This window comes from Xyrauchen texanus, chromosome 13, assembly GCF_025860055.1.
Source record: "Xyrauchen texanus isolate HMW12.3.18 chromosome 13, RBS_HiC_50CHRs, whole genome shotgun sequence".
In the NCBI taxonomy this organism is placed as follows: Eukaryota; Metazoa; Chordata; class Actinopteri; order Cypriniformes; family Catostomidae; genus Xyrauchen; species Xyrauchen texanus.
The window spans coordinates 11,894,570-12,016,465 of NC_068288.1; the positions used below are offsets into that span (position 1 = coordinate 11,894,570).

The 121,896-nt window shown below is 41.0% G+C and overlaps 2 protein-coding genes across 2 annotated transcripts; both read left to right on the plus strand.

Moving 5' to 3' along the window:
- Positions 1-9,762: 9,762 nt before the first annotated feature.
- Positions 9,763-121,049, plus strand: LOC127653525 (bromodomain adjacent to zinc finger domain protein 2B-like). The gene is given in 39 exon segments (XM_052140215.1): positions 9,763-9,971; positions 24,631-24,674; positions 65,691-65,858; positions 76,153-76,353; positions 76,721-76,876; positions 77,507-77,706; positions 77,874-78,083; positions 84,315-84,657; positions 84,660-84,907; positions 87,595-88,195; positions 88,739-89,029; positions 90,807-90,867; positions 91,645-91,753; positions 91,997-92,098; positions 93,158-93,374; positions 94,462-94,554; positions 94,640-94,701; positions 94,924-94,989; positions 95,881-95,946; positions 97,952-97,996; positions 98,336-98,368; positions 101,371-101,436; positions 101,723-101,863; positions 102,156-102,407; positions 104,452-104,675; positions 105,082-105,156; positions 105,431-105,647; positions 105,748-105,810; positions 105,938-106,082; positions 107,707-108,488; positions 108,723-108,990; positions 111,155-111,310; positions 112,930-113,090; positions 113,196-113,497; positions 114,093-114,228; positions 115,493-115,639; positions 118,280-118,566; positions 118,656-118,799; positions 119,628-121,049. Coding segments are annotated over 37 exon segments (6,993 nt in total). The 5' UTR covers positions 9,763-9,971; positions 24,631-24,674; positions 65,691-65,692; the 3' UTR covers positions 119,785-121,049.
- Positions 32,358-36,531, plus strand: LOC127654328 (keratin-associated protein 10-11-like). Its single transcript, XM_052141457.1, has 5 exons — positions 32,358-34,665; positions 34,737-35,366; positions 35,453-35,470; positions 36,326-36,427; positions 36,524-36,531. Exons 1-5 carry the CDS (start codon positions 34,314-34,316, stop codon positions 36,529-36,531), a joined length of 1,110 nt encoding a protein of 369 aa, XP_051997417.1. The 5' UTR covers positions 32,358-34,313.
- Positions 121,050-121,896: the final 847 nt, after the last annotated feature.

Below are 121,896 nucleotides of genomic sequence, written 5' to 3' on the forward strand. Positions count from 1 at the left end.
AACTCTTTTTCAAATTGTAATAGTAATTTTTCACGTTATTAATGTCCTGAATATACATTGAGATCAGTTGAATTCCACTTTGGTGAATTAAAGTACCAATTTCTTTCCATAAGAGCCAAATCTGTACATTATTCCAAAACTTTGGCTGCCAGTGTATATATACATATACATACAATACATATATGCAGAATGGCTAACTACACATCGTTTAAGCCACTTCACTTCGATTTGTTGGACAAAAGTTTTTCAGATATTAACAATATTTTAAAACTAAATTATTTTACAATAAGGTTCCATTTGTAAACATGAATTAACAATGAACAATACTTTTACATCATTTGTTGTAACAATTTCAACAAATACTAATACATTCAAAAGTTGTATTTACTAACATTAGTTATGCATTATGAACTAACATGAAGAATTGTATTTTTATTAAGTACATGAACTAAGATTCATTAATGCTGTTATAAATAGATTATTCCCAACGACTTATGCCAATATTAATTTTTTCAAGGATTTCTGCTTTACACCATTTTCACACTTTTGACTTTAAGCCCCAGAATAAATACAAACTTTGAACACAGTAATTGAATGATTATTTTTAATAATTGTATATATCCGGACACAAAATGAACATCACGTCATTGACCCATATACAGGCCTATACAGACTGCACAACTTGAAGAAAGCATTTATTGTGGTTTTCATTTAGTTTTGTGTAGTTGTCTCTTTGGCCGGTAGAGGGAGGTATAATGTATCTGATACAGTAATGATTGCTCATTCAGTTGTGTTTGCTCAGAGCCACATGGTATTTATCTTGTCACTGTGGTAATTAAAAATACAGTTAACTGTGCTAATAAGACAATAATGAGAACTGCAAACAAAAATGTTACAAGTCAAGTTACAATATCTGTAAATACACAAAATATATTCATCCATTTGATTAACTGAGAAAAATAATTTATCATAAGCAAACAAGATTAGAAAAATTCAATTTCATCTTCTAGGAAGACTGATAGGGTCTCGTTGGTTATACAAAACATGGGTCATTTTTAATAGCATAGATGTATTGATCAAACAGTTAATAAACAGCAGGTTTTGACTAGGCTATTTATTTAAATATTACATTATACCTTTTTAATAGGATCATTTTTGTGGTCAGTGATGAGTAATATTCTATTTTATTTAGGATTTCTTTTTTTACCGGTTTAAATTTTTTATAGTAGTCACCCTATAAGTACTTATATGCATGACATAATATAAAAACTGCAAATATTACATTGCTCAGAATTTTGTCACACTGCCAAATTGCTTGGATGTATACTCAAATGGATGAACATTTTATTAGGAGCCAGATTTTTTGCTATGACTAACAGAGGGAGAGCTCTCTTTCACTCCTAATCCTTACATGGTGACAAAGGCCCTATAATGAAGAGGTCACATCAGAACAAAGATGGAACACAAGCACCACCCCCACTAGTGTTTGCCCTCTCCGTCTGCTGTCATGTTTTGGCTCCCACCAATGGATGACTGGATTAAGGAGGGTACTGAAGCTTTATGCTTGTAAAAGAGGAAGGAAACTCCAAACATGGATGCCCCACTGTTTCAAAATCATTTCAAGAGAAGTTTGATAAACAGTTTCTACACTAAACAGTTATTTTCTTTTTAGCACATTTCAGGATCTAAAGACATTAAAACAAAGTGTAAAGTTAAAGGAATAGTTCAACCAAAATTACAATTGTTTTATCATTTACTCAACCTCAGGCCGTTCCAGATGTGTATGACTTTCTTTCTTCTGCTGAACACAAACAAGTTTGTTTTGAAGAATATCTTAGCTCTGTACATTCATACAATGCAAGTGAATGGTGTCCAGAAGCAATATGATACATAAGTGAGAAACAGATCAATATTTAAGTCCTTTTTCTTACTCTAAATCTCCACTTTAACTTTCACTTTCAAATGTTAACGTGAAACTAAACAGGCACCATATGTGCCTTTCAGATGTAAAAGTAAAAGTAAAAGTGGAGATTTAGAGTAATCTCCACATTCTCTTCCACATTCCTTTTTTGGCAATTCACAATCTGCGTGTAGATCGCCACCTACTGATCGGGGCTAGTCAAAGGTGGAGATTTATAGTCAAAAAGGACTTAAAAATGTATCTGTTCCTCACCCACACCTATCATATCACTTTGGAAGACATGGATTTAACCACTGGAGGTTTTATGGATTACTTTCATGCTGCCTTTGTGTGCTTTTTGGAGCTTCAAAGTTCTGGCCACAATTCACTCGCATTGTATGGACCTATAAAGCTGAGATATTCTTCAAAAAAATCTTCATTTGTGTTTGGCAGAAAAAAGAAAGTCATTCACATCTGGGATGGCATGAGGGCGAGTAAACGATGAGAGAATTTTCATTTTTAGGTGAACTGTCCCTTTAAATGTGTGGGCACTGATTCAGATTATGTTGTACTTCTATATAAGGAAACAGTCTCCACTCACCAAATAATACAATCACAGCTGAGTTTCTTTTTTTACAGAAAAAAAAAAAAAAAAACAACAATGTAGGGATCAAGGGTAGAAGTCAGCAACTTCAGACATGGCTGAAAGAATGCCTGGCCTCCTTCTGCACAGATGTGTAATCACAAAGGAATGCCTGGAGACCGCTCTGCTTTTCCACCGTCCTTCTTTCCCTCGTTCACAAGTGCTTTCCCACGCCTTCCCCTGGTCTCCAGCCTCCTGCTTTTTCCCCCGGCCGAGGTTCACGGCACATGAACACACCTCAGAGGGTCATGCTTTCACAAAGGCCACAATACCACTTCAGGCAGCCAAACAGCACACAGAACTTAAAATAGAATTCTTGGTGAGAATGTTTCTCTGTCCACCCATTCACGTGATTGTTGTTCCTCACACGCACTTCCCCAACATCTGACAAATGGCCAGAGAAGAAGCTCTCTTCTAAGCATCTGTTTGTCGAGTTTTCCATCTGAAATGGCAGTTGATGTGTGTTTCGAACACTTATGTTTGCTCAATGTGATTGCGACTGATAACCGAGGAGTGCTGCAATTCAAACAAGCCAAAACACATGGTTTAGTTTACTTTCGCTTTGAAGATCTCTGCTGCTAATCCACAAACGACTGCACAAGTGCATATTTGTACATGGAACTGCTACGTTCTAACCAGTTGTCTTGTAATGAATGCAATATTGCAGTGTAAACACTGAATGTTGCTTTCTTCTCTGTATCTCTCTCCCCCTCTCAAGTTCCTGAAAATCACAGATATCTGCTGGGAAACACTACCTGTTAGTTGTTTATTATTTTCCAGTCCTCCAGGTGTATAGTGACTGCTGTGATTATCCGTCCTCCACCCAAAACCACCCTGCTGAGTGGAGATGGATGGCTCATGGGGGATAAATACCCACTTGAACACACACAAGACATGGCTATTATCACGGTGTTGCTGATGGCCTAGTTTTGATCATACAACATGGAGTCTCCTCTGAATGCCTGACCCTGCTTGCTGCCTAAAGCACAGGCAGCATTGAGCTGAAATGACTAATTAAAGCAGACGTTGTTTTTGCATATATCAAGGTTCGATGAGGGCTGACAGTTGGCGTGCAAATTCAAATAGATTCCCTGAGATGGGCAAGGGAGAACAAATGTGAACGTTCCGTTGACGTTGTGCAATTTAGCGTTTCGCTACACAGGAAGGGGAAGTCCGCAGTAAGGTGTTCTGGATCAGTGTTGTGAAATGAGATTGTTACTTGTGAATAAATGTTGCACGTAGAAAGCGTGAGAACTCGGAAGAATTGAATGCCTTCGTCTTTCTCTCACACTCTTTCTTTGTCTTTGTAGCCAAACGTGAAGTGTCCATTTCACATTTTCGGATGTCTATCCTCAAAGCGGAATAACAAAAGCCAAGCTATCATTTTCAGGCAGAGAATCCTCTTGCAGCTACCCTTACTTTTACTTTGATCTATAATTGTACTATTCCTTTGCACATTTTGAAGCGATTCACTAACAACCTTATTTGTCTATGCCCTTGGGACTGATGCTAGAGACCATAAATAGCATCTATATGTGACATTTGGTAACAGTGCATATACATGCACGATAAAGCATCGCACTAGCATTGTTCCACTTGAGCAGAATGTAATTGAGAACAGCATGCCAAGGCCAGGGAGAACCATTTATGCACACTCCTTTTAATTCCACAATAATTCATACAACTGTTGTTTAAAGCGTCATTTTTTTAAAGGGAAATGTATGTTAAATATTTCCATTAGTGCCTTGCACTGTAGGCAGTGTGGTAATATAAATAGTCATTCAAAAGGGTTATTAAATGATATTATCTTTACAAATGGAAGCAGGCACAGCAGCTGAAAGCTAACCTCTGGGAATTGATCTGCTGCACAGCCTGTCCTCTGTTTTTCCTTCCTTCCACCCATGAAAATGTACCTCTGTCTTTTTTTTTTTTACTCTAAAGGATGAATGTTGCAGGGTTGCTTGACAGATCCTATTTTACTGATCTTGGTGAACGCTCAATCTATTTTCTTCAATCCCCAACCCCCTCTCTTTATTAATCCTCCTAATGTTTTCTCTCCTCCTCCGGCGGCTGATGCACTCTTTGATATATCATTGCTGAAGGGAGCGAGGGAAAATGTCAATTACTACAGTTAAACGTGAACATTTAACTACTGTACTGGTGTTTTATACCAGTGCATATATGTCGTAGACAGTGAGGAGAGGAAGGTTTGATCAGTTTAGTGGTCAGGTGAATATGAAATCTGACATCACTTAAAGGGATAGTCACTCAAAAATGAAAATTCTCTCATCATGTACTCACCCTCATGCCATCTCAGATGTGTGTGACTTTCTTTCTTCTGCAGAACACATGTGAAGATTTTTAGAAGAGTATGTCTGCTCATATAGCCCATATAACGCAAGTCAACAGGGTCCGAAACATTGAAGCTCTAAAAAGCACATAAATGCAGCATTAACGTAATCCAGGGGTTAAAGAGAAGTCTAGAGAAGTGATATGATAGGTGTGGGTGAGAAAGTCACTTTAGCATTCTTCTTCATGTGTTTTTGGTGATTCACATTCTTAATGCATACTGCCCCCTACTTTGCAGAGAGAAGATTTTCTAGCAAAAAAGGACTTAAATATTGATCTGTTTCGCACCCACACCTATCATATCACATCTGAAGACATGGATTAAACCACTGGAGTCTTATGGATTACTTTTACAATGCCTTTAAGTGCTTTTTGGAATGTCAATATTTTGGCACCCATTCACTTGCATGGTATGGACCTACAGAGCGGAGATATTCTTCTAAAAATCTTAATTTGTGTTTAGCAGAAGAAAGAAAGTCATGCACGTCTGGGATGGCATGAGGGTGAGTAAATGAGAGCATTTTCATATTTGGGTGAACTATCCCTTTAAGAGAGAAGAGCACTAAGTAGGGCTGTTTGAAAGTAAAGATTTACAGCAATAAAAAAAAAGCTCAAATATTCATCTGTTTTTCACCTACACCTATCATATCTCTTCTGAAGACATGGATTAAACCACTCAGTTGTTTAAATTACTCTTATGCTGACTTTATGTGCTTTTTGAGCATCAAAGTTTATACCCATGTTGACATGCAATACAGAGCTGAGATATTCCTCTAAAAATCTTCATTTGTGTAACCCAGAAGAAAGAAAGGCATGCACATCTGGGATGGCACGAGGGTGAGAAAATGATGAGAGAATTTTTGGGTGAACTATTCCTCCTATTCCTGAGGAAGCTGCTCTGATAGCGTGCCAATAAAATCTAAAACATGCTTTGTTCCAAACTGTGCAGCAAGGGATAACATAATTTAAAAGAGAAAATACATCAAAGAATTAAAAGCACAAGCATGCGTGTATTCTGTGCGATGTGCAGTCTGACTCAGAACCGTTGGCAATGATTGTATCTCTATGAGAAGATACTCCATTTTAAAGCTTTGACTGGATTCCTTTTTCCCCCTCACATTAATGACCCCTTCCTGGAAATGAGTGGGTGTGGTGGAGAGAGAATGAGAGAGACTGAGAGAGAGCGAGCGAGCACAAGAAAGAGAACAGGGGCTGATGTCAGTGGCCTGTCACACCTCATGTGGATATCCCGTGGGTCTGCCACTCCATCACTTCCTATCTGTTTATCTCATCGCCGCCATGTTACAACTTTCCTCACATCTAAGGATGATTAAATGCACCTACAGTAAACAGAAGGACAAAAATTAGTTTAGCATGCGCTCTCACGCCTCTCTGTAAACATTACATGCACAGGTCAAAGGTCAGCTTATGTGCAGTCATCATGATCATTATGACTACACACTCTGATGTCATGATGATGTAATAATGTGTACGCTTCCTGCTTAGCTACACTAAAATATACATAATAGAATTGGTAGAGGAGACAGCCCCCGCCCCAGTCAAATGTAAAAATGGTTTTCATTGCTAACTCACACACAGGTGAGTCTATCACACCAGACAGCCTGTATTTTAACTCGACTATGCACCATAATCAAGCGGCTCGCTCGCTCATTTGCAGTCAGATATATTAACAATTTATGGCTGTATAAATTATGTAAACATTTAAAGGTCATCTTTTATTTATGGATACAAACAGAAGCGCTGACAGAGGAACAAACAGCTTGAATACCTAACAGAAACATTTCTTGTCATATCTGTGTTTGGAGTGGGTCTTCTCCTATCGTCCGTCAGGTGCAATCGTTTGCTCAGCTCGGAAGAACGGTTTCCGATTAGAGTATCATTGCTCTAAAGTCAGTCAAGAGAAAAACGCTTTTCCCTCTTTTAAAATAGGCTAATAAGGCAAACTGGGGAAACTATTGTCTCCTTTACACTGATTAGCACTTTGCCTAGTGATTTTATGCAAGACTAAGTAAGAGGCTCGCAATTCAATTATTCCTTAAGGCCAGCGAATTGCGTAAAAGACACTATTTTAGTCTCTTGGAGAGAAATTTGTGTCATTGGAAATTAAACGCTTTTGTGGCACGGGGAGGTTAGTGTTGTTAATGGTATTAGGGAATGTGGAGTTCTGAGATTATTAAAATCTGTGTAAGAGAGAGAGAGAGAGAGAGGGGTGAGAAAGAAAAGAGGAAAAAAAAATCAATAGCTGCAAGCACAGCTCCCGCTCTAGATGGACATCTCCTCTGTCTTTATGCACACTAATAGAAAAATAACAATTAAATCCAAATCGGCACATTAATTTGATTTCCATCAGTCTCGAGGGAGATCATCTTTCCCAGTTATTATTCAGAGGGTTATTATATCTTCTAATCAAGTCTCTTTAAAACAACAACAACAACAATCCGACAGAAGAGACAGGCTGTGTTCCCTCCACTCACCCCCTCCCCCAGCAGGCTTGCATTGCATTCATTGTACTTGTGCTTATTATGTTTCAAATGACCGAGGTACGGCTGACATTCAGGCTGCATGCGGAGAGGCCCAGCCTCCGTTAATGACGCAGCTCATAGTCCTAAGAGCCTGAGCTCCTCACTCACCCACCCACCCATGCCCCAACCCCCAACACACACACATACATAAGCTCTAATGAAGAACCACCAACACAATTAAAAACCCCTGTGTGTCCCTGCTGGAAGAGGGGAGGAGGTTACACACATAGTCACTCAGAGGGAGGAATATTACCATCATGTGCACACACACACACAAACGATGTATACACACTATTACGGCTTTCCTATGTGGTTAGGTTGGTCTGATGATCACAGATAAACATAAGCACATGTAACATACACACATGCACATGTTCAGACACAAGAGTGCACACGTGTGCAGTTCCAATCATCCTATCTATTCCTCCCGTTCTCCGGTGCACTGATCCCTGGTGGTCTGCCTGCCTCACAGTATCCCCCCAAAAGCATCCTGTTTTTCAACAGGTGGGGGTGGGGTGGGGGTGGGGGGTGGATTTAAAGAGGATCAGTGAACAAATGCATACATTGGTGAAGAAGTCAGTCTGCCTGCCATCTATGCGTTCTGATTACTCCGTATCTCCAGTTCTCCGATTATCAGTTTTCAAATAAATATTTAGTTTCATTATATGCATATTAACGATAGCATCACAAATTCTCTCCGATTACAATCGGAAATGGCTCACCGGATGAAAATAACATGTCACATGACAATAACACTAGCATTTTGAAACTTTAAATAGATGTAAATAGACCTTGTTGTTAGTGATGCACACTGTAAAGTGAAATAAAAAGGACCACAATAAAATAAATCACAGTGTGGCCCAATCAAGTGCTTTCTGCTCATCACACAAGAGCAAAAACTCAATGCACGCAAGTGTCTATAGTTGCGTCATATGAAGCTGAGTTGCCCCACTCTATTTTTCCTTCCTCTTGCTACCCCTCCTTCTCACTTAGGAGTGGCAGCGTGTACTCAAATACTCAAACCAGCCCGTCTGACACCAACAATCATCCATGTGATTATCTAATCAGCTAATCATGTGGCAGCAGTGCAGTGTATAAAATCATGCATATACGGGTCAGGAGCTTCAGTTAATGTTCACATCAACCATCAGAATGGGGAAAAATGTGATCTCAGTGATTTTGGAGCGTGGCATGTTTGTTGGTGCCAGATGGGCTGGTTTGAGTATTTCTAGGATTTTCACACACAACAGTCTCTAGAATTTACTCAGAATGGTGCCAAAAACAAAAAAACATCCAGTGAGCGGCAGTTCTGTGGATCGAAACGCCTTGTTGATTAGAGAGGTCAACAGAGAATGGACAGAATATGTACAATCGTGGTGAGAATAATATCTGTTAGCACTGTTTTGGCAGCACGAGGGGGACCTACACAGTATTAGGCAGGTGGTTTTAATGTTGTGGCTGATCAGTGTATATGCACTACCTAATGTCTTTACATTCACCTGAAAGCACAATCTCATTAACGTGTACTGCCAAATGTTAATTTGAATAACTGAACCAAAATTAATTAATTATAATATATATTTTTTATTTTTCAGGCAGTTTGGTGTCATGCAATTACTGTCATTTAAAAATACCTAAAATGATTCCACATAAAAAAAAAAAAAACAACATTTTTGTTTAACAAATTGAAACAAATAACCAAAAGCAGACCCACAAGTCTTTGTAAAAAGTAAACGATGCTTAAAATAAAGCGTGCAATTGACATAATTCGCAAAATAAAATATGGAGTTATAATTGTGCCACAATTCTGCGCACACAAAATTATATTTTGGGAGCACAAAAAATGCTCTGCGTGCGCAAGATGATATTTTGAGCATGCAACAATGTATTTTGTACGGAGAGTGGGTAGGTACATTTGCGAATTCTGAGCAAATTCACATTCAAGTACAAAATTGATTTTCTTTTGCTCAAAATGAATTTATCTTTGCAAGAAGATACATTGCTTCACAAAACTGAGTTAAAGTGCATTCAAAATTACTTTTGTGCGCTCAGTATCATCTTGCGCATACAAAATAACTTTGTGAGCTCACAATTTCATTTGTAATATACAATTATAAAAATATAATCTCGCGCATGCAGAACATTTTTTTTTGCAATCAAAATATAATTTTGCGCGTACAGAATTGTGGCACACATATAATTCCATACATACAACCTTTCACCTATTCACGGCGAATAAAAGTTTTATCGTTTAAAGTATTGTCCGCTGACGTCACTTTGATTCCTTGAAGAGAGGCAGAATGAACCTTGAAAGGACTCTCCTTCAATCTGCTGTTCGTAACTAACACACACACAGTCACTCACTCACACACACACACTGAGACTCAATTACTGCCCAATTCCCTTCTTCATCATCTCCTGCTACACCGGCCTCTTACAAAACCAAATCGGAGAAGGAAAACAAAGAGCAACGTTTACCTGAAGTGATACTTCGAACCCGACCGAAGCGGAATTACAGCAAGTGTCAAAACTAAGGGTAAGTTTTGAATTTATCGAGAGCTGGCTCGGTTATTTCATTGGAGAATCAATGTTTTGTCGCTGGTCGGCTTGATGTCTTAGCGAGGGCAGCTAATCCGACAGTTTCTTTCGGTTGGCTTCGCGTGTCCCTCGAGCGTTTAAAAAAAGCTCAAAACTTGTCAAACCCGTTTAAAAGGGTTTTATCCGGGAGACCCGATAGAGAGACATTTTCCAAATGCGACAGCGATTATCGCCAAACTTTACGAGCGGACACAATGTTGCGCGCGGGGGTGGGATCTGCCTTTGTGCCCTCTCGCGTGCGCTTTAACTGTTACGTTTTTATATGTAAACTGTTTGTAAACATTCCCGAATGCATCCAAACATGTTTGAAAAGAGGAAGCGCTTCCCTGCCGTTGATTTGGGTATGTAAAAACATGTCAGTAGTGCTTTTTAAAGGGGTTATTTTGACGAGGCGATGCGGGAGTCACTTGGAGGTAGAGGAGCAGAAGCTACCTTTGGTCTGTTTAATGTCCGTCTCTCAGATGATGGCAAACGCTAACAGCGCTTCATTGAAAAAACAAGATAAACACATTTACTGTACAATTCCTTTTAGTAGAAACATGAGAATAGTTTAAAGCTCTCAGGCTTGTCTATTCGACGGGAAATCGTCTGGTTTGTCGGTGCGGGTCGCTGGTGTTGAGTTCGAGCGTCGCGTCTCTCTTATCTTTGTTGCTTCCTTAAAGCGCAGCAGCTGCCGCCTGGCCGAGTTGTTGAAATTTATCCCTTTGTGTATATTACAATATCCTCCATTTTTCTGCCCTCTACACAACAAGCCTCACGCCATCTTGGTTCATTTTAACTGGCGGAACCGTGTACTCTCAGGACTCGACCTGCACACGTCGTTTCAGGCAGAAAGTTCAGAAATGTGTTATGTGGGAGCGGTGACGTCATGTGAAGTTTAAGTCAAATGTGATGTTTTCCCAAGAAAGCGTCGATTTTGTTATCTGGCTCGGCATGGCTGTGAAACTCTGTTTTCCGAGTTGTTTTGGCTACAGAATGACATTATGAATAAAAACAAGCATTTTAAACGAACTTGAGAATTTTTTTCGATGTTTGGTGATTCCTTGTTTACAGGTGGAGTGGATGACATCAGCACGCGCTTTGGGCTGCTAATGTCACATAGTGACGAGATGTTTAATCGGGTTTCAAATTGGGACTTTTTACAAACAGATCTAATAGTTTTGAAATGTCATCATTGCCATTAAGGGTTACTTAAGAATATGTTGTAATGACGAATCAGTGATCCGAGGTTTCACACCCTATATATATATATATATAAATATATATATCAGCATTTTGTGATCAAATTAATATTTTGATTAATGCTGAATTTAGGAAATTAGACTTCGAGTTGTCACGTTTATAGCTTCTAAGCAGTCGGTAAGTTACTCTAAAAACAAGTGATTCATTACTAACTACTAATTACATTTTTTACAGTTTATTTAGATTACTCTGAAAAGTAATTGCGTTACTAATTACTTTCTAAAACCCTTATCAACCTCGACCAGATGAAAAATATAGTCTAAGAGTAAACATGAAACTGTTCTTTTAATTCTTTCAAATAAAAAAATAATTAATTATTCATGAGCTGGCCAAAAAATTTAAGGGGGCAGCGTTAAATTAGAAAACGTACATTTTAACATTAGACATTACATTTCGATTTTAAATTCACTTTTGTTTTATACAGAATTGTTCTATAGTCCATACAGTATTTATCGCAGTTACATCAGAAGTAACTGTAATTAAATGACTGAAAAATGAACGGAAATCCCTTACTTTACTTTTTATTTCTTCTATGAAAAAGTAAATTAATTACAGTAATTAATTACTTAGTAATGCATTACACCCAACGCTGCTTCAAAGTCATGGGGTTAGTAGATTTGGTCTGTTTGAACATTAATTTCCTTATTTAGACAACCAGATGACCATACATATTAGTGATTTGGCACCCATATGTTTTTATGCACTTCTATATATAGCCTCCCATATCTTGTATGTGTGTATTCACAGAGAAGGGGAGAGATGGATGTTACATAATTTTGTTTTGCTCTCCAGTTAACCTCCTAACCTGTAAGGAGTTACTAAAAATAGTTTTGTCCCAAAAAATAAAATAAATAAATAATAAATTGTGGTGGGTTGTAAAGTCCACTTTCACCTCTAAAAAAGCAAGTGTTGCATATTTGAAAGTTTCCGCTGCGCATGTCATGAACTTTTTACTATTAGTGCCCAGCGATGCAAACATCCGAGGATCACCGTGGGCTGGTTAAATGGTCGGACTGTGTCTGTCTTGTATCAGCAGGGCTCTGTCTCATCTAGCCCAGTGGCCTAGTCATTATGCATGGAGCAGGCTGTTGTTTTTACAGAATGCCTCAGATGGAGAAGTCAGTGTTTCCACCTCCCATCTCTTTGTCTGGGTATGTGCTGCTGCTCAAGCCATGAGAGCAGGGGAGCAGATGTTTAGCCAAACATCCTGACGTGATGCTTTTCTCTTGTGGGAATGCCGCCTCTTACTCCCTGTTCCCGACGCATCGCCTTGACAGCTGCTTGATTTCATGGAACCGCTAAGAAGCCATTAGCGGTATCAGTGAATTGAAACGGAACAGTCTCACCCACTCTCTTCTTCCATTAGAAATGACTATTGTTGGGTGTTTTTTTCCCTCTCTTTGTGCAAGTGTGCTTGCGTGCTTTCTCCGAGCACACAGAAGATCTCTTATATACTTGTGCTGTTTTTCTTACCACGAATTAGGAGAGCAAATCTGTCAGGGCCTGTTTGTGCGTTTGGGGTTTGAAGGGATCTCACACTGTGCTCTCTCAAGCACACCCAGACCCCTGAATGTCTGTTGCTGCGAAGAAGGAAAAAAAAGGAAAGAAAAGAACTTAGCTCAGGGTTAGAGTGCCAGCCACACGTTTCTGCTCAGTGTGTTTGTTGTTTTCCCGGCAGGATATGGGTTAGGCCTGCGAGAAGATGTTGGCATCCAGGAATTAGCTTTAATTTGGGACGTTTAGATGGATCTCATTTAAGCCTCATTTGCATGTCTTAGTTGTTTGCACATCCTTCATCAAAACAAATGATTTCAGTGTAATAAGCTGATTAGGAGACATTTAGGTCTCAAGATGCAGAAACTGACGAATCTTGCACAAGTTATCTTGTAGCACCCACGATCCCACATGCGCGCGCTCGGGTTTATAATCACACTTCCTCCAAAACAGGGCAATGTTCAGCGCGGTTCATTTAAAGATGATTTGAATTTATTGGATGTTCCTCTCGCGCTGATCCGTGTGACTGGAGAGCCGTTAACTCGCACAGCCCTGCCCGCGTCTTATAGCCTAAATGGCTCTATGGGGCTTCATTCTACATCTTATTGGATTAGACGATATTATTGTCAACTGCGCCGTATAACATGGTGCCTTTCACTTTAACAACTTACTTTACACCCTTTTAGGGAATTATTAGCGCTTGGGTTCTGTTTGGTAAATGAACACCTTTTTTCGTCGTTTTTTCACGCTTTCAGGGTAGCTCCTCTTTCAGATGAATTATTTTAAACATGTACTATGTGTAAAGTAAGTGGAGACGATTGTTGAAGCGTAAAGAAGAAGGTGGATGAACAGAAAGGTACTCCCTCAGCATCAGTCTGGATAATGACACATTAGTAGCAGCATCGTAAGCCAGAGCCTCTTGTTTTGCTTATTTGTTTACATTGATTTTGGCGTTTAAATGCGCATTGAGCATTGCACTGGTGACATTGATATTATTAATGAACTTGGGAAAGCTCAGCCTAGAGTTTCCTGGTGTGTGGTTGTTTGATTTAACCGTCCTATAAAAGTCCAAGGTAACTGGAAGTTCTCACCTGATCATAACAGCTGCCATTTAAAGAGCTCAAATGCAAGCACAGACTTGATTATACAAGCTGGGGTGTGCCACGTGTGTGGCCGCTATCTGCCAAACGAATCAGCCCCAAATAGATGCTGGAAGGTCAGTGGTGCGTTTGTTTTCCGAGCAGGTTGCGTCCTTGTACTCATAACGACTTGGCAAATCACCTTGTAAATACTGACATGTACTTTTCCCTGTGCTGCTTCCTAGGACGACTGTTGGCATGACGCTAAGTGGTATCATGGTTAAGTATATTTCTATCTTGCCTTTCTTGGCTAATGATTTATTTTGTCATTAACAAACAGCTTTGATTGTAGAATTTCCTCTCGACAGTTGGCTCTTACATAATAACGGGTTATGTGGGTTGCAATTTAGCATGAACATTAGCGCTCTTGCGACAACTGTTTGTGTCTGCAGAAGCGCAAGTTGTGATAATTGTGTCGCAGACATGATCTTCTGCACCTCCGTGGTAACAAGGCAGCGGAGCTGGAGATTCGCATTTCTGCGGACAGTTAAATGAATGGGCTTGTCTACCAGCAGCTCAAGCAGGTCACACCAAACTGACTTTGTTTTCAGATAAACACAGGGAGGACACAGGGGCCGAATTTCAGAAGCAGGCAATTAGCTGCATTTTGGTTCAGCATCCCTCGGGCCTCTGTTTATCATTCAATGTGAGAATATCCCTGATGAAACTCAAGGTTATTTTTCTTGGGCTGTCTGATCGCTTGTTTTTCACAGGCAAGGTGAAGGGGTTGATTTTTCCCTGTAGAAACACTTCATATAAGTCTTAAAGAAAAATCACTTTTGCTGTAACTTCACAATAAGGCATTGAGCATTGGGAAGTGTATTTTAAAAGAACTTTATGATGATACTAAAACAACTGAAACCTCTATGACATTGTTTCGATTGTGGAACACAAAATGAGATGTTTAGCAGAATGTTAGCCTCAGTCACCATTCATTTTCATTTCATTTTTCTCTATCCATACAATGACAGTGATTTGTGACTGAGGCTGTGTGTTCCTAACATTCTACTTAAAGGGACAGTTCACCCAAAAATGAAAATTCCCTTATGATTTACTCACTCTTATGCCATCCCAGATGTGTATGACTTTCTTTCTTCTGCAGAACTCAAGTTAATATTTTTAGAAGAATATCTAAGCTCAGTAGGTCCTCACAGTGCAAGTGAATAATGGTCAGAACTTTGATGCTCTAAAAAGCACATAAAGGCAGTGTAAAAGTAATCCATATGATAACAGTGGTTCAGTTGATGTATACAGAAGTGATATGACAGATGTGGGTGAGAAACAGATCAATATTTAAGTCCTTTTTTACTATAAATCTCCACCTTTGACCAGTTCCGACCAGTAGGTGGCGATATGCACGAAGAATGCGAATTGCCAAAAAACAAAAGAAGAAGAATGCTGAAGTGAAAGTGGACATTTATAATTAAATGGGACTTAAATTTTGATCTGTTTCTCACCCACACTTATATCACTTCTGAAGATATGGATTTAAAGGGACAGTTCACCCAAAAATGAATTTGACTATTCGCAACGATTAATCATTAGCTCTTAACCGATTATTCAGCTTGTGCTCAGACTTGTACAATAGGTTGTATTAATCATGCTTACTAACAATAAATTTAACCAAATCATCTTTTAAAAATACCTCTAAATGACATTCACTGAATTAAAAATACTTTTTATTAAGTTTAATTCTGTAAATAAATTCACTGCAAAAAAATCCTGCAGTTATCAAGTGTTTTTTTGTCTTGTTTTCCATTTATAATTGACTAAAAATACTTAAAACAAGATACATTTACTTGAGGTGAAAAATATAAGATATTTAGATTTGCTTTAAGAGGATGTATCTTAAATATAAGTGTATTTTATATAGGTGTATTTTCCACTTGGTTATACTTCTGCAAGTGCAGTAAAGATAAAATATACTAATATTCAAGATCTATTCTATAAAAGCAAGTCTAAATATCTTCTATGCTGCTTTACTGGTGAATGCATCTTTTTTTAAAGGATTTTTAGAGATTTTAAAATATTTGTTTTTTTATATTATATTCAACATTCTCAGATAAAAATTTTTTTCTTCTGCAGTATAGCTGCTAAAGTAAATGTACATTGTTTTAAAGGAGTTTTAGATATTTATATTGGAAAACAAGCCAAAACAAATCAACATATTTTGTTGCAGTGTATAATGGGGTGAAGACTTCCTGTTCACTTCAATCCATCTTTAACTCACAAAAAAACAAACTCTCTCTTATTAATAAAGCTGTGTTTTGCCAATTTTCTTCAAAATAAGAAATGCACAGTGACACGTATATTATGATTCAATAAGTCGTGAGCAATCTTTAATAAAGCTATAATGCATTAAAAATGTAACGCCGGGTGTTTCCTTTAAAGAGCTCCGCTCTGCTTATTCCACATGAGAGTGCTTCTGTATTTACTTATTTTATATTTGTGCATTATAATTCCCTCATACTTTGTGATCTACATCAGCTGAAGCTGTTTGGAAAGTTTAGAGTGCATCTGGATTGCAGTGCTGCTCTCGTGTCATCATTCGAGTTTAATGTAATCTAATTTTACTTTAAATGAGATCAAACGACTATTCAACAACGAAAGTTTTTGTTGACAATTTTTTATTGTCGACGTTGTCGATAACATCGACTAATGATTTCAGCCCTCTATAAATCTAAACTTTCACTTTCACGTTTACATCTGAAAGTCACATGTGGTGCCTGCTTAGTTTCACTTTCACATCTGAAAGTGAAAGTTAAAATGGAGGTTTAGAGTTTAAAGGGACTTATATATTGATCTCTTTCTCACCCACACCAATCATATCACTTCTAAAGATATGGATTTACACACGGGAGGCATATGGATTCATTTTATGTTTCCTTTATGTGCTTTTTGGAGCTTCAAAGTTCTAGTCACCATAACCCTTGCATTGTGTCCACCCGCAGAGCTGAGATTTTCTTCTAAAATTCTTTGTGTTCTGCAAAAAAAGAAAGTCGGACACATCCGGGATGGCCTGAGGTCGAGTAAATGATGAGAGAATTTCAATGTTTGGGTGAACTGTTGCTGTAACATCTCTTTTTGTGTTCCACAGAAGATAGAGAGTCATACAGGTGTGGAACGACATGAAAAATATGTCTGTCTTTCTGCTAGTGTTTCAGGCTGTAATTCTGTTGTTAATCATCAGTGAGGCTGATCTCCTGCTCGACACCTGAAAGTCATAATTCTGAAACCCAGTTGTTCTGCTTCTCATCTCCTCCTCCTCTCTATCTCTCTCAGCTCTTGAATGAGGGTTTGAGTGAATTAGGGATTCCAGTCAGAGGAATATTCTGGAGAGATGAGGGCTGTTATTTCTCCACCTGTGCTGGTTGTGTCTCCATTGTTGTTTGCCCTCCAGGAGACTGTCATGTTGTCTGAGCTCCAGTCCCCCCGCTGAGTTAATGGAGCCCATGTTTGAAATGCCAGTAGTTTGGCCTATTTGTGCTAGCGCATGGCGCTAAATTTGCATCCTGAATAGAAATAGCCAAGATTTCAGGAATGGCAGGAATGATGCCTCTCTTGTGGGAGAGAGAGAGAGATAGAGTGGCTGGGTGGGATTTGGCGAGAGCTATGGGATGGGAGAGAATCTACTGCACTGAGGAAGCTGACTGCAGGACACGCAGTATTTGACCCCCCCTCCCCCACACACACACTTACTGAAAGACACTCTGAGATTGTGCTCAAGCAGCCCCCTCTTATTTATTGATCTCGCTGCATTTAAAATCTGGTCACTGCCACCACAAAACCTTTTCATTTTAGCTGCGCTGGCAAACAACACCTCGGTGCAGTAAGAATTACAATTTGTTTTACTTGCAAGTAAAGGCACACAAAATGACAGGGATGAGATGGAGAGACAGAAAAAGGTAGTTTGTCCATACCTCTATTTAAACTTTACGCTTTTATTATGTCCCAAACATGAATAAACATAATGGAATTGGGTTTTATCTGCATAAATATGGTTAATAGAGGATCTTAGGCAACAGTTTAGTCCTGCCTGTCTGTGTTTAAGAGGATACAAGCTATTCAATCCTGACATGAGACATTGAGTTGAAGTTTTTTCTTTAGTCAGATATAATCTAGGCTGGGTTAAACTGGGTCTTCAAAGAGTAAACAAACCTCTGTTGGATTAGCTGTGAGGTTTTAAAAAAGATCTCCAGATTGAGAGGGCTGGATTAAAGGTTCTAATCTGCGTTCGCATCAAGGTGCATCGTGGTGTGTTCCTGAAGTCTGCAGACGCGGGATTAGGCGCTTCAGCAGGCCTCATGCTTGCCGACCCGCAACAAATGGGCATGTGTGTGTGTGTGTGTGTGTGTGTGTGTGTGTGTGTGTGTGTGTGTGTGTGTGTGTGTGTGTGTGTGTGTGTGTGTGTGTGTGTGTGTGTGTGTGTGTGTGTGTGTGTGTGTGTGTGTTGTGAGGGGGGGCATCTTTCTCAGTCATTAGAAATTATTAAACACATGCACACTGACAACGGCTTGATGAGGCTGCTTTGTTTAGGGTTCGAACGGACGGGTGATTCTTTGTTTAAATGTGATCCGTTAATAGAGGAGAATTGATAATACACAGACGGGAGCTTGGACTCAAAGATAGTGAGTGTGTGTGTGTGTGTGTGTGTGTGTGTGTGTGTGTGTGTGTGTGTGTGTGTGTGTGTGTGTGAGAGAGATTGTGTCATTGGTTGGTTCAGTGAAACCGACTGCGGTGGTGGTTATTTCACATGACACTCAAAATCGAGGAAAAACGCTGCATGGTCTCTTTCTCTCAGTTTCTACCACTCTATTATCTCCATCTTTCTGTTAGATGGGTAGAAAGCTGTAAAACCCATCTGTAATATGAGCAGTCGGTAAACTTGACAACAGCACTAGAAGAAGCCTGATCCTGAGGCCATGAAAGAGGCTCTCGTTGAGTATTTTGAGCGTGAGTGTGTGTATGATTATGTGGGAGCGCATGCGAGTGTGTTTTTTCTGATGACATGGATCATGTACTAGTGCAGGTGAGGAATAAAATGAATGATAGAGTGAGGACTGCATCCTTATTTGACCACACTGTTTGTTTGTGAGTGCCTCTGTAACCAAAAGGCTTGTTTGTGCTCTTATGGATTTTTTTCTTAGTGTTGTTTCTTTGTGTGTAGAGGTGACTGAGCATCTGTGTGTGTGTGTGTGTGTGTGTGTGTGTGTAGAGATGGAAATATCCTTTGCTCCTGCAGGCTAGAATAAATCCTGTGTGAGAGCTCCCTGGTGTAATCCAAACACTGCCAGCTAATTTAGGCGTGCAGCAGGAGCAACAGCATCTTTCATGAAAATAATGAATTCAGTGGAGAGCTCATCTCCTCCTCTTAAAGGCATCTATTCGTCACCATGACTTCATCAGCTCAACACAAGACAACCGCTCAAGACACAACAATAACCAACTATGGAACTATGGTTCAACACACTACTACGAGACCCACCACCACAGCTTAACGCACAACCACATCTCAACACTACAATTTAACATTGTACACCATGACCAACACTACAGCTCAACACACTATCATGACCCAATGCTACAACTTAATACACCACCATGACCCAACAACAGCTCAACACACCATTATAATCCAATTACACTACAGATTAAAGCCCAAAGGATGCCTCAGTTACACGCGAATGCTAGGCGTCTGCGTATTGAATGCATAATGTAAATGTTGTCATCAGCAGAGTGCTCGAGCACTGAACGCATGCGGGCTCTCCCGATGGCCATTACGCCCCTGATTGGCCCAAAAGTGCGTCGGCCCACTGGGAAAATGCCCGATATGCCAGATTACCAGTCCAGCCCTGCAGAGATCTTATATTACTGAGACAACAACCTTTGCGGTTCTATCATTGGAGAGAGCATAACAGCTGTAATGGTCAACTAGCATTTCACGGCAGTTGGCTGATGCTAGACAAATAAATGGAGAGTGTGTTATGGAGTTACTTTGATAGACTTGGATAGTATATTTTAGCGGCCAAGCATATTTGAAACTGTGAAAATGTGCAATAATTGAATCTAGAATAGTGTAAATATAACAGAGAATAGCGCTGCGCACATACAGTAAACTTAGTGAGCAGCACATGCAGACTATTCGATTAGTTGTTTTGCCCCAAGCACAGCTAAATACCACAGGACAACACCTCACCTTATCTCATGACCCAACACCACAGCTCACCACACTACCTCACAACTAGAGGTCTGCACGGGCCTTAAAATGAAACCCGTACCTGAGACTGTGTGGCCCGACCCGACCCTACCCAAAAGATACAGCCAGATTATAAGGCCGAACCCGACCCAAACCCAAAATTGCTCACTATCTTTATAATTTTTTCTCCTAGCAAGTTCTGTTGCAATGGGCTGTATTTTATGTAAGTATATAGGCAACATTCGTAACAGTACTGAAACAGTAAACATACACCATTTTAACAAGGCACGGCAGCCGTTCAGTAGGCAACACTCTGGATTTACACACTGGCTCGACATGAGTTTTTGAACATTTGAAGTTCTTTTTAACTTTTTAAAAAGTGTCGGTCCTGCGCAAGATGCTGTAGAAACAGCGGGACACGGCGCAACAGTCAAAGACATTCGTCCAGCATGTGTTTACATAGGAAAACTATGGGAAAACCGAACAGACGAGCGCAAAAACATGTTTGGTGTGAACGGCCCCTAACGCATCCGTTCAGACCTGTCTGAGAGTGAGAGTGGTCTGTTCGGTTTTCCTATTGTTCGGTAAGCCTGTTTTTATTTTTTCATTAATTACAAACCCGTCCTGAACCCGAAGTCCTACTTGAAAAACTGATCCGAACACGGCCTGAAACCCCTCGGGTTCTCAGGTCCCGTCTGGCACGGGTCAGGTTGCAGACCTCTACTCACCACACAGCTTAACACCACAAGTCAAAGAACTATCTTACCACTCAATGCAACCCAATACTGCCATTCACCATGCCTCACAACTTCACAAACCAAACCTATCTCATCTCAGGAATTGATACACCTCATTCCAGCTTCCAAAGAGAACGATATATTGGGCTTCTTCACCACAGTACTGCCAACCTGTTATCATCACCACCTACCAGCTTCAGACCACATGGCATCATGCTTGTGTTCTAAGTAAAATTTGATCGAGACATGCTATAATCATTTAAACAGGCAAGGATTTTTGTCATGGCGGCTGCTTGACTGGATTTATGTCAGGTGGATGGCAGGAGCTTTCTCAATGGGTGTGTTGAGCTCAGGGATGATAGATGACTATGTTGTTCGTTTGTGTAAGTCTGTTTGTTCATATATATGTGTGTGTGTGTGTGTGTGTGTGTGTGTGTGTGTGTGTGTGTGTGTGTGTGTGTGTGTGTGTGTGTGTGTGTGTGTGTGTGTGTCTGTGTCTGAGGGGAAGGTGTGACAGCTGCATAGGCAGCGGGATTAACCTTCATACAGGGAAATCTCAAGGCCTGTTTGATTGCACAGTATTCTGCAGCCTTGCGTTTTTCAGCGCTTCACTTAATTCTCCAGTGCAACTTACTCTATGAATGGCTACTTTTAACTGACATCATTATAGTCTAGGACCCTCAATTTGGTTGCATGTTGTTCAAATATTATGGTCACATATAAGCCTGTTATATATGTTTCTTTTAACAGTAGGTGAGTTTAGGTAATATGCCAGTATTAAGATATATTACACATATTATATAGAGTTTATTGAATTGTTTGGGCACTGTTAAGATTAAAGGGTCTCTCGTTCTCTTTGTGGCTTATCAACATGTGCAGGGTTTTACATTTACATTTTATGCATTTGGCAGACACTTTTATCCAAAGCGACTTACAGTGCACTTATTACAGGGACAATCCCCCCCGGAGCAACCTGGAGTTTAGTGTCTTACTCAAGGGCCCAACAGTGGCATCTTGGTGGTGCTGGGGCTTGAACCACCGACCTTCTGGTCAGTAACCCTGAGCCTCAACCACTGAGCCATGTTTTAAACTGAGGAGTATCACTTTATGCTAGTAAACTTAGACTAGAGGAGGATTCTCAAGTATTGTAGAAACGTTTCCAACAGAGCATGCAGGGTCAAGAAATTCCTTTTTCTTTTTCAAGTAAGTCTTCTCAAGAGCTCTGTCAAGGCCTTGCATTGTGCAGCATTTCTTCACTTCTAATCTAAAGTAAAGCCTTGATGATCATTTTCCCAATAGTTTGTTTGTTTTCGTATCTGGTAATGCATAAAAACCTGTTTTCAGTTCCTGGCGTGTCTGGTGATCACTGCAGAGCCTCAGAAGTTTTCCCACATGTTCTACCTTTGTTTAAAAGACTGCACCATTTCATGTGGAAACACATGAGTGTTTTGCTCTCTTTCTCTTACTCTCTTGTTCTTCCTTTGCTTCCATCTGGTCTTCATTTCCACCAGACTTCAAAGGTGAAAGAAAGCAAGGATAGGAAATGGGTTGAATATTAATTTGACCGTATTGTCACGAGTTGCCGTGTTCTGCGCTGTGCTGTGTAGATGAACTTTTACCACGAGCGTTAAGGCGAAATTACTGCAGTGTTTAAGAATTCGTTCAAAGAGGATTGGTGTGTCCTTGTGTGTGTGTGTGTGCGTGTGTGGCACGGTTCTTCCATTAGCGTGTGAGTGATGACCTCCAATGTGGGCAGTTTAAGTTATAGCCCACCCCCCCCCTTCTCTCGCTCTCAGATGGAGCTAATTGTCTGGTGGCCATTTTTGAGGAAGAGTTTCGAGGTATGAGATTTTTTTTCCTCTGGATGGCTGCATCCTCTTTTTAAGGCCCTTTTTTCTCAGAATGTTTCTTTTTTCCATCCCTCCTTTTCTCTACAGTCTCTTGGAAAAAACGCAATTGGCCTAATCACGAAAGAATAAGATTACAGGTCTTGGTATCGACAAGAGAGAAGGAGAGATCTGGACCAAGGCACTTTTTTCCCCAGTCACAAAACTCACACACTGATTCCATTTTGTCAGCTTTCAGCTGGGCATAACACAGCGATAAAAGACTGTGCCCTGCAGCCACACTGAATCATACAGAGCACACACAGAGAGAGAGGGAGTAAGAAAAAGTTGAGAAAGCGAGAGAAAAGGAAAAAGAAGTCTCTTTGTGCTGTGTGCGCTCATATTGTATGAAATAAAGATGAATCACTTCTATTTAGGGATCAGTTTCCTGAAACTGGACGGGTGAGAGGATTCTTTGGAGATAGATTGTCGGGACTTGCCTGTGTTTCTCTGAAGGGCTGAGCTAAACGTCTGCCATCGTGGCAAGGTGCTCCCTAAAGACTGGCTCATCCGACAGGAAGTATCAACCTGGAGCAGAAGGAATAAAAAAAGATCCCTCCCTCTCTTTTCTCTTACACACTATCTTCACAGCTGCGTGCAGTTTGCAGTCTCTCCGAAGGGGGTGCGTTATCATTTAATCTAAATTCCTCCCCCAAGGCAAGTCAATAAAAAATGGAGCATCAAGACGTTTTTGATTAGCTGGTCCTCAGGATGGATGAAGATGTTTGGGGAGGCATCAGCGCTCACAGAGCGAGCTTTGCTCCGGCAGAATGGCTAAATACATTGGGTGGCCATTTGTAGCAGCGCTGTTATTTCGGTAATGATCAGGCCTGTGTGCGTACAAACGGGGGTGTGGTACGTATCCTGTAGAAAACAATGAACCCCTCCGGCGTGTTCGCCATTATCTTAGTCTTGGTCTCTCTGAGCTGTCATTCCGACTGACTCTGCTTTAACTCCCTCCCCCGGTGACATCAGCTCCAACGCCGCATGTGTCCTTGGCCACTGCGGCGATGGAGCACCTCCACCGTGGATGGATGAGTTGGATTTTGATTGACGCGTGGATGCTGTCAGTCACATTCCTGCTCCGTGTGTGTAGCAAGTTTACAGTGGTAAACTGTTCCAGACTTCTAAATCTCCCCAGATGGAAATATTTTGAAGAACTAACAAGAGGAACTAACTGCCCAGCCACAGATTACTCAGAGTGTGTCTGCTGTTCATTTGTGGTGATTTGTTTTTTCTCGTGTGTGTGCATGTGGTGTTTGTTTCTGAACTGTGTGTGTGTGTGTGTGTGTGTGTGTGTGTGTGCAGTTTGTTAACTATGCTGATTGAGAAGATTGGAAACCTATTTGATTTGCGGGTCTGTTTCACCCTTGTGTCTCACTGCTGTGATGTTCCTGATAATTCTTAGAACGTAAACACGGTGAGAGAACTGGAGTAAGCTGGTTTTCTGTGCAAGACAGCATGTGGTTTTGGAAAAATCATCCCACACACCCTGAGTTTTAAAGCCTTAGTGCAATTCCAACAGGTTTAGCAGGAAAAAAGATGCAACCAGGAGCGTGTATGGCATTCACCCTTTCGTGTGTTTTTGCTTTACTTGTGTGGACATGTGAAAAGTGGTTGTCAGTGTCTTTGTTTGAATATGTGTGTTTTTCTTAGTAAAGCATTGGCAGCCACAGGTTGGGTGTAAACAGTACATACATTGTATTTGTCTAGCCACAATGCAGAATATGTTTTAAAACCTGTTGCTGTTCACTTTCCCCCTTGCGGCTGAAGCTTTAATTGAGATTTTCTTCTTGTTCGTTGTGGTTTTCGTTAATTTTGTTATGAGACATTTTGTGATCGGACGTGCCATTAAAACACTTCTCTTCTTTTTTTTTCTCTCTCTCTCTCTGGTGTCCAACAGGTGGACAAGCAGTGATGTCACACAGCTGAGGACACTCCCACTCAGTGAGTATTCGTACGACAATGCTTAGCCTAATAGCTAGTTGTCATTGTTTTTTTTTCTTTTCTCCATAATCTTCTTTTTTTTCCCTTTACTGTGACTTTGCATTGCTGCAAGACGTGCTTACCAGTTTTGAAATAATTTGTCACGGTTATGCACCTCTGTGTTTGTTTCGGGTAATTGGAAGCTGTAACCGAAAAGGGTGAACACTGATTCAGCCGATTTAAACCTAATTTAATTTCATTCGTAGGATGTGAGATTCTCTATTCACCCGTCTCCCTCCCAATTAGTTGAAACAAAGCTCTCCAAAAGCAATTGTTTGGTTGACATTTCTTAAACATGCTCTGTTTGTTCTTTTTTTTACTTGTAAAGATCTTTAAGTTGGCCATTCAGTTTTACAGCCAAGTCTCTCGAACAAACTGTTGCGGTGGAGAGAGTTTGTGCTTTGGAACAAACAAATCAGCCGGTTTCTCTCAGTGTGGGCTCAGGCTAATTGGTAGCACGGATGCTGGTTGCGGTGTTAGCGGAGATGCTAGGCAGGTGGCAGCCTCTCAGGGCTCTCTGCTCGGCTGCGTTGCTGCTTCATTCCCCAGTTCCCTGGTGGTTTCAGAGAGTGACAGAAATACAAGGACATTTCTTTTCTCTCTCTCTCTCTCTCTGTCTCCTTCTCCCTCTTATTCTCTGTCAATTCCACTAACAAGTGACAATGTAGAGTTTGAGTTCTGGAGTATTTAAAGAGTGAAAAACGGAGTGCAGCTGCCTCAGGTGAACATGCAGCTGTGTGTAGACCAAGTGCACCCTCGGAGACAGATGTGTGTGTGTTGTGTGTGTGTATGTGTGTGGTTGGTGGCTTATATTATCATGAAAGTGCTCCATTCAGATTACAAAGATTATATATATATATATATATATATATATATATATATATATATATATATATATATATATAGAGAGAGAGAGAGAGAGAGAGAGAGAGAGAGAGAGATCACACTTTATATTACTATTTGTGTATTAGTATGTACTTAAAATGTAATGCATTTGATAAAATGCGCTTAATCTATCACTAGATTCACATTTGCTACTGCAGAGGTCAGGGTTGGTGTAATTGGTAAGGGTTAGGGCCACTGCAGGACTCTTAATAAACAATGAAGTGTTTGAATATTGATTATTGGCACCCCCACCCCCTCCTCATCGTTTTCTGTCTCCAGTCTCTTTGAAACAAATTAATGCAAAATCCATGTTATGGATGGAAAGACAGAAAGATATGGATGGAAAGACAGAGAGAATAAGTTAAGGAAAAACAGACATGGACAAAGAGAGAGAGAGGAGAGAGAGAGAGAGAGAGAGAGAGAGAGAGAGAGAGAGAGAGAAAGACCGACAGAAAATAGTCAGACAAAGACGGCGACGAGCCCTCAGCAACACATCATTGCGACCTCTCGTATCGGCAGCAGTCACCGCCACCGACTCGGCCATCAATAATGGTAATGGAGGCTCCATCTGAGCATTGATTTCTGGGAAGTGTAGGAAGGCATGAAGGGTCAGCCAGGCTCAATGGCTCTGCTCGTTTACTGTAGGAGAGACATGGCAAGGAGTTCAGCATAAGTCACACTAACATTCCTCTATATCTGACTTCAAAGGCAACCATACATTAAAGGGGGCATAATGCATGTCCTTGTAGTTGTGCTTAAACCTATTTTGCTTCCATAATGTGACCCATTTTGAAGTGAAACAGGATAGTAAACAAGAAAAATGTTGGATGGGACTTGATCTATCAGGAATTGATTGGATCATGAGTTTACAGACGGTTGTAAAGTGTTTCCCACTGTACCAGCTGTACATAGTAAGAATATACAGTAGAGTTAAATGATATTAGAAACCAAAAAAAAAGCATGCTGAAGCCTTGCAAGAGTACCGCTTATAGGAATGAACTTTCCTGTCTCATGAAATAAGTAAGGAGGGAACAAGAACAAAATACTGCCGTTACACCCAAAGGGAATTTCTAAAGTTTATGGTTAGAGAGAATATCCACCAGTCTCTTTGGAGATCTGAAATTGGAAAGTACAATCAGGTGTGTCAGGACATAAGCAGGAAAGACGCATTCCTCTTTCATTTTGCCTTCTTATCTGGAGGTTATAGATTGTAGTCACTGAAAATACTGGCTAAAATATGAAGGAGAGCGAATGGAGCTCTTTTACTCTTGCCCAGGGGCAAACTGCTATTTATTAGCACACATGTTAAACCCTCTTTCTTCAAAGCAAAATTTCCTCCCAGCCTCCCACAGAGAGAGAGAGAGAGAGAGAGAGAGAGAGAATAATAAAGGAGAGGAAACAGCATTTCTCTGCAGAGTGGAAATGAGCATGTTCAGTGTAACCAACTAATCTGGCATTTTATTTCCAGTAAAGAAAGAAGGGGAAACAAAACTGAGAAAGACAAACGAGGGTGGTGAAGGAAAAAAGAGGGAAGAGACTGTGTTTGAGCACAAATCTTGGCCAGGCAGTGTCAGACTCCTGGCCTCTCTCATTTTCTCTCTCCTGTGTCCCCAGGGATAGCTCATACTTCCTGCTGGAGAGATCTTGAGCAGGAATCATGGTAGAGGGGTCTGTTTTCATTGCTGGTGCTGTGCAGCGGGAGTGTTTGTTTTGTGTGTCTAGGCTTGTGTGTCAGAGGCAAAACATACCGGGTGTTTGATACAAATAATCAAGGCCTGCTGGATTCTGTGCATGTGTCTGTATGTGTGTGAAAGGTATAATGGACCCCTGCCTGAACTCTGTTGGGTGCTCCTAGATCCCTGGTAAGAGTCATTACCTCAGTACAAAATGCTGGGCACATACACTCAGTGAGAAAGCGAGTTTGAAATGGGGTGCCACAGGTGTCTGTCATTGGGCCTCTTTAATTTTCCCTCTGGCACTGTCCGCTCAGCCTGTCCTTTGCCAATTTACTGTTTCTTCTTGTCTTACTTATTTATGTCCTGGTCAGGGGACGTGTCAATGTCAGATTCTGACCATACTGCAGGATGCAGCAATAAATAACCGTTTAATATTCAAAATACATTTAATAAAAATAATCTCCTATTATTATGCCTTAGCCAGGACCCCCACTTGCAGAAGTGTGTGTTCTCGTCCATGGCTGTATTCACACCCACACACCCACACACACTACACACTATACACACACTCTCATATGGAGATTAAATGCAGTGGATAGATGCTATTCATTCGCTGGTGTCATTGTGCTTTAAAGTGGCAGCACAATGATTATGCAAGCCAAAAATAACAGTACAGGAACATGTTTGCACTCTGTTATAGTTCTTCTGAAGCCATCACAAGTAGAAAGATATATATATATATATATATATATATATATATATATATATATATATATATATATATAAGAATGCAGAAAGAAGAAGAATGAGAGGACCGACTGAAAGAGTAAGAGCGAGAGAAAAGGATTGTGAGGAAAAACATCCAGAAGGTCAGGATCAGCAGGTGGCCATCTAAGGGAGCGACATGGAGAGACTCCGATTGAGTTTCACCCTCCCCGTTACCATGGAGATCCATACAATAATACCACCCTATCCACAACAGAATCACTATAATACACTACACCTACAACAGGCTGTCAAATAGTGCTCTAAAGTGAGCCAGCCACAGCAGGCAGCAATCAAATCTACAGCATTATTCCACTAATGCGCGGTAGGAATCCACATATTTTACTTCAACAACGCAAATGTTTTACCTCGGCAAGCTCAGCCCTAGGATTTGTATCCTTTTGCAATAAAAATAACTACGGATTTAGTGGTTGCTGTACAGCAAATACTGTGAAACTATGCTGGAGCTATAAGTCGACACAGTTACTATGGAAGTAACTTGTAACCCAAACTCTGTACTGATGTTTTGTATTACCTGCTGCTTTATAAAAATGGACACAAATCTGAGAATCAAAACGGACATAAAGCTGTGGGGACTTTTCAGAGCAGCCCAGCTTAAAAGGACAAGTGATTTATATGCTCTACTCTTACAAACTTACTGAAACTGCTTGATATTAACCAGCATCCACCTTCAGGATTTCTCCGCTCTGCCTTTATGCCATTAAGCAAACAGTAGTTGAGTGGAAAATATTTGATTTGGAGTCATTTTCTTCTCCCCTGAGTGGGAAAATGACCACTACCACCATTGTCTCGCTTGAAACCACTTCTAGATGAAGATGTACTAGCTTCTACTAGCACTTCTTTGTGACAGCAACGGATCAACAGTGAATGTTGGCACCTTTTGGGCCTTCTAATTAGTGCAAGTAATTCCAGGCGCATGCGCGTTCAAAGACGTATGGTTAGAAATTTGGGCTGTGCGCGTTCAGTGCTTGAGCACTCTGCAGATGACGAGATGCAGACTGAAGTATACTTTGGGCCTTACACACCAATGCATGTCCCTCTAGGCCTGAGTGTTCCTCCACTTCATAGATATCAACTAGATCTCCACACAAACAATACTCAGTGACAAACCTATTACATACTGAATTGAATGTGTTTAAAGTGAAGACTAGATCCTCCAAAATTCAGACCAATTTAAGTGCTCAAAGGAATGTTTTTTTGTTTCTTATACCAACCTATTGATTTGCTTCAGCTTCATTTTTTGCCATATTCACTCTTCACTGTGCCACTACATTGTTAAATAGCCCTTCAGAGCCACAGTTGTAGTTATTATCACCTCAAGTGTTGGAAATAGACTGCAGTCTGGTCTGAGACCAAAATTAGACATAGACCTAGATCAAGGCCACAATTATGTGATCTTATGAGGTCCACAAGATCAAGACTCCAACTCCCACTTTAATGTTTCTCCAAAGCTACTGGTCAGCGATATATGCAGCCAAACACACAAAATCATCATCCATCAAAAAGTCTCCTCTAGAGGATATTATGTTGTATAATTATTAGTCTGGGCAAAGATATTTCCATAATCAGCGTGTAGAGTTTATCGTGTTGTGATTGGAAAGCGTTTTCATTGTGTTTGGAGTGACGAGAGGTTGAGATGCTTTAGGAGATGGATGAAACACACCGACACTGCTACTCTCTTCTGGCGCTGTTGTGCATGTGTGTATACGTGTGTGTGTGTGTATGTGTGTGTTTTCCCGTGCTGACGCTAAAAGCGGTGTGAAGACGGATCTGAAGAAGTGAGTGCCGGAATACTAATGAACAAACGATAGAAGAAGAGGCAGTGTGCTCCTCTCTACCTCTCTGCAGTGGGCTCGCTCTCTCCATTCTCTGTCTTTTTCCCTCTCTCCCTCCCTTCATCTGTACCTCTCGCTCACGCAGAGGATAAACTGTGTACATGATGACATTTACACCGCAGTTGCACGCAGAGAGTGTGTGTGTGTGTGTGTGTGTGTGTGTGTGTGAGCGCTCTCATTCCTCTCCACACCTCTGTTTTTTTTCCCTTCATCTTGCTCTGTGCTCATCATCTCTCCATCTCTCCTTCTCTCTCGCTGTGTGTGTCCAGCAGAGGATGTGCACCTCAGGGGAGCACACACACTCAAACACAGGCCATCTTTTTTTTTTTTTTTTTTTTTGAAGGGCAAATCTTAAAAGGAGTGGCTTTGTTTTACTGCTTTGAATTTGAGTCATTCTAAACAGTAGCCATTGTCTTTGTGTGTTTACTTAGCTATAGTTTGGGGACAAAAAAGATAAATCTTGAGATAAAAACTCATTCGGGGACATCTGGGAACATTTTTCTTTCTATAAATGCAATACATTTCCTTTAAAGTTCGGGTTAGTAATTATAATGAGCTTGTTTATATGTCCTGATTTTAATTCAATTGCTAGGTAAACGTGTTTGTCCGAGTGTGCATGCGCAAGTGAGTGTGCAGCGTAACAGCTAGCATGTTTTCTCTGTAGAATTATGTTTCTTTTACAGTGTAAAAATGTGTGTGTGTGTGTGTGTGTGTGTGAGGCTCGATGGGGTAGAGTGTTTTTGAGGTCGGGTGGGGGTGTCTTTTCCCTCTCTCTGAGGGATTGGGTGGTTAAGGGCAGTTAGAAGGGCTCTTGGGGAGGTGGGCGGCCCTCAAAAAAGGTTAAAGAGATTCCATAGAATCTATCTGCCCCCTCTCTTGCAACGCGCATTGACCCCGTAGACACACACACAGAAATAAACACACCTTTTACACCAACAACACACTTTCTAACACCTATCTCATTCACACTACCAATCATAAATACATACAGAGCCCCGGAATAGCAAGCCACCCAGTGTTCTCCCTCCCTCAGCACAAGGTATTAAGAGAGAACCCAACTGCAGGTCCCAAGCCCAGAGCTGGAGAGAGCGGCAGCAAAGCCGCCTTTATCCAGGGTGGTCTGGAGAGATTCTCAGAGCATATCAGGGGTTTTTTGTATTGCGGGTGTCCAGGGAGAGCTCATTATGCTGGGTGTGCATTCGCAGAACCTCCCTTACCTCTTGGAAATAGAGAGAGAGAGCTGCGATACTGGACCTTAGGGAGGTCATTACAGAAAGAGAGGCTTAGACAGAGAAGTAGAGAGAGAGAAAAAACAGAAAGAGAGGTGGGAATGGAGTCATAGAAATAGAAGTGATGAGGTGTATGTTTGACCTTTTGCCACAATTTATAGAGATTGTAGAGAAAGGACAGGAAATGAGAAGAGGGGACCGGACCGGAACTAGTGTCACCCATATGAGCACCATTGGTAAATATTTTAAAGCATGTTGCTAACTGCTGAACCACAGTTCCAACTCATATACTGAAGTTGTAAAACATTTTGAGAATGGTCATTTGATACAGTTGCACCAATGCCGATATGTAAAGAGTAAGACATGCACCAAATTACTGAATCGGTCAGTATTTATTGAAAAAATGGAACGGATTGATTTTCCTGACTTTCAGTTCTGTTAGCAGTCCTTGAATGATAAAGGCAGACGACATGGCGCATTCTAAAGTTCGAAACTATTGTTTTCTCTGAATGTACGCACACCTCTGCCACCGCTCGGCACCAAGCTACGACTCTGCAGGTTGCTCAAATGTCTGTCACGCCACGGAGTGCAACCTGCATAGTTTGCATATCAAAGCACGAATATTATTTACTCTAGCCATCATTGGACGATATATTGTGTATACTGTATGCATCTTTCATATAGCCTACACAATGTATGTCTATCCCCTTCTGTCACTCACTAGACGTTGTGTCGATGTAGTGACACTAGGAGTCGATCTCACAAGGTCTCGTTCCCTCCATCAGGGAACGGAGGTTACGACAGTAACCGAGACGTTCCCCTTCTGTCACTCATTCGACGTTGTGTTGATGTGTCGATTTCTCAAACATCACTTTGTTAATTCTTAACAAACTACAAAAACCTTCATAAGTTTTGTGTGTATGTGCACTGCTCTTGCCACCTGCACGGACGTGTCCTGTCCTAGCTGCGATGTGGCGCTTCTCGTCCGGTGTGCAACCGCTTTTATTCCACCTATGTGGATGGAATAGCGCACTAAAATACTCTGTCAGCACCTCTTGCATTGATATTCAGTGGCACCGGAGCACCTCTCCTGAATCTACAGCATGAAACATACAAAGCAACAAGTGTAGTCCTTTTCCCACAAAAATGACTCCTATGAACTGGACCTTTTAAAACTACGGCGGGAAACATACAGCGCAACCAGTATAGGCCGATCCCCAAATGAACTCTTTTGAAATAGTTATTTTGAGTCTACAGCCAGAAACATAGTGTTGTCCGAATCCAAAATGAATGTCTCTTTTATGAGTTCGTTTTTTTGGATCCTCAGCGTGAAATACGCGCAACCAGTGGAGCTCGAATTCCAAACCAGCGACTCCTATCAGCTGGTTCTTTTGACTCTACGAAACTACGCAAAACATACAACACTACCTTCCGATCGAATGACAAAAGCAAAGAAATCTGAACCTAAATGATCAATTTCTTTACCATTCCCATGTACCAATTGTTGAAATTACATTTACATTTATTTCACACCGTATTTACTGAAAATTCACTCGCATACTTGAAAACAGAAAATGTGTGAAAACTTCTGTCAATCGGGCCAAGTGGCCACAGGCCGATAGTAATCTCAAAGTGACCAAACATCGGCCGATAAAGCAGCCTGGCTGATATATCAGATCACTAACCAGGACGATGGATCTGAAGATACATGAAGACCGTTTCTTCAAATCTGGCTATTGTTTACAGCTCACAAGGGTCTTGAGTGTCAGGGGGGAGGGATGGATGGTTTGGCGTGCAGATGGTCCGGGGTAAAGGGGGGTATTGTGACTCTGTGTGGGTGATGTGCAGGGAGATATTTAGTATTTTATTGGTCTGTTCCAGAGGACCCAGCTGCTAGGTCATTCCCTGCTGGCACACAGAGAGTGAGAGAGCGAGACGGGGAAAGAAAATATGGAGAAAGAGGGGGCATTAGTGTAGATGTCGATGTGAAGAGCACACGAAAGCAAAAAAAGGACAGAAGGTAAGTGAAAAATCAGAGGTAGGATGAGAGAGAGAGAGGGAGGGATGGAGTGGTACAGAAAGTAAGATAGGGAGGAGAGAAAAAGAGGGAGGAAAAGAGATAAGCAGCGAGCGAGTGAAATGTGTCCGCCGTGATCCATCAGCCCTGCAGCCACACTAATCACAGGTGGAATTCAGCGAGCTCTTTAAAACGCTGCCTCTCATTTCAAACCCTGCCCTCGGGCTCTCTGTGTGTATGCGCGCGCGCACGTGTGTGTGTGTTTAGAAGTGTGTCAAAAATCTCTCCGCTTGCCCTATTTCATGTGCCTGTTTCTGTGTGAATTCCAGATTCTGTGTGAATTCCAGAATTGTGTGTGTGTGTGTGTGTGTGTGTGTGTGTGTGTTTTGAAGAGAGAGATAGACAGGGATCTCACGAGACGGCATGTGTAGGTTTGTGTATATGCAATGCATATTTCTGTGTGTGTATGTGTGCACCTGTTTGTGTGTGTATGTGTAAGTCCCCCAGAGACAATATCTGGCTCAAACAGCTCCAGTGATCACAGATTGTTCCGTTTGTGTGTGTGTGTGAGAGAGAGAGCGAGAGAGCGCAGAGCGTCTTTGTGTCTCTACCTATCCCATCATCCTGCTCAGCAGAGGTGACACCAAGGTGAGCGTGAGCGCTCTCTCTCCTTCTCCATCACACCATCACTGCCTCTTGCCCTCCCTTCCTCCTCTCCTTCGCTCTCTCTCTCTTTCTCGCTGTGCCTCTCTACATGGCTCGGTGGCAGATGGAGGCTGTGTCAGCAGGGAGAAATGGCCATTCACACACTCTCCTTTCTATCTATCTATCTATCTATCTATCTGTCTGTCTGTCTGTCTGTCTGTCTGTCTGTCTGTCTGTCTGTCTAAAGTCCCCTGCATTTGTCTTTTTGTCCTTTGTTTGTCTGTAAGGATGCACAGATTTAAAAAAATGTGTGTGATTCTGACAAATTGATAATGTTAAAGCAGATTGTTTAATACTCATTGTTCAACGTTGTGGTAGATAACAGGTGAAAAGTGAAACGGGCATCACAGCATTCTTACATTACAGTTGAAAAGATTAATAACTGTGTAGTTCTTTAGAAATCTGGCATAAAATCTATCTATCGTTCCTTCATTTTATATATATTTCATTCGCTCTCTCCGTCGAACATGAACGTCTATCTACAGGTGTCTGTCTGTCTATCTATCTACAGCTGTCTGTCTATCTATCTACAGGTGTCTGTCTGTCTGTCTGTCTATCTATCTACAGCTGTCTGTCTGTCTGTCTGTCTCTCTATCTACAGGTGTCTGTCTGTCTGTCTATCTATCTACAGCTGTCTGTCTGTCTGTCTGTCAGTCTATCTATCTACAGCTGTCTGTCTATCTATCTACAGGTGTCTCTCTGTCTGTCTGTCTGTCTGTCTGTCTGCCTCTCTATCTACAGGTGTCTGTCTGTCTGTCTGTCTATCTACAGGTGTCTGTCTGTCTATCTATCTACAGGTGTCTGTCTGTCTATCTACAGGTGTCTGTCTGTCTGTCTATCTACAGGTTGTCTGTCTGTCTATCTACAGCTGTCTGTCTGTCTATCTACAGGTGTCTGTCTGTCTATCTGTCTATCTATCTACAGCTGTCTGTCTATCTATCTACAGCTGTCTTTCTGTCTGTCTGTCTGTCTGTCTGTCTATCTATCTACAGGTGTCTGTCTGTCTATCTACCTACAGGTGTCTGTCTGTCTGTCTATCTACAGGTGTCTGTCTGTCTGTCTATCTATCTACAGCTGTCTGTCTATCTACAGGTGTCTGTCTGTCTATCTATCTACAGCTGTCTGTCTATCTATCTACAGCTGTCTGTCTGTCTGTCTGTCTATCTATCTACAGGTGTCTGTCTATCTAACTACAGGTGTCTGTCTGTCTATCTACAGGTATCTGTCTATCTGTCTGTCTGTCTATCTACAGGTGTCTGTCTGTCTATCTATCTACAGGTGTCTGTCTGTCTATCTACAGGTGTCTGTCTGTCTCTCTGTCTATCTATCTACAGCTGTCTGTCTGTCTATCTATCTACAGGTGTCTGTCTATCTATCTACAGGTGTCTGTCTGTCTATCTACAGGTATCTGTCTATCTGTCTGTCTGTCTATCTACAGGTGTCTGTCTGTCTGTCTATCTACAGGTGTCTGTCTGTCTGTCTATTTACAGCTGTCTGTCTGTCTGTCTGTCTATCTACAGGTGTCTGTCTGTCTGTCTGTCTATCTACAGGTGTCTGTCTATCTGTCTGTCTATCTATCTACAGTTGGCTGTCTATCTCTATACAGGTATCTGTCTATCTGTCTGTCTATCTACAGGTGTCTGTCTGTCTATCTATCTGTCTATCCACAGGTGTCTGTCTGTCTGTCTGTCTATCTACAGGTGTCTGTCTGTCTGTCTATCTATCTACAGCTGTCTGTCTGTCTATCTACAGGTACCTGTCTGTCTGTCTTTCCGTCTACAGGTGTCTGTCTGTCAATCTACAGGCGTCTGTCTGTCTGTCTATCTACAGGTGTCTGTCTGTCTGTCTGTCTGTCTGTCTATCTATCTACAGCTGTCTTACTGTCTATCTACAGGTACCTGTCTGTCTGTCTTTCCGTCTACAGGTGTCTGTCTGTCTGTCTGTCTGTCTGTCTGTCTGTCTGTCTGTCTATCTATCTATCTATCTACAGCTGTCTTTCTATCTATCTACAGGTGTCTGTCTGTCTATCTGTCTACAGCTGTCTGTCTGTCTATCTATCTACAGGTGTCTGTCTGTCTATCTATTTACAGCTGTCTGTCTGTCTGTCTGTCTATCTATCTACAGGTATCTGTCTGTCTGTCATTTGTTCTATCTATTGTTCATTAATTCTACCTGTCTGTTGTTCATTCTAACTATTGTTTGTTCATATTATCTGTCTGTCTGTTTGTCTGTTGGTCAGTCTGTCTTTCCATCTGTCATGTTATCATTCTGTCTGTCATTCTATCTATATCCTAATTAGTTGGCCCTTGTATGATTGGTTGGCATCTTCTGGATTAGCAAAAATGAGTAGATATCACATCTTTCTCATTGATGTCACAGTTTATCTTGGTTTAATCCACACTTTTGCACAGGTGTGTGAGTGTGTGTGTCACAGGTCAAAGAACTGGAAATGTGCGATCATCATTTTGTGTTAATACAGCTATTAAAACTCAAGGTGAGCGTGAGATAGAAAGGTCGGGAAGAGAGGGGGAGAGTGAGCAACGGAGGAGACGGCAGGAGGAACAAACGATGCACAAAGCGGGTGACAGCGCAAGCTGCTTTAATATGTATGTTTTGCAGGTTGATGGTTGATTTCATTAGCAAATCTCATTGTTATGCATGGATTGTTCTCCTGCAGCAAAATGAATATTGCATTCACACCGCCCGTAGGTTTGGACAAAACCGTTTGGTTTTTTAACAGCAGCCTTAAGGAAAAACAAAACATGCTTTATGAGCTTTTTCCCCGTTTCTCTCTGGATCCAATTGATGCCAATTAAAAGCATTTAGCGTGTTGTCATTCACTATAGATGAGGCCTTGCGTAGAGAGAGCGGGTTTAATGTGTTTGCCCCCGGATTTGTGTCTCTGACATGTTTAATTGTAACCAAATGCCTGTCTTTTGTCTTGATCGGTGTGTGTGCGAGGGTGCGTTTGGCTCTTTCAGCTGTGTGTATCTATGGAGGTAGTGTATGTGTTGGATTGAGAGCATGTGAAATAAGGAGTTTGTGTATGTGTATGTGTGTTTGTGTGAATGTGTGTGATTATTAGAGTGTGTCTTGTGTTAATGAGTATGGTCATACAGACTTCTCAAGTTGTATAACAGGACTTTGAGCTATGCTGAGTCTCTGGTGACTATAGAGGTCTTTCTGTGTGTGTGTGTGTGTGTGTGTGTGTGTGTGTGTGTGTGTGTGTGTGTGTGTGTGTGTGTGTGTGTGTGTGTGTGTGTGTGTGTGTGTGTGTGTGTGTGTGTGTGTGTGTGGTGGTCTCTCAGAGGTATTAATAGCCTGACCAGGCACAGAAAAAAAAAAAAAGACTCATGTTTTTCCATCTGTTTTCACAGGAAACAGTCAGGACGGATTATCTCCTACACACTCTTTCTTTCTATCTCTCTTTTTCTCACTCTCTTTCTGTGGCCTAATGATCTGATGGCTATTGCAGCACATCTCTGTTATTCAATGTGGATTATGGAAACATTTGAAATATGGACGTTACACTTTCCATAAAGATATTCCAGTTCCTCTGCCTCAACCATCAGAGCGATTGAAGTGATTCAGGGAGAAATAAAATCATTTCTGGACTTTGATTTGCTGTGGATCTCAATGATCAAAAGCACACACACACACACACACACACACACACACACACTTACTCAAAACCATTGTGTTATTTGCTTTCAGGCAAAACACACCTTTTTGTTTGAGAAATAAGAGAGAGCTCAGACTCTCAGCTTCTCCGACTAAAGGTTAGTCACACACTCTCACCAATTCGCAGGTGGGAATAGATAAAATGTGTGGGAATGACTCTTTGTTGGGTAATTACAGGAAAGCTCGAAGTAAACATGCAAACAGAATCAGGCAAATGTGGGCGTGCACACTCACAAGCACACGGCCTATATTCAGTGTAGTTCGAAAGTCTTAGACCACTAGTGAGAATGCATTCTTTACGAATTTAATACAAGAATTTGCAGAATGTTTATGCACTTGAGCTGGCATGGACTGCACAAATGTGTTCAAAACCTGATGATCCATGTCATCCCAGCATGATTTGAGAATGTTCCAAAGAGCATCTCGTGTGCTTCAATGGGAGCAAGGAAATGTGACCTTTTGTACGAAGGAGTTCACATGGTCTGTGTCACAAATGGGCTTATTTAATTAGCGACGTAGAAATTGTACAGAATCTTGCATATTTCTTTTTCTTTTTTGAATCCTACATTTCCAGCTTTATAATGAAGAAGGGGAAAACAAAAGCAATTTTCAATGTGGTCTCAGACGTTTGGACTCCACTGTACATATACAGGCAGTCACATTGGGCTGTTGATATGTTTTGCAGGAGAGGCGCAGATTGTGTCCAGCCATCTGCTATTGAAAGAGCACATGCTAGAGTGTCTGTCAGTGCATGTGTTTTAGTACTGAGGGGAGAGACAGAGAGAGAGAGAGAGAGACCTGTCCGATGCAGCCACATTCATCAAACTGATACACCTTTCCTGTATAACGGTAGAGCCGAAATGTTAGCATTTTAGTCTGATGTTTAAGTGATTGCTTGTTGCTTCACAGAGCTGATGTACCTGAATGTGAGCGTGTTTGCAGAAAACAGACCGCCATTAATGCACACACACATTCTCTGCTTTTCTCAGTGATTTGCAGCACTGTAGCAGCACAGGAAGTGCAGAATCGACTTGTGGTCACAAGTGAAAGTGCCAAAAGTGTTGTTGTGTCTGTGAGTGTAGGTTTACTTGCTTAGCTATACTTTTGGGACAACAGTGTTCTAAGAAGTTTGCAAAATCTGACAAAACCTCCCTTTGGGGATGTCCTCAAATGTTCAAATTATTCATAAGTAAATTAAAGAAGCTGTATTTTATTCTGAGTGTGTGAGTGTGAGTGAGTGTGTGTGTGTGTGTGTGTGTGTGTGTGTGTGTACACGCGTGCAGGTTTCGGTGGTTTACGAGGACATTTTTGTAGGCTAGAAACTGGTAATTACAAGGGTATTATGCTATAAATGTGGTTTATGAGGACATTTCTAGTGTCCCCATAATTCAAATCACTTAAAATAACACACTAATCAATGCTTTATTGAAAATGTAAAAATGCAGAAAGTTTTCTGTGAGGGTTAGGTTTAGGGGTAGGGTTAGGTTTAGGGGATAGAATATAAAGTTTGTACAGTATAAAAACCATTATGTCTATGGAAAGTCCCCATAAAACATGGAAACACAACGTGTGTGTGTGTGTGTGTGTGATGGAGATTTGACTCCTTTCCTCACTCAGGTGATCTAGAAGACCATTTAAGGGCTTAAACCATCTGCTAATTTTACCACCGCAGTCTATTACACTCATTAAACTACATTAGGATGATTCAATCAAGTGCATCATACAGGTCCATCTTTGAAGATGAAGTGAGTGTGTTTTCTCTCCTCTGCCGCTGCTGTGGTTTGTCATGAGGGTATCGGGTAATATTTCTCTCTAAACAAACAGCGACCTGCGCTCTTCCCCTGATCTGATCGTCTGTAATGGCAGTCACACAATAACAGCTCTCAAAGATGGCCGCCTCCGCCAGGATGACAGTGCGTTTGTTGTTCTCGCTCCGAGGAGATTGGAATGTCAGGATACGTGAGCCGAGCGAGAAAGAGAGGGAGACAGCTCTGTTTTCTTTCTCTCTGTATCTGTGCAGGCTGTCTTCCTGGTTGTGAGTGATGCGTGAAGGATGTGTGCCGCCCCTCACACCCCCTTCCTCCCGCCCCTCTCTCATCTGATTGGCCGAGGGGGCAGAAATGGAAACATTATTCTATTCCTTCTCCTCAGAGGTCAGCGACCTCTCCGAATGCTCTAAAGACTGAGCTCAGCATTTGGCTGTGGGACTGCTCAATGTTAATGAATGTTTAAAGAATGGCAAAAAGCACAGAGAGAGAGAGAGAGAGAGAGAGAGATAAGGAGAGAGAGAGAGAAGGAGGGAGAAGAGAGAGAGAGAGAGGGAGAAAGACAGGGGGAGAGAAAGACAGGGGGAGAGACAGGGGGGGAGAGAGAGAGAGAGAGAGAGAGAGAGAGAGAGAGAGAGAGAGAGAGAGAGAGAGAGAGAGAGAGAAAGAAAGAAAGAAAGACAAGGAGAAAGAGACAACAGAGTCCATATTAAGTAAAGTCCAAAAAACCCCGGCTATGTTCAGAATAAAATATTAGTCAACTGCATACTGTGCAGTACATAGGAAGTTGACACGTCCGGTGTTGTGATGTGTTATACTTCATTTCATTCTTTAATTATGATTGTACAGTGTTCCTCATGTGACCTCATACTACTTTAGAAACCACATGGAATATTTGTACTTTTAGAAATTAATTTATCACACCGCAGGACCATTTAAAATGCGAAACTAGTGCCAAAAATGTGTTTTAAAAATTGTGGAGAAAAAAAAAGAAGGTAAACAATCAGTGACTATTAATTATTTTTTTTTATTAATTTATAAATATAAAGTTTAACCTAAAATCTTGATTTTGGGTTCCATATATTGTAAACAGCATACTTTTTTATTAAATGTATGTGTACACTGAATAAAAAATGTGTTGGCTCAATAACCATTATATAAGAAAATAATAGCACCTACTCTTTTTCTAAACTTTTTAGGTTAACTTAATTTGCATTAACGTGCACAACACAAAATATCAACTATAAGGTGAACTTAAAAGTGATGCATAAAGTCAACTCAAATATCTATGTTCCTTGAAAATCCATCAAATTAAATTTTTTAAGTACGGTACGGTGCACACCACGGTTCCAGCCAAAGATTACAATCTAAAAAGTGCAACCAAACAATGATTTCTGGTCATCTGCCAGGTCACAACCAGACCAGGTGAGCTTGATTTGGAGGTGCCTGTCATGGTGCCCCAGTATCCTTTGTGGAGCAAGACATAGTGGAGCACAGAGGCTTAACCGCTGGTACAGGATTGGGTTTCGCCGGCGGCGGTGAAGGAGGTGCCAGGTGGATCGGAGTTGGGGTTGGTGTCTGTGTCAGGGGGGTTTGTTGGATGTGCTTTCCGTCGGTAGTGGAGCGTTTCCCAGACCTAGAGAGTTTCTTATATCGGCAATCATGTTATTGACTGATCTAAAATTCTACCGTACAAAACACTAGAAGAGGAAAGCCACAGTCCTGCTCTGTGGCCGTTTTACCCTTCAGCAAGGATCTTAACCTCTGGTTGCTCCAATGGGACTGTCCCTGTAATTAGTGTACTGTAGGTCACTTTGGATAAAATGTTTCTGCTAAATATTACAATGTGATGTTTTACACATGCCCTTTAGGTTTATTTACATACTATATTGGGATGGTGGTGTTCAAGCGGTTAAAAGTCTGGTCCAGCTACCACCTAGGTTTGAGCCAGCGGGTAATTCATGAAGTATTATAGTGTACTTTTGAGCAAAGCTTTTAACCCCAGGTAGCTGCCAAGGGGACTGTCATTGACCTGTAGTAAGTGTATTGTAAGTCATTTTGGATCAAGTGTCCACTTTTGGCTACTTGCTTTCTCTAGCTTAATTCCAAAACCTAGTGAGCTGCCTTGCTGTCTACAGTCTACATAGGGATTAGACAACAACCTTATAAGGTAGCATCCTAAGTAGTGGAACCTCACAACTGACTGACTTGGAGTGCTCTATGTAGGCAGCTACACAAAATAGCACTACATGGGAGACACAACAGTTGATACTGTTTGAAGTTAGCATGTTGCTATGCTAATGATGCAAATATTTGGCCAAAGCAAGGTAATCTTATGCCTCCTACACACTACAGGACTTTCAAAGATGTCGGATCGTGGTACCGTTCATATTACACATCTGTCTGTCTTGTCATGGAAGTCGTGGCATTTTCAAATTACATGAGGAATCGGCGACAGGGGTGAACGCATCACAAAACATTTCACTGTTGACGAATCCCCGACGACTCTTATGAAACGTAATTTGGAGTCCAGGCAGAGTACATGCGAGAAGTGATACGAGATCCGAAAACAAATGCATGATCATATGTTATGCATTCAGAATATGATTTGTATGTTTTTAATTATATATTTTATTGGTTACAATATGTAAAAGTACCTCCTACAGAAAAATCTACCTATGGGCAATTCCATGCAAAGGTCATCTTTACCATGAAAAAATAAAGTTTTAACCAAAAGAACAAAACCCTTTTTAAGTTGTCCATTTAGGTCTGTAATATACTGTATTAATGTGCTTTAACAAAAATTTTAAGAAAATTGCCTTGTTTATCCACCAGATATGAGGTGAGCAACAATGCTTAAATTACATTTTCAACCAGCCATATTTCATGCTTTCAAAAAAGGTATCAAAGACCCCCCTTTTTAAACTTTATTTTAACAGTAAGCATTTTGCAGAAAGATGGAGGCATGCCTGAGAAATAAATATACTAATTTGGTCATAACAGCACTGCCTGTTGAATTTATAAGGGATATAATAAAGAGGTCTTGACGCTTCAGTGCACTGTCACGTCCATAACGTTTTAAAGGTTTAGTTTATTTAAAATGACAATTATAAATGCAAATAACTTGAAACTTTATTTACAAAGCTAAATTATGTTTATGCTTATTAGGATAGACAATTCATCTCACTACTTTGCTCTGAACAACCATAATAATGCGTTACGGACGTGACCGTTACGGACGCTTCATATTAAATCATGCATATGACTATTGTGATCTGTTTCAAGACAGAAATGATTTTGGCCACTTCATTTCAAGTTTTGTTTTGTAGAAAGACTTTATTTAAAGTGAATTTCGTTTTGTATAAATTGTATCTTAATTATTTTAAATCAAAGTTTCATCAACCAATTGCCTGGATTTAATAAATAAGCAAATATAGCATGGAGGTGCGATCACTTGCAACACGTAAACTTGAGCGCGTCTCATAACTGAACAGAAACTCAACATATGCCTCTCAGAATTATAGCCTATCTATAGAAAGATTGCAAAGATCAAAACGAAAAGAAATAGGCAACTCTCTGATTGTGTAATCTGTATGTGCTTTTTCCACCACCACGTCCCTTTAGAGGCTCGGTACGATCACGCTGACAAAATAATAATAATAATAGGCTAATAATATTGCGTGTCAATTATTTTGTCAAATCATTTTTATACAAAATAAAATGTGATGATTTTGACTCGCGACTGTGCATTAAAATCCATAAACTGGCCAAAAACCGTGCGATCATTTAGACAAAAAACTTAGGCGTTACATGATAGCTAGTGACTCACATCTACGGACAATAATGTCCATCGGTTCACCTGACTGTGGAGGAAACCTGTGATTTGAACTCCTATATGACAAACATTAATTGTTAATGTATTTTAATTTTGACTGTCTTCCGTAATAGTCTCTGCTTTAGTGTTCCGTCTGTGTTTATAGTAGCCTATTCACTTCCTAGTCGAGAGGCGTCCTGCAATTGCGCGAGGAACCTGATTGGTTTAGATGCGAAACAGGCGCCCTCTAATACACATGCACAAATAACTAATTCATAATTGGGGGTCTTCAGAATCATTTCAGACAGTCTTCTTAATGTGAAAACACAGCCATTATGCGTCAACAAAAGTGCCATGATGGTTTGATTGTTGATTTTCCAAACAGATTCTATGTATTTCAGACGTCGCTTAATAGGTGGATTCTTTGGTGATCGGTAATTCTTTGCTTAAGAATTAGCCATTTCTCTCCAACTCTTCTCTTTCTCCACACGGTTGTGTAACAGTTCAGAGGAAACATTAAATAGGCGATGGTGCTCCTGCAAATGTTCCACTAATATTTCCTCCATTTCTTCGGTCCAATGAGACTTTCTTGATACCGCTGCCATGCTAGTTGCTGTTCTGTTGCAGGTACATCAGGACTCCTCCCACTGAAACTTCCCGTGCCCCGTTTCTTGCTCTCTCATTGGCTGTAGCTCAACACTGCTGTTGTATTCAGTCAAAACATATTTTACATTGCGCGAATTGGAATCGCAGACGGGTCCAGATATTTAACATTCTAGATATCTCGCTGACATCGGCGACACATCGTTGCATCTCTCAAATCGCGTCTTTGGTAGTTCATACATTGCGATCATCGTTCACGGGAGCATGCTCGGATTTGCCTACGATTTCGGCCTTTTGTCGGCGATCTCGACAAATCTATCGGCGAGCGAAAATCGTGTAGTGTTAGGGCGGCTATGGCTCAGGTGGTCGGCCACTAATCGCAGGTTTGGCGTTCGATTCCCGGCCCAGACGACACCACATGCCGAAGTGTCCTTGGGCAAGACACTGAACCCCAAGTTGCTCCCAATAGCAGGCTAGCGCCTTGCAGGGCAGCTCTGCCATCATTGGTGTGTGAATGTGTGTGTGTGTGAATGGGTGAATGAGATGCACTTTGAAGGTTAAAAAGGCCTTGTAGACCATTTGGTGTAAACTCGGCATATAGGCGCAGTCTAGTTAGGATTGGGACAGAAAAACGGTGTCATTTATTGAGCACATAAGAAGGCTGTTTCAAATGTGGTGGGGCTCCTTCTGTGATGCTCCTTGCTGTCACGTCACAATCACCATGGATTTATCTAGTGCAGGATTCTCTTTAAGATTGGATTCATTCATTTGGAAAGAGATAAAACAGGGCAATAGTAAGTGCTCAAGGTGTAGTAGCAGAGGACATCTGGAATTCTAAGTGTATCTATCTCACAGAGAGTAGCTTATCAAAACTGTGTAGATGGACACATTGTCAGATTGTTATTTTTCCACATACTTCCTGTGTCTGAAAGAGTGGGTGAGCATTTTATTTGTTGTTTCCATTGTCATTTTCTCTCTCTCTCTCTCTCTCTCTCTCTCTCTCTTAAGCTTGAATTGAGTTCAGCGTCCACATCTGTGTGTGGCAGTTGGGAGGGACCTTAAATTGGATGAAATGATCAGATGAGAGGAAGAAGACAGAGAAACGAATATATAGGAGAGATGAGGAGTAATCAGAGAGGAAACTCTATTTCTTTTGATTTGTCTGTCTCACTCTTTAACTTTTTCTCTTTTGCTTCAGATAGCTCAGTGTAAAATCATTTCTGGATTATATTGACCTCGCTCTGATTTTCCGTGCTGGTTTGTAGTTGTCTCTAAAGGCAATTTTAGTGATTCATTGAAAGAGTAAAACATTGTCAGATGCTGTAGCTTCGTGGTTCCTCCGACACCTGAGGTGCTCATGTGGGCAGTGCAAGTCAAATCAGACTCCTTTTGCAATACCATTATCCCCTTTCCTCCCCCTCACTGATGTCGAAATTACTGTAGCCTATTGCATGAAACTCTTTCAGTTAAGAAATCCCTTAGTTACAATACACTTACAATAACTAAGGTTTTATTTAATGGAAGGGGTTTCTTGCAACCAGCAACTGGTATTTTGGTACCAATTCTGTATTTTGTTGTACATGAATAATTAATTAAACTTGAGATATTGAGAATACTTAAAACAATAGTTCTCCCAAAAATGAAAATTCTCCCATCATTTACTCACCCTCATGCCATCCCAGATGTATATGACTCTCTTTCTTCTGCAGAACACAAATGAAGATTTTAAGAAGAATATCTCGGCTCTGTAGGTCCACACAATGCAAGTGAATGGTGACCAAAAGCTCAAAGCTCAAAAAAGCACATAGAAGCAGTATAAAAGTAATCCATGCGACTCCAGTGTTTTAATCCATGTCTTCTTAAGGGGTCCAACCAATTTAGAGTGAGAACAGACCAAAATATATCAGTTTTTCCACTATAAATCTTAACATCTGCAGTCTCCTTGGCGATCATGATTTCAAGTTACACTTCCTAGCGCCATCTAGTGCTCTGCACACATGTCAAGAACAAGGAAGTGTAAGCGAGCTTAAAATCATGATGGAACCTTGAGGCCACCTTGAGTTATTTTTTGGTCTGTTCTCGCCCAGAATTGATTAGGCCACTTCAAAAGGCATGGATTAAAACACTGGAGTCACATGGATTACTTTTATGATGCGTTTATGGGCCTTTTGGAGCTTTAAAGTTTTGGTCACCATTCACTTGCATTGTACGGACCGATATAGCTGAGAAATCAACGTTTCCAAATCAACGTTTGTGTTCCACAGATGGAAGTCAAACACATCTGGGTTTTGGGTTTATTCCTTTGAAGGATACCGTCACCTTTAAAGGAATGTTATATGTGTGTGTATATATATATATATATATATTTAATAAATTAATATTTAATTTGTAAAAAAAAAAAAGTAGTCTCTGTTACAGTATGACACTTACAATGAAAATTAATTGGTCCAGTTTCATAAATATAGCCACAACATGTAAACACCATACATGTTAGCATGATTTTTGTGTGATACTGCTGACTAACCTTATCTGTGTAAAGTTGTAGCCAATTTTACAACTTTGTTGTCATGACAACGTGATGTTAAACCCTTTAATCTGGTAAATGCTGGTAAATCCCCGATTTTATCACACAAAAATCATGTTAGCACGGGTATTATTTACTTTTGAATCACTTTGTATTTAACTACTATTAAAGGTGCTGTTATTTATTTTTTTCATGGAAAGGTATGCAAAAAACTACTCCTTTAAAAATATTACATGATTAAGTGTCCTGAGATATCTCTCCTGTCTCTGACAGCTGTAGACTTTGTAAACAGCAAACAAATACATGTCCACGGACATTGACGCATTTCACCTGTCAATCATTTTGCTCGTTCTCATAGTGTTGTATTTGAAGTGGATCATTGAGGCTGTGATTCATAATGTTTGTCAGTTGAGGGCGCTATTGTGCTACTGTTGAATTTGACAGCCACAGGAACAAAAAAATGCTGCTCTTTTGCTCAGTTTTGGTCTCAAAATTACCTTTGCAGGGCGGGGCTTTGGAATGAGGGGGCGTTGCTAAAATCTCTTACAGCATTTTTAACTTCTATGCAATCTTAAATATGAATTCAACTAAAATAAGAGTATGATCCATTACTGTGGTATCAACATTGGTATCGAAAACTGTGAAATTTCACTGGTATTAGTGTCGACTCAGTTTGGTATCATGACAACCCTACTCCCCAACATCGTGTCCTCTTTCTACTTTCCTCTCAATAACCTTGGCAAAATGTTAAAAATGAAACGGTGATTCTGCAATTCTGTAATTCAGCAGTGGCTGATGAATCTCTAAATTTACAGGCATGTATGTAGGCTGAAGGTTACAAGTTAAAGTGTCACTCTTTCAGAATTTGGTGGATTTATAACGAAATAGGCTACATATGATAAACTTCACAACCGAGTCACGCGGCCTGCTGTTTCAGCAAGAGCTCCCTGAGGACAATGGCTCTCATGAGAGAGAGAGAGAGACAGTCGGATGGATTTCCGCTTCAGTTTGTTCAGATGTGAACCTTCACTCATTAACTCTCTCGTATTTGAGCAGAAATAGCTTTCATGTCATCCTGCGATGTGGTTTTTAGCTCTCACTGGAGGATGAGGTGGATGCGGGCAGTGTGTTGTCAAAATTTGTGGCCTAGATTTTGCGCATTTGCCTGTAGGTGTGTGCTGTGTGTTGTCTTAATTCTGTGCATTATTGTGGGGGGCTGTGAGTCACTGGATGTTTATCATTTTCTACACGAGCAAAGCACACACACACACACACACACACACACACACACACACACACACACACACACATCACACTCACACACTCATACAAGCAAACTGACAGGATCAGCCATGATTACTCACTGCTACACAGGGCTAGTTTTATTAAGAGCGTGTTTACAGCCTGACTTTTAGTCATTAGTCTCTGCCTGTAAACACTTCAAAATCTCATAAACAAACAAAGAGTGATTGAGCGGCCGTAAATTGTGTTAAAGTAGAAAATCTTTTTAGCCCAAGATTTGAAATCGGTCCAGAAGTATTTTTAGCCATCATTAAACAAGTCAAAGGAGGTTACGGTAATGCCGTTGTTTGCGGTAACGTTTCGTAGATGAACGTGTAGAGGTAGAGAGCAGGTGCGAGAGAACCGGTGGTGAGGGGGGGCTGGAGATCTCTCTCTTTCATGGCCCTCTGAGGGTTTCACACTGGAGGAGCTCCTGGTAATTAAAAGACAATTTTGTGAAATTGATTAGATTATGCTAATCAGGGGAGATAATATCTAGAGAAGTCTGTGTGTTAGCGTGTGTATGGGTGGGCGGATAAGTGTGTATGTGAGTGTGTTTGAGTGATTGTGGAGAGATGGGAGTCCAGTCGCCATTTCAAACCCCTGAATTCAGTGTGAGTGTGTGTGTGTGTCTGGAGATCATGCTCACGCCGCCATTTCACACCGCTCCGCTCGGCTGTCTCTGCTGCTCCTGAAATGTCAGAGCGATGTTCCCTGGACAAGGCATGAGGATATGACAGCTGGCTGCTCACCTGCTGCGTGTGTGTGCGTGCGTGTGTGCGCGCATGTGTGTCCACACGCTGGGGTGCTTTTCACTGATCCTGTGCCTTGAAAGCATAATGCCGCTGATAGATTTCCTCTGCCTTGGATAAAAAATAACCAGAATCTGTGTCCAGGACAAATCGTTCAAGAAGCAGGTTTTGAGGCAGCAGGTCATTGTTGCAGGCTGACGATGAGGCAGCCAATCTGATTCAGGCTCCCCCTCTTGGCACAATGACAGGCTTGCTGTCAGTGACCTTTGACCTACTGGATAAGTTATAGAAATGGCTGGTGCACATTGCAGCAACCTTGATTTAAAACATATTTTACACCAAGCTCTACAAGAGTTCAGTCCGTTTTTTTAAAGCTGAATAGAAGTAAACAAATAAGTATTCATCTCATTAGATGCACCATGGGTTTCTTTGTTACTTCACACATTTGCGCCTAAACACACACACACACATTATGGCTCATGCATGTTTTCATCAGAGAGTGATGCACGGTTTTGCTAACGAAGCCACATAAACTTCACATAATTGGCTTTCTTTTGGGGAGGAACGAGCCGTGCGGAAGGCGTTCTGAGAAACTGAGAATTCATAAAGCTAAATGAAGAATGTCCCTTTAAATGAATGCCTAATTATGCTATTATGTTAACTAAAGAAAGAAGTGCTGTTTTAAAAAGAACAAGGAAAAACACAGACAGCATTTTAGGTGGAAGGGGAGTGGTGGATGGAAAGTCAGACAGAAAGCGAAAGAGAGGGGGAGAGAGAATGGTGCCTGCAGGTTTTATTTAGCCAGGACAACAGTACTTGAGCTCATTACACACAAATACACTGTTAGGTTGCTACACCTCCAGCTCACAACTACACATTTAATATGATCTCTATATCTGGACACGTTTACAGTGATCGCTCCATCAGCATCAGCACACCTTCACTCATGCAGTTAGATGGGACGATGCAGTAACGGGACACAGTTGCTCTTTTCCAAAGCCTAGTCAGTGCCTTGCTGTCTGCTGTTTATATAGGCAACAGCTTCCTTCTAATGGGCCGTTCACACCAAACATGTAGTTGCATCCATCTGCGCTCTGTCTTTTAATTGATTTGCTATGTAAACATGCATTAGACGGACGTCTTTGTCTGTTGCACTGCATCTTTTTAAGATGCTATGTCAAGTTAGAAGAACTTTAAAAAAAACGCATCTTGATACACCTACATTCTGCTCCATTCATTGTGCTACAGCAAAGTCTTTTTAGCAAGTCAGTTTACTCGGCGCCATCTTTGAAATGCTCGCAGGGATCTATTTTTCTATGTAAGTGTAAAGCAGATTAAGGGAAAGGAGGAGGCAAGAACCGGCTTGACAATATAAATAATAGTTTAATGAAGAAATGAACAAAAAACACAAACATAAACGCACATAGCAGCTGCCTGTCATTCTCTCTCTCGAACCGCCGTTAATCCTCGCGCGCCCCATCAGGCTGATTGGGGACCGGGCATTCCTCCTGGCGTTGCCTCAAGCTGGGGAGCCCCCGGCATGACGTACATCATCTGGGGGGCCTTACGCCCCATCTGCCGGCTGGTCATCCCCGCCTTGCTCGACCTGGGAGGATGCAGGAGGGTAAAACAACAACAAAACTAAATAGGTGAGGGATGAAAGTCAACATGGAGCAACGGAGAGCGAGGAGAGGGATGCGCAGTCACGTCGTCCCCGATCATTCCTTCACCCTCTCAGGCAGACGGCAGCCACTCCTCCCCAGGCGGACCGGAGTTAGACCAACCCCCAGTGGACAGAACGCCCCTCCGTGTTCTCGGCGACCCGTGGGGACTCTCCTCCGCCCCTGGCTGCGGCCCTACTGCTCCAGGCAGTCGTGGAGCCTCTTCCCTCCTCCCCTCGCGGATGGCAGTCCTCTCAACCCCTCTGTCGCTCCAGGTGGTCGGGGAGTCCAGTCCCCACTCGCCTCGCGGACAGCGGCCGTTTCAGGCAGTCAGGCTACTCCATTACCCGGAGGACGGCAGCGGCGCTCCCCTGGGTGGATGGCAGTGTAGAGGACTCCGCGACGGGCATCCCTCCTCCTTCCCGGGTTTTGACACCAATGTTAAGCGGGTTAAGGGAAAGGAGGAGGCGAGAACCGGATTGACAATATAAATAATAGTTTAATGAAGAAAGAAACAAAAAACTTTAATGCGCGTTCTCAAGTAGGGCTGCAACAAATGATATACATAATGGATGAATTTTGTCAGTGAGTTTGTTCTCCATAAGACACTGCCTGAGAATATAGCGAAAACAAAATCTTAATAATGCTGCCCACGTTTTGGAACAACCTTCGTGCAGAAGTGTGTGCACATGTAGTGCCTTTAAATGCTGTTTAGTTAGGTAGCCTGTAAGGTTTTGAAACCGCTAGTGTGTGTGTGTCAGGTTTAAGCTGGAGTGAAGGATTTGGGCCAGTGCCGTCTTTACCTCATCTCACTCCTCCTGTCCCACTCGAATCTTTTCAGTAGCTCTAAAGGTGGCAGAAAAATCACGCAAGGGTCTATTCTCATCTGCTCTCACAATGTTTCTCACCGTTCCACCCCCTCTTGCTCCTCTTTGCACTTTCCTTCTTCCCTGTCAGCTTCTCTCTCTTTCTCGGGAGGGAGGGAGACTGATGCAAACGGGTGGGCTGCGGTGTAATCCAGGGCCCGGTCTGCAGACCAGGCTCTGTGTTTTGTATCCACCGTCTCTTGGCCTTGACGCCTCTCGGCCCACCCGCTTCCTGCAGTCCTTGACAATGTCATCATTCCCTCATAAATCCTGACTGCATCCGCCCTGACCCCTGAGACTGACTCCGCCCACCCAACAGGTGATTGACAACACACGGCAGACCCACTGATTCCAGCTGGTCCTCGCAGACTAGTTGCAGGTTCCGCTTATTTGTGTATTCGTACGTGTGTGTAAAATGCCGCACGGTTTTCATGGCTTAACCCATCTTTGTTTTAAAGAGCAGGATCAAGAGTGCAACAGTAACAGTGTAATCTGACGCCTGTTTGTCGCCAGAGTGCTGGGTAATCGTAATCGCTTTGAAATATTGTTGCGGTTGTCGCCATGTGTTCATCCTGGCACTTGGAGAATTCTCTGGAAGGCTGCCGGTACAGTAGAGAGGAGGCACAGACTCTGAGATGTGCGGCATGAAGCAGATGTGGGCTGTTTTCAGACAGGTCTGTCTGAGGAGGTCACGGCTGAATTAGAGGATCATATGACAGGGTTGTGATGCACAGAGCCGAGGAGGAAACTTCGGGGTGCGTTTTAAGCTAAAATTAGGCAGACAGTTTGATGAGTCTGGATGAAGCCTGGAGGCTAGAGAGAGAGAGGGTGGAGACAGAGTGAGAACAGGACTGAGATGGAATTTCTTATGTATTTATTTTTTTAATTGTTCACATAATTTTGAGTTATTGTTTAATTTTAAGTCAGAGAATATAGTCCTCCATTCAAACATAGACATACACACAAACACACAAATCACTCAACGTTTTCAATAACGTGAAGTGTTGAATAAAATGGTTGAATGTTTTTGGTGAGTTTGATCTCTAGACTAGTGGTTGCACCAACTGGTTGACACCAGATGATGCTTTAGGCCTGTGCCAGCTAGTCATGGATCACATGACCTTAGTTGTAGTGGTCCACCGATATGGGGTTTTTAATGGCTGATGCCGATATCCAGAGTGCAGGGTGGCCGATATATTGCCGATATATCACACTATTTAATATAGAACATAAAATTGCTAAAAATTTTTTTTTATAAATTCTCATTTAGCACAATATTGACTCAATTTCACACAAAACTTTGTTAAAAATAATAAAACAATTTATATTGTATTTTAAATGGTAGTTAGCAGTTTATTCTGATTTGATTATTTGCACATGAAGAAATTGTTAATATTTTAGGAAGAAGCAAATAACAGTACACACAGTAGTCCAGCAACCATGGATGTCCATGTTAGCAATCACATTAACTCAATAAATATAGAATCAAACCAATTGTACATACAGTGCATAGTGAATAACTCACGTGAAGCGCTTTTACTTTGAAGTTGCACCAGAGATCATTTAGTAGAGACGGGCCACTTCTATTAAAATTAATGGGAGAAATTTGAAAGTTCAACCAAGAAGCTCTCGCGCCCAACGGATGTAGATAGGAAGTCCCGCCTTACAATTAAAAGAGCCAATCACCTTTTAGATACAGTCATTGCCTGCCAATCAACTCATTAGATTAGATTAGACTGTTTAAACAGCCTGGATCACCTGCTTGGATTGTCACGGACTGACCTTCATGATTTGTGAATCAGAGGAACTTGTGATCAAGATCCTGAAGTTTTCATTCTGGCTGATATAATTGGCGCTTCAGAGGAAGATATTAGACGAGCGCTCGTCAGGAAGAAAACGCAGGATTTTTGTGAGGTTTGTGAATTTTATCTGTTTAAATGAGATATCTGCATATTTGCAAACGGTATATAATAGAAGTTTTATTGATATTTGCCTTTATCATTAGAAAAGTAAGTTTAAAGTGACAGGGAAATGCTGAGAGGCTTATAGAATACGTTCTTTAGAGGTGAATAAATGCACCCTCCACGGGATGCTGGATCTGCTGAAGTTTTGTGAGGTTGGTTTATTACATCTGTTTAAAGAAGATATGCACATATTTGCAGATGGTATATGCTTTTATTGATATTTGCCTTTTTATAATTAGACATGGCCATTAAATGTTACAGGGAACCGTTTAGGAGAGAGAGAGGGAGAATGAAACAAGCGAGCACTTTAATATTATGAGCTCAAACGCATCTGCCGCGGCTCTTCTATGCGGACCATTTAAATGACACTGTGTTGCACACCAGTCAATTATTGTAGCAACACGATGGCACATAACAAGAAAACGAACCATGACTGGTCGTTTACATGTCTCAGTTACTTTACATTCAAGTAGGCGATTCTCAGCGCACTCAAGAAACAAATCGACTAATACTTAGTTACACTTGTTCCATAGCCATTTTAACTCCATGATCAGTCCGAATGGGTCTGAGCATGGTGAGTAACAGTTTCAGTAGCTACTGAACTTTCTACTGTTCAGAAACATACAATTACAAATTTTTCATTCATGATAACGTAAACCGCATGACTCTGGTAATGGAGATTTGTGAGATTTTTCACCTGTTTCATCGCAACTACACACGTTCGATTGCTAGTGCGACACGCTCCATGGTGAGTTGTTTACATAAGATAAACTTTGACTCAATGAATAGTTAATTTGTCAACTACTTTTCTGGACTGCTATTCATAGACATACATCACTCGCTACAATCACGTGATAAATAAGTGCAAAAAAGTAAACTAAGAAAAAGCATGCAAAACAGTGCACTGTTTCTCTCAATGATACTTTATTCTATTATTTAATATAAAAGAGGAAGCACAATGTTTCGAACAGAATTCTTCATCATGTTAGTGGTCTACCTGTATTAACTATGTCAAACTGAACTAAAATGAAAATTTTCTCATCATTTACTCACACTCATGACATCCCAGATGTGTGACCCACTTTATTCTGCAAAACACAAACATTTTAAGAAGAACATATCAGCTCCGTAGGTCCATACAATGCAAGCAAATGGCGGCAAGAACTTTGAAGCTCCAAAAAGCACATAACGGTAGCATACAAGTAATCCCTAAGACTCCAGTGGTTTAATCCATGTCTTCAGAAGTGATATGATAGGTGTGTGTGAGAAACAGATCAATATTTAAGTAATTTTTTACTATAAAACTCTCAAAAACAAAAAAACTTTTACCTTCACTTCCACATTATGTTCTTTTATTTTTTTGGCAATTCACATACTGGTCGAGGCTGGTCATAGGTGGAGATTTATAGTAAAAAAGACTTAAATATTGATCTGTTTCTCACCAACACCTATCATATCCCTTCTGAAGACTTGGATTAAACCAGTGGAGTCATATGGATTACTTTAATGCTACCTTTATGTGCTTTTTGGAGCTTCAGATTTCTGGCCACCATTCACTTGCATTGTATGGACCAACAGAGCTGAGATTACGCCTCCTTCTAAAAACCATAATTTGTGTATTGCAGAAGAAAAAAATTATGCACATCTGTGATGTCATGAGAGTGAGTACATGATGAGAGAATTTTCATTTTTGGGTGAACTATTGCTTTCCACGGAGTATGTGTTGTTTTATTAATTAAAAAATATATATATATTTTTCATAACAGCAAGTTTAAAGTTCTTGTTTTAGCACACTGGTTGATTGACAGGTGAGCAGGCGTTGCTTTGAACGGATAAGCGTTTACACTAAAAGCCCAATGTGGTCACGTGCTTTTGACCACATTTGACCACCTCTGAATGTGGTTGAAGTGGACAAATTTCCAAACATTTTAGACCCTGTCTTTAGTGTCATAATACCAGAGGCTTTTGTTTAATGGGACTGACACATTATCACATCACCCCAAACTCTCTGTTTTCCTCTCTCTCTCTCTCTCTCTCTCTCTCTCTCTCTCTCTCTCTCTCTCTCTCTCTCTTTAGCTGACAATGAATCTCTAATTTCACAGTTATCATCATAACCCCACAATGAATAATGCAATGTTATTCAAAGAACCTATCTTTACCTTATTAATTGCTGCCTTTTCTCATTTGCCCTCTTTAGTCACTCGCTGTCTCTTTTTACTCCTCTCTCTCTCCTCGCACGCGTTTATTTGAAATGGTTCTTCCATCACCCTTTCCATGCAGAAATATGATGACTCTTGTGTTATTGCACTGACACGCTAATTTTACTCCCTTTTGAATGTTTAAATCATCCCTTGAGCTAGACACTGTCAAACACACACACTCTTTCTCACACTGCAAACACACGCACACACGTTACAGAGTCTACGGGGAGAGTGGTGCGGAACCTCACGCCTGTCCCACCAATCATGGCTGTTTTCTTAGGGTAGTTTTTTTTTGCCGAGATCAATAGAAGGTATTTCTGCTCTGTCCGATCTGAAACAGGAGATGGATTTTCTCATCAGGTTTATGCTTTTGTCAATGTAAACACACACAAGAGTTGGGTGGAGGGCAGGATGTGTGTTCCTCTTTTTTGCAAAGCTGTAAATCATGTTTATGATGGTAATACAGGTATAGATCGGTGTGTGTTGATGGAAGGAAAACTGAAATGATGAAAGTGAGTATGTTGTGTAATCGTTTCTTTTTGTTTTGTGTGTGTGTGTGTGTGTGTGTGTGTGTGTGTGTGTGTGTGTGTGTGTGTGTGTGTGAGAGATGGGAAAGTGTACAGTATGTATGTGTGTCTGTTAGTGTTTGCATGTGTGTTTGAGTGCATCTTTTCAGCCACTAAAATGTCTTAGTTTGAACGTGTGTGTGTGTGTGTGTGTGTGTGTGTGTGTGTGTGTGTGTGTGTGTGTGTGTGTAAGACATGCTCAATGTTCCTGTGCAATCTTCATTAACATCCTTACAGTCACGCACTGCAAATCCACAAATACTCGCTCTCCCTTTCTCACACACACACACACACACACACACACACACACATACACACACAGATCTCTCTGTAATGGAGTGTCTAAATATATATATTTTTTTGCTGGATCCACTGCCTCTGGAGTGAATAAGAAAGGGCTTTAGTAAAGGACAGAATATCTCTCTCTCACTCACACACACACACACACACACACACACACACACATTCACACTCCTTCTTTCTTGTCTTTAAATCTGACGATGTGACAAAACTAGATTGTTGTTTAGAACTAGATTAGTTTTCGTAGAAAATAGCTTTGTCAGATTGCGTTGCTTGGGGTGTAAGACACATTCACACACACTTCTTCAAGCATAAACTTACTCTCACTGTCACACACACACTGAGTCTGCCGTGGCAAGCTAAACATTTAATGATCCGCAATGATCCCGCTGGGATTTATGGAGGTCAGAGAATGGCGGCGAATCTGGCGAGACCCTTTACGCTCCTGAATGAACCAATCAGCTCACACTTCTCACTGACGGTCAGTCTGCCTATTATCTTTGTGTTTTGTAACATAGGTCATGCTGTCTTGAAATAAAGAGGAAATGACTCAAAATGAACTACAGTGGAAAGGGATGAAACAACGTGAAGAAAAGATAGTTACTGAAGAGGGAATTGACCGATTATATTTTTTACTATAATTGATCGATTCCCAAATTAAAATGTCGTATGAGCTGAACCTACTGCTTGAAATATTCAGCACAGTCAGTGTAGCACAATTCCCAAATGAATGACTCTTATGAGGCGATTCTTTTGAATCTGCACGGCACAATAAACTCTTATCGGCCCATTCTTTTAAGTGAATCAAAAGCTAACAGAACCACAAGTCATTAATTTCAACATGTCTGTCTTAAAGGTGCGCTTATAGTCATTCTTGTGTTTATGTCGTCTTGGACTTACACTGAGAAATGGAGTACTGAATGCAGTATTATTCAAACACAGTTGTTTTCAGTTATTCACTGTTCACGGACAGCCATGATTCATTTAATCCATGAGTGAAAGTGTTCAATAGCAGATTGGTTAAAGAGATTCAGTGAGCAGTATTCAGCAGGTCATGTGATTCTAACATGGCAGCCTCCATGAGGGGACCCTCTCCATGTAGAATAAAACCACTTTTATAAGGTTACTGATATGACTGGAGTCTTTATCTTGTGTGAGTGCTCGTGATGTCATACATATGTTTCAAAATGACTACTTTATTTCTATAGGAGTACAACATTTTGAGAAGGAAAAAATAGCTGCGTGCACCTTTAAATTAAGTGAGTGATTATTGGTTGGATGTTGATATGACCATGTGTAGATAAAGACACACTTTTTGAGTTTTGTTGTAATTAGTGGCATTTTATAAAAATGGATGAAAGAGTAAAATATCTTTGATTAATTGCAGTTAAAATAAGAAAATTCTTAATTGCAAGAATCTTTTCTGTTACCATATTAAATGTTCTCATCATTTGATTACAGACTGCTGAGTCTGTTTCTGTTTATTCTGGGATTGTATGGCTGCTAAATGCTTTTCTACACACTACAGCTACTCAGTCTGTGCATGACTAATGGCTTCGTGTGTGTGTGTGTGTGTGCGCGTGTGTGTGTGTTTGTGTCAGCGCCAGCGCCAGCCAGCCTAATGGATGTGTGTGCGCACGATACTCTCCAGTTGACTTTAAGTGCAGAGATCATGAGATCAGGACAAAAGCATTCACATGCAAACGCCATCCGCCATTTCACACTACAAGAAAGTGCTTTGCTTATGAAGTTGCAAAACAATCATTCTTCCTTTACTACACACTTAGATTGACACTTAGACTTTGGAATGAGAAGAGGACAGGACATGGCCTCGTTGGACAGAGAAACTTGCATGTGCGTGTCTATCAGGTCTCATTTCACATTGTTTGTAGGGGCAGACGATCCGCTTGGTATATCTGCTAATCTGTGTTGCTCTGGAAGCGGATCTGGTAACTACACATTGGACCACAGAACAGCTCATGGACGAGAGGTCGAAGTATCCCAGCATGCAGCTTTCTACCATCTGCCATGGGCCCTTTGTTTGGGTGTGGGTTGAGCTGCTGGTTTCTGGTTACTCATAACACGCAAAGACACATACACAAATTACGAGTTTAAATAACTTTCCCATTGATTATTTCTTTGGCTTTCGCCATTTCGTGTAGTGCAGGAGTGACGTTTGTCACGGTGGAAATGGGGGTACTGGCGTGATTAGTGCTACTGGATGGTTTGGCTCATGATCGAAGAGACTCTGTTGCACAGAGCCACGGAAAAAGATGTGCAGCTTTTACTTCTTGGAAATCTATTTATTTGTTTGACCCTGCCGGCCTTCTTTTTTTTTTTAAAGTGCTTTAGATTATTCATCCATGTTGCAGAGCACATGTAAACTCTAATACCCTCTCACTCACAGTTGAGATGGTTGAAGAAAGCAAGGTGAATCCCACACCTTTTTGTAAAGGCCACCGCCCACACATCATTCTTCTCGCCAGCCGCCGTCCACCCTCCCCTCCCTGATTTAGAGACTGGTGTTCCTAACACGTCGCTGCACATGCTCTCCCTCTCTCTCTTTCCGTGTATCCTGGGACGCTGATGGTGGTGTGACTGCCAGTGTCACCAAGCAACCATGTCTTGCAACAGGCAAAGCCATCTCACGCTTCAGGAGAGCTGTTCCAGCCAATAGCGTAGTGGCGCTGCGGCCAATCGATGAGTCACAAGGGCCAGGGGAGATTGATGTATTTGGGCACTCGTTAACTAGAATCTCACACCCTGCATTTATTCATTTCAGATCATTTGCGTATGCATGTAAAAAGACCATAAATTCTGCATCTTGCAGGTGCCCGTATGTTCTTACCTTACGCGGCTTGTAGGAACGAGCATGTATGCCGCTGCTGCCTGATATAACAGGGAAATGGCAGTAATAAAAGGTCAAAGGTCGCTGTTCCCCTGTCGCAGGTCACTGGGAAGGTGGCAGGCCTGTGGGCGCATCAGTGGGTGTGTGTCGAGCGTGTGCTGGTTGTAGAAAATGGAGTCTTTGTATCAGTGTGGATGCTGGCGTGCTCTGATTAGCACTGATCCATGCTGACGACTCTGTTGGCAGATTAGCGTGGCTAGCATTGGCCATCTGTTACTACGGGCCATAACAAGGAGAAGAGTGGGTCACGTGCGTGCGCACACTCACACACACACCCACACCTTAATTCAAACCATAAAATGTTTTGCATTTTTAGATGTTAAAGAAAACATTATCATCATTTTGCCAAATGAGCACATCCCCAAAGTGAGGTTTTGTCCAATTCAGCTCACTTCTGGGTACTCGTTTGTCTCCATACTAAAGCTAAGTAGATATACATGCATGCACACGTTTACTAATGGCACTTTTCCACCGCACGTTACGGTTCGACTCGACTCTACTCGCTTTAATTTTCTGAGTTTGCTTTTCCACTGCTGTTTAGTGCCGCCTCAACGTGGGTGGGATTATAGGCTGATCGTCATAGTTGCACTGTGACATCATCTTAAACGAGACACAAAACAATAACACGACCGCTAGCTGTTAGCTACTAGCTCATTGTGCTGCATAAAGCCGTTGTTGCATGGTGATTTTACACAAGTGTAACAGTTAAATTGGCCTGGTTGTTTTAGAAGCAGCTTCCAGTAGCTGGTCAACTAAATAAAGTGAAGCTTTCAAGCAGAGTATAGAGTTAACGTAACAAATGTACCATCCTCCATCGTGGATCAACGGCAGTACAGGGCACTCTCCCTCCCATTGCTCGCCGGTTTATATCGCGTCCATTTGGTCGAACCACTTCCACTTTTCCTTGATGTTTCTGTAGTCACTTTTACGTATTTTTTTTATTTTATTTTTTCCCTACACTGTTGGTAGGTCCGGTGGTAGCCGTGTGCGGCCAACAGCTGAGACACTTCCTGAAAGACGTTTTCGTTTCGTTCGTAGCATTTGAGTAGACCGTCTGCAGCTCGTTTATTGACCACGGCATGGTTTTGCACACAGCCATTTCTTTTTACAATTCGAAAGTCACGTGAACAAATGATACTGTTATCGCTGTTGCTAACTTTAAAACTAGCGGGTTTATGTCCAGTGACGATTCTCTCTGTCCAATCAGTGATCTGCAAGATTTTGACGTCACATTTAGTATCGGCTCAACTCGCTTGGAACCACGACCGAGGTGGTACTAAAAGGTATCAGGTACTATCCACAGTGGGAAACCCCAAAAAGCGAGCAGTCGAGTTGTACCATGCAGTGGAAAAGCCCTATTAGCTATCTAAATGGGGACATCCCATAGACTTGTATTGTTTTTAAATAAAGCTGATTATAATTACTATAGACTAGCCCTAAAACAAACCCTAAGCCTAAGGAAAACTTGTAAATAACTTTATAAAGTTATTTATAGGGCTGTTGTTAATCGTGCCGCCTGACCCGTACATAAATTCAGAATATGGTTTTGCGTTCTGCAGTCAGCAGGGGGCAGTCAGCACAACCAAGAAAGAGAGCGGCTCCTCAAACCAACGAGAGTAGGGAGCACAGAATGAAGAAGGAGCCTTTCAAAGATGGCGTGCTTTTGCGTTCAAAGACATCTGGACAGAGCACGAAAGAATGCAGGGACTTTGAGATCCATTTTTCAAATGTTCAGTCTACTTTTAACTTGACAGCATCCTAATACGCAACATTTATGGTGCATGACGCTGAAACATGACGCAACCAATCTGTACATAGTCAAGCATTTAAATAGCGCAGATGAAAGGCATCCTGTGAGAGATTGATGAACTCAATTGAAAATAGGACAATGATGGCTTTATGTTCAATGAAAGTCAATGGAAATAAAACAAACAATATATTGATTTCCAAAGACTCACTTGGTGTTGTCAAATCAATGGTTCACTCTGCATCAATCATTTTATTTATTTGAATTATCGGAGTTATTATATTTATTTGATTACATTTTTGGTTATTTTGACGAAGTATTGATAATATATGCGATTTAGTTGCAATTCATTCATGAATCGATTGACAGCTCTAGTTATTTACTAGGTTTGAATTGCTTTTACAAATGAGAATGTCCCTGCATGTCTCCAAAGGGAGGATTTGTCAGATTTAGCTCACTTTTGGGCACTAGTTTGTCCCAAACTATAGCTAAGTATGTAGGCTACATAGACACACACACACACACACACACACACACACACACACACACACACACTCTCACTCTCTCTCTCTCTCTCTCTCTCTCTCTCTCTCTGTTTTTATTTTGCACACACGCTCAAAAACACACTCACACATTTACTTACCAACTCTCCCAAACACGGTAACCTCAGCAGTATATTCCAGTGCTTCAGGAGTGTGCGATTGATTTTCAGGGTAAATTAAATAACACACATCTCCATGTAGTGTCTCTCTCTGGAAGGACTTCACATTCGCAAGCATCAAGGCCGTTTCTTTTGGCTGATACAAGAGCCAGAAGTGTCGTCCATATTGCATGCACTAAACATATCCCACAAAGCATAAGCATATGATTCACTCATTCGCGGGATCTGGGACCAGCTGTTTTTCCGGCAATCTCATTGGCCGCGTGCACCAAGCCAAATTAATTACGCAGCTCACGGAGATTACGATGCCTGCCTCCCAGTGCCACAGTGGAAGATGGCTAATTAGCTATCAAATCAGACTAATTCTGATGCTAAAGCTGTTTTAATTTCTGATAATTAAGTCAGGATTGAATCCTTAAATACCCTGGCATACCATTATTGTGGTAATCACGGTTGTTGTTATGAATTATTTTTAGGCCCTCGTCTGTTACTGTTGATGTTTAAGGTAATCAGGCTAAGTGACTAGCTGGAGAGAGGTAGACATGCTAAACCTCCCTCATTCTCTCCTACTCGCATCCTATAAAAATACAATCTTTTTCCAGCACCTTTGTGCCATTAGACCTTAGTCACAGAGGAGTGTGTATGTCTGTGGGATAATATTTGACAACCTTTGGGACATTCTAGGACATCCTCATTGGCATAGAAAATTGCTTTGTTAAATAATTTTTTTTAATAATTTTTTTCATTATTATTATATAAAATTAAAATTTTATAAAAGCACTTACATTAATTCTTAAATTAAACATTTGTATTGTTTGAGCTGTAAAGTTGTTTAAATTGTAATTTGTTACTGTAGTTTTAGGGTTTGTTGACATCACATCGTCATGGCAATGAAATTGTAAAATTGGCTTTAACTTTAATCAGAAAAGGTTAGGAAGTGGTTTTATCATGCTGATATCATGTTTACATGGATATTGTTTTTGTCTTTTGGCTAACATAAAAAAATTGGCCCCATTCAGTAGCGTATTTTAACCACAATGCAATTGCGTGGGGCCCCGTTGGACGTCCCACCCCGTTGGAAAGCTCAGCAAAACCGTTTGAGGGGTGACCTGTTGTTCTGGTACAAGCATGAATACGCTGTTGTATGCAGGGCCGTATCAAGACAGTGTGGTGCCCCTGGGCACTATACCTCAAAAGGCCCCCCCCCCCCCCAAAAAAAAAGTTCGATCACGCGCGCACACACACACACAACACAAACACACACACACACACACTCCAGCATTGCAATCTTGATCAGACTGTTCATTATGCGAAATAGAGTGATATGTATCGCTATTTAGTTTTATTTATTTTTATACCGTGTATTCTCCGTGTAAATTCGTGCACCGAGACGTGACGCCCGTACCGTTTCGGTTCAAACATTAGCAGCTGCTGCATCTCCCCCGCTAGCAGCACCAGCGGTGTCAGACTTAGTGCTGCTGGTGTCTGCAATTCCCGTGTTCTCCCAAAAAACTAGTGATTTAACAAAAAATTTGTCAATCCCTGGAACATTTTTTATTGTAGCTAAACGTCTAGCATCCTTCTCTTTCTTTAATCTTCTTTTGCTGAAACCACTCAATTGCCGTCTGTCCATTTTGGATTTTGATTCATTTTCTGTAGTAGCCGTTAAAAAAATGACACATTTGCACGTAATTGTTGTGGACCAACTCAACTGTGACAGATTGGGGAGGGGGGGAGTGATAGTGGTCATGTAATCTTCATTTATTTATAATTTATTATTATTATTATTATTATTATTGTTAAATTAGTGTTCATAAACAAGTTATGTATGGTCTTTCAAGAATTTCAAGTTAATAATATAACAATTTACGAAAAATATTTTTAAAGCTTGTGTCATGTGGTGCCCCCTAGTGGTTGTGAATGGTTGGTGCCCCTGGGCACTGGCCCAAGTGCCCTTATGGATAATCCGGCTCTGGTTGTATGCGGACTCAGAGCAGCTCACGTTAGAGGACCATTGGGTTCGGGTCAGTTTTACATGTGATGAGGGTCCATTCACATCGAACGTGTTTTTGCGTGTGTCTTCTCTGTTTTTCTATTGTTTTCAAATGTAAACACGTGCTGGACGACCGTCCATACCTGCTGCACCGCATGTCACTGTTTCTTCAGTGTCTCACGCAGGACCGGCATATTTTAAACACTGTGTCAACTTAAAATGGCTTAAAATTTTTAACACATGCCTCATTCCTTATGCTGCGTCTAAACTGTTTTTAGCGCAGGTGTCACAGAGATTTACCCTTCTGAACAAGTTCAGGTTGCAAAGAGGCGACTGTTGCAATGTTTAACATTATTCCAGATTGTTCTGCACCAAGCAACCTTTCAGCGCTTGATAAACAGCAAAGTTTTTTCCCCTTGTGCTCTAGTGTGCTGAGGGGCCGCCGTGCCTTGTTTGTTTACTGTTATGAATGTAACAATGTTTAAAAATAATACAGCCTTTTGCAACATGGTGAACAATACAGTGCAGCGTCAGAATATAAGCTCCAGCAATATCATACTGTATACAATAATTCCCCAAAGTAATATTAATAACGCTGCATCATATTATAATGACAAACTGGACAACAGTAAATAATTGTTGGGTTATTGGAATAATAATAAATAACTGAATTCCGAAATGTTATTGAGAATATATGTATATTGCTTTTTATGACTGTATTGTGGATATCGGTCTATCTCTAATATGTCCTCATTTAGATAAATAAAATGTTTGTGTTTGTGCTTACTTAGTTGCCAGTACTTTGGGGAAGTCCTCAAAGGTAAAAAAGTATTAATTTAAAACGTTTTGTTTTTTAAATTCTGAAAATGCAATATGTTTTTAGGGGTAATGTTAGGGTTTGGGTTTGTGTGTAGTCATTTTAGTTCGCTTTATAATATACTGTAAGAACAATACAAGTCTATGGTATGTCCTCAAACAATTAGATTGCTAAGTACACAATGTGTTTGTGTGTGTTAAAAGTGAAAGTGGTAAATCTAGTAACACTTATTAGAACCACGTTTCGGAGCGTAGAAAGTGTGTGTGTGAACATGTTGATCACATGACGTGCGCTGTTCCCACCTCGAATCCTGAAGGATGTGTTTAAGAATGTTGTTTTTAAAGAATGAGCCTTTGTTTTCTGTGAAGCAGTGCTTTGCAGGTTATTTAGTGTAGAATTTCAAACTTGCATTCATTTAGAGTTACCTACCATGAATTTGAGCTGGCAGGGTCATGACCTGGTGACCTTTTGACCTTTTGGAAGGCAAGGTACAAGAGAGAGTGAAATAGTCAGAAAGCCGAGATGGAGGGATGATCCGAAAGACGAGGGAGAGAAGGACAGGTGCAGAGAAAGAAAAGCGGAGGAAAACAACCACAGTGTCAGAGTGTGGCCTCTGCTGCTTTTGACGCCAAAATGCAGACACTTGTGTGTGTGTGTGTGTGTGTGTGTGTGTGTGTGTGTGTGTGTGTGTGTGCGTGTATGTGTTGTGCTAGCTGGTCCATCAGCATTGCTCCTGGGTTAGAGCTGTTAGTTGATATTCCGTGAATGTTTCCATCTCTGAGATTTAATCAGTGTGTGTGTGTTTGTGTATACGTGTTGTGTGTGTGTGTGTGTGTGTGTGTGTGTGTGTGTGTAGCAAAGAGACACAAGATGGAGAGCTGCTCAGAGGACAGGCCACGAGTGTTATATATAATGACAGAATATTAAAGCTGTGTGTTTCACCATGCCGCTCTACACTGCTTGCCATAAGATTTGTATTCGAGCCGAGCTCAAGATTTCCAAATGTTAAATCTGCCCATCATAAGTGGTTCATGAGTTGGATCCTTTTCAAGAAGGTTTTTAATACTCAAATCACATGCAAATCACTGCTAATCATATTTTCATGTCAACGTTTGTGTGGTATTGCGTTTGGGGAGTGAATGAGAAACACAAGAACGCTTGTGGGTTTGTGTGTGTGCGTGTGTGTGTGTGTGTGTGTGTGTGTGTGTGTGTGTGTGTGTGTTGGCTGCGTGCTCGATCATTCGTGTGTCTGTCTTTAATATGCGTCTCTCCAAACTGTGAAATCTCCAAAGAAACAGTTAAAGGCATAATTCGCCTGTTAAGCACATCAAGTGTGAGAAGGCTTGTTTTACGCTGTGTAAAAATGGCTGTGAATAGTCTTGTAAATCAGCACTGCTCACTTTGTGTGTGCGTGAATGTTTGCGAACCCGTGTCAGTCTGGTTTCTATGCTATTGAAGGGGGTCTCAACAGTGAATGAATGGTTAACGTGACAAGCCGAACAAACCCTCTGCCCAAACGGGACTTTAATGTGTAGTCTTGTAGAAATATGCTCGTGGCGTTGGTACGTCTTGTGAGCAGAAGTGTGTGTGTGTGTGTGTGAGAAGGAGGCTGACTGTGTTAAATAGAAATATTGTTCATGGCAAGTGAGATGTGAAAGGAAGAGTGGCAGGTCGTATGTGTGTGTGAATGTGTGTGTGTTTGAGCTTGCTCTAATTATCGATTGGATTGTGGTTGACAGATATGGAGTCTGGAGAACGGCTGGCCTCGCCTTCCTCCAACCCGGCCTCCGTCCACGCCACCACCTCTGCATCGTCATCTTCCTCTTCGTCCTCTTCCTCATCCACAGCAGCCTCCAATGCCAAGAGAAGCCTAAACCACGGAGCAATGGCCTCGCTCAGCACATGTGGTAAGAAAACACACACACGCACGCTCTTTCATACCCTGATGCAAGGGTTGCTTTTTGTTACAGTGTGAAAAGTGCTCAGTCAAAACTCAAGCACAATGATGCACGCCAGCACGTTACATGGGGGTGCTTTGAACATGACTCCCAGTTTAGACTGTGTGGTTTGCAGCAGATCAGAGACCGATGTCATCAGGGACCGCACTTCCTGTCTGATGAAGCATCCTCAATGAGTGACATCTGATAAAGCACAAATCTTTTCTACTGTTTGAGTATTGTCTGATAAATCACAGTTGTTCATGTGTCTCTAAAATCTCCTCATCTAAACCAAGTGTGCCGCACAAGCCCTCAAAAGTGAAGCCAAAACGTCTCGATCGCCTCCCGGTGACTGGTCCTAGTATAGGTCATAAACCCCGCCTCCCCATGTTATTCAATGGGACGTGAGACCAACTAAACAATTAAATTACACTTCACATATCTTTTTTCCAAAGATAGTTTCTGTCATTTACTGTCGTTTCTATCACGTTGATGTCATTTCAAGTGATTGTTTTTAGTTATTTGATGCTATAAAAACAGTGCTGTGACATCATGATTGACAGCTGTGATTGACAGGTTCTCTGAGCGAAGTAGTCACTGAACCACCAACTGACTTTTTGGAGATTGGAGCTTTAAATTTAATATCTAAATTATTTCACACCGTCATAAGTCAAAATTCAAAAGTGCAGGGGCGTGCTTGCGATTGATTCAGCGAGAGTGAGGGCGGGGCCTTGATTTTGCAGCTTTACTTCCTGCTCACTACTGCGCAGGTCTGGTCTCGAAATCACAAGTCCCAAGATGTCAGCGCCATATCGGGACACTGGCGGCTTCAGTTCTCACCAGTGGAAAAGAGCGAAGGGGCGTCGTTCATCTTTTTTTACAGTCTATGATCTAATCGGTTCGACTCTGTTTCTCACGCATGTGGTCGTATGGTTTTATAAGACTTAAAATATAGCACACAAGTAATTTTTGAAGCTCGACACCCTTAGTGCCCATGAAAAAGAACACACTGGACATCTAAAATATCTTATTTTGTGTTCCATGGATGAAAGAAAGTCATACAGGTTTAAGGGTGCGTTCACACTTGTATTTCGGTTCTCTTGGTGCGAATGATACATTTAGTCCTGGTTCATTTAGCGTTCACACTGGCATTTTTAACACCGAACCTATCAATACAAAACCAAAGGCATCAGGGCAAAGTCACGACCTGATTGGACAGTTTTTATGACGTATATTGTTTGACGGAACTTGCCGATCATCCAAAACAATTCTGGCTGCTGGCCGAAATGTGCTCGTTATATCTATATATGTATAAATGGTGATATTTTTACCAGCTGAGAACAAACAAAGAGTTAATAAAATGTGTAAAGGAGACAAAACAGCAGCAGGAATTCCTCCGTTGAACACACAAATGAAGATATGCTGCAAGGACGGCTGACGGCGGTTCCGATGCCTGTACCGAACTATAATGGGCAACATAGCTCCTATGATGAGAAGAACCAGTATTAGGCAAATTACTTCCTGTTTTTGGTCTGTTTAGATGACTTTGGTCCATGTTGTGTTCATATATCAATCGAACCGCACCAGAGTTCGTTTGGAAGAGGGCCGAGACCACCTGAATAGTGGTGCGCTCCAAGGTTCGGATGGCAGCGTTCACACTTGTTCAAATGAGCCGCACTAACAGAGCAATCGCTCCAGAGTTCATTTTAATCTAACCAAACCTGCCAAGTGTGAACACACCCTAAAAAGACATGAGGGAAGTAAAAGATGACATCATTTTCATTTTTGGGTGAACTGTTCCTTTACAATATGTATTGTTTTTCTAATTGTCAGTACTCTTGTTATAGACCTGTCTGATAAAATGGGAAAAATCTTCTCCCTCCTCTTGTTCTTTCTGTGGTGCAGTCAGGGCCGAAGAAAGCCACCGACTTTCTCCTGTCATAATTACCATCTTATTGTTCGGCATGTGAAAACACCGTCCAGGATTTAGCGCTCCCAGTTTTGGCTGTGAATTGAAAAGCTGCTGCATTAATGAATCTCAACCAATTAACCAAGCCTTTGTTAATACTGCTGCCGTCTCACCCCCTTCACATAAACACACATGTGAACGCACATGCACAATAACACAGCTTTCCTTCCATCTTTCAACGTCCTCTTCTCTTCCACTGTATAAACAGAGAAGTGTGTAGGTCTCCACTAACTCTTCTGTTTGTAATTTGCTCTGTCAGCTTTGGTTTCTTTTTTGGCCCTGCGTTATCTTCTGACGACTCTCTCGGTAACGGTTGATATTCCTCATGGCTCTCCACTCCTGTAGCTCCATATACCCGCCCAGCAAGAGGTGTTACGTGAAGGGAGAACTTTTTTTTATTATTATTATTATTTATGTATTTTTTTGTAACTCCGGCATTGTGTTAGGAATCAGAGCAGTCACAAGGAGAATCACACTGAGGAAGCAGGAATGACGTTCCAAAAATATGTATATTCCATCAAAGGTGCAAAATGTGCAAATAAATAGTGTTTAAAAGTGATCATAGAAACAAGGTTTCATAAACCTTTTCCACTTCACGGTACAATTCGACTCAACTCGCTTTTTGGGGGTTTTCCACTGTGGATAGTACCTGGTACCTGGTACTATTTTAGTACCACCTCGGTCGAGGTTCCAAGCGAGCCGAGCCGATACTAAATATGATGTCAAAATCCTGCAGGTCACTGATTGGTCAGAGAGATTCGTTACTACCAGCATCACTTGAGTTTCGACACGGACCCGCTAGTTTTAAAGTTAGCTACAGCGAGAACAGTATCATTTGTTTGCTTGACTTTCGAATTGTAAAAAGAAATGGCTGTACGCAAAACCACACCGTGGTCAATAAACGAGGTGCAGACGTTCATCTCGTTAGCGACGTACAAAATGAAAAAGTCTCTCAGGAAGTGTCTCAGCTGTTGGCCGCACACGGCTACTACCGGACCTACCAACAGTGTTTATTTAAAAAAAATAAACAATTTAAAGTGACTACAGAACCATCAAGGAAAAGTGGAAGTGGTTTGACCAAATGGACGCGATATAAACCAGCGAGCAATGGGAGGGAGAGTGCCCTGTACTGCCGTTGAGCCACGATGGAGGATGGTACGTTTTGTTACGTTAACTCTATACTCTGCTTGAAAGCTTCACTTTATTTAGTTGACCAGCTTCTGGAAAGCTTCTAAAACAACCAGGCCAATTTAACTGTTACACTTGTGTAAAATCACCATGCAACAACGGCTTTATGCAGCACAATGAGCTAGTAGCTAACAGCTAGCGGTTGTGTTATTGTTTATTATTTTGTGTCGTGTAGAGGCGGCGCAACTAGGATGATCAGACTATAATCTCACCCACGTTGAGGCGGCACTAAACAGCAGTGGAAAAGCAAACTCAGAAAAGTAAAGTGAGTCGAGTCGAATCGTAACGTAACGTGCGGTGGAAAAGTGCCAAAAGTTAGGCCTGTTTTTGGTAGTAAGAATGGTACATACTCCCCTCCCTAAACAATGGAGGCTGGAGTATATTGCGCTCAAGCAGTGCTAGCAACCTTGTCCATGTGCTCAAACACTCGTCGTCCATCTTTTTTCCTCTCCCCTAGTGCCAGCCCTCCCTCTAGTTACGCCCCTGGTTACACAAATTCTCAAGATTGAGAACTGATTACCTCTTACCTCAACATCAACTCATATTATATACTATATTATGCATAACAAGGACTATAATATAATGTTAAGGCCAACATGTTACAAATAAAAAACGTTAATAAAAATTAGAGGGCATTTTTTTCCATCACATTTTGAATTTCTGGGGCATTTTTGCAGTGGGTTTTTAAGCTTCTGAGGTAGTGACAGTAAGTTTGGCATCTTTCTCTGCTGTAATCCACCGCTCTCTATTTTTTCTCTTTTGGAAAGTCGTAATTAGAAAAACATTATAGTGGATTGTTTCTTGTACTGTTGCTGCAATTCTCCCATTAAACGCTATTGAAGCTTACCCCGCTATAGTTTACTTCCGTGACCCATTATTGCGTTTTGCTTTTGTAGGGCAGTATACCTCTTTAATAGAGTCAAAATTCCAAAATAACAATAGGATCAATTATAAAGTGATTTTATTGTATTTAGTTTAGTTAAAAGACAGAGAACCCCAGTAATTCAGTCCTGGTTGAACTGATTAATGCTCTGAATGAGAGCATCCCTCGACAGGTTCTCACAGTGCTATCATTACTGCTTTAAACGCAATTAACACTTTGTCCCACTAAATCACCAGCCCACAAGTGTGCCGGAGCGAGAGATGATGGTCAGGTGGAGAACGAGGTGCGTCTGTGCTTAAACAGAGAATGTTTTAACCTCTCACAGAACAAATGCCGGCCACATGTTCATACTTATTCTCGCCATCCCTCTCAGACATGCAAACAATTAAGTCGGCTGTCAGATCTGTCTGTAGAAATGTGATTGATGCAAATGGGGGGCACATTAATCGGCTTCCGCGGCATCCCACATAAGAGAGCAAACGAGAAGACAGGTGGGGGAGGACAGTGCCGCTTTTCAAGATGGCTCGGTTTGTCAGAAGATGGAGAACACGGGAAGGTATGGGGGGTGTTGGGGGCAGGGAAAAAGCGAGAGACAGTGAGAGAGAATGAAGGAGAAAGATAAAATAAGAAGGATATCAGGTAATCCGGTAATTCTGCTCTGCTCCTCTCAGAGGCTGATTTAATTATTGCCGACTGAAAGCGCATTAATATGAAACTGGCGTTTCTGCAACTGTGTGTGTGTGTGTGTGTGTGTGTGTGTGTGTGTGTGTGTGTGTGTGTGTGTGTGCCTGCATGTGTGTGCCAGCAGGAGCGGATGACGGTCTTTGGGGGAATATTTCCTCTCATTTATCTTCACATCCGCCTCTCCTTCTCTCTCTCCTTTTTGTCCTTCTTCCTTTTTTCATTGCCACTGTCTATATCAAGACAAATCCCAAAACATGCAGCATGTTACAGTTGGCCTGTGGATTTGTCCTTCTCTCTCTCTCTCTCTCTCGTGTGTGTGTGTGTGTGTGTGTGTGTGTGTGAGTGTGTGTGTGAGTGTGTGTGTGAGTGTGTGTGAGAGTGTGTGTGAGAGTGTGAGTGCGTGTGTGTGAGAAAGACAGGCCTTAAGCTAGAGAACTGAAAGCTGTCTTCTCCTGTCTCTTGTCCTTTTCTCATACTAAAGAGGACATATCATGGAAAACAGGATTTTCCATGCTCTTTAAATATTCCTTGCTCCTTATATGAGAAAAAAGAAAGCAGTATGCTAAAAAAAAAAAAAAGAAGCATACTACACAACCAAATGAGTCGATCAAAAAGACTCTTGAACTCACAAGTTGTTGTAATATATAAAATAAACGAAATAAATATAAAAATAGCACCAAACACTGCACCACAACCATGACACATTAACATATGTGATCTGCTCATTTTGAGACGCATTGACCCAGAATCCCATTTTGAGATTTGTTCACTGAAGTATAAAAGGTCTGTGCTTTGATATTATTTTTGTTTCTATCCCAATCTGTTGCCAAGATATAATTTTTTTAAAGGAAGGCTGACATTAAACCTTGTTCTTGAGAAAACAGACTCAAAAAATGTTGGACAATATTTGACAGAATTAGAAGATTAATTTAAAGGGATAGTTCATCCAAAAATGAAAAGTGTCTAATTTTTTACTCACCCTCATGATATTTCAAGTGTGTATGACTTTCATTCTTCAGCAGAACACATTTGAAGAAAATTAGAAAAATGTCTCAGCTCAGTCGGTCCTTAAAATGCAAGTGGATGTGATCAGACTTGTGAAGCTTTAAAAATCACAGACAATCAGCATAAACGTCATCCTTACAAATCCAGCAGTTAAATTGATGACTTCTAAAGTGACACGATTGCTTTTGGTGCGAAAAAGGATCAATATTTAAGCACTTTTTAACTATAATCCAACGCTTCAGGTAAGCTTTACAACAGGGTGGAGATCAAGCAGTCTCTCGTGTGATGTATTCACATTGACTCGTTACAGACGTAATCTCACGTTCTCCTCTAGGCTGAGACATCCAGGAAAAGCACACAAACACACCATTGTGAGTAAAGGAACAGATATAGATCAAAACCAACTAAGCTTCTGTACAGTGTTGTTACCCGCTTGTGAACAGCGCTGCTCTACTGGGCGCGTCGCACGTGCATGCCAACACGATTACGTCATGCCGATGCCTCTGCAGAACTGAAGCATGATTTAGACTTAAAATAGTACATGAATATTGATCTTTTTCACACCAAACAATTTGAAGATATTAATTTAACCGCTGGAGTCGTATGGATGACGTTTATGCTGACTAGCTGTGATTTTTATTTTTTACTTCAAAAGTCAAATCATCATCCACTTGCATTTTAAGGACCTACTGAGCTGAGATATTTTTCAAATGTGTTCTGGTGAAGAAAGAAAGTCATACACACCTGAGAGATCATGAGTAAATAATGAGATAATTTTTAGGTGAACTAAACTTTTAAGCATACTCTAAATTCTGAAGACATGAATAATGGTTTAGGGAAAAATTTAATTTTATATATATATATATATATATATATATATATATATATATATAATATTAGGGCTGTCAATCGATTACATTTTTTAATCGAATTAATTACATGAATAATTAATCGCGATTAATCGCATTCACAAATATTTGCTGAGAAAGCCCCTCATATAACAATAACTCAATATATAATGATTATACATATTTATATTAATATATAATTATACATTATCTTTAAATATTTAAAAATTATATAAATATTCATATACATTACATTCTTGTGGCAGAAGAGTTCATCATTGATAAGACAATACAAAAAGCGGCTTTAGAATACAATGTTTTGTTTATTACTATATTATTGATCATAAGTCAATCATTGGCACACAGTTCACAGTAATCCATTACACAAGTGAATTTGTCAATCAGTTGGAGATTTATTATGAGGGCTTGTTTAAGGACCGTCAATGAACACCTGCGTCAAACATGCTTGTGTAGCGTCATACACATAAAATGTTTAGGTCACTGTGTCGTTAAATATAGTTTAATACTCAATCTTTAAACACATCTTGAGATCCCTTAGATCGCATTTGCGCTCCTTCGAGTGTTTTGGACGCAAGAACGTAACGCATGTTTGTTGTTCTGCCTACTGAAGTGTTTTGTTCACTGTATAAACTGTGTGTTGCTCATACAGATGAAGTTTCACTTACTGCCCTCTGGAGTAAACAGGTGGTACTACAAGCTTGCATTTCTCAGGAATCTTCCTTATTATGGTCCGTATATATATATATACACAGTATAATCTGTATATTTAATGCTCTAGCATGCAGTGTGCACATGTGCATATCAATTCTTTCAATGTCTACATAACATTAATGCAGGCTCACAAAGCATACTTAGAACATATCCATGTATTTACAGCCATTCACCTGCACAAACACCTCCGAGCTATTGACGGAGATCGCACATCCACCAGCTAAAATACTCTGAAACGAGGTGTATCCACTCCGAATCTGTTGTCGCATCTCTGACAGTGATGATATGTAATGTTTTTGCAATATCCTCTTCTGTAGAGTCACAACTAACTATGGACATTGTATCATAAGTGTTTCATGTTGAGACTGTATTAATTAGAAAGCTTTGACTTTGTTTTATCAAAACCTTGTAACCTTGGCTAACATTATAAATTTACTGCAGGGGTAAGTAATAAATACTACAAAAAACTACATGCAGCTGACAGCTGCTAGACTCTTCCGTCTTCACACGTAAATTACAACAGAGTGAAGTCAATGCCGCCTTCTCTGTCCCTCTTACCAAAATCCAGCATTTCCCGTCATCACTTTTATTTCTGTGTGTGTGAGCTGGCGCGGCACTTCTCTGGCGGAACGGTGCGCTCAAGCCTTTTTTTCCAGCACTCTCTAATGGAAATTGAATTTGCATGAAATATGCGGCTTAAAAATTACATCTGACTCCTGAAGGAGACAATGGCCAGCATCAGCGCTGCCAGAGCACATCGATCCCAGAGAGGATGCAATCTGGATGATGATGATGACGACGACGACGATGATGATTATGAAGAGCATTGTGTTAACATGTATACCGAGAGCTCGGGCAATGTCAGACAAGGGATTGAAGTGATTTATCGAACTCAGAGAGGGTGTTGTGATATAGGATATTGAGGAAGATACAGGAGCAGTTAGGGCGTCTTCTCTCCCTCTTCTTCATTCTTTTCATCTCTCAAACCAAGAGACTTTCATTTGACCTGATCATAGTTATTAATCAAATACTGTCAGAAAGCGTGTGATTACATTAACAGCCATCAAACTGTCTCATCCAGGCATTCATGAAACTCCCCTGTCTCTCTTTCTCTCTCTCTTATACACACACACACACACACACACACACACACACACACACACACACACACACACACACACACACACATGCGCTCTCTCTCTTGTACACTTAAACACACTCTCAAAGGCTGACACAGCACTCTTTGAGAAAGAGAGAGAAAGAGAGAGAGAGAGAGAGACGTCCACAACAGTCCTGTGCCTCCGGATCTAATCACAGCAATTTTCCATCCATGCTGAGAGAATAGTGTGTTTACAGGGTTTCCGTTTTGGCATGCAGCCTCAGTCAGTGGTGTCTCTAGCTTCCGGATCATTCCGAATCTTGAGGAATCTGTTCTTCTGCGTGCAGGACTCCCATTATTGATAAAACATAGTGGCAATGCCCACAATCTGTTGGGAAATGTAAAGATAGTAGGCTTTCACAAAGAGATAATGAATAATTCACGCAGCATTCGCTGTCTCGCACAAATGTGCATATTTGCACTTCACACCACCAAAATGAATCAGTGACTGAAACTTTCACAAGGCAATGCACAATAACAACATAATACATGAAAACAATATATAAAAGGTAGAAAGTGAGTTTCTCCATTGTTTTCAAGTCTTCACTGGATGCTTATTTGATATTATACTCCTGGAGTTTGACTGAGAAACCTGTAATTAAAATTATTCTTACAATTAATTTATTAAGTTATTCTACTGTTCGCTTAGATGACCCATCCTCCTCTTGCTTTACAGAACATGAACATTTTCATGAACATATGCCAATATTATTTTCTATGGTATGTGTAATACAAAGCATTTATTCATTAAACCCATTAAGTGATAGCAATTGGGAAATTATCATGTTTTTGTTTTGTTTTTTCAATTTTTTTTAGAATATGAGTTGTGTCAGCACAATTAAACCGCACTAGCATCTATTTAGGCAACTTTGTTCGGGACAGGTAATGCTTGGTCACATGTTTTTTAATATCATAAATATTTCTCTTGAAAAATTTGGCAACACTGATTTCCCCCCTAATTTCTCATTGCCGCAACGTGAAAAAAGTAGTGATTTTGATATTCTCTTTACGGTAACCTGAAGAAAATAAAAATATTATTGAAATTGTAATGCATTTGTGTATATACATCATAGAAGTACTCCCTTGGAGCTGCCTTTTAAGTTGTGGATTTTAATAATAAAAAAAAAATAGTATCTTTTTCCTGCAGTACAGTACTGAGAATCATCACTGAAAACAGTGGGTGTAGTAAAAGCACATCTGGACGCATTGCGGTAATTGGGGGGTAAAATGTGCTTAAAGGAATATTCCGGGTTCAGTACAAGTTGAGCTCATTACCACAAAAATGAATGTAGACTCGTCCCTCCTTTTCTGTAAAAAAAGGAAAAATCGGGGTTATATAAACGCACCTTCAGTGGAAGTGAAATGGGGCCAATTTTGTTTTACATTAAAATAAAAACAATTTTCAAAAGTACAGCCACAAGACATCAACAATATTTGTGTTAACATTATTTTAGTGTGATAAAATCCTTTAATAACCTTTTCTGTGTAAAGATATAACCAATTTTGTATCTTTGTTACCATGACGATGTAATGTCAACAAACCCTAAAACCCTCAAATGACTGTAAAAATGACAATTTAAACATCTTTACAGATCAATAATACATGAGTTTTAACAGAAGAATTAACGTAAGTGCTTTTCTAAAATGATACGCTTCACATTTATGTATTTAAACCCTCCAGAAATTGTCCCCATTCACTTCCATTGTAAGAGCCTCACTGTAACCTCCATTTTTCATGTGATTATGTATTAATAAATGTGTATTTGTGTCTGGTTTGTGTCTGTTTGATGGGAAAGGTCCTCTGTTTGGGTTGACGGGCAGTGACCAGCCCTTCAGTGTCAGCTCAGTGACATCTCTGCCCAGCGCGTACCCGCTCATGGCTCACCCAGCCTTTGGCCTGCTCTCCCCAGCAGCAGCCCGCCCGGAGTTTGGGGGACTAGGAGGACTTGGCGTCACTGCAGCACTCGCGGCTCACCCGCAACTAGGAGCCTTTTCAGGTATGGTCGTGCGTGCAGTGTGTGTCGACACATCCAATGAGAACTTGACTGAAGGCCTATTCACATGAAGTCCTGCGAGACTAAATGACAGCAAATTATACAAATATTCACCATTTAATCAAAAGTTTGGATGCCAGAGTAAAGTACTCAAAATCCACAATCCAAACAGAGAATTGTCAAGCACTCATAGACATGCATAGTTTTTTTTTTAGCTGAAAATTCGAACACGTTGTCAATTGTGTAACATTATCTTGCCTTTCTAATTAATATTTCATCCCTGTCTCATTTTGATTGTCTGCCCTAAGGTACTGTATAGTTTTGCTGACTTGCTCGCTCTCTCTCTCTCTCTCTCTCTCTCTCTCTTCAGAATGGTGGAGGGCGGCAGAAGCTCATGGCCGGAGTACTCCGGCCTTCTTCCCCCCTTTTCTGGGCCTACCCCCTATATTCGCCCCACCACTTCACAACCATGAGGCCAATCCGTACACATCCAAAACCCCCAACAAGAGCAGCCAGGCCTCCAAAGGTATTATTAATCTATACAACCCCAGTCACTGTATATGTGAGTGCGCTCCTACCAGCCTCCTGGAAATAAATCTGGTTACTTTGAGGCAGATTTAAAGTTAAAGAAAAGTAATGTAGCCTTCAGGCAAGTGACCTCAGGGTAATCATCGCCCTGAGCTGTGTGGAGTTTATCAGATTATCTGCAGTTTTCACATGTACCTTTGTCCCAGAAATGCCTGATACATGTATTTAACCATATAAAGTGATATTTAAAGCATTATTTCACCCTAAAATTACAATTCTGCCATCATTTATTCATTCTCATTTCAATGCAACCCCATAAAAAGCATATACATTTGTTGTGTGGAAAACAGCAGCTCCGACATTCTGAAAAATGTCTCCTTTTGCGTTCCATGGAAGAAAGCGGTTTGGAATGACACGAGGAAGAATAAATGATGACATAATGTTTTATTTTTCATGACAGATTCCTTTTATTTCCTGTTTAAACAACTGTCTAATGTATATTGGCAACCATAAAGTAAACCCAAGCACGTTTGGTGTGTAGTTACAAACTACAGATGCACGTTTTCGCAGCGTTCTATACATCACTTAAAACAATGTGTTTGGTTCATGCTAACTCTCTTAAATGCAGGTGTGAACGGAGCCGTGAATGGCCGTTCTCTCTCTCCCTATGTGGCTAAAGGAACCGTTTCAGCTGCCCCCTCCCCCGCACTCCAGCCCCCTGAGCATAGCCGGACCCCCAACGCCAAAGCCCGTGACCGCAAGGCCAGTCACCATAGCAACAGCACAGGGGAGCTTCAGGAGAAACCCTTGCAGAAAACTAAAGAGAAGGTACAACATCATGATGACACGCGAGGAGCAGACACGGCGTGTGCAGTGTTGTGTCTAAACACACAAACACAAAACGACAAATACATGACCATAGTGCAGTTGATTTGGGGAATTTATTGAAATGATTCTATAATGAGGTTGATTGATATTTGTGTTGACCAATACAGAAAGTCCGTAAGAAGCAGGTGGCGGGATCTGGTATAAGTGAGAGTGAATCTGGCTCGTCACTGGATACTGACAGCGATGGAGTGAGCAGCAGCGATATCGATGACCTTGGAGAGGAAGAAGATGAGGATGACGAAGATGAAGATGAACAGAGTAAAGACAGCGAGGAGTCGGACTCCGAAAAGGAGTGGCAGAAGAAAAAGAAAATGAAAGTAAGGTGTTCATATTAGCATTTTACAGTTTAGTGTGATGTAGCCTTGACATTCAAATCCAGACTAGTAACCTAAAGTTTGCAGGTTCGAACCCCGCAATGAACAATCCATGAACCATCACCATTGTGCCCTTGAATAATGCACTTAAACTCAGATTGCTCCGGGGGGGCTTTTCCCTTTTAAAAGTGTACTGGAACTCACTTTGGGAAAAAAACATTTGTGAAATGGCCATTTAAATATAAAAGTCTTCAAAAACAACCTGTTTAATGCCAAGTGCCATTACACCGGATGTGCCCTTATTCAGGTAAGTTGCTATAAATTCATCGACTTTAACTTACTTGCGTAGAAATGTTCTCTTCAAATTACTGTTCACCATGACAGTTGTTGACTTGAAAGAGAATGGTTGCAGTAGTTGAAGTGGACAGTTTACACTAATGTCTGCTATAGCGCCCCTTGTGGCAATGTCGAGAAAGCACCGCATACTTGCATTGTGTTGTGAATTGGGGACTAACACATTTCTGAATGCAACTATGCACCAAATTAAGCTTGGAAAATGTGAAGCTTCTACGCAGAGATTATTTTATATATGGAGATAACAACCTTCGCGGTTCTGTCATAGGAGAGAGCATAACGGCTAGTAACGGTCAACTTGCGTGTTACGACAGTGAGTCGACGTTTGCGGATACCATACAAATGAATGGGAAAAGCCGTAAAATTACCTACCTGTCGCAAAATTGTCCATGACTTCTCTAATAAAACAGCAATTTGATCATAGTGAACATGTTGAAGATTAGCGACAGACATTCATTAATATTAATTATTCATTAAATAATGAGCTGTTACCTCACAAAAGCAGTTTATTCAGCGTACTGAAGCATCTCCACCATAGAAATCCATTAAAAAAAGAATGGCCTCTTTTCTCCTTGCCTGTGTACCACCTTACTAGGCTAAACTTGTAGGCTCCCCTATTTGAAGGGTTCTGTTCTACGCACACACTTTCGTAGGGTACGTTTTGGCCTTAAAGGGATAGTTCACCCATCATTTACCTCGGGTGTAACAATCCATCGATCTGGATTGATGCATCAATCAATTAACCAACAATGCAACGCGTTAAGATCGACGTACATATTTCTTTATGATGCACCTTTATTTTAACATTCTAATGCCAGCCACGTCTGTAGGCATGTCTGTCATGCGTTGCAGCAACGTTATGATATTAATCTTACTTCATAAGTGGTAAATATGCTTCTCATGTGGGACACGGATGTGCGTGGACTCTGAGTGATTGAAGTTGCGCTCTGCTCTATCCGTGTGTGCGCACATCAACAGGGCTGCGAGCTCCGGTGACAGGATAGCATGGAGCGGCTCACAAGAGCGATTAAATCGGGCTTTCCTCAATATTGTGGCGCATGCAAGACATTTTAATTCTACATGAGAATTTTTGCTTATAAAGCGCTTTGGAGAAATTCAACCATGTCAAATGGCTAAAGAGCCCCGATATTTTGAACAGCGCTGACGAGGGAACGAGAAAACACCTGCTCTGCGCCAGTATCAATTACAAGACTTTTCACATCTTCACATCAACACACTAACTAACATGCATCAGAGTAAACTGTAACAGAATTTTTCAATACAACCTCAGAAGATGTAGCCATGAATAAACACGGATAGCACATACTCTCCTGTCATGGGTATGTAAGTATTTTGGATTCAAAGACTTGCTTGACTGTTGTAGGGATGACAAATTGTCACTGAAGTGTTCTACTCATTCCACAAGGTGATTGATGATGAAACAAATGATCACTTGTGTATGATTGTATGACTTTATTTTTTTAAATTATAATTGTTTTCTGTATGAACTGAATTAGCTTATTTTGTTGTGGATGTCCCAATGTGGAGACTGGATTTGCCCTTTTCAGAGAGCTCAATAAAATATTCAAATCATATTTTGGTTGCATTTCTGAGATGATAATTGTAATTGTGTAAAATAGGCACATAATATTGTAATATCGATCGCAGCCCCCTGAATCGAATCAAAATCATATCATGGCAGACTTTGAGGTATCGGCAAACATCGGATCGCTGGCTAAAAGAATCGATACAAGATCGTATCGGGATGAAGCAGGCGATTTACACCCCTATCATTTACTCACCCTCATGCCATCCCAGATGTGTATGACCTTGTCAGAAAACAAACAAGGTTTTTAGAAGAATATCTCAGCTCTGTTGGTCCTCACAATGCAAGTGAATGGTGACCAGCTCTCAGAAGGTCCAAAAAGTACATAAATGCAACATAAAAGTAGGCTAATCCATAAGACTCATGGTTAAATTCAAGTCTTCAGAAGTGATATTATAGGTGTTGGCAAGGGTGTAACTTTGGTTTGAGAAGTGGGGGGGACACAATGATGTTCTCGATCGAAAAATGTTTTCTATTTGAATCCCATTTCCTCCATTTACATATAGGCTACATTTAGGGACTATGGCGATACAAAATCCAGGAAATGGATATAAAGTTGTTTATAATGATACATTTTGCCAAAAAGAATAATAGGCTACTAAACTATATATAAGAAAAATATGTCTTACCTTATTTATTGTTTAATAGCCAAGACTTGAGAGAATCATTTTATAAAGTCAAAAATACTTTTAAATAAGAAACTAAATCATCAGTAGGAGGCGGCAGGCGAACGTCTTAATGAGTGAGTCATTTATTCAAACGATTCATTCAAACTGCTGATTTGTTCAGGAATTAGGCATTTATATGGGTCATTGAATCTTTGACTCAACCGATTCGTTCAAAACGCTGAATCATTCAGTAATGAAAACACTTTACGTGTTCCTGTGAGAGTCAATATAGCGTATAAAATGTAAGTGACTTTATATTATTTCCTTGTTTATTTAACTGTCATATGAAATTGGTGTCACATGGTGGTATTCCACACTCTTGGTCGTGTGATGTTGCTTAACTGTATAAATATAAAAACTCTACATTAATTTTTACTGCTGTTCACTGAATTTCTGTGTGCTGCGCTCATTTGTTTTCATTTCTCCTCATGAGGCGGGATCCTAGACAGCACAACCTTGTTACCGTCGGACAGTCAGCGGCTGTTTGCTACGGAAGCGTATTGCATTCACTTGAGAAAAAAAAATCTACTCTGTTTTTCTGAATGAACGGCTTAATTATCTCAGAATTACGAGATAATTTTTCATGGAAAAAAAAGTTTTTGCTCTGTTTTTCTGAATTAACGACTTAATTATCTCAGAATTATGAGATCAGTTTTCATTAAAAAAAATATTTTGTTCTGTTTTTCTGAATTCTGCCAGGAGCTCTATGGGAGCTAATGTGAAAATGTATTAGTTCATCGACAACCACAGAACTTGCTATTATATTAATTACAGATACAAATTTGATTATTTATATTAAATTATTCTCTTTGTAAAATAAAACAAATCAATACAATAGCTTATAAAACATCACCAATGTGTATTTCAATGCATAGTAAAAACATTAGACATGTATGAAACACATAAAGGCCAAACCCAAAATGGCCAAAACAGTTAATAAAGAATATGAACATTCGCTAAACTGTGGGAAAACAAACTGATTTAGAAAGCAATATTTGTTTTACTGTGAGCAAAAATATCATGCTGTAAAACTATAATGAAAATAATATGCTGTAAATCATTATGAACGAATTCTCCTAAAAGTGGGCTCACTTGAACAAAAAAGGGGCCCCCTTTTAGGAGAATAATTTAATATAAATAATCAAATTTGTATCTGTAATTAGCTACAATAGCAAGTTCTGTGGTTGTCGATGAACTATTACATTTTCACATTCATTAGAATTAAAATTTCGTGGTCCTGGTGTTTATTATTAATATAACAGATTCATTTATTCATGGATTTTGATTCCAGTGGTGGCTGCATAGGATTGTTTCCAATTTCCAATAACTCCAGAGCGTTGTAAAGTCCAAAAGTCAACATGTTTTGAAAAAGGATAGATGTAATAATTTCCAAAATTCACAACATGTTTTTATCTAACGAAATATTCCGCCTCAATCCATGTTTGTTGGCGTTTAGACTTTCAAAACCATTTTCACTGTGGTGGAAAAAACTTGCTGTACACAAAGCGAGGCACGCACCTTCCGGGGCAGTCTAGCTAATATATAATATATATAGGCCTATGTATGTGTATAGTCTAGCACTATTATATATTACAAAAAAGATCAGTATTATGTAGGACTATCTGCGTTAAGCTTGAGCTCCATTTAATCCATTCTATTTTATTCAATACATTTTTAGGGTGATGACGCCATAAAATATGACTGACAGACATTAGAAGCTTCATTCTAAAACCTCAATAGAAGTTTCGAATGTAAATATGACATGACATTTGGTCCAGTCTAGTATGAACGGTCAGAATGACCGCTATGGCCATTCTAGTAGTTCTAGACTTCCGGTAGTTCTCGTGTTAAATGCAAGTACAAGTCTATTGCTTGATTAGTGTCCTTTGGAAGATCAAAGCGTGTCTCAGCCATGACAGTATTACAAATGTCATAGACAGTAATGTCTTTGTATTGAAGGCCAAGTTTAAAATATATCTCTATAAATTCATAGCATCCAAGTCTCAGACGACTATACAAAGTAAAATAAAACCGGATTAAACTTGAAAGGCGGGACATGTTTACTTCCATGCAATCCAGCTAAAATAGAGCTCCTGGCAGGATTTTGAGGGATCTCATTAATTCAGAAAAACAGAACAAAATATTTTTTTAATGAAAAATTATCTCAGTAATTCTGAGATAATTAAGTCGCTAATTCAGAAAAACAGAGTAGATTTTTTTTCTCAAGTGAATGCAATACGCTTCCGTAGTTTGCGGATTGAGAATGTCGGCAGATATTTTTTTAAAATTAACTTACATTTTAAATGAACAAATATTGTAAGTGAACAACAATAGCTCAAGTTTAGAAAAACATTTATTATTAAGACTTTAAAAAATATTTCTGCATCTGAGTATAATGAGTTGAGTTGAGAATAACAATAAACTAGCAGCCAGAGTCTGCTTGTCATACATTGCTGACAGAAAACGCTGCGGTTTAAAGTGGACTCGTTTTCATGGTACACAGAATGTTCTAGGGCTAGGCAACATTAAATGTTTAGCTAACAGTTTGAAGTTACCTAGCAACAATGTATGTTAACGTTAGCTCAGTCAATGTTAGTATCAACAGGTGTAGACAAAATAAAAATTACCCTGACCTGATCTAATTTACTGAATCAACCAACTCACATCTCCTTTCTTTTTTTCATCCATGAAGATATTAAAACCTGTTGCTGGCGCTTTCATTACTGACTACAGCGATACCGGCTGCTCAGTAGAACTTTCAGTGCGCTTACAGTTACACTATTAAGAGTGTGCACGAGACGTTCCTGCCTGTCTCTGTCAATGCGCGCGTCCACGTACAGGCACGCAGACGCCGCGCATTAACAGAGACAGGCAGGATGTCTGTATTCTGCTCGGTCCTGCTCCTCCGTGGCGATGACGGCGCACGTTAAAAAAATAATAACAAACGAATTTGAAAGTGGGGGGGACACGAACGGGATTTTGAAAAGTGGGGGGGACATGTCCCCCTTGTCCCCATAGGAAATTACGCCCGTGGGTGTTGGTGAGAAACAGGTCAATATTTAAGTCTTTTTTTTTACTACCAATCTCCACTTTTTCCAGCCAGTAGGTGGCTGAATGTGAAAGTGGACGTGTAGATTTACAGTAAAAAAGGACTTCATAAGATATGGATTTAATGAGTGGAGTCAAATGGATTACTTTTATGTTGACTTTAAGTCCTTTTTGGACCTTCTGATATCTGGTCACCATTCACTTGCTTTGTGAGGACCAACAGAGTTGAGATATTCTTCTAAAAATCTTCATTTGTGTTCTTCAGAAGAAAGAATATCATACACTTCTGGGATGGTATGAGGGCGAGTAAATGACTAAAGCATTTTCATTTTTGGGTGAACTATCCCCCAAAATAAGGGTCAGAGACTTCACAACACTATGACTTAACCACTGTGACCAACTGTGTTGTATTGTACATTGCTTCTGCTCATCAGATGGGCATATTGGCAGTCAAACCCTGGCTGTCGCAAGAGAGAAATTATGGCTTATCATGCTACTTGGACTTTTGTGTTTTTGACCAAGTCTTGAGCAACTCTTCTCTCTTTTTCATTTGCTCAGATTGTGACTCCAAACTCGGGGCCCAATAAAAAGGAAAAGACCAGATCAACAGAGCTGAAGGACTTCCATGGAAGCCTGCAGTATGGTGCATCTCTTGAACCCTCTCCTCCAGTGCACCTGCATCACTCTCCACCACCTTCAGCCCTGTCTCAGTCCTCTCTGCTCTCTCTATCAGGCAGCAGAGCCAGGGAGAGACCCCTCCACACCAGCGTCATCCAGTCCACCGGCCTGGCAGCGTGTGCTAAACCGTTACCGTTACCGTTGATCACACAGTCGCGTCAAAACTCCTCGCCTAAACGTTCTCCACAGCATCGTACTGCCTCTCCCAAAACCCCTTCTACCAAAACCCTCCCTCTTCCCCTCAACCACTCCCACTCTCTTTATGCTCCTCCCCCAAGCCACTATCAGTCCCCTCCCCTCCGAAGCCCCTCCCCCTGTCCTCTTCCCCCAAACCGCCTCCTCTCACCCCCTCTCTCAAGGCACAATCTCAAGCTTCCTCTCACAAGCCCCAGGCTCTGGCACTGGACGCTCTGACAAGCAGGAAGATTCTGGAAAGTTCTCTAGCACACGTCAATGACTGCAGAGTAAAACAGGTGAGTGGACGGTCTTGCCTCGATCTTGCCACGGTCTTGGTCTGGCAGGAGCTGAATCTGTGGTAACAGAGATGCTCAGCCTTTAAATCCATATATTAATCTCCCTTTTCCCCTCAAGGCCATTGTCTACGTTTTCCTTTTACAGAAAAGCAAACCAGCTAAAGCAAATTTTCCACAATTTGTGTCTGTATCTTTTAAGCCAATTTAGGATTATCGCTTTTAGGGTGCTGTTGGTATTCAGGATGTGTCTCTTCTTTTATTGACCAGCCTTTTTGAAAAGGTCAGGGTAACTGAGAGAGATAGAGATGGTGTGCGTTTTTGTGTGTTTGTGAGTGTGTTTAAGGCAGAAGGACAGAACGGACAGCTCCATTCTCTTATCAGTACGACTGGCTTCCCTACTGTGTGCTTTTAGTTGGTAAATGAAAGTGACCATGTGCATCGCTTTATTAGAATTACTGAAGCAAAACCAACAGGCAATTAACTCCATGACTTCTTAAGGGTCCAGATTTCAGCAAATGAGTGTAATAAATGTGCCTTTCCCCTCACCTCTCCTTTTGTTGCCATGAAATTACTATTGAAGAGGTTAATATAGTTTCTTTTTGCCCTTTTGTAATTAAGTGGTTTTATTATTATGTTACTGAAGGGAACAGTTTCACACTGGCCTAATATTTAGATTTTATAGTTGTGCTTGCTAAGGCAAGCAAAACTATTGCAGTTTCTTACTTGAGGATAAGGATGTGAACAGACCCTGTACTGTTTGTGCTACCGATATGAACGATACCTAGAGTCATGCAGTTTGTTGAGGAGATGTATGCTACGTATATCTTTTCTAAGTGATCAGACTTGGGATTTTCACCTGGAGGACGATAAAACGGGTGGAAAAATCCCATAGACTTGCATTGAAGGTGAGACCCAAGCCTTATCCAGGGATATACCATTGAGATTTGGGAGTGGCCTCTTTTACTTGGGATAATACCCTTAAGCAAAGCGGCGAGGTTTGCATGGGCAAGCACTGCTCACATCTTTGCGAATCTAGTTTTGTTTCATTATTGTCCCAATGTGTTTACTTACTTTGAGTCAGGAAGCTATAATGGTGCCATAAAGATTGTAATCCATTGAGCTCAACAGTTGAAGAGAGGGCAGAGTTTGAGCATTTCTTTCCCCCCTCAGTTTTAATGAACGTTGAGGAGCTGATTGAGTCATATCTGTGCTGTTGTTCTCTGTTTCAGCGAATCAGAGCAGCATTATGCTCACTCACACTCTTCCTCCACCAGCACTTAAGCCACATGACAACCTGCACAATTACCACATCTCCACCTCTCCCCTTCCATCTCGCTCTTCTCATCCACTCTTTGTTTACCAGTCAATACACTCAGTATGCAGATCACTCTTTCCAACATGTAGCTTTGTTTAAGGAATTGGAGGTTTGTTTCACTTCATTTTAAATGCTGAGACCCACTTTATATTAGGTGTCTTTAACTACTGTGTAAATAATAATAAAAATGTAATGATACAATGTTCTTACTGTGTACATGTGAGTTTAAACGTTGTACTTGCATTTAAAATACTAGCATGTAATTACAGGATTGTAGCCACTCCTTCAGCATCTTTTCCCTGTAGATTTGTTTGGGGCATTTAGTTAAGCTCCCTTTTTCTAGCTTTTTGGCGACTTTTTAAAAACGTTTTTTTGTCCATAAATATATTTGTGAAATGTCATTTATGTATGAAATCACCTCTACACCAATTGTGGTCCGAATTCCATGCTGGACAAAACTGGGCTAAATTACTATTTGATAGTCCGATTTTGAAAAAAAAACGTAGTCTAATGGTGCGTTCACATACAACGCGAAGCAAGCATTACATACAAAGTCAATACAAAGATTCGACTGCAAATGGTTGGCGCTAATGAAGCGAATGCCGCGACTTGAACACGTGAAATCGCTTCATTCATATATTCGCGTTATGCGTTGTCGTGAAAGCCTGTCATCATTGAGATTGTCTGGATGTCACTGACGTACTGACGTAGCAGCAGAAGAAATCTGGAAAAATTTATGTAAAAATTGTTGTAGCGGTGTGTGAGCACCCAGAATTGTATGACACAACGTCATACATGTACAGAGTCCAGGCGACGTTCCTTAGCCGACCGCAGGCTTCTAGTGGGAACGTAGCTCTGCAGAAATGATTTTAGGTATGTTGGAGCAGACCCAGTGACTGTCCTGTATGCAGCATCAGAGCCTTGAACTTGATACGTGCATCAACCAGCAGCCAGTGGAGAGAGACAGAGAGTGGTGTAACATGCGCTCTCTGTGGTTCATTAAAGACAGACGTGCTGCTGCATTCTGGATCATTTGCAGGGGTCTAATTGCATATGCAGGGAGGCCTGCAATGAGAGCGTTACAGTAGTCCAGTCTAGGTATGACAAGTGACTGAACAAGATGTTTGTTTGGCATGTTCAAAGAGGAATGGTCTTATCTTCCTGGTATTATAGACACATTGCACACTAGAAATATTGCACTATGGAGAGAACCCTGTGATGCAGTTTAACTTTTCATGAGGGAAATAGATTGTGGAACAAAAAAAAGTGATAACTACTTATGAGAAATTAAATTTAAAAAAAAACTTGAACAACATTGTAAGGATGTAATATTGACTTTCCGTCCTCTCGTTCTTTGTTTTTCCTTTTGTAGCCTTTCCTGTCCCAGGACAAGACATTTCCTCTCCAGTTAAAGAAACAGCAGGACCCTTATAAGATAAACAAGAAGACGGGGCTGCTAACATCCTCTTCCTCAACTTTGTCATCCTCTTCCTCAGCGCTCCCACATAAGTTGAGCTCCGAAACGTCAGGTCGGACCAAACCGCCCACGGCGCAGGGCACTGCCTCCTCTGGCCTACCTTTCCCTCATGGACTTCTGGGTCTGGGCCAGCCCAATGGCGCCCTCCAGAGCACCCAGGACGCACCGCTGGCCCTTACCACCAAATCTCGCTCCGACCTGCCCGTTAACCTTAGCACGGGAGGCCGTAAGAACCCAACTTCTGCATCACCCATTCCCAACCGCACCTGTGAGCCACGGAAAAGCAAGACGCCTAAGGGGTTAGAAGCCTGGAGGGGTCTGTCCCAGAACCACCTGGTGCAGTCACTGGTAGACCTGTTTCACCACAGTGGAGCCGAGCAGGAGCTACCCAGCAGCAAAGAGTCTGATGACTCTGCTGAGGATGAGGATGATGAGGATGATGATGTGGAGGATGAAGAGGATGATGACGAAGAGGATTCAGATGACAGTCTCTCAGGTGAGATGCAGTGTGTTCAAGTGCAGAGTGACTGACACAAATGTTAAAGAGAGGTTTTAAAGTGCGGATGGCTTTTTAAATTCACGTTGTTCCAAACCCTTATGACTTTTTACTTTCTGAAGCCCAAAATATACTTCTGTTAGACCCAGATGCCTAGTACAAGACATAGCTCAAGTCTGAAGAACCATAAAGACATGTGTATGGGTCTTAACTCCTGAAGAGAAGCATGTTTATTCATTCACAGTCAAATTAAGTACTGTAGACTCTGCGCAGATGCTAAGCGTTCTCGTCAAATCCGATGTATACTTTGGGCTTTACATGAGACTGAGATTGTCTTAACGCGATTGGCTGAGGCTGGCATTATGCCTAGCATCTGTTTTTGTGTTCTACGTAAGAAAATCATACAGGTTATGGAACGACATGAGAGTGACTACATGATGACAAAATGGGGTGAACTGTCTCTTTTAAGTTGGTTTGTTCCTTTAGGAAATCAGTTCCTAAAACCCTGTCTCATTACCCTTCGTCTCACCCTCTCTTTTTCAGAGTCAGACAGTAATTCAGACAGTGAGATGAACGGCTCTGAGGGTGGTAAAAAGAAGCCCAAGGGTGGAGTCATGGACACGGACACAGATGGAGAGAAGACCCCTCAGAAACTTAGCAAGGGGTTTCCCCATCTCAACTCTGCCACCAATCACAGCTTGTCTGACTGTCTGCCACTCAACCTCCAAGTCATTAAGCCCTCCAGTGTGGCCACACCCACCATTGTGAGCAGCTCCGGTGCCTTGACCTATCAAAGCTCTCCTTCCTCATCATACTCTGTTGGGACCTCTCCAGGTAACCACATGCAACGTCAAACACTGGATATGCTCAACACCTTCCTTTTGGGCTATGTCTGTCTCAAAAGTGTGTATGGGACTGGATATTCGTGTGTGTGTGTGTGTGCCCTTTTGTTTTTGCATTTGTCTGTGTGTGCGCCGGCCTGTCACACTCAGATGACGAAGTGTCTAATTTTAGAAGGATAAATGGCGCCGGCTGGCATCATTCAGCTCTCTTTGTGCACGTTTGCACTGGTTGGGTGTACGTCCTTGGACCTAACCATTCTGTCTGAGCTTGGTTTGGTCTGTGTTCTAGGAGAAAAACAGAACAGAATATGTATTAAACCGTTTCCTTTATTTTCCTCTTGTGTTTGGTATGTACCGGGTCAGTTTCAGGGTTAGGTAAATGTAATCTGTAACAAGAGCTCTCTCTGTGGTGGCTGCGTTAACACCGGAACCATGTTTGGCTTAACCTGTAAGCCGAGGCACATCATGTCACTACCTCAGTTTGGCTGACTTCATCAGTTTTTTTTCTTCTGAAACTAACCGAGACAGTTGTTAAACAAAACACTCACAAATCCAGCAAACATGGCACAGAAGTGCATCTGCTCTTGGACGCCGTTCAGCATCCCTCGCAGAAATTGAATTGAGTGTGTCCCTTGCAAAGGATGAGAAATCTGTAATATCTGATGAGAGATACTGTGATTTATTTGCATTTTGAGCAGTATTTGAGCTGCTTAGGGCTTCAGTCAAAGCACGTTTTGTTTGCAAAAAGACTTCACTTCTCTAAAGGCGAGATATGAGATATAGTTGTTGTGCGTGATCAAGTTTTATGAGTTTGTTAGTGTCTTCTTGTGTGGTAGGATGGTGTAAGGAGGGTTTTTGTTAGTGGTGCTTGCTAAGGAAAGAATCACTGTTACTATTGTTCATACTTAAGTGCCCTATTACCCTAAGTAAGTTTGGATCGCAACTCTATGGAATTGAATGATACCTGAAATCATCTAGTTTATCGAGCTATTACTTTTGTAAGCAATCTGACCAACAGTACATTGATGGAGGGACACGAGCCATAACAAGCAACCAGAAAATCCTACAGTATAGATTTGGGAATGGTGCTCACCATAGCAACCGCATAGCAACCCCTCATCATCATGGCAACTAGTTTCACATGGACAATCGCCACTCACATTTTCTCGACAAATCTAGTTGTATTTGAGGTTGTCTGCTCAGTTTGAGGGATTGTCATTTTCATGAGTTGATTGAACGTTTTTCTTTCTCCCCAATATGGAAAGCCCAATTCCCAATGTGCTCTTAAGTCCTCGTGGTGGCGTAGTGACTCGCCTCAAAACAAGGTGGTGGAGGACGAGTCTCAGTTGCTTCCGCGTCTGAGACCGTCAATCCGTGCATGTTATCACGTGGCTTGTTGAGCGCATTACCGCGGAGGCGTAGCACGTGTGGAGGCCCACGCTATTCTCAGCAGCATCCACGCACAACTCGCCACGCGCCCCACCAAGAACGAGAACCACATTATAGCAACCACGAGGAGGTTACCCCATGTGACTACCCTCCCTAGCAACCAGGCCAATTTGGTTGCTTAGGAGGCCTGGCTGGAGTCACTCACTGGAGGCACACCCTGGATTCGAACTCGTGACTCAAGGGGTGGTAGTCAGTGTATTTACTCACTGCGCTACCCAGGCCCCCGATTGAACTGTTTATTTGAAATGAGTTTGTGTAAGTTCTTTAATCCTCTCTGTGTGTGTTGTAATGTATTTTGTCTGGCTGTTGTCTTGTCTCAGGCTCTGCGAAGAGAAAGAGAGTGATGAATGAAGATGATTTACGGATTCCGCTTGAAATGGGGTATGTTTACATGTGACACAGGCTGGTGGCAGATTGACTCGACACCTGTTAACATCAGTCGATTCAGCGCTTCTGAAGCAACACATCACAACAGCTCTCATAAACATCACATTAAAACGGCAGACGTCAAAATACCCTCCTCAACTTTACATTTCCACAAACGGGGGGTTAAAAATCATCAAAGCAACAGAAACATTGTCACATCGATTACGGAATTCAACGATTGATTATCATTATTATATTTTAACCCAATGTGATACAGATGCCTTCTCAGATTACATGTGCCTTCACACAAGGGAAAAAGCACACTTTAAATGAAGAATGTAAAGGCTGCCGAGTTCGCTTTCCGTGTCATTATTCATAACCGTTTGCGTCCATTTGACCAAAGAAGGTTCATTGTTGCCTTCTTTCCTGATTATGATGCATTATATTTATGTTGCTTTTATATGTTTATAACAACCACGAACAGCCTATATAAATGTGATTGGTAGGCAGATATGAAATTGCATCAAATCGAATTCAGATTTCATGTTGCATCGTCATTTTTAAGTAAAAAATGGTAATCGAATAGAAATGTTGTCAGAGCAAATATTTTACCCCTAGTTTACGGACCAATACAAAAATGCGCTGTGGCAAAACCATGCTATTTTGATGATGAATGATTGTCATTTTAATTTACAAAGGTGTTTACATTTACAAGATACCATGGTACTGAATCACTGTTAAAAAGCATTGTTAAATATGGTAATATTGTATACATTTTCGTTTTTGTTCTAGTTGGCAACGAGAGACCAGGATCAAAACAGTGGGCGGTCGCATTCAGGGAGACGTTGCGTATTACGCCCCATGCGGCAAGCGACTACGGCAGTACCCGGATGTCATGAAGGTATTTGCCTATCATCCCCACTGCCATCTCGCATAGCCCCCACCCACCCTCCAAACGTTCAGGAATCATGTCACCCCACCCGTTTAACCCCTTTCCTCTCCCAGTGTGCAGTTAGCATTTACCAGTGTAAGATCCAGTGTCACCTTAGCTAGCTGTGCTGCTTTCAGTTTAGTACCATTATAGTGCCAATGGCTCTCTGGATAATCCTGTCTGACAAAATCACTATTATTCTCTCTTCTGTAGTATCTGTCCAGATACGGAATAAGTGACATCACACGTGATAATTTTAGCTTCAGTGCAAAAATAAGGGTTGGTGACTTCTATGAAGCCAGAGAAGGACCCCAGGTGAATGCCTTTCATCTCCTCTTTTTTATTTATTTTTTCTCTGTCTCTCTCGTGCTGGTATTCTTTCACTCTTTCGTTTCTCTCTTTCATCTTGAACAGGGCAGGGATTGTGATTTGTGATTCTGAATTTCCCCTTTTAAACTGTTGGGAGTTGGTGCAATAATCAGCTCTTATTGTTTCCACAGGGTGTTACTTCATGTTTTGTCTGTCATGTCTGTCCTAAAAAAAAACAATTCTTTAGATTAAAGGGATAGTTCACTCAAAAAAGAAAAGTCTCATCATTTACTCACCTTCATGCCATCCCAGATGTGCATGACTTTCTTTTTTCTGCAGAACACAAACAAAGATTTTGAGAAGTATATCTCAGCTCTGTAGGTCCTTACAATGAAAGTGAATGGCGACAAGACTTTTGTAGCTCCAAAAGTCACATAAAGGAAACATAAAAGTAATCCATATGACACCAGTGTTTAAATCCATATCTTCAGAAGTGAGATAATAGGTGTGGGTGAGAGACAGCTAAACTAAAACTCCACTTGAACTTTCACTTTCAGATCTGAAAGTGAAACTAAACAGGCACCACATGTGACTTTCAGATGTAAAAGTGAAAGTGGAATTTTAGAGTAAACAAGGACTTCTATATTATTATGTTTTTCACCCACACCTATCATATGGCTTCTGAAGACATGGATTAAGCCACTGGAGTCTTATGGATTACTTTTATGTTTCCTTTTTGTGATTTCTGGTGCTACAAATGTCTGATCACCATTCACTTGGACCTACAGAGCTGAGATATTCTTCTAAAAATCTTTGTTTGTTTTTCTGCAGAAAAAAGAAAGTCTGGGATTCATGAGGGTGAGTAAACGATTAGAGAATTTGTATTTTTGGGTGAACTATCCCTTTAAAGATGGAAAGGATCAGATAGTCAATTGAACATTCCTAAAGTAGCATTGCTCAAGGGAGCCAGATGCTGTTTCATACAGACCAAACTAGGAAAGTTTCAGTGTTTCCACTGTCGTTTTTATAAGTCTGACCCATCTCTGTCCCCTCCCTCCCCCCCAGGGCCTGCAGTGGACTCTGCTGAAAGAGGAGGAGGTTATCCCACATATCCTGGCCATGGAGGGTCGACGAGGTCGTCCCCCTAACTCGGAGTGCCAACCGAGGGGAGGCAGTGGGGTTTTGGGAAGCCGGCACCGAAAGGGCCGTCTCCCGAATCTAGGCGAGAGTGAGTTCCCAAGCCCCTCTGAAGCCAAATTACTGCGCAAGTTAGAGGCTCAGGGTAAAGTGCTTTTATTCCTATATTACTAATAATGCTGATCAAAACTGTTATTCTGCACAGGGTCATTGGCTGGATTGGTTTTTCCTACAGATTGTGTTGTGCAGAAGGAGCACTCTGTCATACTTAGTTACTTAAGAAAAAAGACATATTAAACATACACACTTTGTGGTATTGTGGTAATAATTTAATATCTAGCAAAGTCTTTATAGAAAGTCAGTCCAATGTCGGTCATCTTTGGAATGCTCTCGGGATGCTATTTCCAGTCATGACAGTGGCAGCTCCTATCTACTTGATTGGGGAAAGACCTTAAACCTGATATGATCAAAGAACATATTTCAAATCAGCAATTAAATCACAATTTTCCCAGCTTGTATAGATAATGCACATGCGCATATTCGAGCTGATTGACGGGCAGTCTTAAAGGTGATTGGCTCTTTTACCTCTAGGGCAGGGCTTCCTTTCAAATTCCATTGACCATTGGGAGTGCTTAGAGCTTCGTTGTTCATGCCCAAAAGTTGTTGAGCAGGGGGCTGTTCGTTGTTCATGTAGCCTTAAAGCCCAGGTCACCCCCGGACAGTCAAGGGCCCCTGGACACTGGCCCCATTGGCCCGGTCGGTAATCCGTCCCTGGCAAGGCCTTAACCAAGTTAGTATAATAGAGAAAGTAAAGATAAATTATATATTAGCATAAGGCCATAAATTAATACATACAATAGAAAAGAAAGAAATGACAATAACAATAAATTAATATTTTATATATATATATACATACACACTATATATACAGTGGTGTAATATTACAGAACACTCAAACTGATGGGTCATTTAAGACATAAGTAATGCCAGTCTGCCTTTGATCTTTTAACCCCTCCATGCAAAATTCTGGATTATAAGGTTAACATTTGTGCTTCATCTATGGGTCTCAGCATTATTTCATGGTAGCCAGTCTATTTATCAATTCAGACTGTAGGCCCGGGGAAAGTGAAAATGATTTTACCATAGCGCTGTAGATTCAGCATCGATGCTATAATGGTGCAGGTAACACTGGGCTGGACATTGATGAAGGGGTTTGTCTTTCCTCATCACAGAAATCGCCCGGCAGGCCGCCCAGATGAAGCTCATGAGGAAGCTCGAGAAGCAGGCACTTGCACGGGCTGCCAAAGAAGCCCGCAAACAGCAAGGTACCACACACCTCACACATAGCACTCAACCGCTCACATAGATGTTCAGAGATGTCGCTGAAACCACTCTGTCTCTCTCGTTCAGCCATTATGGCCGCAGAGGAAAGGCGAAAACAAAAGGAACAGATGAAGATTATCAAACAGCAGGTTAGACACTCACACACCCTTTACACTCTGAGTAACACATCCCGCATTATGGGAAAACTTCAGAGTTCGGTCATTCTGAGGGTCATGTCACATCGGATTATAAGCATTAATTCATAACAGAGAGTGATGGGGCTTCTACGACTGCAGCTCGACTGCCAGTGGACTTTTTTAAATGCACAGCAGCACTTTCAATTAACAGACTTTCTCCTCCTCTCCTACCAGGAAAAGATAAAGCGTATTCAGCAAATCCGTATGGAGAAGGAACTCCGCGCACAGCAGATTCTCGAGGTATGGAGTGACTGCAGAAAAAGAATTAAGCTTAACATTCTTAAAATACACGCCACCCCCTTCAGTTCCTGTTTAACATGGAGCCCAGACCACAGCAGAATCACTCACCAGCATTTTGGGGCTGTGAATTGTGCATAATTTCCGGCAGGACTAATGCTAAATTGGTTTTGGTGGACAGTTTTTGAATATTAAATTTGCTGCCTCCTGTGTTTCAAACCAAAGGTAAATTAGATATATATTTTTTTCCCATCAGACAATGGCAGTTCTTGCATAAGTGGCAGGAGAAAGACACTGTTTACTTTACTCACCCAATTATAGAGGCTTCAAAAGTGTTTTGGCTGGGCAAAATCAAATTGGAGCTGACACGCTTGGCAAGCCATTCTGAACAGGATTTCTTGCTGTTTGTAATTACGTATTCAAATTTTCAACTAATTCACCTTTCTTTGTATATTGCTGTTGTCAGAACCAGAGAGGAATATTGAATAATTGTGAAGATTTCATGGTTGATTCTGACACAAACTCTTGAAGAAAACGCCCTGACCCAGTGATCTGTAGCTAGAGTAACCTCAAAAAGGCCAACTGGGTTCCTGCAGCTCTACACCATTGGGTTCGATTTCCAGACATCACAAAGTGATCACACGATTACCGTGCACGCACTGCAAATGTAAAAGCATCTGCCAAATGCGTAATTGTAAAAATTGTGAACAGCAAGACTCGAGACAGAAAGGCTTTTCTGTGTTTGTGTGAATGTTTGGATGTAAGCTCCAGCTTTTCCTCTCATAGACGCATTAATCAGCGTGTTAGTGTAAGTTATAAATAAAACAGATGTTGGTTTAGCGTGTTTAATTTGGGTTTATACCCAGCTGACCCAGACATGTTTTGCACTGGCAGGCAAAGCGAAAAAAGCGAGAGGAGGCTGCCAATGCCAAAATGTTGGAGGCGGAGAAGCGAATAAAGGTCAGTTTTTGAGTGAGAAGAGACACTGCACCTACTCAATGCACTGTGACTCATCCCCATGCAAACACCCCCCTCACCCCACCCAAGAAATACTCTATTACCTACCCCGGCTAACCATTAAAATTCCTCAGTCACAACAAAGGAGCAGAGCCTCTGTCTGACTGATGTCAGCTGTCCTGTGGGGGAAATTTGTTTGACATCTAGATTTTTACCGTTTGAGTCTGTGGTTTAGTATGAAAGATGCTCCAAGAATCTTTTCATGTACACATGATGCTCTCACAGTAATACTGAACCTGATCTAAGTGGGTTCCCCTATTTGAATGAAATTTAAAGACCCCATGAATTCAAAATAGGATTATTAATACATGTCTGTAATGGGGTTTTTCCACTGCACGGTACAACTGGACTCTGCTCACTATTTTGGGGTTGTCCACTGTGGATAGTACCTGGTTCCCGATACTTTTTTTAGTACCACCTCAGTCGAGGTTCCAAGCGAGCCGAGCCGATACTAAATGTGACGCCAAAATCCTGCAGATCACTGATTGGTCAGAGACAATCGTCACTACCAGCGTCACTGGATTTCCGATACGCGACGCCAACCCGCTAGTTTTAAAGTTAGGAACAGCGATAGCAGTATCGTTTGTTCAAGCGACTTCCGAATTGTGAAAAAGAAATGGCTGTGCACAAAACCACACCGTGGTCAATAAACGAGGTGCTGATGATCCACTCGTTAGCGATGAGCGAAATGAAAAAGTCTCTCAGGAAGTGTCTCAGCTGTTGGCCGCACGTGGCTACCACCGGACCAACCAACAGTGTAAGGAAAATTTTTAAAACTTAAGTGACTACAGAACCATCAAGGAAAAGTGGAAGTGGTTCGACCAAATGGACGCGATATAAACCAGCGAGCAATGGGAGTTAGAGTGCCCTGGACTGGCATTGATCCACGATGGAGGATGGTACGTTTTGTTACGTTAACTCTATACTCTGCTTGAAAGCTTCACTTTATTTAGTTGACCAGCTACTGGAAAGCTTCTAAAACAACCAGGCCAATTTAAATGTTACCCTTGTGTAAAATCACCATGATGCAACAACTGCTTTATGCAGCACAATGAGCTAGTAGCTAACAGCTAACGGTCGTGTTATTGTTTTGTCATGGCAGTAGGCGGCGCAACTATGACGATCAGACTATAATCCCACCCACGTTGATGTGGTACTAAACTGCAGTGGAAATGCAAGCTCAGAAATGTAAAGCGAGTAGAGTTGAGTTGAACCGTAACGTGTGGTGGAAAAGTGCCATTAGCTTCATGGCCATCTATATGCTAGTACAAGGGTTTTCAGACTAGCATCCAGGGACCACATAGCAAGGGGGTGCTTGGGGGTCCTCAAAACAATTAAGTTAAAACAAGTGCAAATAATGTTGACATCATTTGACATTAATGTTTCATTCTGAAATCATTGGATTAATCGTGATTATTTTATTGTATTGACAGCCATAGTCTGAAATCAAATTAAATCAACATATAATTTCATTTATTATGAAATAAAATATAACATTTCTCAGAAAATGAGATTGTAATTCACTATTCTCTCTAAACCTGCTTTGAAACAATATTTATTTATATATATTTTTTTACTTTTACTGACGTTTAGTGTACTCTAAAGGTTGACAAAGTTTCATGATAGCTGATTTACGCATGTCAAATTTACAAGGTTTTTGTTCCGGGACAATGAACCAAAGAAAAATAGCTGATTCCTTTTATTTGCAGGGGCGTATATGGTCGTGTCTAAATGTAATCCTCATTCACCAAAAGTCTTGTGAAGCTCTTCGCATTTTTGACCAAACTATTTCATGGGGTCTTTAAATTCGTAAAAATTCATGTTGTCTTAAACTCTTGGTTCGGACTGAAGGCCCAGCCATGTCTGTGATTGGGAGTTTCTTCGTAGACGGTGTCATAATTAGTGTTTTGGTGCAGCGTTGAATAGTTTTTATGTTTCGTGTTTGCAGGAGAAGGAGATGAGACGTCAACAGGCTGTTATTCTCAAGCACCAGGTAGGTGTCAGTCACCACTCTCATAAATGATAGGTCTTATAATGACCATTTATAAAGTAATAGTGAAAAATGCAGGGAGGGATAGAAAGAGGGAGGGATAGTGCATTATGGGATAAATCTATTATATATATATAAAGTGGCAAGTCTCATGTGATTCTGTTTTAACAATCTCTTGGTTCTTTCTGGGTAATTTTTCATGCTTTTGGGAGTGGGGTCTGTCTCTTTGGGCTTACAGGCTAAAGTTTTTTTTACTTTATTTTAGTTTATTTTTAAATGACGCTGTGATTTTTTTATTTTTTTTTCTGTCTCATAATACTTTGCCAACTCTCTCTCTCTCAGGAGATGGAGAGGCATAGACTAGATATGGTATGGGTATGTTTCATCTTCTGTACATCTAACACTCGCATCGTGAATCCTGGTTGTGATATGATGTCATTGCAGCACATGTTTAAATGTAGCACTGGCTGCAGTCAAAACTACATTTTCCTTCTGCATGGCTTTTCAAGCAACAAAAGAGAGAAAAAACTGCATCACCTACATCTGCTATGTGTGTCAATGAGAGAGAACTGGCTTTGATGCAGCAGTCCCGTGCCTTGTTTGTGTGTGTGTGAATGTGTATGCGTGAGTGTGTGTGTCTGTGGAGCCTGTCGGGTACACACTCTCATTAGAGGTCTGCACAGACCTTAAAATGGAACTGAACCCGACCCGTACCCGAGACCGTGTGGCTCGACCCAACCCGGCCCGAATGAAACCATCAGATTTTAAGCCTGTACCCGAAATCGCTTACTGTCTAATTTCTTCTCCTAGCAAGTTCTGTTGCAATAGGATGTATTTTATGTAAGCATATAGGCAACTTTCTTAACAGTATTGAAACAGTAAACATAGACATTTCTAACAAGGCACGGCAGCCCCTCAGTACACCAGAGCAGAAGGGGAAAACATCATTGCCCAATATCGTTTATGTGCTGAAACTTCACTTGGTGCGGAACAATCTGGAATAATATGAAACAGTGCAACAGTCCCCTCAGTACAGCCTGAACTTGTTCAGAATGTTAAATATTTGTGACACCTGCGCTAAAAACAATCTAGACACAGTGCAAAGAATGAAATGGAGCACAGGTGACTCGAGTTCTTTTTAACTTGACATGGTGTTTATAATATGCCGGTCCTGCGTGAGACGCTGAAGAAAAAGCGAGACGCGGTGCAAATGTCAAAAACATTCGTGCACCACGTGTTTAAACAATGGAAAAACAGAACAGATGTGCGCAAAAACACGTTTGGTGTGAACTGCCCCTAATTTGTCCATTCACACGTGTCTGTGAGTGAGGGCGCGTGCACAAAACAAGTTCGATAACCCTGTTTGTTTTTTCATTCATTACAAACCCGAACGCATCCCAATCCTGAAATCCTGCTTGAAAAATGTCGGGTTCTCGGGTCCCATCGGGCCCGGGTCGGGTTGCAGACCTCTAACTCTCATTGGTGGAAAGTGCCACACACCCTCATTCCACGTGTGCAGTCAACCCAATATTGTGTATTATCATTACCGCTGTGAAAATGTCAGTGTTGGTGTGTATGTGTGTGTGTGTGTGTTGTTGTTGCAGAGGTCTTGTCCAGATGTTGCATTTGCACTGTGCTGATTGTACTGCCTGTGAGGCCATCAGTAAAGGTCAAAGGTTGTAGTACCCGACCAACGAGACAAGCCGAGGAAACTTGCGCTTCTCTCCGTCGTACATTTCATGCCATCCGTGGGTCAGATATGAAGATATCACACTGATTGGCCTTGTCCTTAAAGTCAACATGAAACCGCACGCACGACCCTTTATGCCATCATGAAAAGTGGGTGTTCCATGCCAAAATGGAGACCGACCTGAATGCGAGTTTGCTAAACCAATACCTAAATAGTCATTTGTCCTTCGGTTAAAGGAATACTGTATTTCACCCCTAACCCGGAAAAAAAATAAGATAATTCTGTCATTATTTACTCACCGTCATGTTTTTTCAAACCCGTATGACTTTCTTATGCAAAACACAGATGAAGAACTTGGTCTGTATTTTCAGTTCAATAGCCTTACTTTAAAGGAATATTCCGGGTTCAATCGAGGGCATTTGAGGCATAATATTGATCATCACAAAAATACATTTTGACTCGTCCCTCCTTCTCGGTTACATTGAGGCACTTACAATGGAAGTGAATGGTAGCCGATTATTGAACGTTTAAATACTCACATTTTCAAAAGTACAGACATAAGACGTAAAGGATATGTGTGGGAACATGATCTTAGTGTGATAAATCCTTTAATAACCTTTTCAGTGTAAAGTTATAGCCAATTTTACAACCTCGTTACCATGACGATGTAATGTCAACAAACCCTAAATTACTGTAAAAATAAGTGAAGAATTAATGCAAGTGCTTTTCTAAAACTATAAGCTTCACATTTCTGTGTTTAAACCTTCCAAAAATTGGCCTCATTCACTTCCATTGTAAGAGCCTCACTGGAACCTCCATTTTTTTTTTTTTTTTTTTCGAGTCAACATTCAGTTTTGTGGTTATCAACAAATGCTGTCGATTGGGCTTAACTTGTATTGAACCCGGAATATTCCTTTAATGATTAATAACGACCTAAATGTATCATAAAAGTATTCATGAGACTTGTGCATCATATTCCAAGTCTTCTGAAGGTAGACGATATGTTTTGATGGGAGTCGTTTTTCAGGGATTTTTCAAACAAGAGGGTGAGTAAATTCCGATCACATTTGAACATTTGGGTGAACTACTTTATCCAATAGCCCGCCTGGCCCAGGCAACATCAGCTAAATTGAAAGAGTAGATTATAATTACAATGGTTTTTTACATAATAAAATGCACTAATGCAACATGCATCATTTAGAACTTCAATGTTAATTAAGGAAGTAAATAGGGTGAATTTTGATTTCATGTTGACTTAAATGCTGTAATAACAGTGACGGGACAATGTGCTATAAGGAAGGGGAGGCTGAGATGGAGGTGAATCTCTTGGATTTCCCTTGTTTGGCTCATTGTTGAGCACTTGTAACAGTAGCTGCGCTAACCTAACTCAAGACAGCTTTCCTCCTCTGACCTGCCCATTACATCTGTGGCTTTTCTTTTCGCTCTTTTGTTCCCGTCTGATCAGCTATAACACACATTTATGTGGCTGCCCCATCATGGCCATAGCAATGTGTCCGTTCTACACCCACTCTCTCTCTCTCTCTCTCTTTCTGTGCAACATGCTAAACCACGCTGATCCCTTTTATCGTCTGTCTCTGGCTTTCATTTTTTGGTTTATTTTCTTTCTGTGTGGTTTTATCTGCTCTGCTCTCCTCCACTGAACGATGGAATCCTTCTGTCTTTTCAGGAGAGGGAGAGGAGGAGACAGCACGTTATGCTAATGAAAGCTGTGGAGGCTCGCAAAAAAGCTGAGGTGTGCAAAACAAAATAAATAAATAAGTGAACACTGTCCTTCACCGCTCCACTCTCCTCTCTGTACCTCAAGGCTTCCTCACATGCCACGTCTACTTGCTCTGCTGTGCTCCCTGAATGTGTTACAGCAAATCATTTTGATGTACTTTGATAAAGTACCCTCAACAACAACAACAAAAAAGCTTCTTGTATAACATAATACCCTATTGTCAGGCATGCCTAACTTGCTTGCTGCATTAATATCCCGGCGTCCAGCTGGTTAATATAGCCTCTCTTCCACCCCGCAGGAGCGCGAACGCCTCAGGCAAGAGAAACGTGATGAGAAACGACTCAACAAGGAGCGGAAAATGGAGCTCCGGAGGCTGGAGCTGGAGATGATCCGTGAGATGAAAAAACCCAACGAGGACATGTGTTTGACAGATCACAAGGTAATGGGAATGGATTTCAGACCAAATGAGGTGGAAGTTCTGGAATATCAGCTTAAATAATCTTTCAAAACATTTGATATAAAAGACGTCCTATAGAATACTTTGTAGAACTTGATTTATTTAAACGAAGATTCTATATTTAGGTTTCATCCATCAATAAATAAAATCCAAATCAACAGAACCTTGCAAAAGCACTTCCCTGTAAGTTCACTTGAGATGGAATGCTGGCACCTAGTGGTGATAAGAAAGACGAAGCCATCATAAAAGTTGTCTCACTATCTCTCTTTCATAGCCCCTTCCAGAGATCCCTCGTATCCCTGGTCTGGTGCTGCCTGGTAGTGTGTTTGCAGACTGCATGATGGTGGTCCAGTTCCTACGGAGCTTTGGGAAGGTTCTGGGTGTGGAGTCCTCTGAGTTGCCCACTCTCGGTATACTGCAGGAGGGGCTGCTCAACCTGGGCAACAGCATGGGGCAAGTGCAGGACCTTTTGGTTCGGCTGCTCTCGTCCACTGTGTCTGACCCAGGATTGCCTCCAGGACACAGGGTAAAAGCGAGATGCCCACTTACACACATACACAAACTTTCAGAGTGGTCTCACCACTGGTGATCTCTCTGGTACCAAGTTTTCCTGAACTTCGTTTTGGCCAGGTTTTGTTCGAAATGACGTCACAACCATAGGAAGGATACATAGTCTTTACTGTTCCATCTGGGACACTGTAGACTAATGATTAAAGATCGGAGCTAAACCAAAAGGGTGTAGCTTCAAATCGGATAGCTTTTACCGTTATGCTCTGGAGCAAAGCATTTAATCCCATGTTGCTCCAAGGGGATTACCCTGGTGATAAATGACCACGTTTACATGCACTTAAGAAAACTATTGGTTCCAGGGTTTTTGCAGAAAGCGGTGTTCCGAAACATCATGTAAACAAGAATGCTTATTTCCTTATGCCGTTTAAGGTATTAAGAGTTGCCGTTTTAACACGAATAGGTTTCTTTCAGAAAACGCGGCTTAAAGTGTCCATTTAAACACATAAGCGATATTCTGATGGGTGTTTGAAGGGACGCACATATGGAACAGACCAGGATAACAAACATCATAGGATGGAGCCCAAAAACAAGTCAACACAGCGGAAAGAATTCAGTATTTCTGGGAGTACAGTGGGAAAATCACATAAACTATACACTATACCCATTTATACACACCAATGTAAAAAAACTGACTGTCCCTCATGTTCGTGTATATGCGCTTGTACATTGGGGGAATCCCAGAAATTTATGTAAGAGGGAATTATTTCGCAAGGCGATTCCACTGCAGGTCGCAATAGAAAACAAACACGGCAACAACTCTGGAATATCTTGAAATAAAACAAAGCAACAGAGAATAAAAAAGTCGTATCCCGTGTTTGGAGTGGTGGTGGGGTAGTGGGCTAAAGCACTGAACTGGTAAGTAGAAGGTTGTAGGTTCGATCCCCACAGCCACCACCATTGTGTCCTTGAGCAAGGCACTTAAATCCAGGTTGCTCCGGGGGTATTGTCCCTGTAATAAGTGCACTGTAAGTCGCTTTGGATAAAAGCGGGAGTAAAGAGTACGCCGCTTAAACAATGCATGTGAACTGGAACTTTTTTTCTCGAAATAAATCACTTTCAAGCCGCTTTCTGGCGTTCATGTAAATGTAGTCAGTTTATTGTAAGTAGAGGCCGGCCAATGTCATCTTTTTTACGAACAATACTGATACAGAGTATTTTTAGGTTTAAGTGTTCGATAACCGATATGAAAACCGATATTTTATTTAAATAATAATTTTCTTTTCATTTTGACACAATACTGGTTAATCATTACACTACAACAAACCACAACAAAAAAATGCAATAGGCATTATAAATAACCTATTTATTATGACATTATACATATGAAAAGTTGTTTTGTCTTCTAAATGGTGTGCATCTCTCACTTGACTGTCGTTTCTGTTGAGTAATTATGCAAATAATAAAAGTGTTGGGTAGATTACTTCTGAAATGTAATCTGTAATGTAATCATGTAATCCATAAATAGTAAAGTAAACATTTTAAATGTATGAAATCTAATTACAAGTACTAGATTTATGTAATCTGAGTCCATTATCCAGATAACATGTAGTCCGTTACGACCCAACACTGGAAATACATGAAATAAGTAAATTGCTTCACCTGTGTTGTTTCCTCTTGAACGCCCAGAGGTTCGTTGGCGCCGTTGGGTGCTGTCAGTTTAGAGACCCAAATAATTGTGCTGTTTAACGGTAGACCAGATATTAAAGAACCGATAACTGATTGAGTAGAAAAGTGTGAATATCGTAATTTTTATTTGATTTATTTTTTTGCATTTTTAGATTTTTTAATAGCAATTTAGCTTATTATATACAGGAGCTAGCTAACTTATTTTAAATAATTCTAAGTCATCTAGAGGTCCCTTTGGATGTTTGCTGAGGTCCTCTAATGGGCCGTGGCTCCTTGGTTGAGCCCCACTGAACTAAATGACTGAAATGAATGATGAAGTTCAATGAAGATCCATTTTAAAGTCTGAATTGCAACTTTCCTTCTCTCTCCACCAGTCTAAGTCTATCTTGGGGGACCACCTGACCAATGTGGGTCTGAACCGGGACAACGTGTCTGAGGTTTTGCAGCAGTACATGGAGGCTCACTGCTCTCAAACCGAGCTAGCTGATCTCACTCTGAGTCTGAGGACCAAAGCCTTCCAGGCCCACACACCTGCTCAGAAAGCCTCTATTCTGGCCTTCCTGGTCAATGAGTTGTCCTGCAGTAAAAGCGTGGTCAGGTAAGAAACGTTAGATGCACAGATGTCCTGAACTTCCTATTGTGTTTGCTATTATGTTGATGAGTTCAACTTCAACCATGATTCTTGATGGCTTCTGAGGTTTAGTTCAGTTATCATATTACAATGTAATACAGTAAAACACAACTTTGTATGATTCAATAATAAATCAACAGCTAGTTTTTTCAATTACATATAATAATGGCCTGGAGATGTCACAGTAAATGTGCTGTGTGGATAGTCTCTCAGGCCTGCCTAGGCACTATTAAATATTAATCTATGGCATAATGGTGCACAAAAACATAGCTAACATGGTGAGACGTTCACAGAGCTTTGAGTACCTAATGCATGAACACTGGAACCTCAACATTTGGCAAATCACACATGAGTTTTTTTTTGTGTTTTTCAGTGAGATCGACAAGAGCCTGGAGCACATGAATGTGTTGCGGAAAGATGAGTGTATCGTGGAGGGCAAACTGAAGAAGTGAGTGCACATGTACACATACAGTACACATGAGTACATTATTTAAGCAATAAGGAACAACACACACAAGGGCCCGTGGCCCCTTCAGCACGGCCTTGAGTTCTTTATTGCTTTTATAAAAAGGGTTCTACATAATAAAGATATTAAAGTCTAGTTTAGTTTCAGTAAACCGTTATTTAATCAAACAATTCACTAAAACTGCAAACCGTACACTAAAAGATAAATACACTGAGCTTAATAAGTCTAACAGTCCTTTTTCTGTATGTGCGTGCAGACTTAAAACAATCTACGCAAAACGGACTGGGAAACGTGAATCGGTCGCTGGAGGGGAGGAGCCTCTCTCTGCCATTGGTCACAAGCGCAAGAGGAAGGCCGGAGACAGCGATGACGACGATGAAGACGACGAGGACAGTGATGAACCTGGAGATGAGGATGATGAGGAGGAGGAGGAAGAGGCTAAAAAGGGCAAGAAGGTGGAGACGTGCGATGAGGTAAAAAGAGTTCATTATGTGCGGTTTTTACACATCAATTACGCAGATTGTAATCAGACATTGTATTGATTTTGCATGTACATCTGCGTGTGTATTTCAGGATGAGGGAGACACAGCCACCAGTGTTGAAGAGCTGGAGAAACAGATAGACAAGTTATCAAAGGTAAATAAAGGGTTCCAAATGAAATGTACAGACTTATGCACCCTCAAACACACACACACATACACACACACACACACACACACACACACACACTCTCATATGTGTATCTTTCTTTGTGCGAGTACAGCAGCAAAACCTGATCCGTCGGAAGCTCTTCGAATCGTCTCATGCTCTGCGGTCCATGTCATATGGACAGGACCGGTACCGGCGCAGATACTGGGTCCTCCCACAGTGTGGAGGGGTTTACATAGAGGGGTTGGAGAGTGGAGAAGGTGGGTACATCTATCTAACCTAAAAAAGTATTTGTGCCCCCACAAAGTTTTGGAAACTTAAAGGAATATTCCGGATTCTGTACGAGTTAAGCTCAATCGACAGCTTTTGTGGCATAATGTTGATTACCATTAATTTCTACTCGTCCTCCTTTTCTTAAAAACAAAAAGGCATAAATGGAGGTTACAGTGAGGCACAATGGAAGTGAGTGTGGCCAATTTTTGGAGGGTTTAAACACAGAAATTTGATGCTTACAATTATTTAAAAGCACTTACATGAATTCTTCTGCAAAAACTTGTGTATTATTTGATCTGTAACGTTGTTTAAATCATCATGATTACAGTCATTTTAGGGTTTGTTGACATTACTGACAATGAAGTTGTAAAATTGGCATAAACTTTACACAGAAGAGGTTAGTAAGTGATTTTATAACACTAACATCATGTGTGCATGCATATTGTTTATGACTTGTGACTATACTTTTGAAACGGCGAGAATTTTAACGTAAAAAAAATTGGCCCCCATTCACTTCCATTGTAAGTGCCTCACTGCTGGGGCAGGTCAAAATGACTTTTTGTGTTAATCAGTATTATTATGCCACAAATGCTGTTGATTGAGCTTAAAGTGATAGTTAACCCAAAAATAACTTCTTCAGCAGAACACAAATTAAGATTTTTAGAAGAATATTTCAGCTCTGTAGGTCCATATAATGCAAGTGAATGGGTGCCAAAAAGTTGACACTCCAAAAAAAGCACTTAAAGGCATCGTAAAAGTAATCTATGAGATTCCAGTGGTTAAATCCATGTCTTAAGAAGTGATATAATAGGTGTGGGTGAGCAATAGATCTATATTATGTATTTTTTCTTAACTCTAAATCACCGCTTTCACTTACATCCGAGAGTCACATGTGGTGCCTGTTTAGTTCATTTTCACATGTGAAAGTTAAAGTGTAGATTTACTACAAGTGGTGAGTAAAAAAAGTACATAAATATTGACCCACACCTATTGTATCACTTCTGAAGATATGGATTTAAACACTGGAGTCGTATGTATTACTTTTATGTTTCCTTTATGTGATTTCTGGTCACCATTCACTTGCATTGTGTGGACCTACGGAGATGAGATAATCTTCTAAAAATCTTTGTTTGTGATCTGCTGAAGAAATAAAGTCATACATATCTAAATGATAAGATAATAATTTTTTTCAATTACAATTATCATTGCATAATAAAACAAAATATCAAAGCAAGTGGCATCTGCAGACAAATGCAATTAACCAAATTGATATTAGTGGATGTATGAAGTCAATTTCCCTCATGTTCACACAGGTGTCATAGCAGTGTAACCACAGGTATAGTTCATCACATTAACTATGGGCATGCTCCTTTAAACAGTATATGTATTGTTTTATCATTTTAAACCTACTTCACCTCTTTTTCTAACATGTTTTGCTTGAGAAATGTGCTTGCGATATGTTTATTTAAAGTAAGAGCCACTTGGTTTGATATTTTGTCATTTAATGCAATGACATTCATCCATTTTTAAGTTTCTAAAGACTTTCTAGGAACTTTCATACAAATACACCATTCATTTTACGCTAATTATGCACTTCCCGCTGTCTGAAAGGTCTGAAAGAGCTGGAGAAAGAGCAAGAGAGGTTCAAAAACTTTCAAGGTGTGCAGGTCAAAGAGGAGCCTCAGGAGGAAATTCCACAGCATCATCAGCTTGAGGAGATGCCGTCGCCTGTGAAGAAGGAGGTGAAACAGGAAGACGAGAAACCCATTAATCCTGAACAGGAGGCGAAGAAAGAGTTGTGCTCCTCTCCACTCAAAGAACTTCATGAACCCAAATCTGTAACCACGCCTCCTCAGCAGCCAGAGCTCCGCCCCTCACAGTACCTTTCATGCCTGGAACTGGCTCGCACACCTGCAGGGGCCAAGGGTCTCTGCCATGACCACAACGGCTGCCCGGCAACTGCCGCCACAGCAACAACAACATCAGCATCTCCAGCTCACTCTCCAACTACCTCCAAGCTGATAGAGGCCAGCAGCCCAGGCGCAGACCCCATAATCCCCCCTCCCCTGCAGCTGGGCATCCCTGCGCATGTCCTGCAGCCACAGCAGCTTGCACAGACTGCGCTCATACCTAATGACCAGCTGCTCAGGATCCTAAGCGAGCACAGTGGCCACTGGTTCAGCCTGCTGCCTCGCTCACCCTGCGATGAGACCTCCCTCATCCAGCCTTCAGCACACACACAGTCCTCGCCCCGTAATAACACCTCCAACACACGTCCCAAAACTCCCCCACAACCGTCTTCCTCCTCTCCACACCATCACCTGCTTTCTCTCTCCACATCAGCAAGCCCTCTGAACCCCTCCCCCTCTGGTATTAGTAACTTCAGCATGCAGGTATGTACCCACAGTGAAATGTCATTGGTCCCACTTCACATACAGTAACTGTATATTATGGCTGCACGATTAAGGCAAAAATCATAATCGTTTGTCAGTACCAATATCCAGTATTCCAATTACAATATGTTTTGTTGAATAGAATTTACATTAAAATGAAGGTAGTCAAGAATTAAGGAAATTAGGACGATCAAGACTTCAAATGGCAGATGTATTCCCTTAATCTCTCTCCAGGTGAAGCCAGGTGGAGCTCTCATGGGTTTGCCCATATGCGGTTGGTCCAGTGGGGTCATCAGCCCCAATCTACCCCTGTGCAGCAGTCCCTTGCACATGTACCCCTCAGTAGAGGGCAGCGCCAGCCCCCTCCTGGTACCCAGCGTCTCAACCAGTAAGAGCGGATCTCCTGTTCCCACTGGGGAGAAGGTTACGTCTGCCTCCTCTCCTTTAGCTCTGGACCTTCCCAGAAACCACGACCACCCTGAACCCCTCCCCATACCAGAAGGTGAGTTTAAAATCTAAAGCGTACACTCAAACATGTTCACATATTCACATAATTAGCCATAATTTGGAACAACACATGTTCGACCCCGTTTAGACATGGTATTAAGATGCGTCTTGGTTGATCTGATCACATGTGGTCATACGAGACGCATCTCCTGTGACCACTTGTGTTCGGATTTCGAGGGGAGGGTCTCTGATTTCCTGACGACATGAATCATTGTCACTGTTTAGCTGCATAACATTAAAGTGCAACTAGGTGAGAAAGTACTCACACAAAAAGCACGTAAAATGTGTTTCCCAGATGCAGTTAAAATGTTTAATAGATGCAACATTTCAAGCAAAATTGTCCATTATTTGAACGGATTACCCATTAACTGCAGCTGCAGATGTTTGCGCTTCTTGCATGTTGATTTCAGACACACTGAAGAAGATCCGTGAAGTTCTCTTGTTTGTGTAAATATCCGCTTTTTACATTTTCTGATCAGATGGTTATTTCCATTTAAAGCCATTCGTAATTGACAAAATTTAAATGCTTCTTGTAGTGCAGCGGTTGATTGACAGGTGGGGGGTGGTGCTTCACTGCTCTCTGGTATGCATTCAGGACGGATTAGCGCTTACACCTCAAATGCAATGTGGTCACATGCATTTTTTACTACCTCCATATGTGGTTTTTGTGATCCTATCAGAGGATATTTTAGACCCAGTATAGGCCTGTATTTAGCGCTGACCACATGTGATCCGGTCACCAAAAAACGTCAGCGTTGCTTAAAGGAATATTCCGGGTTCAATACAAGTTAAGTTCAGTCAACAGCATTTATGACATAATATTGATTTCCACCAAAAAAAAAAAAAAAGAAGTGAAAAAAACGATTTCCAAGCAAGACATTTAAAAATAAAAAATGTAACATTTAAAATACTCACTTTTTCAAAAGTATAGCCACAAGATATAAAAAATATGTTTGTACAAATTATTTTAGTGTGATAAAATCACTTACTAACCTGTTCTGTTTAAAGTTATGGCGAAGTTTACAATTCTGTTGCCATGACGATGTAGTCAACAAACCCTCAAACACTAAAATGACGGGAAAAGATTTAATTTAAACAACTTTAAAATACACGAGTTTTAACAGAAGAATTAATGAAAGTGCTTTTATAAAACTATAATTTTCACATTTCTGCCTTTTTAAACACTCCAAAAATTGGCCCCCATTCACTTCCATTGTAAGTACCTCCATTTTTACTTTTATTTTAAAGACGAGGGATGAGTCTAAATACATTTTTGTGGTAATCAACATTATGCCACAAATGCTGTCGATTGAACTTAACTTAGATTGAACCCGGAATATTCCCTTAAAGGGGACCTATTATGCTAAATTAACTTTTACATGGTGTTTGAGCATAAAAGTGTGTTGGCAGTGTGTGTACACAACCACCCTATAATGATAAAAATCCACCCAGTCCTTTTTTTTTTATCTCCATTAATCATAAGCAGCGTCTCAGAACAAGACGTTTGTAGATTCTGTACAAAGTGACTTCATTTTGTACAGGCCCTGCCCACATCTGTTGACGGACACTGCCGACGGACATGTCTGTTTGTGTGTTTTGTTTCGTTATAGTGCATAGCGAACGTTGTAACAGTATTTGTGTGTGTGTGTGTGTGTGTGTGTGTGTGTGTGTGTGTGTTGTTCATCCATCGTTGCAAAACTGCTGAAAAAACTCTACAACAAATAAATAAATGTATTAAATAATGAGAAACTTCCTGGTTCATTCTCAAAGTTGTTACTTGTGATGAAGTCTCTCCCTCATCTGTCAGCTGTCAGTCATATTGCTTATGATGCCTGGTTATCCGAAGCAGAGATGTCAAAACTCCGCCCTATTCTGAATACGGGGCGGGGAGCACCAGCTCATTTGTATTTAAAGACACACACACAAAAATAGCTTCTTTTTATTCCCACCCAAAAATGCCATCTTCAACATGGTATAATAAATGATCTGTTGGGTATTTTGAGCTGAAACTTCACAGACTCATTCTGGGGACACCAATGATTTAAATTACATCTTGTGAGAAGGGGCATAATAGGTGCCCTTTAAGTCTTGAGATATGAGTGTTATCAGTCCAGTGTTGTTTGAGGTTGTTAATGCTAATGGTTTTGGCTGAATGACAGACAAGCTGCTGGGATGGTGGAAGGTGACCGACATGGAGAAGTTGAAAGCCCTCGTGAATGCTCTCCATAGCAGAGGCATCCGGGAGAGATCCCTGCAAAAACAGCTGCAGAAATCCATGGAGCTCATCGTACAGACCTGTAACAAGAACCGAGATGGTGAGCACTGTGGAAGTGAAACTGCAGGATGTGTGCGTGTGTATGTTTTATCGTACAATTTTAGAGATTTACCCTTAAATGCATGGTCATTTTCCCCAACACTCTTTTCTCCCCAATTTGGAATGCCCAATTCTGAATGTGCTCTAAGGGTACGTTTACATGACAACGATGTACTAAAAATGAAAAAGTTTTCCCTTTGTGTTTTTAAAAAGTTTTGTGTGCAGATGACACACGGATCCGCAAAAACAACTAAAAATGCTGTATTATGCATGCCAGGCCAGTAGTTGGCGATGTCACTTTGATAGAAACACTACGCGCCTGCGCACATAAGCATTCTTCCACAGAGCGGTGAATACAAAGAATGAAGATGACGAAAGCATCAAGCAATTTTGTCTGGATGGACGATGAGATTGCTTTATTACTACAAGTGACCCTGGACTATAAAGCACAGTTGGTCTGTTTGCCCTGGAGATAAGGACAAAGTTCTCGAAGTTCATGCTTATAGACTGAACACGTAAAACGCGTGCGCATGACGTCGTCGTTTTCACAAATTTGCATTTTTGTATGTTTACACGAAGACGATAACGGCATCGTTTTCAAAAACTTGCACTTTGAAACACGTTTTCAAAAGTTTATGTTTTCAGGTCCCAAACACGGGTCATATAAACAAACATCCAAAACGCATAAAAAGTTTTCCGTTTTTAATTGAAAACGTTGTCGTGTAAACGGCCCCTAAGTCCTCGTGGTGGCGTAGTGACTCGCCTCAATCAGGGAGGCAGAGGAGGAATCTCAGTTGCCTCCACATATGAGACCGTCGCACATCTTATCATGTGGCTTGTTGAGCGTGTTACCGCGGAGACGTAGTGCGTATGGAGGCTTCACGCTATTCTCCACGGCATCCACACACAACTCACCACACAGAGAGCGAGAACCACATTATAGCGACCACGAGGAGGTTACCCCATGTGACTCTACCCACCCTAGCAACCGGGCCAATTTGGTTGCTTAGGAGACCTGGCTGGACTCACTCAGCACGCCATGGATCCAAACTCGCGATAGAGCTACCCAGGCCCCCTTCCCAAATATTTTGTCTTTAGAGACCCGGCACTTATATCTATCAAAAATGGATTTACAAATACCCAGATGGAGTAAAATTTCTAAATACTTTCAACACAATTAGAAAAGGATAACATTTTATAGATTTTAATGTTTTAATTTTCATAAATTAAATAGATAATGCATAAAATCTAGAACAGCATTTGTTATTTTCACACTGAGATGCAACTGACTGTCAAACACATATCGAGCTACACATTAAACGTAATCTACACATAAGCTACAGAAATGTTACACATGTATTTTCTCAGGCACTTATTGAGGCTAAATAGATGCACATCTTACATTACTTCAGTTGTACAGACAAATTACAATAGTCATATCACACTGTTCATGTGTTGTACTGTTCAATGATGTTTCTACCCCAAATAGTCAATCCACAGCACCACCTTGAGTAACATTCAGGCAAGCGTACAGAATCATTATTAGAATGAGCAGAATTCTGCTGTGATGTGTTTTTAATGATGCTGATCTCTCCTGGGGTCTTGTTTTCTTGCTTGCAGTCGCAGTTATGGAAGTCTCGGAGCTGGACGAGGGCCAGGTTTCCGTGGAGACGCTGCAGGAATGGTGTGTGGAGGAACAGGCCATGGAGACCGACATCGCTCTGCTGCAACAGGTGGAAGAACTGGAGCGCAAAGTCACCTCCGCCAGCCTGCAGGTCAAGGTAAGTCTGCGTGTGAACAGTTGGCAGCTTTGATTCGTTTTCTAGAAACAGACCAAAACCGTCAAATTTCGCCTGTTTCAAATTTTCCACAATCCCTTTCTTCAGGGCTGGATGTATCCGGATCCACAGTCTGAAAGAGAGGACCTGGTTTATTACGAGCACAATCCCCTCCCCAAGCCTCGCCCAGGAGCGGAGTCCCAGGAGGAGCGAAGCTCGGAAAAGGGCCTGATCCGTCGCCCCAGTAACCCGCTGGACATCGCAGCTATGCGATTGGCCGAGCTGGAGCGTCACATCGAGAGAAGGTACCTGCGGAGCCCCTTAGGGACCACCATCCAGATCAAACTGGATAACGTGGGTACAGTCACTGTCCCCGCACCTGCTCCATCCACTAGCGCTGGAGGGGAAGGGTAGGTCATCCAGACTCCCAGCCTTCGTCTCTCCTCCTCCTCATCCTCCCTTTACCCCTCTTTCTGCTGGCTGGGGTTCTCTGCTCGTCCGTCCATTCGTTCTCACCCTGACTCCAGTTTTGGGTTTTGGTTCTTGTGCTGTTTTTTTGTTTGTTTCCCTATCACTCCCTTGCCTGCACCCTTTTTGTTATTGGCATGGTTGTAATCGGCAGTGCACAGATTTTCCTTTCCTTCAAAAACTTTCAAGCATTTGTTTTCCCAAACGATGGAGTTGGACACCTCCAAAACTTGATTTGTTTCTAAGTGCATGGTACATCACAGCATCTTGTGCTTTTTGTCCTCATGTATGGCTGAGACATCATGCCACAAAAGCGTATCACACAATATAGGCTGTTTGAGATGACTGATGTTCGTGTGTGTGTGTGTGTGTGTGTGTGTGTGTGTGTGTGTTATTGAAATCAGGTCTCAGCTACTCACCTCAGTCTACTATAAACATTGTTTACATTCATCCATACAGCTTTGAAATAAACCTTGCCGCTGATCAGTGTGTGTGTCTCTCTGTGTGTGTGTGTGTGTGTGTGTGTGTGTGTTGTAGGGGAGAAGAAGAGATTGCTCCAGGGATGAAGGTGTGGCGGAAGGCACTGTGTGAGGTCCGCAGCTCCTCTCAGTTAGCCATGTGTTTGCAGCAGCTGCAGAAATCCATCGCCTGGGAGAGGTCCATCATGAAAGTGGTGTGTGATGTCATACACTGTGGTTCTTAACACATGGAACAAACAGCGTGGCAAATATTGTATTCGGCTCGTCTTTATATTTTTATAATATTTCTAAAAGACCACATTTTCGATGGTTTCATGCATTTGGCAGCCACCAAAAACACATTGTGGTCTGCACAAACCATGTTTATCCTTGTTGCATCTGAACCCGTATTTAACGTAGTCTGGCTTCTTTTACCACAGTGTAGTTTTGCTCATGCTTTTCGAGGACGAGAGCATGTCATGCAAACCTTGATGTTGGCATCTGCTTAATTTTGATTAGACGCACAAACTTTGACGTAAACTACAAAAGATACGGGAAGGGTTTTTTCCTCACTTTTAAAAGTTGATCAGCCTATTTATATTGCAGACCAAACAATGTCCGACTATATGGTCAGTTGCATTTAAAGGAATAGTTCACCCCAAAAAAAACTTTACTCACCCTCATGCCATCTCAGACATTTTTTACTTTCTTTCCTCAGCAGAGCACAAATGACGATTTGTTGATTTTTATTTCAGCTTTGTAGGTCCATACAATGCAAGTGAATGGTGACCAGAACTCTGAAGCAACTAAAAGAAACAAAAGTAATCCATGCAACACCTGTTGTTAAATCCATAACTTCAGAAGTGATATGATAGGTGTGGGTAAAAGCCAGATAAATATTGAAGTCTTTTTTTACTATAAATCTCCACATTTTGACAAGCCCAGACCAGTAGGTGGCGATATGCACAAAGAATGTGAATTGCCAAAAAAACAAAAGAAGAATGTGAAAGTGAAATTGAAAATGTATATTAAAAATAACTTAAATATGCATCAGTTTCCCAACCAAACCTATGATTATTGTATCTCAAGATTTGAATTTAACCAGTTGAGTCATATGAATTCCTTTTAGGCTACCTTTATGTGCTTTTTGAATCTTCAAACTTGGCCACCATTCACTTGCATTACATGGATCTACAGAGCTGAAATAGTCTTCTAAAAAAACTGTTGTGTTCTGCTAATGAAGGAACGTCATACAAATCTCTTTTCATTTTTGGTTGAACTTTTCCTTTAATTATTTGGAACAGTTTTTGGTCGTAACCAGTCACCAGTTGAGAACCTCTGTCATACACCCATTGTCACTTATTTAACCTGTCCAGAAGTGCTTGATCATGCAGTTGTGAACCATCAGCCATTTATGTTGTGGAGCACATGATGTGAGCCTATAGCTCAAATTCCTTACATGTTTGCGTGTGTTTCCAGTACTGTCAGATGTGCCGAAAGGGCGATAATGAAGACCTGCTTTTGTTGTGTGATGGTTGTGATAAAGGGTGTCACACCTATTGCCACAAACCCAAAATCACCAACATCCCCGAAGGAGACTGGTACTGCCCTGCCTGCATCTCCAAGGTAACCGCCTCCAGCTCCCGTCACCAGGGGCGCAATTATCCATTTGTTGAGGGATATTTCAGAGTTATGTTTTTGAAATTCTGTACTTTTTATAAGAGTTTCCACTTTGTTGCAGAATAAGCTACAATATGTGCCAGGCTTTATATCAATAATCAAAAGACAGTAAGATTATGACTAGGGGAAGTAGAGCAGAATTGCATCAGGCAAGGCAAGGTTTAAAACATTTCAGGGCTTTACAAAAAACATTTTGGGCTTAAGCTCCAGAGGTCCACCCATAGTCAGGGTAAAAAGATGCATGTGAACCCAGTTACAAATAGACAAAAATGGTTTTCTGATATTGTTGTTTAAAATAAAGCAATAATCCACGAGAAGCCGTGTATTACAGAGATTTTACCACAGATAAGGGGCATTCTTAGGCACAATACAAAGCAGACATATACACTCACCTAAAGGATTATTAGGAACACTATACTAATACTGTGTTTGACCCCCTTTCGCCATCAGAACTGCCTTAATTCTACGTGGCATTGATTCAACAAGGTGCTGAAAGCATTCTTTAGAAATGTTGGCCCATATTGATAGGATAGCATCTTGCAGTTGATGGAGATTTGTGGGATGCACATCCAGGGCACGAAGCTCCCATTCCACCACATCCCAAAGATGCTCTATTGGGTTGAGATCTGGTGACTGTGGGGGCCATTTTAGTACAGTGAACTCATTGTCATGTTCAAGAAACCAATTTGAAATGATTCGAGCTTTGTGACATGGTGCATTATCCTGCTGGAAGTAGCCATCAGAGGATGGGTACATGGTGGCCATAAAGGGATGGACATGGTCAGAATCAATGCTCAGGTAGGCCGTGGCATTTAAACGATGCCCAGTTGGCACTAAGGGGCCTAAAGTGTGCCAAGAAAACATCCCCCACACAATTACACCACCACCACCAGCCTGCACAGTGGTAACAAGGCATGATGGATCCATGTTCTCATTCTGTTTACGCCAAATTCTGACTCTACCACCTGAATGTCTCAACAGAAATCGAGACTCATCAGACCAGGCAACATTTTTCCAGTCTTCAACTGTCCAGTTGTGGTGAGCTCTTGCAAATTGTAGCCTCTTTTTCCTATTTGTTATGGAGATGAGTGGTACCCGGTGGGGTCTTCTGCTGTTGTAGCCCATCCGCCTCAAGGTTGTGCGTGTTGTGGCTTCACAAATGCTTTTCTGCATACCTCGGTTGTAACGAGTGGTTATTTCAGGCAAAGTTGCTCTTCTATCAGCTTGAATCAGTCGGCCCATTCTCCTCTGACCTCTAGCATCAACAAGGCATTTTCGCCCACAGGACTGCCGCATACTGGATGTTTTTCCCTTTTCACACCATTCTTTGTAAACCCTAGAAATGGTTGTGCGTGAAAATCCCAGTAACTGAGCAGATTGTGAAATACTCAGACTGGCCCGTCTGGTACCAACAACCATGCCACGCTCAAAATTGCTTAAATCACCTTTCTTTCCCATTCTGACATTCAGTTTGGAGTTCAGGAGATTGTCTTGACCAGGACCACACCCCTAAATGCATTGAAGCAACTGCCATGTGATTGGTTGATTAGATAATTGCATTAATGAGAAATTGAACAGGTGTTCCTAATAATCCTTTAGGTGAGTGTACATTTACATTTATACATTTGACATATTTGTTAATTTGTTGACAAGGATTCATATTACACTGACTTTTAAATTTCTAATGTAACTGATTTTACTGTACTTTAATGCCATTAAGTAGTTACGGACATCACATAGCTTTTCAACCCACAGTAATATTTTTATACTTTGACTATCAGTTTTAACACTTAAATATATTTTAAATGATTCTATGGATCAACTGCAATTACGCCACAGACCACTAGGGGTCTGTGAAACTGGCTAAAAAACACTGGTCTAGCTCTCATCGGAGCAGCAATGATTGCTTTGTTCATCAGCTGAAAATGTAACCATATTCATGTGCGTTAAAGGGATAGTTCACTCTGAAATTAAACATCTCTCATCATTTACTCACCCTCATGCCTTTCCAGATGTGTATGACTTTCTTTCTTCAGCAGAACACAAAGGTTTTAGAAGAATATCTCCACTCTGTAGATCCATAAGTGAATGGTGAATTTGTAGCTCCAAAAATCCATACAGGAAACATAAAAGTAGTCCATCTTCAGAAGCTATTGTTTGTAAATTTAAGTCCCTTTTTTACTCTAAATCTCCACTTTAACTTTCACTTTCAGATGTAAAAGTGAAAGTGGAGATTTAGAGTAAAAAAAGAACTTAAATATTGTTCTGTTTATCATCCACACCTATCATATCACTTCTGAAGATATGGATTTAACCACTGGAGTCAGATAGATTACTTTGTTTTCTTTTTGTGATTTTTGGTGCTACAAAGGTCTGATCACCATTCACTTGCATTGTATGGACCTACAGAGCTGAGACATTTTTTTAAAAAAATCTTCATTTGTGTTTTGCAGAAGAAAGAGTATGGCTTGAGGGTGAGTAAATGATGAGATCATTTTAATTTTTGGGTGAACTATTGCATTAATGTGCCATGAAGTAAATGTGTAGCAATATGAATGAGTAAACTGGTACTGTATACTATTTCAGGCAAGTGGCCAGTCACCTAAAACTAAAAAGATTCAGAATCGTGCAACACCAGCCAGTGGAGGAAAGAAAGTGACTGAAGCAGCCAAGAAAAACAAGAAGCAGTCCGAGACGTGTGAAGAGGCGGAAGCCACCAGCAGCAGCAACAGCACTCCAAAGAAAGCAGCTGCCACACACACCCAGACCAAGAAGAACACCTCCACCCCACCTGCAGCCAAACCAGACAGCCCCGTCTGCGTAAAGAGAGCCAAAACAGCCAGAGACAATAACCGGGACCTGGGCCTCTGCAGGTACCATCTGCTGTCTGTTTGCTCATATATGTATTTGTGACTGTTTCATTTGTTTTAGTCGGTCTCTAATGTATATATGTTCTCTGTAGGATTCTCTTGGCTGAACTAGAACGTCATCAGGATGCCTGGCCTTTCCTCACACCTGTCAACCTCAAATCTGTCCCTGGATACCGCAAAGTCATTAAAAAACCAATGGATTTCTCCACCATTCGTGAGAAACTCGTCAGCAGTCAGTAAGTGTCCTTCTCCACTACTTTAAAGGGATAGTTCACCCAAAAATGAAAATTCTTGGTATTTTGGTACCAATTCTGTATTTTGTTGTACATGAATAATTAATTAAACTTGAGATATTGAGAATACTTAAAACAATAGTTCTCCCAAAAATGAAAATTCTCCCATCATTTACTCACCCTCATGCCATCCCAGATGTATATGACTCTCTTTCTTCTGCTGAACTCAAATGAAGATTTGTAGAACAATTTCTCAGCTCTTTTGGTCCATACAGTGTAAGTGAATGGGTGCCAACATTTTAAAGCTCTAAAAATCAGCATAAAAGTAATCCATAAGTCATTTTTGACTATAAATGTGCCTCCCTGCTCAGTCAATCTCCACATTAACTTTCACATTCTTCCCATTGTGTTATTAGTGAGTCACATTCTTCATGCATATCGCCCCCTACTGGGCAGAGAGAAGAATTTCTAGTAAATAATGACTTATATATTGATCTGTTTCACACCCACATCTATCATATCGCTTCTGAAGACATGGATTAAAACACTGGAGTCTTATGGATTACTTTTATGATGCCTTTATGTACTTTTTGAAGCATCACGATTTTGGCACCCATTCACTTGCATTGTATTGTCTTACAGAGCTGAAATATTCTTCTAAAAATCTTAATTTGTGTTATGCAGAGAAAGAAAGTCATACACATCTGGGATGGCATGAGGATGAGTAAATGATGAGAGAAGTTTTATTTTTGGGTGATCTATCCCTTTAAGCAGGATGGCAGGAATCATCCAGTAGAAAACACTAGCTATGATTTTTGCACTTTTCTTCAGATATCAGAATTTGGAAACGTTCATCATCGACGTCAACCTGGTGTTCGACAACTGCGAGAAGTTCAACGAGGACAATTCGGACATCGGCCGGGCCGGGCACAACATGAGGAAATTCTTTGAGAAGAGGTGGACTGAGCTTCTCAAGCAGACTAACTGAGCTGCTCAGAGCTCCGTGGTTTCGAATCACCGCAATCTGTCATTTCAACCCTACGACCAGGACTCAGAACCACCTCCGGAATCAGAGGCAACCCTTCAGGACCGACCAACCCCACATCCAACACCCAAAGAGACACAAGACAGAGGGTGTCTTTGTGCAATACATTTGATACATCCTTCGATTAAAAAAAGAAATCGCACTGAAATTTCAACCATCAGAGCTGTACTAAGGAGAAAAATCCCTTTCCACTACTTGTAAATATGTTTTTTTTTTTTTTTTACTTTATCGTTAATATTATAGTGAATGTATTTAATTTTTAAAATGATTATTTATGACTAAATAAAAAAAGGTCCACTCTTCATTTTCTATGAAAAGGAAGAAACAGCAAAACTGCTTTAAATCTAATGGAATGTTTATTTGTTTGTGTTTTTCCTCTCCAAATATGAAACAAAGCCAAGAAAAAAAAAACTGTTTACACTGTTCTGTGCCATGTGGCATCAGAGTATTCAACCCTCTGAAAATGAACTAACTGCATCACTGTACACACACACACACACACACACACACACACACACAAGTGCGCGCACCCATGTGTACATACTGTCTATTAATGTCAATATATTGAGTCTTGTTTGGAATGATGTGTACATATTGTTTCAGACATTGGATATTGTTTATGCCTTAGAACGATTGTAGCAATTAATTTTAGTCTTAAAGTGATTAATAATATACATTTATTGTTTGTACAGTATATACATATCCTCTACAAAACACTGTGGTCTCCTTAATCTTAGTAGTGCCTGCCCTCCAGAACAGGGTATAGGGAAATAATTTTTGGTTTGGTTGTTTTTCTCCCATTTTTGTAATGTTATTGCTTTCTTATATAAAACACATCAAGGCCTCCACTCAAAGGCATACTGTACGAAGCTCATATCTGAACCCATATGAAAACTGTTGGAGTATTCTTCAGGATCCCTGGCCCCAGAGGTGCTCAGAGATGGACAGCGGGCGTTCTGTAACCACAGGTGTCTGAGTCTCCCGCGTGAGTCGTGGCCCACTGGAGGCAGCTAGAACAGAGTTTTTTTGTATCTGCGTCAGAGTACTTGAAGTTATTTTATTTAAAGATATTGTGGGAAACAAATGGTAGCGTTTTTTTGTAGGAGCATTATTTTTCACTAGTGTGTGTGTGATTGTGAGTATGTGAGAGTGTGTTTGTGCGAGTGCGTGGATGTTTGGCACGGACTTATTAAAAGGATGTTTTTAAATCGAGACTAATGTCTAATGTGATTTTTCTTCCCTTTCTCACAGGTGATGGTCACTTATAAGATATTGAAGTTAATTTAAGTAATTAAATGACATTAATTAATTGCTTTGTAATTAGACCACACCCAACACTGCACATACACAACCGTAAATATAGCCTATGTAGTAAACGGCATGGATAAAATAATATATTTTCCAAATAGAACATGTTGTGTTGCAAGTCTTTTTTTCTTCATTTTAAAATACAAAAAATAGTCAAATAACTAAATATTTATATCAATATATTTGACAATATAATTATATATATATACGTGCACACACACCGATCAGCAGCAAAGTTAAAAGCACCTGTCTTTATTGAGTAGGTCCCCCTCGTGCTGCCAAAAGAGTGCCATCCTGCTTCTCAGAAAAGCATTCAGCGATGATATTCTTCTCAACACAATTGTGCAGAGTGGTTATCTGAGTTACTGGAGACTTTGTCAGTTCGAACTAGTCTGGCCATTCTCTGTTGACCTCTCTCATAAACAAGCCGCTTCATCCACAGAACCGCCGCTCACTGGATGTTTTTTTGTTTTTGGCACCATTCAGAGTAAATTCTAGAGGCTGTTGTGTGTGAAAATCCCAGAAATATTCAAACCAGCCCATCTGGCACCAACAATCATGCCATGATCCAAAATCACTGAGATAAAAATTTGAACATTGCGAACATTAACTGAAGCTCCTGACATGTATCTGCATGATTTTATACACCGCACTGCTGCCACACGATTGGCTGATTAGATAATCACATGGATGTTTGTTGGTGCCAGACGGGCTGGTTTGAGTATTTCTGTAACTGCTGATCTACAC

What these genes read in the sequence shown, in the direction of transcription:
- LOC127654328 (XM_052141457.1), top strand. Translation starts at nt 34,314, where the DNA reads ATGAACGTCTATCTACAGGTGTCTGTCTGTCTATCTATCTACAGCTGT. An exon ending in GTCTGTCTGTCTATCTACAG is followed by an intron (nt 34,666 to 34,736) that starts GTGTCTGTCTGT and finishes GTCTATCTACAG; the next exon opens with GTGTCTGTCTGTCTATCTGT.